Consider the following 131,341-nt stretch of genomic DNA (forward strand, 5'->3'; position numbering starts at 1 on the left):
GTGTTGCAAGGTCCTAAGGATGTATATGTGCCATTCATGAACTTTATTGTTTTTCCTCAAGATAGTAGCATTATCCCAACCTTAGCAACAGATTTTGCATGGTTACACTGTGTTACCATGGCAACCATGGAAGTTATTTTTAGAATAATATTGCCAACACCTAATTACTTAAGGTCAAATATTTTTATTGTTTTTCTTTGGTTGTTGATTGAGTTTGATCATGTAACATCTGTCATTAGTGAATATTGAGCGTTTTTCAGCATTTTTCAGCATCTAAAATGTATTCAAAATGTACCCATGGTTACCACTTACTTAGAGATAAATTCTAAATATTTTCTTTATAGCATAAGTGGCAACAAGGTGTCATGTTTTTGTGAGAATAGTTTGTTTGTTTTTCTTAGTCTTTATTAAGGCTTAATAAAGATTCAAAGTAGCTTGGTTGTTACCATGGCAACCAAGACACATAGCAACGAAATTTTATTTGATATATGTTTCTGGTGTCAAGTTGTAATAATGGGCAAAGTTTCATCAAAATCGGTGACCATGCGTGCCAAAGAAGTTTAAGTGGTTATAGAGAATCGCTATTAAATGCGAAGCCGGTGAATAAATCGGTTATTGTTTTAGATTTCTAATATCTTTGAAACGTGATTGATTTAAATTGTGTAATTTACAGGAAAGTCCTATCTTTATATAAGGTAAAAAAACAAATAGAAAGATCTTTTTTTTAATTTTAGTTAGTCTGAATTTATAAAAATACGCCATATATGACTTTAAGGAGGCTGGGGGTCAACAAATTAACCACCAGATTAAATTAATTTTTTAGATATGATATCTTAAGCTGTCAACTATCATTTGGCATAGAAAAATTTCAAAAATTTTAGTTTTAAAATTTGATCATTTTCTATATCTTCATATGGAGCTCTTCTTCTAAAGGAGATCAATATAGTCTAAAAATGGCCACACCCCCCCCCCCCCCAGCCTCTTTAACACGGGTGTATGCTCTAGCTGAGCATTAATTATTTTTTACAATACCTCTGTAAATTAACACGTGTTAAAGTTTCTTCGAAATAAGATAAACAAGCAAAAGTATCTGATGATATTTTTCCAAACGGAGGGAAGATATGGAGAATTAGAAGATGATTTTCATTTTTGCCGATTTCATCATTTACTTTTGATTTCAATTTTAAAAATATCAAATATGTATAAAGTTTAGCATAGTAAAGACTAAACCATTAAATATATATATATATATATATATATATATATATATATATATATATATATATATATATATATATATATATATATATATATATATATATATATATATATATATATATATATATATATATTAGGGATGGCAATTTGTAATCGGTTAACCGGTTACTCGGTTGGAACGATGGTAATCGGTTAGAAAAACTGTAATCGGTTAGTCGGAAAAAAAATTAAATAGGTGCAAATTTCCTTAAAACACGATTTACAATGTTAAAAAACCCTGAATACAGGGCCTGGGAAGGGGCCGCGCCATGCGCCATATGCGCATACTGTCGAAAAATGGCGCAATGAAATAATATTAATGGTGCGCAGCGCCATGCGGCGCACCCCGCAAAATGCGGGTATGCATGTTTTATTACTTTGTAAGTTCATCGCAGTCCGCGCTATCTGTATTCTTCATCGAAGTTAGATGGAATCTTGTATGGCACGCCGATTGCTTCAAAATTATTTTCTGCACAACGATCACGATTTTATACACGAGCTTGATGAAAAATATACACGAGTAAAATAAAAATGCACGTATCGGTAAAAATTGCACATAGTTTGAATGATTTTAACACAAACATAACGAAAAATGCACGAATCCGAAATTTTTTACACGATTAATGGGTATAAAATGCACAAACGTAAAATCAAAAACTGAACGAGCAGAGGAAAATAAAAATTACACAAACAATTTTACTGCGCATACAGCTGCGCATATCATTATTATGCACATAGAATATTCATTGTGTTCTTGGTTTTCTGTACTCTTTATCTCTTCTTGAATGTTGGATGTAATCGAGAGAAAATGGCGTTGACGATGATATGCATGTTTGTTTGCTTCTTTATTTCTTTGCTAAAACTCGATCCGATTTCTAGCTAATGCCAATCAAACGAATGAAGTGTTTTCTTGTGAACTGTGTGAGAAAAATTAAAAGTTGTTCGGAGATATTATATTTTTCTTATATTGACCGAGATCCTAGCCAAAATATGGAGGTATTATATGATGCCGGACATAAATTGTGACAAGAAAGAAATCGGTGTTTGTGTTATAATGCGGGGGGGGGGGGGGGAAGTACCATTGCATATGATGCACTCGACTCTGAACTAAAAGTAATACACAGCAAACTCTAAATTCCTAACGATAAACAGATCTTGCTTTAAAAAATGATAGAATAATTAATTTATTTCTTTTAAAATATACGCTCTATGGCCTTTTAAAATTATCTAACTTATAGATACAACTTTAACGGAAATTATTTGTATAAAACAAAAATTAACACATGCATAATAAAACGATTAATAAAGTGGATTCTTCAGGAAAATGATGGCAGAATTATTGCTGATTATAATCATTAAATTGTAGAATTTATTTCGGTACTTCTCATTTGTACTACATGTAATTATGATTTCATTTGAGCATATTTTTTTTTCATTTGGGAGTTAGCTGGATATATTTTTTTATTTTCAAAAAGATTAAAAAGTGGGGATTACCTGACCTTAGGTATACACAGTATGTTTTTAAAGTCAAACTTAAAAAAAATATTTCTAATTATACATGTATCTTTACTTATAAAATATGAGGATATCAATTTTGGTTGGATATCTGTAGCCTACACTGTTATGAATTCCTTCCATGATATCGCATATTTTCAGTCAAAAACTACTCAATGGACAACAAGATATTCCTAAGGGAAAGCGTTAACCTCATTCGTAATGGCGATTACTTGATAAATGTTTTCACTTTTAATAAAAAGGACCAGATAAAGGAAAAATATATACTCTATGTGCTTTATATACATGCGGTTTTGTGTTTTGTTACTTATGTCTAAATGAAATAATAAAACTCTACTCAAATGATCCTGGCACCGGTTAAACTAATGACATTAGTGGCGGATCTGGTTCGTGGATTGGTTGAGTCGCAACATCTGAATCTATGTATTTATTAAAGTTTCAAATCGTTGGACGATAATGACACGTCAGAAAATTTTAAAACATAGTGATTTACTAAATACATCTACGTACCATGTTACAAATAAGAAAATGGGAATGGATATTATAATAAATAGAAAGAACATAGAACGCGTTTTATCGCTCTTGAAAAATGCAAATAAATCATATTCTTTATGGAGCTCGAGGTTTGACAAAGATTTTCCAAGATAACAAATTTTCTTTACATTTCGAATTTGTATGCATAAAATTTTAATTATTAACCGAACAGTTGTTTTTTTTTTTTTTTTGTAATAACACTTTTTTACCCAAAGACATAGTCATTATAAAAAGAACATGACTGTATAATTATAAAATGAAAATAATCTCCAATAACATTCAAGGAACATATTTGATACAAGCTCCACTTTTTAAAAGATTATTCATGTGCATATCTAACAATTTTGAAAATTCATATTATGAGTTAAAAAGCCGAATCTATGCAATATGAATTTTGTACGTATATTTGTACAAGTAATTAAAAAGTTTGCTTTATAGCAATATTGTACATGTGTATCAATGGCATCAACCAGGTCTTGTTTTTACTTCGAGCATGACGACGAATAAATATAAGAAAACATATGATGAAAATAAACTTCAAGAAATTTTTGTTTTATTACCGTGTTCAAATTTATTATTGTCAAAATCTTCATTGAAAATAAATATGCATGTGTAGCCAAGTCCCAGCTAATTAAGTTCATCTTGTACATCTTCTTGAATTTGGTCTTACAATATCGTTACAAATCAGTTAAATTGCAATCCTGATTTCGATAGACTATTATATGTACCCTTAAATTCTTAGAAAATATTTCAGGCACGCAGCATCAGTAGGGACCTGCCCCCCTTTTTTCCAAACATAACCTACTTCTATTGTAAATGTCCACTGAAAAGCTGGTTGCCCCCCCCCCCCCCCGTTGTAGGATAGTTTAAATCAAAGTAATTTGGTATTATAATGTTTCGAAAAGAAAGTGGAAGATCCCCCCCCCCCCCCACGAAATAGAATTTTCGAGTTTGGACACTTTACCTTTTTTGTTGCTTGTCAAGGTTTTTTTCAGGTAGCGTGTCTTTCGTTCCAGAATCAGCAGGGAGGGATCTCTGTATGAAAAGGTCACGCATGCACATCCTTGATTATTACCAAAAGTACACTCAGTAGGTGGTGGAGGAGAAGAGTTTGATTTGTTGTTAACTCTCCTGTATTATATCACATGTTGTTTTTATTTATTTTAATTTAGGCCTATATGTCATTGTTTTAAACTTTCAAAAGAAATTGCTATATAGAGGAATGACCTACTAAAAAATCCAACAATTAAACACACAACTGTAATATGCACCCCCCTTTTTTTACGTTATCTATACATGTATTCTTTGTAGAATGTTTTTTATTCGGGAGTATTCATATACTACAAGTTTAAGATTGTGTGCCTGTCAATTTATCTACATGTATAATATATGTTTTACATATTCTTAAAAGTCTAGCGGAATTTTAAAAGAATCTTTTTTTAAAAAGATTACTAACACCTTACTACTCCTTTTGTATTTATAGTGTGTTTCAAGCATCCAAGCCACATTGACCTGTTTTCTAATGAATATTAATGAAATGTGCGCAATGAGGATGCGTTGCGTATTATGTCGATGTATTCTCACTCGTGCAGTTTTCGTTTTTATGTTTGTGTAATTTTCTCACTCTATCGTGTAAATATTTTGTTGATTGTGCAGTTTTCAATAGTTTGTGTAAATTTCAATAACTTCGTGTATATTTTCCTCACTTTGTGTAAGTTTTTACTTACTCGTGTAATTTTTGTTTAAGGTCGTGCAGAAAATAATTTTGAAGCAATCGGCGTGCCATAATCTTGATATATTATATAATAAAATCGGAACCATCATTCGGCATATTGACATCCACTGGCATAGAAACAGTTTTTTTTCCATGTTGTTCGATTCGTAAGTGTCAATTCGTTTTCGATGGTTGACCACAGCTTTACCAGTTTACGAAAGTCACGCACATGGAAAATTTATATACCTTACAATGAAAAACCCTTTCAACGAAGTCCACTTATTTTAGCCTGTCCCGTGATCTCTAAATCGTCATCGTTAAAAAATGGTGCTTTTGGTTTAAATACAATTTTTCTAAATACTAGTTGGTTAGAATCTAGATGACGATTGACGGAAAAATCATTTGTACTAGTCAATGTCATATGACTTGTCAATTCCTATCGCATTTTTCTTTTTAATTTTCCTAAATTTTATTGTCAGAGATATATGCATTATCCTATAGCATCATACTATGATTTATTTTAGAATGGCCCCAATATATTTCCCCTCGGCCCCTTAAATTTCAAAATGGCCCCATCATTTTACGAACAGTGGGGCCATTGGCCCCACCTGTTGCTTGGCCTTCCCAGGCACTGTGAATATTGATAAGTTATAACGTTTCCACATTAAATAAGGCTGATTTGGAGGTAAATAATTTAATCAAGACTCTCAATATTGAATTTGTTAGGGGTAATTGGTCACTTTACGAAGTGTTAATTGCTGTTTAAATACCATGTCGTTACCCAGCCTTTCTTAATTATGATATCAATTAAATCTTTGTTGAGTTCTGTTAAATGATTTAAATGATTGCAACGTTTATTACATTTTCAACAGTGAAATACTGTGATTTATTTATTGAATAAAAGTGATATTCTCTCATAGTGTGAAAGGATACCAAAATGATATTCTCTCACAGTGTGAAAGGATATCAAAGTAAGTAAAAAATAATTTCTGGCCTGTCATAAGATAGAGATAGTAACTAAGCATCTTGATAGAGCTAAAACTGCAAATTTCTTCCCAAATATGTTGCTAAAACCCATGCTATGTAATGTTTTCAATCACACAACTGCTAAGCTATGACGTCTCAATCGCTCAACTATGACGTCAAGCCTATGACACTGTGTTAAGAAAAGACAGAGGCAAAGGGAAAATCAAAGAAAATGTAATAAACAGAAAATTCAATGTTTTGTAGATGAATATGGAATTTATTTCACTCGTGAGACAGGATTTTTTTTTTTTTACATTTTCACTCGTGCTTCGCACTCGTGAAAATATCAAAAAATCCTGTCCCACTCGTGAAATAAATTCCATATTCATCTACAAAACATTGAATATCCTCTATGTATCTTACCCCGTCTATCCTTCGCAGTTATCTATCAAATTATATTTTCAAACAAACATTGTAAATTATTTCAGACTCAGTTTCTGTTTATGGTGACAATGCACAATGACCTTGTGTTGTAACAATATCAATTTCTGCGATGTTTCATGGGTTCCTTATTTTTTTTCTTGCCATTCGAAATTGAAATAAAATATAATATATAGCGTACTAATCAAGCATTAACGCCTTTTTTATTTTTCTTATGTATATAACTAGAGTTTACTTGAAAAATAAAACATAAGGAAAATGTGTATTTTGATACGATTAACCGATTAATCGGTCGGAACGTCTTTCGGTTAACCGATTAGCAATTCTGTATTCGATTGCCATCCCTGATATATATATATATATATATATATATATATATATATATATATATATATATATATATATATATATATATATATATATATATATATATATATATATATATATATATATATATATATATATATATTATTCATCTTTGAAAAAAATCTTTTTATGTCATATTTCTACATTGTATATCAAGATAGATTTCAACTTATGAAAACTTATGACGTGATAAAATGCACCAATGATAGAAATAACAGGGTTGGAATGCAATGCGTGATATAGTCACAAGTTCTTATTGAAATATAAACACAAGGGCGAACCCCCACCCCTTAAGATTCTCATGGGCTGAAAATGACTTTGCCGCCCCCCCCCCCTCCCGGAAAAGTATAACCTCCTAGGATCTTCTTCAAAAAAGATATGTTTATGAAAAATACGTTTTTCTCTTGATGGTAGCCAACTGAAATATTCACACCATTATTTTCAACAAAAATGGGTTTCCCCCTTCCCCTTAACCCCTCGGAAAAATTCTTGATTTGCCCACGGAACAGTGTTCTTGATACATTACTGTGAAATAGTGAGTGTCGTCCGGTGGCTGGTATAGGACAAAAGAACATGGTATGAGATTTTTTGTAATTAATTCATGGCCATGAAATAAAATTCGTGGGAAGGAAACAAAATTCGTGGCCACGAATTTGTATATAACAAATTATAGATTTGGTCTGTTCTTGCTAACTCTAGTGACATTTTATAGTGAATTATATGTATACAACATATATTCCATAAAGTTTATTAATTTATCTTTATTACAAGAAATTTTAAGTTATACAGACAGCAGTTAATATAATTGTTACACTATATTGATAACTGTTCCCTCCTCACGCACATTTGCACATTTTATGCAGGAGAAATAATCTTCACTTTATAAAATTAATGCTTTTATTTCATCATTATGCACGCGTTAGATTATAAATTACTATTGTTTGAAACATAATAGGTGGAGTTTTGGGTGTATTATGATAGATACATCATGAAATACTTTGACTTTAATTGATGCAAATGACCTATTGATGTGGCATTGAATTCAACAATGTATCTATATATCTTTACAAGACCATCGCCGGGGGGGGGGGGGGGGTCGCACGCCCTTTTTTTTTTAAGGAAAAAAACCCTAAAAATATTATCAAGTGTCCAATGTCAATGATTAAAGACAATATAAATATGTTATTCTACAACATGTTTTTAAGAAATAAACAACAATGTTAAAAAGTTCTCTGGGAAATGAACTTGGTTGGTCACGTGATCAAATCCTGTGAAGCCCGAAGGGCTTCTCAGAAGATTTGATCACGTACCAACCAAGTTCATTTCCCAGTGAACTTTTTAACATTGTTGTTTATTACTTTTATTTACATTTGAGACGAATATTCTGAATAGGACTGCATTTATTACACGAACGGCCCGCCGTATTGCTATGTTGTGACGCGCAATGACCTAGAAGTTGTTTGGTCTTGAGAGTTCGCCTCGCTCCAACATTTGAATACTTACATTGATGTTTAGCAGTCCAGTTCAGGAAATATCTGTTCATAATGAAAAAACAATGATCGCTACTGGGAATTATCTTACTATTATTGTACGAGTTCTTTATATATAAAGTCAAAAGCGGTGCTATCGTCTTCAGTTTACATACCTTCAAAGGAATTTCGGGTTAAAGAGGTAAGCGTGATTTTAGGCTAATTAGAAACATTCTTCACACCGAAGAAAGATCTAACGATCATTTGTTGAACGAAAAAAAAAATATATGTGTCAATAATTTTATCTTTTTCATCGCTTTGACGGTTCAGAAGTTCCGAAACCAGTGTCACTGTGACAGAAATATGTAGACAAGATATCGTCTCGCTGTGTGATTCGGTCACGCCATGACCTCTGACCCCCTAATAAGTTCATACAGAATTGAACATATTTTCTCTTCTATAGGTTCATCTAAGAAAAATATTTGCAAATGTAAATAAAAACATGTATTCATATATTTGAATGTTTTTTATTAATATATTTTAGAAATAAATTTAAAAAAACATGCATGTACATGATGACAGAGGTATTTATACACTGGTTCTTTTACCATTTTCAAAAATAAATTTTCCAAGTAAGCATAAAAACTTCTTTGTTTTCATTACTCAAAATCCATGTAAGTTTTTCAGCAGGTGTCAAAGAAGAGAAATTTGAATTGATTTTTGAGATTGTTTCCATTAATTGTAACCTTTCATTGTTTATATGATTAATCATGGCTATGCCATTCTTAAGGTTCACCGATACTCTGATAAGAGAGATAACTCCAAATGACATAAATATCTGTTATTCCTTTATAAATTTGTCAAGTTGAAGTGTCTTTTTTGTCCAATTTTGCCCAGCAAACTATTCTAGAATTGTTTGTATTTTACTTAACAAATACATTTCTTTTGGAAAATCAAGAGTTAAAGAAACATTTTATATGAGTGAGCAGAAGGTTTATGAACCTTAAGAAGAAGATTTTCCCCTATATATCGTCTTCGCTAGCCAAGGGTTTCTGATCCGCTACTCTCCTCACAAACCCTAGGCATATGGTGCTGTCAGAAGACGGGAATGTTTACGTCTTGTGATCTAGAATCTTACCACATACGCACAGATTGCGTCATGGACAGAAAAAAAAATTAAACATTGAAGTTTATTGAGAATAATTAACAAGAAGGTATCGAACGATGTTTACTGGTTATTTAGGGTGCAAATCTACAACTGTAATATAGATTCCAGGTCACATTATTTGCACATCAACTTAAGGAGGCTGGGGGGTCAACAAATTAACCAACAGATTTAACTTAATTTTTTAGATATGATATCTTAAGCTGTCAACTATCATTTGGCAAAGAAAAATTTCAAAAATTTTAAGTTTTAAAATTTGATCATTTTCTATATCTTCATATGGAGCTCTTCTTCTAAAGGAGATCAATATAGTCTAAAAATGGCCACAACCCCCCAGCCTCTTTAAGATTGGATGACACCATAACTTTTTATAGAATGACCTGTTATCTTACGGATCGTTGTTTACTTGTGTTTTTCATTCCCAAGACTAAGGAGTCAAGATATATCCCGAACGCAGATATCGGACGCGGATACCGGACGCTCTACCACTGCGCCACTCTGGCGACTTTATTGGTCTGTAGAGACGACTATAGAGGGTAAGGAGGTGGATAAAAAATACAGGTTGGTTATAGAATATGTCAAGCATTAGGGAATGAAAAGTCGTTGATTAACCAATGCTGGAAAGTGGCGAAATACATCCCCAAAGTGCGCAGAAATCTTGCGACGTAAATTGCACTTTATTTACATTACGGGATATGTAGCGTTATGGTCAAAGACTAAAAATATAAAACCATAACGCTACAGTTCTGCAGCTACCTTTTTTTAGAGAGCGTGGGTCTTCATTTGGACAAACTTAAAATTCCATTCGTCCAAGGATGATTGTGCTAAGTTTGGTTGAAATTGGTCCCGCGTGGTTTTGGAGAAGAAGTAAAAAATGTGAAAAGTTGACAAACAGATTGACATACGACAAACTTTTTGGCTCAGGTGAGCTAAAAAGGACAAGTTCCAGGAGACTGTCCTTTTTAGCTCACCTGAGCCAAAAACTCAAGCGAGCGAAGTTTGTCGTATGTCCGTCTGTTTGTCAACTTTTCTGTACTGTCATAACTATTAAGCAAACTTCGTGTTATTCAGTGTCTGAAATCATAACCTCAATGTTAGTTACGATGAAATCATAACCTCAATGTTAGTTATTATGAAAATATACTGGAGTGAGCCTCAATCACATTTTTTCAGTAACTTTGATTTATTAAATAACTGTCAAAATTTCATTACCACGATCTTTCTCACACAAAAAGACCACTGCATAACTGTATTACAAGGTAGTGGTAGTTAGATGGAAGAAACTGAAAAAAATATTTCATCTTAAGCGAATAGAAAATATGTATATGCCGGAAAAACAAACGATTTAAAAATATGAAACTGAGAGGAATTAGAAAGGGCATAGCCATTGGTTTCCGTTTGAATTGTATTTCAACAATCTGTTGGAATTCACATGGGTACAAATTGCGCCCTGTTATTATCAGATCTATTTTTGAATTCATAAAAAGCAGAATTTATTCAAAAACTTCTACATGAAAAGAAGTCTCATGCTGTGGCTTTCACTTGCACTGCTCCCAATCCGTATTGTTCAAATGGACTTTTGAGCTGGATTACTGTTCGTTTTCTTCCTATTTCATTGTATCACTACGCATTGTATGTATTTATTTTTTCTCTTCAATGTTTAACGTTTAATCTTGAAACTCCTTCTCTTTAATGTGCAAGTGATTAAATGTCACATTGCATGTAATTGTATACATTAACATTGAAGTTTCTTGTTGTCCCATGTGTGCTGATTTATAAATAATTGTTAATAAATGAGCATCATTTAATTAATTTGATAGACCATTCACCTTCTTATCTTTTTGTTCTGTCATATTTTAAGACTTGATCAAGATTTGTCATGAATTTACAGTTGCTTTCAAATTTCGGACACTTTTAAAAGTAAATATCTCTCTCCCTGAGTCCCTCCTTCTCTCTCCCTCTCTGGGAGATGGAATGGTCTCCCAAAAGAACAAAGGATTTGTACTTTATGTGATTGTATTAAGATTGGTGATGAATTTCATTATGTTTTTGAATGCACACAAAAAGAAATTGAAGAGGCTAGGTTAAAATATATTTCAAATTAATTATCTCATATGCAGACCAAATACAGAGAAATTTAAACAACTTTTTTCAACAACAAACTGTTCAGTATTGAAAAAATTATGCAAATTTTTGTTGATTTTCAAACAAATCATAGATGGAAATAATTGATTTGAATCTTAACATGACATTTTGTACTGTTTATTATACATGTATTATATTCTTTTTCAATGTGTTTAATCATTTCCTACCTCCTCTCTTCAATGTATGTATGTACATTTATGAGAATAAAATCATTGTCATTGTCTCTCTCTCTGACCCTCTAACAGTTTGTGAACTTTAAAGGAAAATCGGCTTACTTTTAATTCAGATTGCCCTAATACTGACCAGGATTTAATTTCTCTTTAAATAGCACTGTCGTAGTTGGAGATGTTTTCAAAGACCGTAAGAACAACATTTCTTTAATAACAAAACAGGCTTTTGGCACTGGTACGTTTGTTTAGGTCTGATAGATTTTCCTTGAGTTCAGGCTTAATTTGTATGATGTCTGTTATATTAGAAAATTGCGTTAAGATATTGCAGGTACTCTAGAAGTTAGAAAATATATAGTTGGTATGAAGAACAGTATTTTTATAAACACTACAATCTAGATCTAGCACAATGTACTATAAGAGTAAGGTTGATACGGGTGACGGGGACGCGTGCTGTCTACAGGGGTATTAATCTGACAACCGCCGATAGACCATACGTTAATTACATGCAATCAATCTCTTTAAATCTTTTCTTCTATAATTCACACTTTGTTACGTGTATTTTCAAAATCAATACATCAGGCAGTTGTCCTTTTAAAACAGCTTTTTAATATGTAATAAAGTTTGGTTAAGGCATTTATAAACAACTTTAAAACATAACTAATCTGAGTCCTTAAGTAAATCCCTAGTCTTTGTCCTGTAGAGATTTCCTTAATTAGCTGTGACTGACCACAGGACTTAGGTCGCTGCAGTATACTCGTCACCGGCGATCTTCTTATCCCACCATGGTGCAGCGAAATGTTTATTGAAAGTTTTGTTATCAGATTATAATTTTAAATCTCTGAAATGCCTCTTTCCAATCCATGTATTCAATCTAGCTGATTTCAAACTGTTGTGTGTGGTGCGTACAATTAAATACGGATGTATAATTTTGGAATTTGGCGTTTCCCTAAACAGTGCGTAAAATCTTACAAGTTTGGCGTTTATGAAGCACCAAATCTGTTCTAAATGCAGAGGGAAATTTTAATTGTTAGAAAGTTGACAACCAAACAACGTTAAAATAGTGGATAAACACATTATAGGATGGATCATCGTACAGAAGTGTCAAAAAAAGACCTGTTTATTTATTGCCATGAGTTCTTTCGCTGTGAATTACGTCAGTCCAGTTAAGCAGTTTTTGATGGCTTGTCGAGTCTCAGAGATGTCGACGTTATTTATGAGATAAAAATCTCACAAAGAGTTAAAACACACCTGGAAATGACTTTCGTTTAAAAAGTGAAGGCGATTGGAAGATAATAGATTTACGATCGAAATCAGAATTCAATATGCCAATTGATCATTACAAAATGTCAATACAGGCTAAACCCCTATATTCTGTGTTAGGAAAACCTGACGTGGGAAGTCTGATGAAAATCGTTCGCCCTCTAGGGAGCATAAGACGAGCAAAAGTTCCTAATTTTACTTCTGACAGGAATGAAATTCCTCAGAAATCCCTTGAAATATCAGTCGATAACGTCTTCGTCCACCAAGACAAGCCAACGAATATCTCGCCATTAGACGATCCGGACACAAGGCAGGCGGACATTTCCGCCGATCAACAGGAGGACAGTGTATCCGTCAGGGAGGATCAATTCCTCCCCAAAATGCAACGAACTAGGAGTAAAGTGTTTGAAAGTCGCTATAAAATTGCTGCTTCAAGGAACAATGAACCTGTAAAACCAGCAAAACTTTACAACAAACGAGTAGTGTACCTACCGATGTTTCGGATTAACGTGGAGACGTACGTGGGGAACGACGAGGATAATCGGGCGGTAGAGAACACGCGGCAGTCACTGAAGATGATGATCGACAAAGGCAGACGACAAGCCAAAAACTCGTCAAGAGTCAAGTCTGCCAGTATAAAAAGCTACAATTTTGTGACACCGGGAAGGGAGAACGACATCCCATTACTGGACACTGCTACACCACGACCTCTCATTCAGACTGACCATACCTTTTTATCCACCCCACGGAAGACCCGCAACGTACCAGTGATCATGGACTGTCATACATGTAACTCAGCACATGGACATGGTCGAAGCAGCGAAGGAAACAGTGATGATACAGACAGGATGGACGTTCATTTTGAAACACTGGATCTAAATTCTTCATTAGAGGAATCTTTGATTGACCAAGTGGAGGCAGAAAATCGGTCGGAGACTTCACGTGTAGCACCTAGCGAGACAAGAACCACAATCACGACGGTGCAAAGGCGGAAATCGAGAGGGTACGGCAGTCTCTCTGATCCATACCGCCACACAGGACCCACTGCACAACAACAGGATCAGATGAAAATTGGTTGGCCAAGTTACGAAGATTTTCGGAGAATGAAACATAAAGGACGGAACCACACGTTGAGTAAAAAGCAATCAAAAGACAATAAAAAGTCTACAAATGATGTTCAAAAGTGGGTTAATATTCATTATACTAGAAGTAAACCATTACAACGCTACACGCCGCCACCGAGTTTCCCTAAGCTAAACCCTATCATTGTACCATCACATACATGCGTTGACTGTCCGATGTGTGACCTTGTTTCTCGAACTGAACGCGGACCTACTCCTTGTCCGCCCAATAGCCCCACGTTTGGCGTAACAAACACGTCATATATTCCGTCATCCCACCGCCACTGTCATTCAGACTCCAAAATACCGCCAAAAGATCACGTGACATTAAAAAGTGTGCAGATCAATCGGAATGAAATGACTATTCCGAAAGTGACAGTGAAAGTATTGGACACCAAACAACAACTGGAGGAAGCCAAACTTTCCTATTCCAAATTTCCAAACTGAAAAAATGTATTCAACTTGATTTAATTCATTTTAATAATTTTTTTATCAATATGCTTAAAAGTGCTGAGATTCGTGGTGTAGAGCTGAGGTGTAGTCGGGTATATCGACTAATTGAAACGGGAAATATGACATTGTTTCTGGACATACTATAATTTCCTAAAGATCACTAAATTAGTATTTCTTTTTAATTACCTTTAAAAAACCTGTTGCATTAATAAACAATAATAAAATCATGTTCTGCATATTTAGCAAACATAGTACCAGACAAATTCTCTGCTGTCGATAATCGATATGTTGGTGCTTAAAAGTGTTGGAGGTTCATTTGGGGCCAAATATATTTCCTTTGGCCAATATTCAATATACCGGTATATGTGGCACCATGGCCAGTAAGATGTCGCAAAGTTGATAAGCTTAAAAAAATATATAAAGTCCTATGGAATACCTCTGACCCTCTGTATCACATGCAAAGCAGAGAATTATCTGGAAATCATGCATTTTTTCTGTGTGTTTGTTCGTCACAGTGATTGATTGTATGTTGTTTAACGTACCATTCGAGAATTTTTCATTTATAGAGACGTCACCGTATGTCGGTGAAGGGCTTCAAATTTAGACCTATATACTCAGCACTCAGGGTCATTGAGCAGTGAGGGATCTTTATCGTGCCAACGCCAATCGTGAAATGGGACCTTGGTTTTTAAGGTCTCATTCGAAAGACTTTCACTTGCCGAGCGCGTGGCAAAGGAACAGCCACTTCCTATGTTTAGGTTTGTCGCGGCGCAGGCCTCCCGATCACGAAGAAAACGCTAGATACTACGAGGCTACCATGATCGATCTCAGTGTATGCTTGTAATGTTTGTTTATTTGTTGTTTAACGTCCCTCGAGATTTTTTCACTCTTATGGAGATGCTACCACTTGCCGGTGGAGAGCTGCAAATTTATACCTATATACCCGGCGCTGAGGGCCATTGGGCAGTGAGGGATCTTTTTCGTGCCAACACCTACTGCGACACGGGACATCGGTTTATACGGTCTCATCCAAAGGACCGGTCTCCACGTACGTCCCTCAGTGAATTCGAACCCGCGACGGAAGGATCAACTCCTTACACTGCTACTCTAGTTCAAACGCTCTAACCACTGCGCCACGCGGGCGACGTATATCTTGTGAACTGAAAGAGGTGAGAATCTAATATTTCGTATATATATCTTTATTGCTTGGCATAAAGCCTTTGGAAAACACCAGGCTTTCTAACCTCGTGACCTGGAACTTAACTTTTGACATTCTTTTCAGATACGGTATGATTTTAAGTGAACAGAGATAGATTGTATTTTTTTTAATATGAGGGATGAACTATGATGTTAAACATATGCAAATAATGCCTAAAAAAGGTCATGATTATTGAACTTGTGATCTTGAACTTGATTTTTGGCCTATTTCAAAGAATAGTTTTATTTTCTTTGAATGGTCTTGTTATGACTTAGAGATATTTAATATGTATTGCTTGTTATGAGCCCTTCCTTTAACTACAGGCCTCTCTGATTAGTATCCTTGAACTTTGATATATTGATTGAACTCTCAATTAACAATGCTCTGTAAATCTGATAAACCAGAAGATGATATTCATCATATCAATATCCGAACCTTGTAACGGTGAACTTGACCTCTGACTTCAAAGATTTATCAATTTTGCTGTATACCTTCTGTAAAAGTCAGGATTTCATATTTACATCATAAAGTACTAGCCTTATTAACCTTGTGACTTTGAACTTAACCTTGTTTTTGGAATGTGCATTTCAAAAGTAATGTATGGAGATATATAGCGGGCTAATTATACCCGCATTTTAATTTCTAAAGAAAGACCGGGTTTGTTATCCTGGTCCGTCCGTCTGTCACACTATATATATCCATGGCCGTAGGAACAAGGGGGTGGGGGCACGGGAGGCGTGCCCCCCCCCCTCAATAATTTTGCCGATATATAGATTACTATAGAAAACATAGCTACCATATGCTTGTGCCTCCTCAATAAAGACGTCTAATGACGTTTTTTTTTTTTTTAAATTTTGCTTGTCAAGAATTTTTGGTAGTTGATAGTGCCCCTCCAAATGAAAATGTATGGCTGTGCCCCCCCCCCCCAACTGAAATTGCTTCCTACGGGTCTGATATCTTCTTTCTCAAACTCACCTTAGTAAAAAAAAAAACTAACCAGATTATTCTCAGAATATGCTTGTTGTCATTGACATCATTTGTTTATAATTTCTGTAGAAATTATTGGCCGTCAATGCGACATTGACCTTGGTCTCTGAACTTCCTTTCAGTTCAAGGGTAAACTAATATTCAAATAAACTTCGGCTTTTCCTTTCAATTCTACATAACAGGTGAAATCAAGTTATAACAAGTTTATTCTGAGAGTATTGCATTAGCAATACTAGTCCCATACCGGCAAGTGTAATCTGACCCCAAGACCATAAACTGAGAATAGACTTAAGACAGAATTTTGATTTTTAATATCTTGAGTTTTATTTAATGTATTTGCTTCAAAATTTGCAATTTTATATAACATTTAAATTCAAATATTAGATAAAAATTTTGTTTCATTATCAAAATTATTTCAAAAGTTATATTGGTTTGAAATTTTGACTTAAGTCTGTTCTCAGTTTATGGTCTTTGGGGCTGGTTCCCGTTAAAAATTGAAAATGTCATAATTCCGTCAAAAATCATTGAAGCGGAACGAAATGCAAACTTAAAGAGACACCGTGACGGAAAAACGGGAAAATTGACTCAAGTAGAATTTTTGCAAGACGCATCCAAATTTTATTCAATTCTTGAAAGTATTAGGTTTCAGAAAATTACAGGTTTCAGAACCTAAAAAGTATACTTTTATGGAGAAAAATATAAGTAAAAATAATTTTAGTTTGCCCCAACACGAAAATACTGCTCCACTTCTTCCTCTTTAAGGTACGCATGCGCAGAAAAGTTAAAGAAGTTACCATGGTGTCAATTCAATAGCTATAAATGACGGATGACCCACGATTTTGATATAATCTTCAAAATAGATGATCATAACTTATTTATCACTTTTGATTGCAATGTGTTTTTTACAAGTTTCACGCTAAAAATAAGAGACACATGACCTTGACATTGTAGACATTGACGATAACAACCACGCCATAGATACAACTTTTCTTTTTCCGGCACTTACATTTTGCAGTTGAGATCTCAAAACTTCGCCTTATTCATATTTCTCATATATCTTTAGCTTTATTATACAATTATCTTAAAAGAAACACATGATATTGACTCACTATGTAACTTTAACCTATAACTAATCAAGGTAAAGTTACATACCAAAAATCAGCTCAGTATCTGCAAGCATTTAGAAAAAAAAATTGCGGAAAACCCTTAAAAATGGAAAAGGTCGCAATTCAGTCAAAAATCAATGAAGCGGAACGAAATGCAAACTTGATCTGTAACTCATCAAGATACGCTCACATACCAAAAATCAGCTCATTTTCTGCAGACGTTTAGGAAAAAAGTGAGGAAAACCAAGTGGGACAGACGGACTGACGGACACGGAGGAAACCTATAGTCCCCCCCCCCCCCCGGTTTCATGCATTTAGATATTGCTTATGGATGTATTCCTTCTTTAGAATACTCTAGTTTCATTCTAAAAATCTTTAACCCGAGAATCAGTTATCTGTATAAAACTTTCATAAAAAAAATTCAACACTATCTTGTTTGGTGATCCTTTGAATTAGAACTATAGATGAGTGTCTATTTTACGCTTTCATTGTGTGTTGACAAAATTCTGTTAAAATACTTTGAATAGATCTTGGATTTCCATTAGTTTTATAGTGGACTTAAATCTTATTCAGATTGTCTGCCGAAGTTTTGGTGGCCGATCATGCCTGAAGTACTTTTTAAGAATTATATTGATTTACAAAGAATGAACTTCTGCTATTGGTTTCCTCACGAATAATTCACTCACCAGTGTCCAATGCTTTCTCTCTCCTTTATTACGTATATCAGAATTTTCCCAGTCTGTGACTGTTTAAACACACTTGAAAATGTGAAAAATCATTTGAAGTCTAACATGAAAACGTTTTGGGATCTCGACTTGTAACAAACATGTCGTTTTTTTAAAATTGTTTTTTCATGAAGTTAATTTTTTTTTTACCAGATATGCTAGTATTATGATTAAGATATTGATCAATTTTGCATTAATTCTTGCGGACTATTTGTAAATTTTTAATCTATCTGCAATATTCTGCATTTCAGGTAAACTTTATTATTATGGTTTATTAAAAATTGGAATCAATTACAAACGTAATCAATTTGTTAATTTGGAGACCATCATTTGAGAAATCATTCGGCTTTAATATATCATTATTGATTAGCTGTTATAACGGTGATTCCTCATACGAGGAGCTATCTAGGTGTGTTTGTATGCCATGCTATGCTAGCTCATTTCATTGTATGATGAAAACTTCAACCATAGTACATATTTTGGGCGGGGCGATGCATGTGGTAATTAGAAATGGAGAGGTGTAATTTGTAATTTTCACATTACTGAATGAATACATCCTTTATTTCAATTTTAAGATAACATTTTAGAGAGACTCATGGGTTGATCCAAGACCCCCCCCCCCTTCTAAAGTATAAAAATCCAGAAATTTTTTTTGGCAAGCAATATAAAAAGAGAGGTAAACTTGCCCAAGTGTGAAAAACCTAACTATTGTGTGTGGGGGTGTGTGTGTGAGGGTGTGTGAGTGTGTGTGTGTGAAGGTGTGTGTGTGTGTGTGTGTGCGAGGGGGGGGGGGCGGTGAAGGTACGTGAGAGTAGGGTTAAGCACTTCTCAAGGACAGGGCGTTTAACCTCATACAGATGTATATGTCTTTTCTCACTAAACTTAGGGTCGGTTTTCAGGCCCGAAGCAACGGTTTCAAAAGGGGGGGGCAAATTCCCCCCAAAAATCTGACAAGCAAAAAAAAAAAAAAAAAACAAAAAACAAAAATTAATTTACTGTCCAAATCCTTGACTTTATCTGTGCTCGACCTTTCAACATGAAAAAGTGGGGGGGGGGGCAACCAGCATCTAACGGAAAATTTTCTATAGCAAAAACTATACTCAGACTTTACTCAGAAAAAAAACTTTGCCATTAAAATTTAATAACTGAAAATCCCGAGGGGGGGTCAACCCAGTGATACCCACTCCAACTACAGTCACAGGTGCCTGAAGTGCGGATCGATAGCCACCCTCCCACCTTTTAATTAAAAAATATGTAAGAGTTTGGAGCAATGTATGATAAGTGTCTCAAATGACCCTTTAAAATGAATATCTTAATTTCACTATATATATATGGTTTTACTTTGCACAGCTATACACGTGACCTTTATTTGTAATTTTCAATTTGATCAAAATGCCAGTAATTTAGAAATATGACATCATAAAGTTCACCCAGAGACCTATATACTAGTATATAGGTCCCTGGTTCACCTTTTCCCGCCATTTTAACATATTTTGTATAAAACTGCTTATTTTTCCATCAATCACATCCATATGTCCTTCTGTGCAAGTAGATTGTACTTTTTCTTACGTTTTAACGTTAGAGAATGGCCTTGTACCACATAGTATAGGGGTGGTCAAATTTAAAGAAGACAAATAAGTCGTGACGAGCCCCTGTGCTTGTACGGTATATCATCTTCGCTAGCCAAGGGTTTCTGATACGCTACTCTCCTCATGAGGAGGACAAGGAACCCTTGGCTAGCGAAGATGACGGTATAATAGAAGTACACATTTATTTCATTTATTTGTTCATTTCATATATGAAATTTTTCTAAGAAGTAGCTAATTTCATTATCAATTTTATTCCATATGACCAGGGAGCATGACATAATATGACAAGATAATTAAATTGAAGGTTTTGAGATCTCCCCCGTGCTCTAGTTTATTTCGGAACAATCTTTCGAGTTAACTTTTAAAATTAGAATTTTACGCATGCCCTCTGTTGAAGATAATCAGTTCCGGGGAAAATGCCGTTGCCGATTCAACCAGGATTTTTACAGGTAATTCAGTGTTTTATGTCTATTCAGACGGCTGTAGAAAATTACTTATCACTAAATCATCATTTATGCTAAGTAACAGATGCATTCAAAACGCATTCATGACTTTAATATGTTGTCACCGAAACTTTTCTTGGATTTGACAAGCTGAAGATGGCGGATTAAAATGCTGTACATCACTTTCTTGCAAAAACTAGATGATAAAAACATACTGATATTGGGGAATTTATTATAACAGACATATCATGACCTATCCTACCGACAGTGTTTGATTATGGAGATGATAAGTAGTGATAAACTGACGACAAGCATTGCCGCCCGAATTTCCTCGGGAATATAATAAAAAAAAAATATTTCCTCTGTTGAATTTGTAATTTTGATGAATATAATAATTTTTGCTGAATTTATAGGTTGGCATAGAGCCCATGCAGGTTGATGCTCAACCAGAAGAAAATGACAATGTGGAGGAGGATCGATATGTGGTGGAGAATACGACACTGGTATCTTCTTACATTCATCGTGATGGAATAACATGAAAATTTTTGTCAGGAAGGCTTTCGTAAAAAAAAAATGAAGTTATCATTTAGGCGTGATTGTCATAAATTGAGTTAATAGATCTATTTGTCTTGCTAATTATAATAACTTGTTATCTATAGGATTTAGAACAGTATGCAGCCCAATACAGTGGTCTAGCCAAATTGAACAGACTCTTATTTATTGCGGATCATTGTCCAATGCTTAGAGTGGAGGCTCTTAGGATGGCTTTGGCCTATGTTATGAACACTTACAACACAAGTTTGTATCAACAGATCCACCGTAAACTTCAGGAGGCAGTCACATCGTTAGTACTTTCTTTGTGAAAAATTCTTTGTAAAAGTTCTAGATCTAAGTATTTGTTGTCATATGTGTCGTGCATTTTGAAAGAATATCAATGTTCTTAACTTTTGTTCATAGTTATGTGGACTGTTGACAGACTTTTGTTGCTGTGTTTAGGTCCTCCAGTCTTCCGGATGCTGTTGCTGGAGCCATTCATAATGTTCCAAATCTAGACACACAGTGGATAGAGACCACATCCAAGAAAGCAGCCCTCAAACTGGAAAAGCTGGATACAGACCTAAAAAATTATAAAAGTAACTCCATAAAGGAGAGTATAAGGTTAGTCTAGATGAGAGAAGATTTAGAATTTATAACCCCATTTAATGTTTTGGAATAGTTCTCTGGCTCCTTTTATGAATAAATATTTGGGTGTTTTGCTTATGTTCAAATCTGCTTGATTTGTTCAAAACAAGTGCATTGTATGTAAATATATTTGTAATTTATATTTAGATTTTAAACTGTTTTTTTTGAAATCCAGCACTAGTCAAATTTCAGCCAATTTAACTTTAAGTTGGGTGAAGGGAATGCCGATTTATTCAATTAAAGGGATGCACTTTTTTTAAGGGGAATTCTTAAAGAAAAAGTGAAAATGGATGCATCATTTAAAAATCTCAATCTCAAGAACCTCAGGTCCAGAAAAGAAAATGGACAACTTTCTAATAGAGTAGATTAAAGTTAATTCAAGTTTGAAATCATGCCTCTCAGGTATGGAATTGGTCAAGCCTCTAAAAGCGGTAATTTATAAAATCTATCAGAGATATCTAGCTATATATACATGTAGTATAGATTCAGATAATAACATCATTTTATGTCCCATAGTTTATATTTCATGGGAATTTTAACAAAACTCATTGCTGAAAGTTTGAAAGAGCATCAAAAATGTCTTTACAGGCGAGGCCATGATGATTTGGGAGATCACTACTTAGATTATGGAGACCTAAGCAATGCATTAAAGTGCTACTCAAGAGCAAGGGATTACTGTACAAGTCCAAAACATGTGGTTAACATGTGTCTTAATGTCATAAAGGTAGTCTTTAATCAGGAGATGCTTCCTGACATTTGGTAATCAGTTGTAAAAAGATGCTTAATCCATGCTCTCAGACATGTAAAGTAATCAGTTATAAAAGAACACCTAACTTCTTATTTCTGCTCTCAGACACTAATACCTGTAGTTCTCAATGAAAAAGATAACACCTGTATTGATAAAAATGACTTTATATTGAACAGGTTAGTGTATATTTACAAAATTGGTCACATGTCCAGAGTTATGTCAACAAAGCAGAAAGCACACCAGAAATGGCAGAGGTTAGTATCTATCACATTCATATTTTCAGTTTAATTGCTCTGGGTTTTATTTTTTATTATAATTTTATGCAGTTTTGAGACTCCGAAAACATGGAAAAATACTGTTAAAGTACTTATGTATGTATATGTATTTGTAATATTCATATTTAAGCACCTTTTGCACTGGCTACAATGTGGCAAATACTTTTTTTTGCCATGAATGGTTATTGTAAATAGCCATCGCAAATTCATGATTAGATTATTTAATATGAACTGAGAGCTTGCAATAATTTTAAAGTAAGAGGTGAATTTTTCTGTTTGAAGAGGCCATTTTAGAATTATTTCCAATAGTTTGCCAATTATGAAATTTATAGCAGCAAATTCCGATCATTGAAATGGTCATAAATCGCCTCCTGCTGCCCCCTATTGAAAGCACTGTGAACTACATGTCCACTTGATGTTGAATACACTGAAATATTATATACTAGAATAACATGCAGATTCTGAGTTCGTAATGGTGAGAGAATTTGTTCTTTACCCTGCATCTTGCTGATTATCAGTGAACGTTTTCAGCAGCATGGGAAGGATGCTGGACAGACTGTTTTGACAAAGTTAAAATGTGCTGCAGGATTAGCGGACTTAGCCACAAAGAAGTATAAATCTGCTGCTAAATATTTCCTACAAGCAAACTTTGACTACTGTGACTTTCCAGAAGTAAGATATTGTGGATGATAGACAGATTTTATATCATTTTGATATTAATCAGAACAAGGTTAAAGTTAAGGTTGATATAACTTCTTTCGCTAAGTTGAAAGGTACATTTTATCCCCTTTGTTTGATTCTAAAGTCAATGTACAATAAGGCAGACAGTAAAATTTTATCCAGTCATAAAACAAAGTTCTCATGTAAAAACCTTGTTAAAATATACAATATTACAATATACATGTATAAATATTTATAATTGTTTAATACGTAAGATTCTATCTGTTTCAGCTGTTATCCCCCTGTAATGTTGCTACATATGGTGCTTTATGTGCTTTGGCATCATTTGATAGACAGGAACTACAGAAAAATGTTATATCTAGCAGGTAGGAATTTATCAATAACTGAACATGGAAGTTTTATGTAAATGTACAGAGAAATCCTTATGTGAATGATAAACATTATGGTAACAGGAAATACAGTAAAACTCGTTTGCAGTGAAGTTCTGGAGACCTGAGAATTTACTTCGCTATATCAATGATTTGTTATATCTGTATAACGAATTCCTTAAAGCATACATAGTGAATTCCCATTATAGATTTTTTCATTTAAGTATGACTATTGTAGATTTCTAAATATATGTGAGGAATTAATTATTGCGCAATTACGAGAGAAGCATCTATAGCAAAGTAAAATTACTCGCTTTTATTTTTATGGTGCCGAAATCCATGTAAAATCTCTTGATCAACTGTCCACTCGTGAATTATTGTTCTTAGGATTTGTCTAAGGGCCATATTAAGTACTCATGTAAAATAAGAAATCTACAGTACCAAGTATAGAATACAAAATTTACTCTGGAGTTCAGAAGTTTTCGGATGAAGACGGCTTTGGGATTTCCAATTTTATTTAAAGCCATTTTATACTTCTAGGGGACACAAAATCAGTTCGCTTTAACTGTAAGTTCACTATATTCGAGTTCCTTACATCGGAAAAATTTTGCAAGGAATTGTAAATAATTACACTGGGAATTGCAAAAAACTTTGCTTTATTTGTGAATTTGCTATCTTCATGTTTCACTTAGCAAATTTTACTGTATACATCACATTATTTGTATGCTATGTAAATTCTAGACTCATTGCATATCCTTTATTCATTTGCAGCTCCTTTAAATTATTCCTAGAATTAGAACCTCAGCTTCGAGACATAATCCACAAGTTTTATGAATCAAAGTATGCATCTTGTTTGAAACTTTTAGGAGAAATTAAGGTAATACTTAGTTTATATTTATTAATTAGTAGTGAATCTGTTCCAAGAAATGAGGAATGTTGATAAGCATAATACATGTATAATATCAATTTTAAGATATGTTAAGTATTTTGGGAATTTTGATACTTTGGAATTTCCCCCCTGACCTATGCTTGACTTTTTGCTTTATAGGATAACCTACTACTGGATATGTATTTAGCTCCACATGTTAATGTCCTGTATACACAAATTAGAAATAGAGCATTATGTCAGGTAAGTCCTGTATACACAAATTAGAAATGGAGCATTATGTCAGGTAAGTCTTGTATACACAAATTAGAAATAGAGCATTATGTCAGGTAAGTCTTGTATACACAAATTAGAAATAGAGCATGATGTCAGGTAAGTCCTGTATTCACAAATTAGAAATAGAGCATGATGTCAGATAAGTCTTGTATACACAAATTAGAAATAGAGCATGATGTCAGGTAAGTCCTGTATACACAAATTAGAAATAGAGCATTATGTCAGGTAAGGAGATGATTTTTTTATCTGTGTTACACTCTTCATATAACACTGAAAAAATGTTCTGATATGCATTGTTTATGTAAAATTCATACTAGCTTAAATAATTTTTTAATCTACTTGGGAACACACATAAAATGTTGAATTTCATCATTAAAGTTGTTTTTACCTCTGATGTTTCTTCAGACCCAGTTCAATGAGAAATGCCTGTCTATTGATTGAAAATCACAAATATATGAAGCCTTGTTCTAGCGTAAATACGTAACATACAGGATAATAAGAAGAAATGACCAGATGATGTTTACTGATTTCAGTACTTTAGTCCATATTTATCCGCTGACATGAGGAAAATGGCTGAAGCTTTCAACACGACAGTCCCAGCTTTGGAGGACGAGATCATGCAGCTAATTCTGGATGGACAAATCAATGCCCGAATTGACTCCCACAACAAGGTCAGGGAACCAGTTAACATACCAGCTATAAACCCTGATTATAAATTGTTTATTATTATTTACTTGCATAATTCATTTGTGTGTATCCTTGTTGGTAATACTGTTTTGGACACTGGGATTGTGTTAAACAGAATTTTGATTAATATTTTGATAAAATAAAAGTCTAGAACCACAAGTTTATTGAAATAATGAGCCTGTATTCACTTTGGCATTTTTTTTATAGATTTTATATGCAAAAGACACAGACCAGAGAAGCTCCACATTTGAGAAGTCATTTGCCATGGGCAAAGAGTATCAGCGACGCACAAAGGTACGCTTATAGGTTTTACAATCTTGAACATGATAGATTCAGATAGGTTGTTTTAAATTGTATTTATGTTTTTTAAAAATATTTATGTGCAGTATTTTATAAAAAATATTTATCTTCTAAAATTTTTATTTCACAGGCTTTGATATTGAGATCTGCCATGCTACGAAATCAAATCCATGTAAAAGTAAGTGAAAGTAAAATGTATCATGAGATATTGATCTGCTGTGATGCTGCACAGAAGGAAATTAACTCACAGAGTTAATATTTGCTATATGCGTGGAAAAAACTTTGCAAATTCAAAATACGGTGAATAATTCTTTTTAAAAAAATTTATAAGGATAAAATAAATATTATACTTTTATCTGTAAATACATGTAGATAAGTGAACTCTATATGTGTTTCTGTTCAAACATAAAAGCAACAATTATTATAGCAGTGTTGTCTTCATAATTATGTAAATCTATTTAAAATTAGATCTTCTGAATCCCCTATTGTATGTTTCAAGATTGCAAGTGTCCAGATTGATCACTAACGGAAAGGGGGGGGGGGGGGGGGGGAGAGAGAGGGTTGAGCTTAATTGATACATAAACCTCTATTTCATCTGTGTGTATCATTCAGTGATTACTATTATTGAGAAGAGACAATGAACATTAATTCAAATATCATGAAATGAATTGACAGAACATATTTGCAGTGCACTCTCATGACTGATCTTATACTGTATGTGTACTTAAAAAACCAGGCTTCATATTTGAGCGGCTTTGGCGCAGACAACGATGCACTAATTCATGAATACTGCTTATAAATACAATATACGACACAGACATATATAGCGCTAATTCATGATTTCGCCAACAACTCCATACCCAGTGATTGCGCTAAATTTTGAATATGCCAGTTTATGTACACGTACAGTATGTGTCTCTAATGTAAACCCCACAGCTGAGAGAGATCATTGGATAATTTCCATTAATTTGTCTGGAAAGTTTTTTCAATTGCATACACAAGCCACTAAGCTTGTTTCTCTTTGAAAGTCAGCATTTATCGGGGGTACATTTTATGCATGCAAAATACAAGTGCGATGCTGAAAAAGGTTTCTGTCTAGTTTTTCCTTTCCACAAATTAAGATAAATGCTATTTGCTGCAAATTGAGAAAACAGTGATCTTTTCCGACCACCATTTTAACCTGCTGTACAGTATTGTATCATTTGGATTTTGAAGAGTCATTTATTGAAGAGTCATTTGATGAAGAGTTGTCTATTTGCAGAGTCCACCCCGAGATGGAGGCCAAGGAGGGGAGATGTCCATTGCCCCTGGGACAGTTTCCTCGGCCCGGAACTGATCGCACAGCTAATGGTGTCTATATCTGTGATAAAGACCTCTCTCTGGGGGGAATGGGCAGGCCAGTGTTGGACATCAAAGCCTGCATGTAGTGTTAAATCCAGTGTGATTCTCCTCAGAAATGCGAGAATTCCCTCATTGTTACAGATCAATCAGTGCTTGTTAAATTGACTTAAAGGACTGTGTTCAAAACAGCTCCATTTTGATTCATAAAGTGCTATTAATTATCAGCAAACAAATTTATCATGACATGGAATCATGTTTTTGTGATATAAAGTTATGTGGTGTGGACACAAAACTTTAGTTCTATTATATGGGATTCTTTAAAGACAATATACTTACATTAGATTTTGGTTTCTGAATATTTAAAAAAAAAAAGAACAATACATGACCAAATATAGAGCATATAAAAATATATGATAAGTGGTTATATGAATCTGTTCCAAGTTATGCATTGTATTGTACAAGTTTTTATTAAAGGTTCAGTTTCCTTTTGGTAAACTGTCAATATTCCTAGTTAACTGATATGATGAATAGAATCAGATGCATGTTACCATGGTTATATATCGAAGTAGTTTTTCTGATCTAAGTTTGTCGTGTCATTTGTTGTCGTCAACTCTAACTCTTTACAACTTACTGAACTGTGACGCAACATACACTTAATGTTCACGTCACAGAAAAATGAATTACCTTTTCCCCGCAAGCACTTTATAGAGCGGTACAAGTTTCTCTAAAGTTTAGAGTAAATAATTATGACGTAATATTTTAATAAGATTATAACTTTTCTTATTTAATGATATTTCAGGAAGTATAAAATAGAAAGGAATTGGCATTCAATTCAATTGAAGATTAAATTTACTTTTGAAAGTGCGTGAAAAATTTGTGATTGCGGGGAAACGGTATATGCGTTATTTTGCGTTAGAAATGGGAAATGGTATGTGTGTTAAAATGCGTGACTGTGGTTAAATTTTTTCTTTTCCAAACTCACTCATTTAGTTTCATAGTTTTTTTCTGGAGTATATTACACTACTCAGGCATGTATGTGGACAGCTTGACAATCATTAGTTTCCCATAACTTGTCATAATCAGTTCCATACTTCAGTTTGACTCTGGATCAATTTATAAGGTTACCTATAGAAAGCATGTAACTCACCTTCTGGACTACTTTTGCTTTTATCTCCAGACAAAGTCTTCAGTCCCAACCAGCATTCAAAGATGTACTTAATATTATGTTTCGTTTCAGATGATGTATTAGACTCATATTTTCCATATGTAAATTATTTTTTTTAATTTAATTTAATTTAAATAAAAATGTATGTACCAGCACTGCATCACCTAAATAGGTAGTAGTCATATCAGTATATAATCTTTACTCTTTGTTCAAGAGACGCCAATACAAAGTATTTGGACTGCTGTTGATATCTTGATATCAGTGTGGCTAGGCAAAGTGCTAGATATCAAACTCTCTTCAATGGACCACTTAACTTCATGTAGATACAGATACAATGTATATCTCAGACACAAGTTTCCTCGTAAAGTCAAGGGAGGGAGAAAACGTCACTTAGATAATGTACATATATATGTACCATCAAGTATTTGTGATTGGGATTAGGCCAGCATTGATCTCGTTCAAATAGATGTAATACTTGTATATATATTAGACTGTATGTCTGTATGGTCAATAACCAAATTATCTACTGGTAAAACTAATTTTTCTCGAGACATTCTCCATTGACTAATTTTTTTTTACTCAGTTATGCTTTATAATTGTAATTCCAAATGAAAGTTTAAAAAAATTGAGATATTATTTTTCTTCAGCTGATGTCATGGTTTATACCCTCCTCTGATGTTGCAGATTAATTTTTTTTCAACAAAGTTTGATTACATACTTAATCCTATGTAATACATAATTGAGGGGTTTGATTAATACTTAAGCCTATATTTAATTGAGGACATTTAGATAAATTATGTAGTAACAAATTAATTTGGCATTAAAATGCATGTAGTGCAGTTTTTTTCTACTCAGTATTTACTTGTCCTAAGTATTTAGAAATTCGTTGATTGTGATGGTAGCTTAATTGATTTAAATATTGAGTGTACCAGCAGTCTAAAAAGGACAAAGTTACCGATGTGAGAAAATTATTTAAACGAGTACTCGACTATCATAAGCATGAAGCCCCAGATTATTTGACTAGGCTATTAAAGCAAAATTGACATCCCTACTGTAAATGTATTAATCATCTCAACCTTTGACCAAGTAATGTCTGTTTTTCCTCCACATTAAGTTTAAGATCTACTGGTCAGAGACCAGTAGAGCTTATGCGATAAATAAGGTGTCCGTCATCCGTCTGTCTGTAAACAATTTTTCAAAACGCTACTCCTCCTACAGTTTTGGTCCGATTTCAATATAACTTGGCACACAAGTAGACTACACTAAGATACATAATTCTATATTTGGGTTTTTGATTCCGATGAACAGTGTTGCCATGGTTACTAAAAATAGAAATTTCTGTGCAATACATTCTAAACACTACTCCTCCTACAGTTTTGGTCAGATTTCAAAATAACTTGGCACACAAGTATTCTACACTAAGGTATATAATTCTGTGTATCGGTTTTTGATTTCCGTGAATGGTGTTGCCATGGTTACTAAAAAAAATTCTATGAAATGCATTCAAAACACTATTCCTACAGTTTTGGTTAAATTTCAATATAATTTGGCACACAAGTAGACCAAATTAAGATACATAATTCTGTGTATTGGTTTTTGATTTTGATGAACGGTGTTGCCAGGTTACTAAAAATAGAAATTTCTGTGAAATACTTTCAAAATGCTACTCCTTCTAAAGTTTTGGTCTGATTTTAATATAGCATGGTATGCAAGTAGACTACACTGAGATACATAATTGTCTTTATCGTTTTTTTGATTCTGGTGAATGATGTTGCCATGGTAACTTAAATTTCTGTAAAATTCTTTTTAAAGGTTACTCCTCCTACAGTTTAGTCTGATTATAAGTACAAACCAGTAGAGCTACAGTCTTGACAGAGACTTCTGGTTCGTATTTATATTCAGTGTACCTCGTAATTTTCTTTATGACATCCAATGGAAATCTACAACAATCAATACCCTGTAACACATGCGAAACCTTCAATACTCTTGGAACACTACACATATATTGTTTTGGCTCAATTTAATTAAAAACAATTATCCTATTAAATTATGGTAAAAATGTAACAATTGTACATTTAAAATTAGTCATTTTCCCCCCTCTCAATATTCATTTGTGTTATTCAACTTTCCACATCACAATGGCTCTTATATCTACATGTGTTTCAAGTGGACCATTTCTGAAAGGTGTTTTATTCATTATAAAGATGAACGAAATTAACAATTATGAAGAGAAAAAAATTAGAAAATGTAAATATAAGCATTGAATTCTTATTTTTGGATGTTGTCGGTCTTATGACAGCACCTGTCCATGCCAACAAATTATCACACCGTGGTATTCAATTTGTCAGCAAGTCCAGATGCTGTGATAGGACGGACGACATCTAAAAAATAAGAATTCAGTGCTTAATTATTAACAACTAGATATCATTGAGATGGTAGCCATCTCAAAGGGCCCCACTTTCAGCAAGGAACATGAAAATGTAAGGTAGCTAAAAAGGGTTTATTTTGAAGAGGAACATTTGTGTACTATTAAGGGATGTGTTGTTTGAGTCTAAAGGGCTTCTATGTTATACTTCTTATAATAAAAAATGGCACGAAAATCATGAGTGCTCCATTCCCTCTATCAAAAAACGGCACAAAATTCATGAATGCTGCATATCCTCTATGAATTCAAAATTGTTGCATATCCTCTATAAGAAATATGGAAGAAAATCACAAATGTTGCGAACCCGAAGTCAATTGGTAAGGTTTGAGGCTGACTGGAATTAAAGGAAAGAAATTATGCACTGAACAAAGGTTTTAAACAGAGAAGGTATTTTTGACCTTGACCTAGAACTTCGTTCAAAGTCACTGCACACCCATTGACCAGTGGCACTATGTGAGTGAAGTATGAGCCACATTGGACCAAGGGGAGAGAAGATATGCTCCAGACAAGGATTTTTCCTATAATTCTGCTATGACCTTAACCTTTGACCTAGAAACATGGTTCAAGGTCACTGCACACCCTTTACCCAAAAACACTCTGTGGGTGAAATATGAGCCAGACTGGGCCAAGGAGAGAGAAAATATGCTCCGGACAAGAATTTAAACAGAGAGGCTATTTTTGACCTTGACCCTTGATCTAAAAACTTTGTTCAAGGTCACTGCACATCCATTGACCAGTGACACTCTGTGAGTGAAGTATGAGCCACATTGGACCAAGAGGAGAGAAGATACGCTCCAGACAAGGATTTTTCATATAATTCTGCTATGACCTTGACACATGGTTCAAGGTCACTGCACACCCTCTACCCACAGACACTCTGTGGGTGAAGTATGAGCCAGATTGGGCCAAGGAGAGAGAAGATATGCTCCAGACAAGAGATCTCGGACGGATGGACAGACTGATCACTATAGGGCACCCGCAGAGCGGGGCCCTAATTATGTTTTAAATTTTGACCTTTGTGAAATTTTATCCTACCTTTCCTACTTTAAAATGTGTGTTGTACAAAAAGAAATAGATATAGAATAGAGGCACAATATTTAGCTGGTCAGAAAAGAATGGAATTGCAATTATTTTGAAAATATAAAGGAAAACTATATGTAGCAGGAAATATTCTTTAATCAATATCACTGATGAGTATATAATCACAGAAACAATTTTAGTCCAGACATTTCAGTATATCAGAGGATCAGCCTTGAATGTCCTTGACCTAGATTTAACAAGTAAACAGCAGGATTCCATTCAACAGTAAACACTGATATCACCAGAAAACACTGATATCATCAGAAAAACTCTGTTAATGAGACAAACAAGATTAATCAACATATACTGATACGTTCAGTTTCAAAAATCAGCAGATTATGCTTTATTGGTCAACCTAAGTAATACTCAATTCCTCTAATTTAAAAATGTTTATAATTTCCCAACAAATACATAATCACAGAATGGTTAATGTCAATTGGTAAAAAGCGAAACAGAAATGTGACAATTTTTTGTACCTCACTCTGTTGTTAAACATTTCTTCAACACTAAGCACCAATCAAACGGTTTAACCATAGAATGTCATTATCAAGTAATTTCAAATCCGCAGTTGTTTAATACATAATTGGAAGCCCTTTGTTTTTCTAAAATAAAGAAGGAACAATCTACAGAAGGCATGGTCCTGGTTGTTCAATGAGCACCAGAATTATGTGACGTGGTTCAGGTTAATCGTCCAAATCAGCATCCAGCAGGTGCTTGAAGCTGTAGGGAGCAAACTTATAACCTTCCCCCATGTAGAATTTACTGTTAAACTCCACCCTATTAAAAAATACAGAACAAAACATAATGTTGACTGTTAATGGTAATATGGTAAATACATGTAACAATGGGCATACCTGCATGGAGTGAAGATTTGTCTCACAATACACATAATTTAATGGAAAAGTTCCAATATAATTGGAAAAGTAAGTCAACAAATAGATAAAGTATTGATTAATAATTAAATGGAGTTTACCAGTGAAGACGGAGAGTGTGAAGAAAAGCAGAGAGTCCCTCCATCAACAGTAATACAGCAACAGTCACGGCAGCAAAAACTGCAAACACCGCCCAAATAATGATCCCTCCCACGTACTCAAACTTCATAGTGAGACTGATGTGAAACAACATCCCCCATAAGACTTCGGACAACTCTGTAAAAAAACAACATTTAATCAGATAACAACTAAAGGATTGGATATGTATAAGCTTCATTTATGAGAGAAGACACCTAAAAACTACCCTGTTTGCAGACAAGAAGGTAGCATTGAGTAAACTTACGAGTACGAGCCAGACTGAAACTGAAGATGTAAACTTATGAGCATGAGCCAGACTGAGGCTAAAGATGGGTACTTACAAGCATGAGCCAGACTGAGGCTAAAGATGGGTACTTACGAGCATGAACCAGACTGAGGCAAAAGATGGGTACTTACGAGCATGAACCAGACTGAGACTGATGATGAATACTTAGGAGCATGAGCTAGACTGAGATTGAAGATGAGTACTTACGAGCATGAGCGGGACTGAGGCTGAGGACAAGTACTTACGAGCATGAGCCAGACTAAGCGCCCACAGACGTAGGTAGGAGGCAGTGTGTGAGATACAGCCCAAGCAGTACTCTATTGTATGAATGGCCTGGTGTATAAAGACCTCTCCCATCTCAAACTGAAATCAAAGCACACAGGCTACAATGCTGACCTGAACTGTATTTTTCTTACATGAAAGAAATCCTCAAGACCTTGTTCTTAAATTTGTTATAATGATATGGAACTGACTCTTAAATAATTGACATATAAAACAATAAAATGTGAAAATGTCACCTTTTCTTCTTCCTCCTCCTCATGTCCTGCAGCCCCGCCTTCTGTGTGATTGACCACGCCCCCTTCCTCTCCATTAATTGACATGGTTGCATTCTTCCCAGAATCTCTAACCTGAATACCACAAAATTCACCAGAAGATTAGGACTTAAGAAGTAAGTGTCTTTAGAAAAGATGAAACAAAGGGTAGAAACATAAATAAGTCTGAAATATACTTGTCAAAATTTTAGAAAAATAGATGTTCCATATCAAAACACATTCATAACACCTTACATAAGACATTTCTTTATATGTGCATTGCAATACGAAGTATTTAGTTAGCAAATGCATATTAATGTGAAAGGCTACATGAACCTGAAAACAAAATTTTGTCTAAATTTGCCGATACACAAGTCTGAGTACATTGTTGTCTACTAAGAAGCTCTTTTCACATGCTCCAATGACATGTCAATCAAAGGACTAGTTTATCTTTTTTTCAATGTTATGTCCTTGTTATGTCCTTTTGAACAAGATGAATAAAGAATACTTTCTAAGGCAACTTCAAAACAATAAAAATAATACAAAAAATGTAATATATTAGCTGCTAGAAACATCCTCAAAACAATACTAGAAACTTGCACTCTTACAGAGTGTAGTATAGTATTGTTTATATGTTAACACATACAACATGTACAATATTAAGTACTGGTACAGTGTATGTATAGATAATGGAATATAAGGAAGGGAGAACAACTAAATGCTATAAAATTCTTCATATTGTTGACCATTTATGCTGAAGAATTTGACTTTTTTTTAAGTGAGGCTCCCGATTAATACTCTCATGCAAAATTCTCCGTCACCTTTAGTTAAGCAGAATACACAGTCTAACTAACTTTTTTATGTAAACATTACCAATTGTTGTATAGAAATAAGCAAGCAGCAGGCTATATGGTTTCCGAATATATACAGAATATAAATATATATATCTCCCTTAAAGCAAGAAGACATTTTTCTTAGGTTATTTGGTAGATTATAAAGAAGTCAAGTTGCAAATAAAGTACATTATATACAAAGGAACATAAATTTCCATGCATCAAGAATTTTGACAGTGATGAAAAAAAAAATCATAAGCATGCACCTGTGATTGAAGTAAGGTTGGCTGTAAGTAATTCAATAATTCTCTTCTTAAAAAGATTTAACTATGGACAGTTAAATCAGAATAAAAGGGTTCTAAGCCACAAGGCTCACTTGGTAACTCTTACAGCAAATCAGGACTTACAAATATCTCTCTCTCTGGCCTCACAGGCCATAAATTAAATGACTCTATTCCACCATCCTCACCATGTCAAAGTTTGTGATATCATTCCTAAACACAAACCCTTGATAAAAGTCGCTAGACAAAAGTTGGGCTAGTGTTTACACATGACATAAATGGGTAATACATGTAATAATTTAACCAACCAATGAGAATCTCTCTTTCACAGAACATCTGAGCTCAAAAAAATGCAGAGAAGTTCACTTTTTTTCATTTTCATTTGGTTTTTGTTTATTTTCGAGATCTAGTTTTGTTCAGTTTATTAAGACACAAATGATATACATAATTTGACAATCTGTTGTTTTCTAGTGGCTTATAGCCCAGAATCTCTTGTATTTGTGCATGATTGAGAGGTTCTAAAACTTTATGAGAGGTAATTTCTCACACATCCAACAACTAAAACTTTCCATTTTGTTTATAAAATTTACCCAGTATAAAAGCCATTTACTGAATCGTTCCCAGTCCAAAACTGGGAACAAATGAAGTACATGTAGTAGCTAATCTAGCCCAACTCTTAAATCGTGACTTTTGTCAAGGATTTGTGTAGAGGAATGATATCACAAAGCCTTGACATTGTAAGGATTATATTTCAGGTTTTTTATTTTCAAATTTTCAATGTATGGAAAATTATAACCATGGTACTTGCACCTAATTTTTGAAATGAATTTCTAAAATAAATCAAATAGTCAGAAAATTACTAGTTTAAAAAAAAAAAAAACATAAATGGATTTTGTAAATTAGAAAAAAAATATCCTTGAGCAAAGTCTAATCATATGATTGATATACAGCATTTGTATTGACTCAAGGATGCTGACCTGTTCAGCTTGATCTTGACATTTGACCTTGAAGGAAGCAGCAGCAGTTTGATTCCCACAAGATTATTAAACTAAATCTAATTTTTGCTTTGTTTTGACTACACCCATCACTCAATGATGTGTGCCGAGTTAAATTGAAATTGGTCAAGTTCTTCCAAAGTACTGTACAGGTAGACAATGGACATGTGTGATCAGAAAACATAAGTAGAGCCCCAGACTCGAGTAAGCTAATAAAACCTTAACTTGTTAATGTATCCCACTTCATAAGTGTTGCAACTTGACATTCTGGACTAAGCTATGGTTGGTAAATCCGCAAACACACCCGAAAACTTACCCCAAGCTCAATGTCAGACAGATGGGCCTCAGGTCTCTCCCCCTTACCCTTTTTAGTGTCATCTGACTAGAGGCGAAAAGGCAAAAAATCAGACTGAAGCTTAAGTACAGGGGGTGTTAAAAATGGAGGGCCCACCAGTCTGAATTCTGCTTACAGGTGTACTACAGGGGCCTTTAAAATTTATAACACATTTAATTTCCACACCACTCAACATTATCAGAACTTGGGAGTTTCCTACAATTGTTTAATAGAGGTTTTTAATAAACTAATAAAATTTTCCTCATACTTTGCCTACAAAATTATTATGCACATCAATTAATAAAAATCTACCCACAGAAAACAGTATGGTGGACTCCCCTAACAGACTGGCCACAACTCTATTAACATACAACAGCTGTTTAAAAACATGCAGGCCACAAAAAAATGTCATATTATATATTTTCCTGCCAAAAAATTAAGAAAATTAAATAAATAAAAGATCAGGTAATATGTTGATTTTAGAAAAAGCAGCAAGCCAATATTACACACATAAGGAAATCTTAAAATTTTCACCAAAATAGAAAAAAAATTGCGAAATTCACATGCAACTCAGCCATGCAATTCTTAAAACATCACCACCAGATGACTTAAACAGTGGCAAAGTCCTCACAACTCCTTTTCCCCTCCTACATTCCTTTAAATATTTTATTTCTACTATTTAAATATTAGACAATTTTATGTTTAGTTTAGTCTTAGCTTTGTATTGTGTTAAATCACCATTTTTTTCATTATTGGATTTATGACACTGAGAAACCCATCTTGCATCACTCCTTCTACATGCTGTTAATGATCTAATGACTGATATTAGTTTGTCCCATGTTAGGATGACACTTAAAGCATTAACAAATTTATAGTGTTTTTATTTTAGTATAAAAACAACTGCAACCTTGTCAAAATACATGAAATGTAAGGTACAGTGTTTGTCAGTGATGTTTCAACTGCAACTTGACATGGTTTCTATGGTAATGATGGTTGCTATGCCTACCTGATCAGGTGGTTCCTCATTATTTATCAGTGTTCGCTGTGAAGTGGCATAAAGCCCTTGCCGTCGCTGAAGAAGAAATAGAAAATTATACACTTAATCTATATTCATATGAAATTCCAGACTTTTAATTATATAATTCATCTCTCTGTAAAATTGCACACTAAATTACTTTTAAATTAAAATGCATATTACTGTACTCTGTTTAACAATAAATGGACAAGGTCATTAGATTTTGAAATGTAAAGAAAAAAGACATGCTTTCTTGTGTTAAACACATCCAATACAGAAAAATGAATAACTTGATGAACCTTAAAATAACAGCAGAGATATTCTGATCTCTTTCCTATACATGCTATTTGAATTAATGACAACAATATGCAATAATAAAGTAGCGCACAAAATGCAACATGATTGTGTTGCATAATTTCTAAATATTTGTATTTTACTTTAAATATTGTAACTTTTTCTTGATAGTGAGGAATAAATATGAATGCATTATTAAATTCTATAAGTTTCCTATAATATCTGAAAAACAATAGGCCCATGGGCCACAACACTCACTTATATCACTTTGGCCATGCTGTTTTGAGAAGATTTTTTCCCCCTTGATATTTCTACATAAAATTTTGACTTCCCATTGTGACCCTACCCTACCTTCAGGGGACAAGATTTAAACAAAATTATATTTACACTATCTGAGGATGCCTCCATAAAAATACAACTAAATGGCTTTGTTGTTCTTGAGAAAATTTTTAGATTTTTTCCTACTTATTTCTACGTAAACGTTAGATCATCCATTGTGGTGACATGCTTCCCTTCTGGGGGAATTAACGATAAATGAATATGATAAAAATAAATGATTAGAATAAACTTGAACTTGAATCCACACTACTTGAAAATGCTTCCATTATAATTATGACTAATCATGACTTTACTGTTCTTGAGAAAATTTTTCTTTGTATACATCTGTAAAACTTTGATTGCCTATTGTGGTCTGGCCCTACCCCTGCCTATTGTGGTCCGGCCCTACCCCTGGGGTAATAATTTCAACAAACATGAATCTACACAACTTGAGGGTATTTCCGAATTACTGTGAGAAATCATGGATTCGCTGTTCTTGAGAAGAAGATTTTAAGATTTTTAAGGGTATTTTTTCCTATATATTCATATGTAAAACTTTGATCTCCTATTGTGGCCCCACTCTACCCCTGGGGGCCATGATTTAAACAAACTTGAATCTCCACTACCTGAGGATGCTTCCACTTTAAAAAGACTAAACATGAGTCTGCTGTTCTTGAGAAGAAAACTTTTAAAGAGTTTTCACACATATTCACATGTAAAACTTTGATCACCCATTGTGGCCTGACCCTACTCTGGAGGGCCATGATTTGAACAAATTTGAATTTATACATCAGGAAGCTTTCACATATTTCTGTCCAAGTGGTTCTTGTGAAGATTTTTTAAGACACCCACCCTATATTTGCCTTTTCTTGATTATCTCCCCTTTAAAGAGGACAGGCCCTTATTTAAAAAAAAAAACAACCTTGAATCCCCTTTACCCAAGAATGCTTTTTGGTAAGTTTGGTTGAAACTGGTTCAATGATTCTCGAGAAAAGGTTAAAAAATGTTAAAAGTTAAGAGACTGACAGACAGATGACAGGTGATCAGAAAACCTCACCTGAACCTTTGGTTCAGGTGAGCCATTGAAAACAAAAATAATGTGGATGTATGAGGTGGCAGTCTGGTATCTAAAATTTAAGGATTTAATTAAACTGGCTAAATACTAAGTGCAAAAATAATGAATTTTTCTGAACAATTAACAAATAATGGATTTACGTAGTTTAATTTGTTATGTAAATTTACAAGACAATCTAGAAAACTGACAAGTCAGCAAGGGCCACATAAACAGATTTGCATATGAATGTGGGATAATACAGGTGAGAATATGATAACTTGATAAAGAAAGAAAAGTTCAAAATATATGAGAAAAATGTGAAATGACAACTCAACTGTAACTATGAAATTCAAAGACATCTCCTAAATTATGACAGAATAAGATCAATATTCAACTTCCTGGAAAAAACAAGCATTATCCTTGTATTTACATATGGCAGTAATAAAAAATCCCTACCTTTATATATTAATTTACTGAAAAAGTAAATCCTTAAAAAATAATTCAATCAAATGTGTGTCTGAACAAGGATAAAGTAGGCAAATTACAAATTGTCAGCCTTCAAAGAATGCAAAGATCATCCAGGTTTCAACTTCAAACCAAACATCACTTGCAGGTAGAGGTGTTCATCAATTTAAACATGATAAAAACAGGCTCTGCTGCAGCAGGCAAGATAACTAATCCCAGGGAACCCTTTGCTACTCTACTTGAGTTTATCCCATCACCCCAGCCCCTAGCTGGATAACATACAGAATCAACCTTGGTATCAAAAGATGTCCTGCTGTCTACTGAAATTTGATACCAAATAGGAACATAATATTCATTCATAAAAAAATTTTTGAAAAAAAAAGAAAATTGAATGACAGACACACAGACAGATGGACAGAGTGATTACTCAAAAGCAAATCCTAGTGTACCCCAGGGTGTACACACACAATATTAATTACACTCATCTAGTTCACTGAAATGAAGTGTACATTTGAATGGAAAGATTTTTAAAATAAAATACAGAATGATCATTCCAAATACTTAATAATTCTAATAATTTCACAATAAACATATACATGTATTTGTGGATGAACTAACATATTTGTGCTCTTTCTCATAGCAAAGCTCTTTCCAGATATATGTGCTAAATTAAAAGATCTTTATCGTATGAAGTACCTGTGTATACCTCACAATAAGTAATTGGCGAGATATCTCAACTTCAATGATGAGATGTACTGGGGTATATCTCAGTATGTCTCACCACCAACTGATGAGATGTTTATCTCACCACCACTAAATGATATTCACTGATGCTATATAACCCCCATTAACTCAAGAGATGCATATATCTCATCACCATCATATGATATCTCACCAGCATTAAATCATGAGATATATATCTCACACCACTATATGATGAGATATGAATGAGATACTCTTTCACTGACTTCCCTTTCAAAAAATATAATTTTATCACCCCATTAAAATTTGAAAAATATCACACAAGAATGCAATGCAGGCTGTGTTAATATGAGCAAGCATACCTATTGCTTTTGGTTTACATCCTAAATATGTTATCAATTATCTGTAAATATTTGCTTGTAAGTTGGTTAAGGGGCAAGAAAATAGCTTTAGTTTTACATATCTGATTAACAGATATGACCTCTTCCATAAAGATATGTCTAATCTTATATGCAAGTAGATGCATAATAAAAAATCATAACAATTATGAAAATAGAGTAGTAAAATCTGTGTTAATTATAATAATAACTGACAGCCCTGTAAAAAAACTGAAACATACACACACAGCTAGCCTGTTACATTACTAGCAGTACTCCATACTCACACTGTTACTGGCCTGTACAAAGTGACATGATCAATATCAGTTACAACTACAGGTCACATGATCAAATCAAAGGTCACATGATCAAATTCACAGGTCACAGATTTAATAAAAATTAACAGGTTACTAATTTGAAACAAGTAATATTAATGGTCAAAACCAAAAACAAAAATGAACCATCTTTTGATCTTTCTAATGAAGTACCAGTTAGATTAGATCCAAAAAATAACAAGATGTGTTTGTGAAACACTGATGCCCCCGTATGGCAGCTTATGGCAAAGGTTAAAGTTTCTCAAATGCAAGTCAGAATCCAGGCCAAAAGATAAAAAAATGTTACATTTGAAAGCCCTAGCTGCAACTGTTCAAAAGTTATGGCGAAGGTTAAAGTTTTTTAAAAGTAAGTAAAACATCAAGGTCAAGGTCAAAGTTGTTGGTATCCAAAGGAAGGTCTTGTCACAAGGATTACATATGTAAAGTATGAAAGCCCTAGCACCAAGCATTCAAAAGTTATGGCCAAGGTTAAAGTTTTTCGAAAGTAGGTCAAACTCCTATGTCAAGGTCAAAGGGTCAAAGTGGTTGGTATCCAAACGAAGGTCTTGTCACAAGGATTACATATGTGAGGTATGAAAGCCCTAGCACCAACCATTTAAAAAATTATGGCCAAGGTTTAATTTTTAAGAAGTAGGTCAAACTCCTATGTCAAGGTCAAAGGATCAAAGTGGTTGGTATTCAAAGGAAGGTGATGTCACAAGGATTACATATGTAAAGTATGAAAGCCCTAGCACCAACCATTCAAAAATTATGGCCAAGGTTAAAGTTTTTCAGAAGTAGGTCAAACTCCTAGGTCAAGGTCAAAAGGTCAAAGTGTGTATCCAAAGGAATGTCTTGTCACAAGGATTACATATGTGAAGTATGAAAGCCCTAGCTTATCCGTTCAAAAGTTATTGCCAAGGTTAAATTTTTTCAAAAGTACGTCAAACTCCTAGGTCAAGGTCAAAGAGGTTGATATCCAGAGGAAGGTCTTGTCACAAGGAATACACCTGTGAAGTTTGAAACCCCAAGCACCAACTGTTCAAAAGTTATGGCCAAGGTTAAAGTTTTTCAAAAGTAGGTCATACTCCAAGGTCAAGGTCAAAAGGTCAAAGTTGTTGGTATCCAAAGGAAGGCCTTGTCACAAAGAATACACATGTGAAGTTTGAAACCCCAAGCACCAACTGTTCAGAAGTTATGGCCAAGGTTAAAGTCTCATAAAATTTTGCAAAAGTGGGTCAAACTCCAAGGTCAAGGTCAAAAGGTCAAATATGATGGTACCCAAAGAAAGGTCTTGTCACAAGGAATACACATGTGAAATATGAAAGTCAAAGCTCCAACCAATCAAAAGTTATGGGCAAGGTTAAAGTTGACAACAGACAAACAGATAAACAGACAAACAGATAAACAGAAAAACAGACAGACAGGACAAAAACAATATACCCCTGGGATCTTTCGATCCGGGGGCATAAAAACAGAAAATGAATCATCTTATGATCTTTCTTATGATATTCCAGTTAGATTAGTTACAAGAATATAAACATTTAAAAATAAAGAAAAATAATGACATTTTATTCTGAATATAAAATTCTACACCAATTTCTGTGTAGTTATCATATTATGATCAATATCAACAATATACATGTACACATAAGCAACACGAGATACAAATATACAATCATGTACATGTAGGTGAAAATTAAATCAAGCTTTTCTCCTCAAGAAAGACCTTCACCTTGTTGACTCATTAAGTCAAGGTTAATGCTTTGACATTTATAAACACAGTCCTATTCTATTTGACCTCCATTTCCCATTGCTATGGTAACATACTAACCTTGACCCTGGCATTATGTCTGGCTCTCAGGATAAAGGGCTTCACTAGTAACATCATAGGAACCATTGATAACGCCAATACAACCAGAGTGATCTGAATAGGTTGCTAAAAACAAAGAGATCAAGTTCATAAGATGTAGGGATATGATGACCACATATTCATCTGATTCTGAGTGGAGAGAATATGATATAAATATGTACATGTATTTACCTGGTACTCAAAGAAGACAGTCTGTGACGTTGCGTTGATACTTTTCGGTTCAATACTAGAGCAGGCATACAGGTCCCCAGTAAAATTGGCTGGTTTTGAGCGGGGTGTGTACGTTATCAAAAACATGTTGATAAACTCTTTAAAAAAAAAGAATTCTCTGATGAGACTGTAGCCAGTGTTTGAAATAAACATGTGCCCGACCGCCTGAGACGCACAAATTTTGCCATGGGTGAACAGATTTGCACATATTGACGCCTGGCTGGACGTGTTAAAATTTCACTTAAATTAAAATTCATATATTTGATAAATCTTTCTCAGATCAATTTATACATGTTGTATCAGTAGCAAAGTGTAATAGGTAAAAGGGGTAGAATTTGTTAGCTTATAGATTCAAAATTGAAGTTATGGTGATCTGGCCCAATTCACATTATCGCTAAAAACAAATTTATAAAAGACAATTATTTTCTCAGGCTAGAGGATTTTTGGTAGGGCTGACAACTTTCACTAGCAGCCAGCCCTGTATGTCTAGCTAATTTTACGGTGAGTTTCAAACACTGTATCTCTACTGGATTGTACTTATAAACAAGAGGCCCAGGGGCCACATTGCTCACCTGAGGAACTGGCTAGGTAAAAGCAAATATCAGTTCAGTATTGAAAAGTTTAAATATAAAAGTGGGTTTGGGGGGGGGGGGGGGTGTATTTGAACAAACTTAAACCTACAATTCCTAAGGATGCTTTTGAATTAATATGACACATAATGGCTTTGCTGTTTATAAGATGAAAATTTTTATTGATATAACCTTTATTTTCCTTTGTTATGATCCACTTTAATGGCTCCTCTATTCTCCTGATTGGTCATGATTTGAACAAATTTAAATCTACATTACCTTTCTTGATGCTTTTATATTCATGATCAATCATGGCTTTGTTGTTCTTGTGAAGAATTTTAACGATTTTTTCCATGTATTCCTACGCAAAACCTTGATCACCCATTGTGGCCCCACTCTACCCCCAGCGGTCATGATTTGAACAAACTTGAATCTACACTACCCGAGGATGCTTCCATATAACTATGACCAATCATGGCTTTGCTGTTCTTGAGAAAAAGATTTTTCCTATGTATTCCTATGTTAAACTTTGATACCCCATCGTGCCCCCACCCTTCCCCCGGGGGTCATGATTTGAACAAACTTGAATCTTCACTACCAGAGGATGATTCTACATGAGTTTCATCTTTCCTGGCCTAGTGGTTCTTGAGAAGAAGATTTTTCCTATGTATTCCTATGTTAAACTTTGATACCCCAGGGGTCATGATATGAACAAACTTGAATCTTCACTACCAGAGGATGCTTCCATATAACTATGACCAATCATGGCTTTGCTGTTCTTGAGAAGAAGATTTTTAAAGATTTTTCCTATGTATTCCTATGTTAAACTTTGATACACCATTGTGGCCCCACCCTTCCCCCAGGGGTCAAGATTTGAACAAACTTGAATCTACACTACCAGAGGATGATTCTACATGAGTTTCATCTTTCCTGGCCCAGTGGTTCTTGAAAAGAAGATTTTTAAAGATTTTTCCTATGTATTCCTATGTTAAACTTTGATACACCATTGTGGCCCCACCCTACCCCCGGGGGTCATGATTTGAAGAAACTTGAATCTACACTACCAGAGGATGCTTCTACATGAATTTCATCTTTCCTGGCCCAGTGGTTCTTGAAAAGAAGATTTTTAAAGATTTTTCCTATGTGTTCCTATGTTAAACTTTGATACTCCATTGTGGTTCCACCCTACCCCCATGGTCATGATATGAACAAACTTGAATCTTCACTACCAGAGGATGCTTCTACTTAAGTTTCATCTTTCCTGGCCCAGTGGTTCTTGAGAAGAAGATTTTTCCTATGAATTCCTATGTTAAACTTTGATACCCCACCCTTCCCCCGGAGGTCATGATATGAACAAACTTGAATCTACACTACAAGAGGATGCTTCCATATGAGTTTCATCTTTCCTGACCCAGTGGTTCTTGAGAAGAAGATTTTTAAAATATGCCAATAATTTTTTACTTATTCATAATTATCTCCCTTGGAAGAGGGCATGGCCCTTCATTTGAACAAACTTGAATCCCTTTCATCCAAGGATACTTTGTGGCAAGTTTAGTTGAAATTGGCCCAGTGGTTCTTGAGAAGAAGATGAAAATGTGAAAAGTTTACGATGACGATGACAGATAATGGACAAATTTCGATCAGAAAAGCTCACTTGAGCCTTCGGCTCAGGTGAGCTAAAAAGGAGAAAAGTAGAAATTTGGCTTGAAATTATGGCAATCGAAATAGAATTATGATTTTTAAGTCTCTGTGAGGCAAGTTAATTTGAAATTGGGCCAAAACTGTAGGAGGAGTAGCCTTTTCCAACAATATTTGTCAAAATCAGAAACTGATATACAGAATCAAACATATCTTAGTGTACCAAGATTTATTGAAATCAGAGAAAAATACAGGAGGAGTAGTGTTTTGAAAGAATTTCACAGAAATGTCTATTTTTAGTAGCCATGGCAACATAGTTCAAGGAAATAAGACAGCAGAAAGATAAAATATGGATTGCTGTTCAATATATAAAGTGTTACTTACGGATCAGAAGTTGTGGTGCATACTGGGTACAGAGGGCGGTGAAAAAGATCCACTTATAGAAGACGAGGGCCACCAGGTAACCAAACAGACACAACAGGAAGACCAACTGAGGTATAAACTCGCAGAAGATGTTCAGAGGCCGACGGAAGTACCTGGGGAACACAGAATCAGCCTCATAAAACAAATGTTAACATAAATAAGGTGGTCACAAAAAAGACAATCCAATCAAACACTTTCATTTATTCTTCTCTTAGAACAAGTTTGTAACAATGTAAATAAACATACACACTGTTCATGTGTCCGAATATTACTTTTATTTATTTTTTTAAATGTTACAGCATCTTAATTGGTAAACGCATGTTCCCAAAACTAAAAACTAAAATCTGTTCACTTTTTTTTTTCAATTTTTCAGGAAAACTTGCACATTATTTTTTTTAAAAAAAATTCATTTATTTATATAAATATTATACAATACATTCAAATACTGTACATGCAGGGTTCAATAATTTTAGCTTTAAAAATTTCACACATTTTATATCTGACTTTGTTTACAAAGAATCTTTTACAAAAAAGACTTACGCGTGATTGACACAACTCAGAAGTACACCAAGCAACATCTGTGAAACTCCAAAGATGACAGAGATCTTCATCTTCAGAGAGTTTGTGAAGGTGATCTTGTTTAGACTTCCCTGCCAGATCTAATTTAAAGAAAAGATGACTGTGTTACTTTGTTGTTCAGATCAACTTGAATCTTTAAATTGCAGAGCAAATTCAAAATACATGTAAGGTGACTCCCAAAAACTTGAAGTAGCAAAATGTTTTTTTTGGAGTGGGGGAGGGGGGGGGGGGGATGAGAGATCAAAGAGTTTAGAAATTGGCATTCTGACCTGATAATTTCAAAAAGTAGAAAATTTGGCAAGTTGAAGAGATATGTATTGATTTTGTAAATTTCACTTGGCAGTTTCCAGGATTTTTTCAATTTTATTTGAAATATCTAATCAGAATTTCTCTTTTTGACACAAAAACAACTAAAACATGAGGACATGACTATACCTATGTAAATTAAACTTGCAACTAATCAGATAATTTATTTTTTTCTACAGTTAAATTGATCACTGTTCAATATAATCAACAATCAAGATACATGTCATTCATACATTTATGACAAAGTTTTTTAAAGCACAAATTCCTACATGTTCATCATATAAGGTATTCCAAAACAAGAAATTAACAAAAATGTACATGTAAGTATGATGATTTCTATAAATAATGTACCTCCAAATACTAACTGTACGGTTGCATGTATAAAATCAATGGACAATAATTTACATTTATTTGTAATGGGTATCATATGTAGAGCAGTAACTTACTGGGTCAACTCCAAAAGGATAGGGACCTGTGGCATTGTCAAAATGCTCCAGCGGATCTAGGACTCGACTGGACTGAGCCATCAATGTGTCAAAACTACAAGAGATCAATTATAATCCACATTTATAGGGTACAACTAAAGACCTACTGACAATTAACTCATAACTTACCTAAGTACTAACTATTAGTAACTATACTATACTGTAACATGTGACAAAATAATTTGGCTTTGCATGAACAGAGAGACATACTTACTCGTAGTTAGGGTGCCACGCTGATCCAAATATGTTGACGGATTTAGAGAAGATGTCGTTATAGATCAGTCCAGTGTAGACCGAGAAGAGACCCATCATTGTGATGATGTAACGACCACCAAAAAACATGTTCCTTATCTGAAATAACATATATTTCCTGTTACGGCTCATTTCTAATATACACACAGTGGTATTTCTCTTTGTTTTTGTAAACAAGTACATGTACTTTCAAAATTTGCTCTGTTGTCCCATCTCTCTCTCATCAGAGTCAACATCCAAGCTTTGTGTACATGTATTTAACAGCAACATCAAATTCAAGAAGAGTTCAGGTGTTCCTATCAAGTGCATCTGAGATTCAAAACCAATAGTTGTTCAGTTTCATTTCATGAACTCCTCATAATCATGTATACAATGTTATTTTGTGAAGTGTAATTTCCCCATTCCCTATACTCTGTCTTGAGGCATGGCCTTCCACATTACTGTCTATTTAGTTTAATTTCCCCATTCCCTATACTCTATCTTGAGGCATGGTCTTCCAAATTACTGCCTATTTAGTGTAATTCCCCATTCCCTATACTCTGTCTTGAGGCATGGCCCTCCACATTACTGACTATTTAGTTTAATTTCCCCATTCCCTATACTCTATCTTGAGGCATGGTCTTCCAAATTACTGCCTATTTAGTGTAATTCCCTATTCCCTATACTCTGTCATGAAGCATGGTTCTCCACATTACTGCATTTTTAGTGTAATTTCCCCTATACTCTGTCTTGAGGCATGGCCTCCACATTACTGTCTATTTATTGTAATTTCCCCTATACTCTGTCTTGAGGCATGGCCCTCCAAATTACTGTCTATTTAGTGTAATTTCCCCTATACTCTGTCTTGAGGCATGGCCCTCCACATTACTGTCTATTTAGTGTAATTTCCCCTATACTCTGTCTTGAGGCATGGCCCTCCACATTACTGTCTATTTAGTGTAATTTCCCCTATACTCTGTCTTGAGGCATGGTTCTCCACATTACTGCCAATTTACTTCTTGTTGTCCTCCACTTACCTCGTTGTCTGACTTGTCAGCCATCAGTTTTTTCTCCATGATGACCATCCACAGTCCGGCCAGGAACATGATGAATCCATGACCAAAATCTCCAAACATGACGGCAAACAGGAATGGGAAGGAGATGATGGCATAGGGAGCTGAAGAAACACATATACATGAATTATATACAGTTGAACTTCAGTATCTCAAAAAGTGATATCTGGAGCACCATGGATATGTAGAAGTGAATTGGAAGTCCCAACGACATATTCTTTAAGCATTAAACCCTCAATATCTTGAATACTCCGATATCTTGAAGTTTTTTCTCGGTCCCATTGAGTTTGAGATGATAAAGTTTGACTGTAGACAGCATATGCTAAAGTGTAACTTATTCATTTTAAAGTGTACATAAATACATATACATGTATTTACATGTATATTACATTTTGCTGATGCAAAGGTTTAGTTATTTGGTTTACTTATTTAACAACACCTGAATCATACTTGCAAAATACTCTAATATTGCATGTACATGCAAAATGCTCTAATGTTGCATGTACATGCAAAGTGTATACTTTTTTTCAATGAGTTGGAGTGCCCATTATACATTGTACATATAAAAATATATAAATAATAAAATCTACACACCTGGATTGACCTCTTGGTAGGATGCTATACCATAAGCATCAATGATTTCCTGAAACACAAGTGTAAACTTGTTTGTGCGGAAGTAGGTAGGTGGAACTTCCTTTGTTTGCATACGATGGAGAATGCTAGGAACGGTGCTTCCACTCAGCTCCTGTAATCATCAACAAAATAAGGTTTATCCAAAAAAAAAAATAGTTTATACAAATATTTGTTATTTTTTATATCTACTTGTATAAAATTTATCTTTGATTATTTCATTTTCTGTGCATCAGAATTTACAAGTACAGTCAAACCTGTATTAAGAGACCTTCCAAAGGAGAAAGAAAAAAAGGTCACATATTTTTTGATATTTTGTTTATTTATATATGTTTTTATTTTTTGAGTTTTGATAGGTAGTCTCTTAATACAGGTTGCTTATTTTCTGCAGTGTTCAAATATACAATGCTGAAAATATTATACATGTATGTGGAATGTATTTTATACCATGTACTGTATATTTCCACTTTTCTGAAAATATTGAGATTTTTTAATCCTAATAAAAAAGCTCTAAAGATTTTCTTCTTATAATAGATTTTGTTTTACACAATAGATTATAAAACTTCGTATTTTCTGCACATTATTAAGAATTTAAAATTGTGTCATGATTAATGTTATGCATTTGGTAACAAATAAGAATTAAATTTATAACTAAAAAATTATTTAACCTAATTAATTTTTTCCTGAGTAAATTACCGCGTCTAATTGCGTGTTTGTCACCAGGTACCCTAATTATCACCTGGTTTGGGTGCTAGCTACCGTGTGTTTTCATAACCATGCAGTGACACATTTGAATTAAATATACATGTTGGAGTTAGTTACTTGCATTTTGTAAATTAAAAGTAAAACAGACAAGTTTTATAGCTGAATGTCTATTAGGCCCTTATACTGCTATAGCACGAAATGATATCGGGATCGACCTCATACGTTTATTTTCAAAATGGCGTTCAAACAACGTGAATATTTATATTTTAGATTTCAATGTTTATTCAATAAATATCTACACGTAAGTAAAAGTATTTATCTTGTAATGTTGTTTTATTTGTAAAACTCACTATATATAATTTTTAAATGATTAAAACATGTGTCTGTAAATATAGATGTTTGAACCACAAATGTAGCATGCTTGACTGAAATCGAAAGTAGGAATCGGAAATTAAATAGTCGTTTAATCAAGGTTAAATTGCGTGAAATCATTAAAAATGGTTAGGAAAATCACGGTCTCTGGTCGCATCAGACAGGTGGTTGTTTAATACAGGTTTAATATATAGGGAAAAGAATTGGGAGGATTTTTTTACGGTCACATATGACAGTAAGTCGCTTACAGTGGGTCGCTACGGCAGTTTTTACTGTACATAACGTGAACTACAAATGTTAACATTTTTGCATTTTTTGGAAGATCAGAACTTACAGTGCCATGTTTGAGTGCCCTCTGTATTTCCTCCAGCCCACTGACTGGTGTCCAGCACTCAGCAATCAGACTGTTGTGGGACACATCAAAGTTACACATGTTGAGGGTGTGGTAGATTGCCTTGATCTTCTTGACCTTGATAATCCAAGGTCGTATCTCTTTCTGGGCACTCATCAACACTCTCTTCCTGTGGTCCTCGGTTTGGTGGAGAACCTATAGATTTACAAATTGTTATAATTACACAGTGGCTAGGATGTCAATCAACTGACAATTTTATTATGGATAAACATATAGGATATTAATTGTCAAGTTTTTTTTTCATATTTAATATGTGCCATAGATATTTATCATATGTAAACATACATGTCAGTGAGTATTTACTGGGTACTTACAGTGTTGAGGTATGGATATACATACAAGCTACCTGGTACTTACCGTGTTGAGGTATGGATATACATACAAGTCACTGGGTACTTACAGTGTTGAGGTCCTCCAGTCGAGTAGACACACCATTCAACATTTCAATTCTCTCCTGAGCACTCTCTGGACATGGGTAAAGTGTGGCTTTAAACCTACAAGTTTTTAAATTCAAAAATTGAAAATATTTTTAACCTAGTATTAATGAATTTTTGCCAAATTTTATTTTATTTTTATTTTTTTATTTATTTTTTTTTTTTTATACATTTTAGAGTTACCAACCCTTCACAAATCTTCCTGACCCTAGCCTTAAGTTGTTCTCCTTGGAAGAAAATCAGAAACACACACTTAGAAATGGCATCTCCCTGGAAAACAATGTAATTTTATCATAAATCATGTAAAATGTTCACAACGTTAAACAGAAAATTTAAATGACAAGTTTTATCACGAAGTCTGAACAGGAGTTTTCCTATGTTTGCATTCTTTATAGTAAGATATGTAGAATTTCTTCTCACTGTGACTGGGTCCTCCAGGGCCTGTTCAATCTCGTCGTACTTCAAGAATGTGTTCCCTCTGTTAGCAAACCACAGAAGTCTCTCAAAGGCAGGTACCTTTTCTCTGGGAATCACACCAGCTACAAACCTATAATAAATACAAGGATGATAAATATAAAACTAAAAGTCTGCAATAATATGTCACCAATCATTTTTATCAATTTAATAAGTACAGGAAGCTTTACTTACACTAGACTGTACAACATTCATTCAGGTTGTACAGTATTTACTTACATTACTTAAGGAAGTACAGAATCTACTGTGTTGTACAATATCAGGTTACCTGAGTTGTATAATGTCTACCTGATTACACAATATTTACCTGAAGTGTTCAATATTTACTCGGTTATACAATATCTACCAAAATGTACAATAGCAGGTTATCCAAGTTTTTCAACGTCTACCTGAGTTGCAGAATATCTACTGGGTTGTACAGTATCTACTGGGTTGTACAATATCTACTGAGTTGTACAATATCTACTGAGCTTTACATTATCTATCTGAGTTGCACAATACTTACCCTAGTTGTACAGAAGTGATGGGAACAAATCCCCCTCCCTCATCATGGACTAGAGCACTCTGAGCATCCTCCACAATACCATGACGGCCATGCTGAAAAAGTGAATTCCATGAGAGAGTGACAATACCTTTCTTTATCTACATTGATGAATTTGCATAAGAGTTCATAATATACAATAGATGTAGCTTTTTTTCAGTTTCTTACAGTATTATCTACCTGTTTAGTTCTCAATCATTGATCTTTACTCTTCACATCTTTTCTAAAGGCATTGCTATAGATAGATTAGCTTCATCATATTTTTTCATGAGTAGCTTTGAGACTCGAGTACACTCACTTGAGTTGTCCTGAGTCTATGAATTCCTTATGTAAACCCACCTCGGAGAAGAAGAGCTGTGTTTTCTTCAGGACTTCTTTAAGCTCTGTCAGCTCTAGATAGTTACGACGGAGAGCCTCAGCATTTGTGTTCACTTCCTTTAACTCAGACTCGATCTTCTCAAAGGTGGCCTCCAGGTCGATCATTTCTTTAGGAGCTGGTGCCTTCGGATTCTCGTCTCGGTCTGGAATCTTCATTCCATCCTTCTTCAGTTCCTTGTGTATATATCCTGTAACAAACAGTGATAACATGTTAAGTGTCTCATTTCATGATAAAGGCAACCTATGAAACAGAAGAAGAATGGTTATAAAATCTTACATGTAGCTTTAAGATTTCACTTACAAATTTCACGAGTTTTCTCACCATCTCTTCACATCTAATTATCTCACTCATAAACTTTACAGTTTTCTCTCCATCTCTTCACATCTCACTCAAACTCTACTTACTGAGATTTCTCTACATCACTTCACATCTCACTCAAAATCTACTTACGGAGATTTCTCTCCTTCTCTTCACATCTCACTCACAAACTCTATTTACTGATTTTTCATTCCATCTCTCTCTCAATCTCTTCACATCTCAGTCACAAAATCTACTGAGTTTTCTCTTTCATCTCACTCACAAACTCTACTTACTGAGTTTCTCTCCTTTACTTCCATCTCACTCACACAATCTCCTTAGTGAGTTTTATCTCCAATTCTTTTATCTCACTCACAAAAACTACTTACTGAGTTTTCTCTCCATCTCTTCACATCTCATTATCTCACTCACAAACTTCCTCTGGAAGGCATTCACATCAGGATTCAGCTACAAATAAATTAAAACAATTAATTTACAGAAGTCACTAATTCAGTAGAATATTTTTATATAACTTGAACAATACTAGAATGAAAAATAATGTGATTGCATTATATTCTTCAATAGTAAAATTAACAAGGCTGTCTCATGTTGGTAATAAAATACAAGTATGGTTTCTGAATGAATCTGTTATCATGAATTTGCATGGAAATAAATATCTAATACATGAGGATCTTCAGAAAGTTGTATGTGGTTTATAACATAAACCTTACATCTTTGAATTGAACCAGCCCAAGCTCCCCCAGCTCTGAGACGCAGGCATAGGCAGCTTCTGATTGGAGGAAAATCTGACACAGATTCATTTCCTCGCTACGGAACAGAGCCCCCATCTTGGTAGTCTTTTGTTGGCTCCTCAGTCAAGACAGGATTTTATTTACTCAAATGTCTGTGGTAAAAAAAGATTTTCAGATTATTTAAGATGTTGTGACCCAAATAAATGTATTGAGTTTGACAACTTAATGTAACAGATGACAAGGTATTGACTGATATGAAGATCTTCAAATACATATGACCACTACATTTACTAATCTCCAGACATTAATAAATCCCTGAGATCCCAATGCATACAACAATGCTGCATTTTATATGAACTAGCAACACTTCTAACGTGTCTAACATGTCTAAGAAAATCCAGTCAGTTACAAAAAGTCAACATTACAACAATCCTTTGCAGGGTTTACTGACAATGTACATTAAATAAACACAGTGTTTCAGAACCAAGTCTACCTGAATATTAGTAATTTTATCAACCACATTGTATTCACTTGTTTATTTCCTTAAGTTTTCTATTATGCGAAACCATTGAATTTGTTTGAAGATTCTTCCTCACAACTATGCCAAGTCTGCAGAAAGATTTTTTAAAAATCTGATAATGTGTGCAAAACTATTTCCTCTTTTTTTTATTTTGGAAGCTGTCAGAACACATGTATTTTTTCCCCTTTAAGACACAGGAATGTTGTAAGCCTTAATTACATAGGTAATATAATGTCAGTGTCCTTAAAAGGTCAAACATCTTATCACAATTTACCAGTTACACCCAACAGCTGGCCATAAGTTTTTTGAACTTCTAATAGGATCTCATATTAATATCCAGATTAAACCATCTAACTGGATTATAAACATTCTATTGGTCCATACAATTCATCAAACAAGACTTTTACATGAAGAAACTACAAACGTTTACTGATATACTTCTAAATATACTCTCTCTTTCTCACTGTTCAGAAAGGCCATCTCATCATGGAATGAAACTTGACCTAGATATTTTTATGATAAATCTGTATCCCAAATTTCATTTTAGTATGTGCAACCTCTGGGAAGAAAATGAACTGAAACTGTTGGTGGACCGACAGACAGACCGACTGACAGCCAGCAGCAAAGCAATATGCCCTCCCTTCTTTGAAGAAAGGCATAATAAATGGTTGAGTATTTAGTGTTTTATTACACTCTTTTCCGCTTTTTTAAACAGTCTTATCCTGTTGAAATATATAGAGGATACTCAATGTTTTGTAGATGAATATGGAATTTATTTCATGAGTGGGACAGGATTTTTTTTATATTTTCATGAGTGCAAAGCACGAGTGAAAATATCAAAAAAACCCTGTCTCACGAGTGAAATAAATTCCATATTCATCTACAAAACATTGAATTTTCTGTTTATTACATTTTCTTTGATTTTCCCTTTGCCTCTGTCTTTTCTTAATACAGTGTCATAAGCTTGACGTCATAGTTGAGTGGTTGAGATGTCACAGCTTAGCAGTTCTGAGATTGAAAACATTACATAGCATGGCTTTCAGCAACATATTTGGGAAGAAATTTGCAGTTTTAGCTCTATCAAGATCGTTAGTTACTATCTCTATCTTATGACAGTCTAGAAATTATTTTTTACTTACTATGATATCCTTTCACACTGTGAGAGAATATCATTTTGGCATCCTTTCACACTGTGAGAGAATATCACTTTTATTCAATAAATAAATCACAGTATTTCACTGTTGAAAATGTAATAAAATTACATTATGATATACATGTATAGCTACACAACACATTATCAGGAATGTGTAATTAAATTTGTTGAAGACAGAAGAACTGTAGTGTGAAAAATTCCTATTATTTAATAAAATGGTTCTTGACTTTTGATTTCAGTCTAACCTTGACTATACAGACCTGGTCAGGTATTGGTTGACCGATAATTGTCAATAATTGTATAATATATCACTAACACATCATAATGGCTAATAGGCATCTTTATATCCTGTTCTGATTAACTAAGCACTTCTGTCTGACCCATACACTTAGTTGGCATAAGGAGTATTAATACAACAGGGAAAAAAATAAAAACTATGAACCAAGACAGGAAACCTCTCAGAAGTTATAATATAATGGACAACTTAGTGACAAGTTATAAGTTAAAAAAATTGACTCAGAGGAGGGAAACAAATTGTACCAAAATTCAGTCCAAAGAGTTCACAGGGGGAATTGACTTTCTTCATTTCATCCAATAGAAACACAGGGACTGATGTTCCTTATGGATACAATATATATTTATATACATGTATAACCATTAAGTTATTAAGAAACATTTTGTACTAAAAATATAGAATCACATGGTAGACAATGCTAATTTATCTTAAAATAAATAAATATAAAGAATAATTTAAAAAAAAAGCACACTTGCCCAAGTGTTAGCTTGATTCCCACTTCTCAATTATACAGCAGATAAGAAATGTGTATATTCAGTTTACACAAAACAAACATCCAGCCCCCCAACACGAGAATGTGTTCACTTCTTACCTGAGTGACTTCTCAGGTAATATTTGGGCTACCTAGCTGTCAATCTTGCCTAGTTTTCAAGCTCTTTACATATGGTATAGGAAATATGCTTGTATAGAACAGCAATCAAAGATGAAAACAGCTGCAGAAGTACAAGTCACATGACTCAGATTACAGTTATTGTCATGTGATAACCTATCAGCTGTTTCTGAACTTTAATAACATCATTAACTCGGTATTGTGATAAAGGTCAAATATACTTTAAGTCATCAAAATCTTAATAACATTACAGAATTAGGCACTTATATATACAATGATCATTTCAGTTTTTTGTTGGGGGATGCATGTTGGCAAGTTTTGAATTAATGTGTCATGTTAATGTTAATTAATGCTAATTGTTGTGTGCAATGAGTACTTGGTTAGTGTTACCAGTTTACAAACAAAAATACCAATTAATAACTTATAATATGTCATTTTAAAGTCAAATATTTCCTTCCTTCATTACCCAAGTTTATATATCTTATTTATGTAGGGCTGATCAAACAATGTCAGAGCAGTTTCTGGGCTTTAAAAAATTAAAATGGATTTTTTTCTTTTTTTAATAAAAAGGTGCATAAAAAGGGGCTAAAACTGCTCAATAAACAGAATAAGACATGACTACTGTAGCATATTAAGGACAGATGATACAAACAAAAGTCACAGGTGGTGAAAAGTCAAATCCCAACCGGGAATCGAACCCAGAGCCTCTGGCGTGCCAGCGCTTTAACCACTGAGCTATTGAGACCTGATATATTGACTGACTTTCACACATCTGTGTACCTGGTGACATATTACCCCTCTTTGTAGAAATTTGTCCTCGAATTCTAGGAGTTAAGGAAATGCTGTAAGACGTTCCCAGGGAATAGTGGGTATTTGCATGTTGGGGGCCAAATGTCACAGGTGGTGAAAAATCAAGTCTCAACTGGGACTCGAACCCAGCGACTCTGGTGTATCGTGCCAATGCTTTAACCACTGAGCTATTGAGACTGATATATCGACTGACTTTCACGCACATAAACTTTTAATACATCCCCAAAGTGTGCAGAAAATCTTGCACCAAAAATTGCACCATATTTGCATTACAGGATCTGTAGCATTATGGTCAAAGACTAAAATATAGAACCATAATGCTACAGTTCTGCAGCTAGTAGAGCACCTGACTGGAGATTCAGGGGACCCTGGTTTAAATTCCGGTCTGGTCTGTCGCATTTTTCTCCTCTTCTGTTACATATTAATAAGGATGACTGCAGAAAGGTAGAATTTTGAACATCATAGAAAGTTTACAATTTCTTCATATTTTACAAGTTTAATATTCACATAATTTACAACCAAAATAGGTCAAAAAATATATACCAATCCAGGCATCTATTTTATTGTTTGTATCATCTGTCCTTAAGAAATTAGTTCTGTAATGTAAGAAAGCTGGAACAGAACACTGCTCAAATTGCACCTGTTTTTTGTTCTCTTTTTTTGTAACAATTTAAGCAAGCATTAAAGATATTAATTGTCTCTATCACTATCTAATATTATATTCTTCTTCCTGATCAACTACACCTCTTCCTATAACCAAGTATCTTGAATCAAGATTTATTTTAACTGCAGCCTTAGGCAGTATCTACCTACACCAAGTATTACATTACATGATCGTGGTTTTTTTTATGTTTTTGTGTTGTAAATGCTTGGTACGTCATCAGTGTGATCAGACTTAGGCAGTATCTACCTACACCCAGTATTACATTACATGATCATGTTTTTTTTTTAAAGTTTTTTGTTGTAAATGCTTGGTATGTCATCAGTGTGATCAGGATGTTATTTTAATTAATTTATCTTTTAACTGATCTTTTCCCCCATATTTTTTTGTTTCACATCTATATTATATAGATCTCACATCTTCCTGTACCATTCAAGGTAAACAAAGACGGTGCATATTCTGTCAAGATTGCTAACTAAAGGAAAACATGGAACAATTTATTAAATTTAGTGTAATGACCTTCCCTTCATACATCAAGCTCAATTAATTACCATATTTACTAGGAATTATACATCCTCCTCCTATATATATACCACTCTTCCTCTGTTGAAAAGGAAACTGAAAACATTATTAACCCAAACAAATGCATATCTCATCCCTATATTTTGACATTAACCATTGCTTTAGGTCTGCTAAATGATATTTTTTGTATAAGCCAGGGCTAGACAAATAGCATTGCCCAATGCCCAGGACAACCAATTTTGTTTGATTGCCAAGTTATTTGACAAGTGGTACCTGCCCACAGACAAGTGCTTTATCATTAACAAAAAATCATAGACTCAAATGTCGTTTATTTTACTGCTGTTGAAATATAATGGATCACAGCAGAGTATCCGTATTTGAAGCAACTGACAACAACATGGATTACTCAGTTGGGACTCCTCTAAAAGTAACCTTTTTATGTGTTGTTAAAATTTACATAAGACGTAAAACATGGCAGGTATCGATGCCATGTCAAAAAAGTTGAAGAGGATTTATAAAATATGATGAAAGTCCCCTAATCACTGATTATGATTAAAAAAACTCACTATTGAATATAGGCAAAATCTTAAACTCAGTGATAAAATTCTATAGGATGAAGTAAACCTTAAACCTCTGATACCCTGACAAATTCATATCTGCATGCACTCTTGTTTGTATCAATACACTCAGGCGAAATAAAAACTGTACAACATTAATGAAAAGATCAGAGTATAGCCTGAGGTTCTTCTTTGTAAAGTATATTTTCTTTCACAACTTTTATGTTTTCAGTAAGCTACAAATCTGGATAGTACGAACTGGTATGAATAGAATTAGGATGTCCAATCTTTGTTGTTCATTGAAAAATTTTCAGACCAGAAGGCTACTTATCTTTTCAGTATTCACTTTTTTTAAGCTGTGCTATCAGAAAAGACATAGAAAATATTGTAAACTTGAGCTGCAGTCTACACAACCTTTGTACATGAACTGATGATGTAATAAAGATCATCCATAAATCATGTCTATCAGTATATTCTTATTTCCCAAATTATACATATGCAGGGGGTAAAACTGAATCTAATGAAGCCACTTGATTAAATCATTCAAAAGATGCCTTAGACAATAAGGAAAAAGCAGTCATATTCCTAGCTGCAGGTAGCTAGCTGGTCTGAAAAAAATTGGGATGGACGACCAGAGAGCTACAATTAAATTCTGGATTTTTCGATTGTAATACTTCGTGAATGTGTCATAGAAAATATTTCATACAAAAAGTTGAAGAACTCTTGGGGTACAGAATGGAGGGGGGGGGGGGGAGGGTCCCGTCCCCAAGCACCTGTGCCAAGAAGACACAATTTGATGTGTGAATTTTACATGCAATGTTTTCAGAAGAGTTCAAAGTTGAATACTTCCACTGCACCAACTGAAGGTTCAACTTTTTGTGCATGCTGCAAAAATAACACATGTAAGAAAAAAGTGTTATGAAATAGCTAAATCAAGCTATTTTGAATAGCTTAATAAAGCTATATAGCTTAATCATGAGATTGTGCCAGACCTGGTTAACATGGTTAAAGTATGAACTTATGACTGGTAGCTCATCATCTTCTTCTTCATCTTTCATTGACATATGTATAAACAGTTACATTTGGTACTAAAGGTGTAAGAGAAAAAAAACCACACAACAAAAACATGTTAATATTTCAGTTCCTATAAGGTCAAATTGCAGTTCCCTCCTTTGTGAATAGACTATAGTTAGAATAATATAACTGTGTCTAAGGACAGGCCAATATCATATTAATGATTGAATATTCTCTTCAAAATTTTTACATAAAAACAATCACACTGATGTTAAATCATATTCAAACGTTTTCCATTTGCTCTCACATCCTTACAATTTATTGTAAGTTTCCATTAACAGTATTAATTGACACCATCTTAAAATTAATTTAAAAAAAAATGCATGAACTGCTGTAGTTCATTTTTTTTTAGGAGGGGGTCTACAGTATATCTACACTGTGGATCTTTCAACAAATTCTTCTGCTAAACACAGAAACCTGTGCTTCTCAGTATAGGCCAAACTAGACTAACCTTGTGTTTATTTAAACACTGGAATCGTCTCTAATGAAGTTTGCATTTACACCGCCTACTTCTTGAAAGTTCTTCCCTGATAACCTGGTTCTCAACTCTCAGCAGAATAACCAGTTTTGTCATGTGACGATCCTAAATTTTAAAATATTAATCAAAAGAACAGAAAATATCCGGAAAATGTGCAAAAAAACTCACTGACAATTCCAAGATTACTGTGGTTCAAAAAATATTAATAAATTGCTTTCTACTATTTTTCTTTTAACTTCTATAAAGCAGTTTTTTCACATTGTAAATAAATATTTTAAAAATATTTTTGGTTTTTGAGACGATCCTTCAACATTAAATTTCAGTATTAGCTCCCGTGTCAGCTCTTCAGTGTCAACATGTGGAAGATGGAAGAACGTCAACAAGAAGAGGTGATTCAGGTATTTCAATTAATTTCCACTACAGGGACATTTTATACGTATAATGTAGTTTACCTGGTATTTAGCTACTTTTAGATTGTTCTATTTCCCTTTTTAATGGTTCCATATGACTTGTTTCTTATTTCCATACAAATGCCATGTTTATATTAGAAGAGTGATGTAACTTGAGGGCAACACATGTCAGTACTGTAAGATAAATACACTGGGTATCCATTAGAAACTTCTGCAGCAATGAAAATTATCTATGGATTTTAATTTGTAAAATTTTGTTCTTGTTAGGAAAAAAGATCTCAAATTGGAATATTTTGCACAGTTTTTGTTCTTTAAAAAGATAAATTAGTAATTTTAAATGAATAAATAATTCACAGGTAGAGAGGAAGCTTTCAGGATTCGATTTTTGGAAAAAGTCTCTAAATTCAGCCAAGTATGTGGTGGCACCAATGGTGGATGCAAGTGAGCTGGCCTGGCGAATGTTGAGCCGTAAATATGGAGCAGAGCTATGTTACACCCCCATGTTTCACTCATCAGTTTTTGTTCGGGATCCTAATTACCGGAAAGAAGCAATGCAGACATGTCCAGAGGATAGGCCACTGATTGTACAGGTAAGAAAAGGTGGTATTAGAGGAATGATGGGCAGTCTCTTCCTACTTCAGAATGAAGCACACCAGACTGATACTTTATTATACTGTAGTTCTGTGCCAATGACCCTGACACATTCCTGAGGGCAGCCCAGTATGTGGAGGATATTTGTGATGCAGTTGATTTAAACCTTGGTTGTCCTCAGACTATTGCCAAACGAGGTCACTATGGAGCATTCTTAGAGGATGAGTGGGACCTACTGAAAAAAATGGGTACATTTATTATTTATTCATTATTTCATATCAGTGATTAAGTTATGATAGCTTTTGTCTTTTTATAGAGATTTTGTGTTTAATGATGACTTTTAATATAGCTCAATAGGAAAGTTCAATAAATCATCACTAAGTAACTAAACATGTAGATATAACTTTAGGAGAAACAGTTGATTAGATATGTCATATTGTAGTTGCACTCTGTCATCAAAAGTTGAAGGTTCCAATTACATGTAAGATTCGAGTATTTGAGTCAAAAGAGAAGACAGTACTCTACGCACAGATGTTGGAAAAGGCTGGCTGTCAGGTAGGAAGAGCTGTCTACAAAAAATTGAGAGCATATTGAGTTGGTCTGTCTGTCTTTGCATCTGTTTACAAAATTATCCTTGATTATATTTTATGAGCCAATTGTTAAGTCAAGATAAAAAGGTTGTCCAGAGGGGGCTACAGATGTAAGGTGTAAAATTCTTGTTGGTCACAACTTTCTGTGTATTATGATCCTTAAGCAGTCGTTTGATTATTGCCAGATAAATATGAATATCCCTTTTCTCACCTACAAAATGCTGAAAACGTGAAAGAGCTGTGACTAGCATTCAACTGTATGAATTATAATGTTTATAAAAATTAAATCAGCTACTTACCTCAGTAGCCTCATGATGTAGATGTGGTACTTTACAGACCAAATTGTACTAAGCTATCTAGCAAGCAAATAAAGATTTATGATTTGCTACAATTGACTGTTGTAGCTGTTGACTGTACATGGTCGGACAAAGGAACAGAAGGGAAGATTTACAGGCCTGGCAGACTGGGATATCATCAAACTCATCAGGTCAGATACCTTAGTCATTGTGGTTAAACCAAATATTCTTTTACTTCATGCAAAAGTTTGAGGAGGGAGGAAGAGGCTTCAGTAAATGGACAAAAATGATAAAATGCATCATTTTATAAAATAAAGATTAATTTTAAAATTAAAAAAAAATACTGTTGAATTCTACATATGTATATACATGTACTGTATGAAGAATTTTACACTTTGGACCCCATTGGAATTTGAGTAAAAGTTTGTCACCTCACCTGAGCCAAAGGCTCAAGTGACCTTTTGTGATCAAAATTTGTCATCGTGGTCATATACTTTTCACAATTTCATCTTCTTCTCCAGAACCGCTGTGTCACTTTCAACCAAACATGGCATAGAGTAGCCTTGGGTGAGGGAGGTTTAATTTTTTTTTAAATAAAGGGACATGACCTCATGAAATGTGAGATAATCAAGAAAAATAGGTTGGGTGTCATAAAAATTGTTCTTCTCAAGAACCACTCTGCCAGAAATGATGAAACTAATGTGAAAGCTTCCTGACATGCTGATCAAGTTGATTCAAGTTTATTCAAATCATAGTCCCCTGGGGTTGGATGTGACCTCAAAGTATTAAAATTTTCATGGGCTACTATTCAAGGATAGCAGGATCATGATTAGTAGCATTCTCAAGTAGTGCAGATTCTACATTGTTCTAAGCATGACCTGTTGGAGATAGGGTAGAGTCACAAACAATAGAATGTTTTACATAGGAATAAATAGAAAAAAATCTTAGTACTAAAGATGTAGGATGGGACCACAATAGAGAATTTTAAAAAAAAATCTTTTTTTAAAAATCTTGTAAAGAACAACATGATCATGATTAGTCATATTTATATGTAAGCATCTTCAGATAGTGTACATTCAGTGTTTATTTATGGCTCCTAGGGCTAGGGTGCATGTAATATTTTGAAGATAATGTGACTGCATGTTGAGCTTTGTGGTCCATGGATCTCTTAATCTCAGGCTTGTAGTTCATCCAAGATGGAAGTATTTTTTAAGTATCATGTTTTAAGTTATTGTAGAGAGAATATGTTTGAAATTTTTAAAAAATATTTTTTGTAGGGAGAGTGTCTCAATTCCTGTATTTGCTAATGGTAACATACAGTATCTAGCTGACGTGGAGCGGTGTATAGATCAAACAGGAGTTCAGGGGGTCATGTCAGCAGGTCAGGGATCATTCAGGGTTCATACTTCCCTGTACAAATCAGCATTGTTAATAATGATTGTGGCTATAGAACAGATACATTCTCAGTTCTCTAAAATCTCTAGCTCTATTTTTATTTTTTTTTATAGAGGGAAACCTACACAATCCTGCATTGTTCACTGGCGACAGCCCCCCAGTTTGGAAAATGGCTGAGGACTACCTTGAGATGGCTGAGAAGTACCCCTGTCCTCTATCGTATGCCAGGGGACACATCTTCAAGGTGTTTCACCACAGGTAGGTTTATAAACCACATCTCACATGCATGTTTAACCACCATAATAAGATCCTTTACAGTTATACACTGATCATAATTTCTGTTTCAGCCTTAACGTACATGCAGATATTCGTGAGCTTATTGCAGTTGGAAGGTCTTTAGAGTGCTTCAGACTGGCTACCCTGAAACTGAAGGAGAGATGCCTGGTTAGGTTCACTTCAAAATGAAGATCAAGACAATCAAAATAGATAGACAAATCAGAAACAGCATTCCATTTTTGTTATGGTATATATATTTGTTTTAAAATGTCCTTTTTGAAATCATGTTAAAATAATATTCTGTTTTGTAGGCAGATGCAGAAAAATACAAAGAGAACCCTGAACTGTTTTCATCAGAGTTACCTTTCCCTTACTGGATTTGTCAGCCCTATGTCAGACCAGAGTAGGTTTTTTATTCAGAACATTTTTATGACTGTATGTCTTTGAATAGGCTAGAACTACCTTTTTAAAGTTAGGAGCGTTAATTGAAGTATGTCAAAACATTATTATTAGAAGCAGATGTGAATTACATGTATATATAAACATGGTCATGTAGATGTAGTTCTGGGAAAATAAATTCAAGAGTTGGATATGATTTAATCCTTGTCATACAGTGTACATGTTGTATGTAAAAGTGATGAAACACAATTTGCAATTTTTATTGCTGTGATATAGTCCAAACGATGTGGATAAGAACAAAGATAAGAAGACCATAAAGCGCCCTCTGGAGGAGAAACTCCAGTCTCCGGAATTTGCTGGATTGTCCAAAAACAAGATCAAAAGACTCCTTAGGAATCCCCTTAAAAAGCTGACGAGAGGTTCCGAGGAAAATTATGAGAAGTGTGTGGCCTGCTGTAATATCAGGGTATGTATGTGTTAGAAGTTTACAAAGCTGTCATAACATCAAAGTACATGACTGTATCAAAAGTATACAGTATTTGAAAATCTTATATAGATAACATATGCAGTAAAATAATGATTTTGTAATCAAATATATTAAGTTCAAATATTTATTTCTACTTAAATGTTGAATCCAAGATACTAAGCATGTGATGGTAGCATGTATTAAATATTGTACCTGTCTGAAAATGACACACCTTGACATTGATACACACAAAAATATATTTCAATGAGTACTCGACTATCGTTCAACTAAAGCATCCAACTATTTGACTAAACTGTCAGTGTAAAATTGACATCCCTAATTAAAACTTACCTGTCAGTGGGGGTATTTGTCATAATGGCATAGTAAATTTTTTGATGGGTGGTACCCATGAAAAAAAAATCCACAAAATATAATGATTCCTCAATGCATACATATACATGTACATTCTAGTTAATCATTTGTATCACAAAAATTATTTTAGAATTAAAACCTTGAAATCTCTGTCTCAATAGTTACTGGTAGATTAGGATTCAAATGTATTACAGATGTTCTCTGTACAATGATTACCGGTGGTGAGTGTCTTTACCTGTAAATGCTAGATAACCTTACTCAATGTTGATAGACTGACATAAGAATAAATGACTACAGGCACTTAGCATAGTTTTTCAAAGTTGGTGGAGGGAGGCTGCTAGAGAAAAAAATGACAAGCAAAAGAACAAAAATGTTTCACTAAAGTGGATAAAAAGGCACCCCAAAAATTATAAGTGGTCACTGAAAGTGAGGGTAGGGACCTCCCCCCCCCCCCTTTTCTAGTTGATTGATCTAGAGTACCCCATTACAGTGATATACTTTCGATGTTTACTTTTCAGGGTAGAAAGTGTTCTTATATGATGTGCAAGAATTGTTGTAAAGAGAAGACATTCCGGGAGATTCTGGACTGTAAAGGTTGGTATCCACATCTTAGGACAGAGAAATATACACTTGTGTTAAGATCTCTGACATCAGTTACTGCCAACATGTACTTCTCTCACATGGTCATAATTCTGTGGAATCACAATTTCTGTTCAATCTGTGGGTAGAAAATTACGCGAATTTCTTTGATTGTCTTTGTATGTCCTTATTGCATTTTAAGTAAATTGAGACAAATTACAGTGGAAAATTGTGACTACGTACGAAGCGTAAATTAATCCCACATGGAAAGAAGTACATCAACAGTACCATCAAAAGAAAGAGAAACTTATCTGCTATCCATTTGTTTTTAACAAATTAGGTCACAGGATTATGCTTCACACGAAAAATTCAAGCAAAGTTGCATTTGATCAGAAGAAAAGAGAAATGGAGAATATGAATGAAGATACAGGGGAGGTAAATCTAGACAGCAGGTGCCCTGACAAGGAACAGGGATGTACTCAGGGGATAAACAGGGAAAATGAGGAGGACAGACTAGCTGATGTGGACACTCAGGCTGAAAACCCAATGGAATTAGACACTAGTGAAGCACAAAGTGAATCAACAAACATCCTTCCAGTGTCTAATTCTAATACAGTGATAGCAGACACAAGTTTTAAGGAGGGAATGAGATGATATTTTAAATGTGCATTTAGATATATTAAAAGATCATTCTGTTAATTGTATTTTCATGTACTTGTGTATTTTTGATAAAAATTCTACTTTAAAAGAAATGATTTCATTTTTTTCCTTCTTGGTGTGCTGAGTGATTCTAGATTGTACAAATCCTGAGACCTCAAAGCAGGATGGGGTTAAAATAGGGGTCATCTTACAAACATTCCACAAAAGCAGAAATTATGTACATTAAAAAGCACAATGAAGAAAGGCATTAATGGTACAACCATCATTTTGTGACAATTTGTGTTTGTTCAAATCATGGACTGAAAGATAAGATAGCAGGATTGGCTAATTTTAGTACGAAGCAAGGGAGAAAATCATTGATAGAAAAATACACAATATCATTAATGTCTAATATCCCAAAAGGAAAGACAAAGTTCAAATGGAAGGGAAAAATTGCAAAAATAGAAAAATCCTGAAAAATATACGGAAAAGGAAAAATCTGTATCTTTATATAAAGTTTTTTTTTTATATTAAAAAAATCTTCAAAAATGAAGGTCAGGGTCAAAGTCATGAGGAAGGTCAAGGTCAGAAAATCATGATACAGTTGAATTGCTCTTGCCAATATCTATCTTTGAATAAAGCTCAATGAATCTAAGGACAGACGATACGTTCCTATCCTATAATGTATAACTTTTTCTAAAAATTTATCATTGAAGTATTGCTACTGTAACGTATGTGTTTACTCACAAAAAATTAAGGTACCTTACCAGGCATTTGTGCAAGATACCAGATGATGGTGTTTCCTATATAATACTTTTGGAAATAACTTAAATTGTTTATATGAAAAAAATTATCCGTTTGATTTTTTAAAGGCAATTCAGAAACCAGTTTAGAAATCATAAGGTAATTATAATGTTAGATATTTTTTATATATTACAAGGATATACAAAACAGATATCTGAGGAACATATCGACTGGCCTTAAAAATATCTTGAAAGTGAGGTCAAGGTCACAGGGAAAGGCAGGGTCAGAAAATTTTCACAAAAGTTTTCATAGATATACATGTATGAGTGTGAGTTTTTATAAAGATATCTTGAATAGTGTCTTTCAAACTAAGGCAATTACAAAATAAGGAATTGAAAAGGGAAGGTCAAGGTCAGAGAACTTCAATTTCAATTTAATTAAATAGTTATCAACATGTATCATTGTTTGAATATGTATGAGATTTGTCTTTTAATTGCAAAAAATGAGGAATTGTGAGGTCAAGTTCATAGAGAAGATCAAGATCAGAAAAATTTAAAACAGTTGAAAAGTTCTCAGCAATATGCATGATATGACACATAAAAACCCGAAACTCTCACGAACTCGACAAATTTTAATCGGGTTCGGAATTCAAACTATTCACAACCTAGCAATGTTTGGATCTGTCATGACTTTACTTTTTTGACACAAAATATTACCTGTTGTTGCAATTGGACATCCCTTCATCATGTCTGACCCCGATTCTTGGCCAGTGAAAGTTTACATTTACGATATCAGTAAAGGAATGGCCAGGTCGCTTTCGCAGGCTTTTCTAGGTAATGTGGTCAGGGACCATACACAGGTCCCTGTTGAAATGTACCAAATCTTGGTGATAAACGCCTGTAAGAATCACTGTTACATTCAACTTTGAAAGTTTTGATTGGCTTTAAGGGGATGAAGGACACATGGTCACATGACTCTGTTTAACTACGTCATAGTCTCCATTTATATAAGTGCAAAACATGTAAAGCATCAGTTCTTGTATAATTTTTTGATAATTTTTTTCTTTAATTACCATCTAATATTAAAAAAAATGAAAAGTTTAATATTCTTCCAAACGTTAATAAATTATGAAAAAGATTGATCCACTCCTCTGTTTCCCTAAACTGCATGTCCAATTCGTCGGTGACGTCATACACGATCTGTTAGTACAGCAAGATCATACTCGGTGGATACAGGGGCGGTATTATTATATAAAAACAGGTCATAATCAGTATATGATGAAATATTTCGAGAAATGGGGAGCACAAAAATTATTTTTGCATGGCTGATGACAGAAATCTTATGTAGGTATATCTTATTTTGCTTATTTAGCTTACGTGTGACGTCATATATGGTTTTTCCCGTACTCGAGAAATGTAAACATGACACGTTTTTATCATGCTTATGTCCTCTTTAACGATGCCCTGTGCAATATTGAGGTCAGCTTCACCATTCAAAATTTTTACAGTTAATCAATAATTAGAAGGACTTGCATTTCAACGTAAATTTAAAAATATTGAATGATAGAATTTTTTCTGAATTATGTTTTTTGTTGTTTAAGTTGTCTTAAAAAGTTCGTAATTTTCCCTATCCAGATGCAGTGTGATAGAAGAAACTTGCTTTTTTGAATTTTAAACCCTATTCAAACTCTAAAATATTTTAAAAGATACATGTTCACTTACATATTTTTTATATATGCTTTAAAAATCCCATTATGGACAGAGTAAAAAGCCCGGAAACGTGGAGAATAAAAACTCCACTTAGATACTGTAGGGCATAGTATTTGTCAATCAATATCTCTAAAATAAGGTAAGAAACCTAATGATATAACTGCTTTAAGATATGTGGGACATACTTAATTAGAAATATACAAAATATAAAAAAAATTGAATGACAAGTATTTTTTCAGCTAAAGGTCCTTCTTCCCCTTAAGTAGACTCTTTCATTCACTCTGTACCATCGGCTCATACATTCACCTCTGTTACTGGCTCGCGTGTATCATAGTGTTAAGCACAAGAAATAGTACATTTGTTTTAATTCATTATGATTAAATTCCTGCACTAATGTTTGTCTTTCAAGGTATATAATTACTGAGTAGATCTATAACTATTAGTTTAATTTGAAATAATCCTTGGAATATCATGTTTCTCACCTTGTGTCAAAAATCTTGACCCGAGCCCATTGCAGAGGTGTCTGAGAGAGGAACGAACGACAACTCTGCATAGGAGATTGTCTTTCATTAATTTGCTCTGATTAGATCAATGGTTACTTGCAGGGAGGCACATAGAAGGAGTGTGGCACACGGGGATAGTGGTTTTTGGAGAAGAGTTTTTTTTCGGTGGCACAGGAGGAATCGAGGCTTGTTCCCCGGTATGTTTGATATGTATCCCTATCAAGAAAAGGACAAGTAATCAACCTCTTATTTCTTCAAGTACTGTGGAACACCATAGTCATTTTAAGTGTTCGAATTTAATGTAGATGACGGTAAAAAGGAAAAAAAAGAAGCATTTTGAGTAGTTTCATACGAAGTAGAATGGCAGGTAGAGAAAACTTATATTCTCTGACGTCAGAATAAATTGATATACTAAATGAGATATCAACATGATTTACACACTGACTAATCCAAGATTCCTCTGACTCTAACCCCTGTTTATATATAGTGACATGTGCAGTATAAAAGCAAGGGTAAGAGTCGGAGGAATCTCAGATTACACACTGACCAATCGGTTAAATGAGTGGAATTGCATTATGGGTTACTACAAGAACACTGCTGAAATTTTATGCCAATTTTTCTACTTGTTCTGGGAAGCACATTATAATTTTTTCATTCATTTCGCAAATTAAATACAATATGTACATTATTAACAACTTTTTCCATGCTCACATTTACAAATTGATTTATAAACATAGGATTCTAGTTTTCTCCATTTTATTGTCTAAGGTGACTTGTAGAGAATTGTCTCTATGTCCATTTTGTAGTATCATTGAGTACAAATTTCATTTGGATCCCTGGACCAAGATTATAGTCTTTAAGATGTCCCCATGTATTACCATGTGTTGGCCATTTTAAATTTTAAATGCTAGTATTGTGATGAGATTTCAGTTTATTATTTAACTCAGAAAAACAACTTTGTTTCTCAATGTGAGCATGAAACATCTTTATTAGTACCTCATCTTTGTATTTTTTTATAAAAGCAATGAAAAGTAGTTTCAATTGTTTTTCCTGCATTTCATGAAAATTACCTCGTAAATTGACCCAAACCATGTGTTTGTAGTAAAATGTAAACATGTAGTATCCCCATCATTCTTTGCTATTCATTTTTTGGATTGGACAACTGTTCACAGTGAGCTCCGCTCTGTGCCATAATAACAACTGCCATATAAGGTAGATTCCTAGACCTGTGTAATTGAATTCATTCAGAAAATAGTTGACTATATATAAGAGGCATAAAGAACAGAGATTGACCACTGTTTGAAATCTTGAGATATCTCATGGACCCTATTGTTTTCTTTTTTAGCTCAAGTGAGCTTTTCTGATCACATTTTGTCTGTAGTCCGTCTGTCTGTCCGTCCGTCTGTCTGTAATCTTTTGACATTTTCGACTTCTTCTCCAGAACCACTGGGCCAATTTCAACCAAACTTGCCACAAAGCATCCTTGGGTGAAGGGGATTCAAGTTTGTTCAAATGAAGGGCCACACCCTCATTCAAGGGGAGATAATTCAGAAATAGTGAAAATTTGGTGGCATATTTTAAAAATCTTCTTCTCAAGAACTACTGGTCAGAAAAAGTTGAAACTTATAGGAAACCTTCATTACGTAGTGTAGATTCAAGTTTGTTCAAATCATGACCCCTGGAGGTAGGGTGGGGCCACAATGGGGGATCAAAGTTTTACATAGGAATATATAGGAAAAAAACTTTAAAAATCTTCTTCTCAAGAACAGCAAAGCCATGATTAGTCATATTGATATGGAAGCATCCTCAGGTAGTGTAGATTTAAGTTTGTTCAAATCATGACCCCTGGGGGTAGGGTGGGGTCACAATGGGGGATCAAAGTTTTACATAGAAATATATAGGAAAAAATCTTTTAACATCTTCTTCTCAAGAACAGCAAAGCCTTGTTTAGTCATATTGATATGTAAGCTTCCTCAGGTAGTGAAGATTCAAGTTTGTTCAAATCATGACCCCTGGAGGTAGGGTGGGGCCACAATGGGGGATCAAAGTTTTACATAGAAATATATAGGGAAAAAATCTTTAAAAATCTTCTTCTCAAGAACAGCAAAGCCTTGTTTAGTCATATTGAAATGTAAGCTTCCTCAGGTAGTGAAGATTCAAGTTTGTTCAAATCATGACCCCTGGGGGTAGGGTGGGGCCACAATAGACGCTCAAAGTTTTACATAGAAATATATATAGGGAAAAAAAAAATCTTCTTCTCAAGAACAGCAAAGCCATGTTTAGTCATATTGAAATGGAAGCATTTTCAGGTATTGTAGATTCAAATGATGACCATCGGGGGTAGGGAGGGGCCACAATGAGGGATCAAAGTTTTACATAGAAATATATAGGAAAAAATCTTCTTCTCAAGAACAGCAAAGCCATGTTTAGTCATATTGATACGAAAGCATCCTCAGGTAGTGTAGATTCAAGTTTGTTCAAATAATGACCCTCGGGGGGAGGGAGGGGCCACAATGGGGTATCAAATTTTTACAAAGGAATATATAGGAAAAAATCTTTAAAAATCTTCTGCTCAAGAACAGCAAAGCCATTTGTTTTATTGATATGGAAGCATCCTCAGGTAGTTTAAAATTCATTCCCCCCCCCCCCTCCCCCTCCCGATGTAAACTTTTCAATACTTACTGATCTGTGCTTTTTCCTAGCCAATGTGCTCAGGTGAGCGATGTGGCCCATGGGCCTCTTGTTAAAAGCTTGCTCTGTGTAATATCTGATTCAAATAAATTTTTTAAATTGTCAAGTAAAAGAAGTAAAAAAAAAAATCATAAGTTTCTTTATTTAATACAATGATAAGAAAGGAAGAATTTGAAAAAGCAACGTGTGACCTGTCTGCCTTTGAGATTTTCCAACTTTCAATCAGTTTAATCTTGAAATTTTCCTACTTTGCTTTTGTTAATCAGGGTATAATTTGAAAACTTTAAAATTCATCCACCCATTTATTATAGAATTTACAATAATTTAACTTCAGATCAAAATATAAAAGCAGTACTGTATTAATAGGGTAATTTTAAGAATAATGCCAGGTTTGACATATATTTTAGCAAAGAAACTTCTTCATGACAGAGTTGCAATTATCTCTTATTTATATGTCTGATGATATTCACAGCTGTATTGAAATCAATTTGTTTATATAGAATTATATTTTGATATAAATTTAAGACTTGCACTTACTGTTATCATTGATCAGATCTGCACAAGGTATCAATTGTGTAAATGTTCATGATGATGTCAAGCATATTTATAAAGTCATAATTTATGAAGTATTGTGCATTGTTCTATAAAAATATGGAAAGGAGTTATTATATTTGAACAGGGAGGTACTATATTAGGCCAGCCGGACACTGTTTTGGAGTTAGGTCGCACACAGATACCACGTGATGTCTTCCTTAGTTACCTTGGTGATCTGGCACAATCCTCCTATAGGTCAGTTACCTTACTGTCAACAGGGTTCATTTTCCTTAGACAAATCTCTCTTTTTTCCTTGTCTTAAAAGCAGCTAGAAACATAATTATTATATTGGTATAAGTCTTTACGTATTTAAGTAAGAACTTAATATCAGATTTCCTCGATCAGCTTGATATTGTGTTTACAGACCAAGCTGCTATCATCTACTGGACCATAACTGTAACACCTTTAGTTCTGAGGTGGCCCAATTCTTGACTGGCAATGATATCCCATCATACATCACTGGATTGCCAGCGGAGGTTCTCAGCACGTAAGTTAACATTGATCTGAAGGGAATATGAGTTCTGTCTATTTATGCATGAATGAAAAACAGTTTATAAAAAGATCTGTATACTTCTGTACACAAGAACTTCAAGAGAAATGTTGCTGAAGTCAGGTATAATAACAACCATTAATGTTAAATGATCAGGAATTTTGATGCTTTCTGTTTGGTCCAGACTCCTTTTACTGAGATGTACCTCAGAATGAGTTCACCTCAGTATCAAAGAATCTTAGGTCCTTTATAAGTAAATGTGTTAGTATTTATTGTTTTATAATATTATATTCCACATTTTTAAACAGCTGTTAACTGTTGAAATATAATTATGATATGTTGCTACAAAACATATCATATTATGAGTGTTTATATTTGATGGAGACGATAACTCTATTGTAGAAAATGATGTTAAATTCCTGATTACTTAATAAAACTAAAGTTATTGACTTTCGAATTTGGTCTACTCATGACTATACAGAACTGGTCAGTATTGGTTAACCTCGGCCTTGGTCAACCAATACCTGACCACCTTAATATAGTCACAAGTATATCTCACCAAAAGTCAATAATTGTACATTGTAAATCTTGTAATTTTAATATTTTATGTATTATATTTTTTATAACAATTTTGTTATAGACCTCTAGGTCAGATGTTGAAGCCTTGGGTAGATGCTATGTCTGTGAACCCTAGTGGTGGACATGCCCTCTTTCCTGCTGGGAACCCTGCCATGTCTCAAAATGTCCCACCAAGTAATACATTCCTGACTGAGCCCAATAATAAACAAGGGTCAAGTCCAGTTTCTAAGACTGCAAGTTCATCAGGACAACAGCCAAGTTCAGAGGTTCTCTCTGAGGGTCCTAGGGGGGCCACCAGCCAGACACCCCCAACATCACAAGGGTCAGGGTCTCCTGTAGATTTTAATGTGGAGAGCGATACAGAAACTAGAGAAATGGAACCTATCATATACAGAGAGGTAAATCACTTAACTAATTATTAGTCCCGTACCGGTGAAACCGGAAGGGACTGTAGGTTTCCTCTGCATCTGTCCATCTGTCTAGCTGTCCTTCTGTCTGTCTGTCAGTCTGTCCCACATGGTTTTCTGCACTTTTTTCCTAAACGCTTGCAGATATTGAGCTGATTTGTGGTATGTGAGTGTATCTTGATGAGTTACAGAATAAGTGTGCATTTTGTTCCACTTCATTGATTTTTGACGGAATTACAACCTTTTCAATTTTTAAGGGTTTTCCGCAATTTTTTTCTAAACGCTTACAGATATTGCCCTGAATTTTGATATGTGACTTTAACTTGATTAGTTACAGATAAAGTTTCCATTTTGTTCCGCTTTATTGATTTTTGACAGAATTATGGCATTTTCAATTTTTAACGGGAACCAGATTACACTTGTTGGTAGGGGACTAGTATTGCTAATGCAATGCTCTCAGAATGCTTGTTTTCTTTGCATATCATTCAGGGGTTGAAATTTTCCTGGAAAACTTGCTAGCCCTGGGGCTACTGATCAGTAAAAAAAATTACTAGCCCAAATGTCAAACTAACTAGCCCAACAATTTTTTATGCAAAATGAAAAACAGCACAAGTAAAAGTTTCTAACGCTTTGTTGAGAGAAACAAATTAAACTAGTTTTCAGTCAAAAGAAACCAGTCTTCATACATAGAAAACAAAAATAAACTGACAAGAATTTTTTTCTGGTCTGCTTGTCCGACGGACTGTTTTTACATTTAAATAAGCTAGCCCGAGTCTTAAAACAATTACCCCCGGATATCGGGCTACTGTATATTTCAACCCCTGATATCTTATGAAAAAATTATCTCTTTTAAAAACAGTAAGATCTCTAGAACTTTTAAGCTTGGCTTTACTCATCTTTTCAAATGTGACTTGCATGCAGTGTTTATTTATAAGAAAAAATTAAAATTTTAGGAAAGACCTTCAAAGAAACCCCTTCTAGATGATGTGCATGACAAACTCTCTCCAAAGGAAGTTAGCCTTGTATCAGATTTGTATGACTATCTAGGAACAAAATCACCTACCTGGTCTCTGTGTAAAGAGCATGTCCAGACCATCCACAAAGTGATCGGGGATGGACGCATGGGTGATAAATTGAGGGGAGAGATATGTGTGCTTCTACAGGATCTGGTCTTGATTGAGGACTTTGTAGAACTATTACAAAATGAACCCACGAAGTTAATGAACAGTGTGTTATTACATTATAAAGAGCTTACTGACAGTGTACAGATGTCTCTACTTAAGGTGGTAAGTGTACAGATAACTCTGCTTATGTGGTAAGTGTATAAATGTCTTCACTTAAGGTGATAAGTGTAAAAAAGTCTCTACTTTAGGGTGTTAAATGAACAGATGCCTCTGCTTAAGGTGGTAAGTGTACAGATGTCTCTAATCTAGGTGGTAAGTGTACAGTTGTCTTTACTTAAGGTGGTAAATGTACAGATGTCTCTCTTAAAGGTTCAAAGTGTACAAATGTCTCTACCTAAGGCGGTAAGTGTACAAATGTCTTTATTTAAGGTGGTTAGTGTACAAATGTCTCTATTTAAGGTGGTAAGTGTACAAATGTCTCTAAGATGGTAAGTGTAGAAATGTCTCTACTTAAGGTGATAAGCATACAAATGTCTCTACCCTAGGTGGTAAGTGTACAGATGTCTCTACTTAAGGTGGTTAATGTACAGATGTCTTTACTTAAGGTGGTTAATGTACAGATGTCTCTACTTAAGGTGGTTAATGTACAGATGTCTTTACTTAAGGTGGTTAATGTACAGATGTCTTTACTTAAGGTGGTTAATGTACAGATGTCTTTACTTAGGGTGGTTAATGTACAGATGTCTCTTCTTAAGGTGGTTAATGTACAGATGTCTCTACTTAAGGTGGTTAATGTATAGATGTCTCTACTTAAGGTGGTTAATGTACAGATGTCTTTACTTAGGTGGTAAGTGTACAGATGTCTCTACTTAAGGTGGTTAATGTACAGATGTCTTTACTTAAGGTGGTTAATGTACAGATGTCTCTACTTAAGGTCGTGAGCATACAAATGTCATTCCTTACAATGGTTAAGTGTACAGATGTCACTACTTGTCTTAAGGAAGTAAGTTAGCAGAAAGGTTTTATTATAGCCTCAATAACATTATTTCTCCTCTTTATGAATGTCATGAAATCAAAAAATACTATTTGCTGTTATCTCTTAAAGGGGTTTGATAAGAACAAGATTAAGATCATTTATTTAGTATGGTGTTGTACTGTTGAAATTTCAATTATTGATAATGCTAGAATATCTTTTCAAATATCACTTCCCCACTGATTTCTTTGCATAAAGTAAATTTAGACAATTAGATATTTTCAATTGTAGTTACTTATAAAATGTAAATTTCTAATCTCACATGTAATATGAAGAACCCAATGCACTCCGAGGCTATATATTAAGTAACATATATTGAGATTTATTCCTTATTTGACTAGTTAACAAATTGCTGCAGTCATCAGATGGGGCACAGCTTTCTGACAGACAGCGAGGGGGGAGAACAGAGTAACATTAAACTTCTCTGTCCCGAGGTGTGTGTCTGGGCTCTACTTCATGACAACCAGGATATCTACAGCAAAGCATCAGCTCTTGTCTACAACCTCAGCAGATATCAGGTAATATCCCCTAATACAACTTCAGCAGATATCAAGAAACATCCCCAATTACAACCTCAGTAGATATCAGATTCCGGGGATTTTATACAACCCCTTTGGATACTAGGTAATCCACTCCTGTACAACCTCAATAGATATTAGAGCTGCACAATAATATCAATATTCAGGTATAATGTGATTTATCAACAAAAAATATTGTTGATACTTTTTTCCAGTACTTATGTACTGACAAAATGTTTGGGCTTTAGATTTCTAAAGTAAAATATGAGATTTAATATGTCAGAAACTTTTCAATTGTGCCAAACAGTAAAGGTTTCGGTTGTTTGGTTGTATTCTGTTGCAAAACTGTAGGGAAATCAACAAGAACTTTTTTGTTTCAACATATTTATAATAGTTTTATGCACTCTCCTTATAAATGGAGGTTGATAAAATAAGAAAGAACATTTTAACTGTTATCAAAAATATTGCAATACATATTGCAATACAGTTAAAAATATCGCAATACGAAATTCCCAGCTGATACCCAGCCCTGATATAAGACAATTCTCATCTGTCACCTCATATTTGAATATCAGTCTTCTCCTGTACAACCTTTATAGATATCAGTCTTCTCCTATCCAACCTTCCGACCTTTATAAATATCAGTTCTCTCCTTTTCAACCTTTATAGATATCAGTCTTCTCCTATACAACCTTTATAGATATCAGTCTTCTCCTATTCAACTTTTATAGATATCAGTCTTCTCCTATACAACCTTTATAGATATCAGGATATTTTTATCTATACAATCTCTATTGATATGCAATCCACTCCTGTACAACCTCTACAGATATAAGAGAATTCTCAACTGTCACCTCATATTTAGAAATCAGTCTTCTCCTTTACAACCTTTATAGATATCAGGATATTATCTATACCATCTCTGTAGATATCAGGCAATCCTCTCCTATACAACCTTTCCATCATGATATTATGTTCTCCATAAAATTCCCAGAAAATTATGTAATTTTCTTAATAATGAACATGTGCCGAACTTGTACAATAATATATTAATATAGACCATGCTTTGGTAAATGTATAAGAAGTAGGGATGTCAAATCGATCAGTGTTTGATAATCAGTTACTCAGACGTTTTTCCGATCGAGTACCCGGGTACTTGGTAAAAATGTAAATTTACACAAATGTGTTAATTTTCTTGAGCCCCGTTAAGCTCTGTTAAACCCTGAAGCTGTTTTTATCACGTTTATAAATGTACATGTATATAAACATCGAGTTCAATGGAAATGATTTTTTGGTACTAAATTTATTTATCAAATAAACACAAAAGACACAATTAATACATAAAAAATTACAAATGGTTTACAGTTCTTGTTTAGGATCTATTTCATCAAAAGGAGGACAATCTGTTACACAGGTTTGTGATGATTAGACTAGCGAAAGAGAAGGAACGGACGTTGTTGGGATCGCTAGTCTATTATTTCATTTGTTGGTTGTTTCCCCCGTACACACTTAACTTACTATGCAAACTGACTTTCAACATTTTTTTGAAACTTTAGTTATTTCTTAATATTAATCTTCACTTTTGAAGTGGGTTATGCATGTCCGATTTCATTGTCGTATATTAACTAAATAATTTAAAATGATTTGAAGATAATAGACCATACTTGAGTACTTGAGTTCACTGAAAACAATCAGTGAAGCCATCCAAAAATTAAGGGCCACAATAGGTGAGAACAGCTGTGTACAAAATGATTGGTCACTAATTACTGTATATACACACGGTCCAGTCTGATGTAAAACTAGTTTTATGATATAAACATCAAAAATATAGATTTTGAATTTTTATCACATGTTCATGGACACTCACTATTTTTTCTTTATTATGCCACACTACCAAGTGTTTGCAATAATATTTATAATATATAAACCATCTGCTGTTCAGTGTCAGTAGATATCAGGTATTCTTTGTATACACAACATCTTTAGATATAAGGCAGTCCTATCCTATACATAAGGTTATAAGTCATAAATTCAATGAAATGCCTGGTATCAGCTGCAAGATGAACCCTATGATACATGTATGCTTGTAATTTATTATGAGAATATAGTATTTCACCTTTACAGTTACCTGGGGATGCTAGGTGTGTAATATACTGTACTATATATTTCTGGTGATTGTTCACCTGTATTTTACCTTTAGAGTTATCCAAAGATGCAGAGGTGTCTAATGTACTTTATATGTATGGTGACCTCATTGTACACCAATATTTATCCCCCCCCCCCTTTCGAAGAAGGGAGGGCATATTGCTTTGCTGCTGTCGGTCGGTCGGTCTACTGAAATGAAATTTGGTATACAAATTTATCATAAAAATATATAGGTCAAGTTTTGTTTTGGGTATGATCGAGCAATTTTTGACAGAGTTATGCCCCTTGGACTTAGAAAAATTCCAATTATTTTTTTTTTGGGGGGGGGGGGGGGGGGGGGATAAGTGTTTCACAAACACCTCTTGTTTACCTTTGTAGGTAGCTGAGGATGCCAAGGTGTGTAATGTATTCAATATTTATGGTGACTACATTGTAAACTTATATGGTCCAGCTGTGTAATGTTTATATATTATTGACTGTATTGTACACCTGTATTTTACCTTTGTAGTTACCTAAGGATGTCCAGGTGTGCAATGTTTATATATGTTATTGACTACATTGTACACCTGTATTTTATCTTTTTAGTTACCTGAGGATGCTCAGGTGGAGTGTGGGAGTGCTATTTTAGAATGTCTACAGAAAGATCTCCCAGAAACTACTGGTAATTATATCTTCAGGTGTATTGTAATTTGTGAATGTAATGATTTTACAATACAATTATCTGTAGAAAATAATATCACTTATATAAAAGTATTAGGTATGCAAGATCATCCCTCAAGCTATCTGAATATCATTATGTCTTGGTTGTACATTATTTCTGGTAAATTAACATTAGACTTAGAGTTACTAGTAAAATATTTTCATGTATAATGAGATTGTAGTGGCCTTAGCTTTTGATTACTAATGAATATTTTTACCTCTTCCAATTCAAGTAGCACCTGAAACTAAGAGCTACATATATCCAGCATGTTTTTGTATGTTTGGAACCTAAAGGAAGATTGTTAATTGTGACACACGCTGTATTCTCGTTTCAGCATACAACCTGATGATGAGTCTGTTACAGTTGATGAGGAGCAATGAAGAGGTAGGCAGACTAGTAATATTACAGTAGTAAAAAAAATACTAATATTAGTGGCATTATATGAAATATATTTAGCTAAAAACCATAACTGAATCAAATAGTGTTCATGAGGAAATGTTGATATTGGATGAAAACCTACTTGAATTTAGATGAATGATGTAAGTAAATGCTCTGAGGATGAAGTCTTGTCAGCATTGTAACAAAATTAGGAGAACATAATTTATATTACATGTTAGGGGGCCCAATTCTGCAACAAAACAATTTATATTACATGTAAGGGGGCACAATTCTGCAACATAACATAATTTATATTACATGTAAGGGGCACAATTCTGCAACATAACATAATTTATATTACATGTAAGGGGGCACAATTCTGCAACATAACATAATTTATATTACATGTAGGGGACACAAATCTGCAACATACTGTACATGTATTATAGATATATCATGCTACATGATTTTTTTTTGTATACATGTACCAATAACCTTAATTAATAAAATTAAACATTTTTACATTGAAGTTTGTTGTCTTTAATTGTAGATGTGTGATCTGGCAGGAGTAGTTGGAATGAACTGTTCAACTCATCAAAAACTGTCACCAAGGTTACGGAGTCTGTGTGAAGAGGCACAGACAATGACCGCTTTATGATATTTATACTAATAAAAGTCTATATATAGTAACAACATTCTGTGATTCCAAGAACTTGAAAGTTATTTTTATTTGGATCAGTATTGATACAAGATTTAAGGTGATTTCCTACTTAACTTGTTTTTAGTTTATATATTGAGTGATCAAAATATAAAGAGAAAAAATTTGTGAAAACATTCATTTTTCATTGCATCACTTGTATACTAACTTTGTCTGTACTGTGAATGGTATTGTACACCATATTTATACTGGACAAAATGTTTATAAAAGGAGATGTGTGTATACTGATGAGAGAGAGATATTTAATTTTATTTATGGAAGTATTAAAGTGTTTGTTTTTTACATTGCTTACATATATAAAGCAACAATAAATTGGAGTTTTACAATTTTTTTTCCTTACCATTTTAAGGCTTGCATAACTTATGCATAACTTCATTGATTTGACCGATAAAGGAGGACTGAAGTTGTGGGGTATCTTGTAAGTGCACTACTGGATAAACAATTAGTTTTATCTCTGTCTGCCCATGAATTTTCTTCCAGAACTTTTTAGCTCACCTGAGACAAAGGCTCAAGTGAGATTTTCTGATTGAAGAGTGTCTGGCATCTGTCTTTTGTGTGTGGTCTGTCACCTTTTCACATTTTCAACTTCTTTCAAGAACCACTGGGCCAATTTCAACCACCTGCCACTAAGCATCATTGGAGGAAGGGGATTCAGGTTTATTCAAATGAAGGACCAAACCCTTTTTCAAGGTTAGATCATTCAGAAAGAGTGAAAAATTAAAGGCATCTTTAAAAAATCTTCTTCTCAATAATTCTGAACCAGAAAAGATGAAACTTACGTGGAAGCTTCATTACATAGTGTAAATTCAAGTTTGTTCAAATCATGACCCCCGGGGTAGGGTAGGACCCTAATAGGCAATATAATTTTTACATAGGAATATATAGGAAAAATCTTAAAAACTCTTCATTAGCAAAGCCATGACTGGTCTTATCAATATGGTGGCATCCTCAGGTAGTGTGGATTCAAGCTTGTTCAAATCATGAAACCCGGGGGTAGGGCAAGGTCACAATAGAAGATCAAATTTTTACATGGGAATATATACAAGATAGTCTATCAAAATCTTTTTAAGCCATGATTAGTCATATAAATATACAAGCATGTCTAGCTAGTGTAGATTCAAGTTTGTTCAGATCATGACCCCTCCCCTGCCCCTTTTTACGGTAGAGTGGGACCACACACCTTTAAATTTTCAATACTGAAATGATTTCTGCTTTTCTCTAACCAAAGTGCTCAGGTGAGCAATATGGCCCATGGCCCTCTTGATGGTTATGTTTAAGGTATTGGGTTGTGATTTGGTACACAGGTCAAGGTCATAACACACCCCAATATTTATGTGAAGTAAGAACTTCAGTGTGTCTCCATAAAAAACGTTCACTTGCACAAATTTTACATTTTTTCACATGACAAATCCTTTAGGTTATAAGCAATTTTTTCCTCAAGTATTAATTTCCAGTGTTTATCCATTAGACATTTATAAACCAGACACAAATTTTGCACTTTTTAGCCGATGACATTAACTTCCTGCAATGACCTTTTGGTCAATGTCATGACACCCTCAGGTCATGAGAGATCCTTGTGCTAAGTATTAACTTTCAATGTTTCTCCTTACAAGATGGGGTAAATACAGAAACTATACATTTTACTAAAAGTGGCCTTGAGCCTGATCAAAAGACCATGGTCAAAGGTCATGACACACCTTAAGGTCGTAAGCAATTTTTTTTTTTATGAACTTTCAGTGTATTTCCAGTGTTTCTCCATTACAGACAAGAATTAAATACTTTTTCTGTTAGTGACCTTGAACTTGTGGAAATGACCTCAGGTCAAAGTCATGATACGTGTCAGGTCATAGGTAATTTTTTTGGTGAAGTACGAACTTCCAATGTTTCTCCATTACAAAATTAGGCCACAGAAACAATTGCACAGACAGACAAAGAGATTATAAATGAAAAAAAAAACAATTTGGAAACTTCTTTGTTTGACACATCTTATATCTGGGGAGTACCCAGTATCCCTGAAGCCACTTCGTATCTTTTATTTTTTGCTCACCTGAGCAGAAGGCTAAAATGAGCTTTCTGATCAAAATTGTCCATTGTTGTCGTAAACTTTACAATTTCATTTTTTTTCTCCAGAACCATTTGGCCAATTTTAACAAACTTAGTACAGATGTATCCTTGGGTGAAGGGAATTCAAGTTTGTTCAGATGCAGGCAACACCCTCTTCCAAGGAGAGATAATTAAGAAATAGTAGAAAATTGGGTAGGACCAGTTGGCCAGAAAAAATGAAACTTAAGTGAAAGCTTCCTGACATAGTGCAGATTCAGACTTGTTCAAATCATGAACCCTGGGGCTAGGGTGATGATCAAAGTTTCTCAATAACAGAAAAAGACAGGATCAGTCATATTTATATGGAAGCATCCTCAGGTGGTGTAGATTCAAGTGTGTTCAAATAACACCCCAGGGATAGGGTGGGGACACTATTTGCAAAGTTTTACATGGGAAAACATAGGAAAATCTTTAATAATCTTCTCAAGAAAAGCAAAGCCATGATTAATCATATTCATATGGAAGCATCCTAAGGTAGTGTAATATTCAGGTTTGTTCAAATCATGACCCCCAGGAATAGGGTGGGGCCACAATGGGCAAATCAAAGTTTTAAATAATATATAAAAGAATCTGTTAATGAAGAACTAGAAAGGCCATAGTTACTCAGGTGAGCATTGTGGCTCAAGGGCCTCTAGTTAGGCCTTACCAAAATTCTCAAATATAATCCAACTGAGGAGTTAGCTCTCTTAATAATGCTTGGCTTATACTTTTAAATTACTAGTAACAGGAATTCAGTATTTACACGGATAATACAGACAAGCAACATCATTTTTTTTTTCTTGAAGCTAACATCTTCTTTAGCCATATATTTCTATTATTTGCTGGGAGATCAAGATACTGGGTAAGTCGTATGTCAGAAGTGTTTCTCTGTTTATCACTCTCTGAGACTGCTGGAGGAAGTCATTGAAAATTAGTAACAAAGGCTTGAGGTACACATGTATTTTTACTTTGAGTGTATACATTAACATAACAAACTTAACAAATTTAATCAACTTCAAGTTGTTTCATTATATGTGTAATATCATGTACAGTAAAAATCCCTCAATACAAACATGGATGTAGCAAAATTACAGATTAAGTGAATATTTCTGAATCCCCAAAATTTTTTTTAAAGAATTCTTTGTAAATTTTACAGTTATAGTGAACTCTGATATAGCAAATTTACGGATTTAGCAAACTGATTTTTTGTCTTGTAGAAGTTAAAAACAATGAAATTTACATCTTTTTAGCAAATTTTTAAGACCTCAAAATTTAAAATACTGAACTGATATTATTTTCATAAATATTTATACCTATACCTATATTCATGTGAAAAGTTTTGTACTCCAGGGTAAGTCTTGAATTTAATACATATTCAGTAGTCATACTTAAAGGAAACATGTATATTGCAAATTTTTTGTAATTTGTTGGTATAAGAAATTATGGACATAGTTAAATAAATTCACAGGACTTTTCTATATATCCAAGTTTTACTGTACATCTTTTTAGAAATGCATAATTCCAAAACAAATATGTACTGGTACATGGATAAAATTTGATACCTGTACCTATAATATTCATAACATACCGTAGTTTAAAAAAAACATTATGGTAAAAATAAAGCCCATTAAGCTCAGTTATCTCCCTTTTTGTTTTAGTAATTTGGACCTTGTGAGTGGTTGTTTTAACTTTTTGGCACTGTTTGTTACAAGTTCAGGTTTCACAGTTTGACTGGTTCTCTGTCCCCTCTCTGGTTTCTTCACATATTTCTGTCTAGTTTCCATCTGTTCCTCTTCGTCACGCTCCACCTGCTGTGACCTCTTCCTACTTGATTTGACCCTCATGGTTTGCTGGACTTCTTTTATTGTTGTGTTCTGTTTTGCACTATTTACCAGTATCTGCTGTGATCTTCTCAACCTCGTGTTGACTTGGAATGTCTCTTGTGCTAAATTACTATCTCCCTAAAAAACATGAAACATTATATAACTTTGAGAGATAAGGATCACAAACCATGGCAAAATAAAATAAACTGCTCTTTTATAAAGGTTCACATACTGTATATGCCCCCTCTCCACTTTTTTCCAAACACAAGTTTTTACAATTGAAAGGTCGCCCCCCCCCACTTTTTGTTGCAGTATAGTCAAAGAAGGGTAATGTAGTAGGGTATGAAAAGGGAAGGGTATGAATAAAATTTGGTATTGAAAGAAGTTGCCCCCCCCCTCCCCGTAATTCGTTATAAATTGTTAATTTCAAATCAAATATACCCCAAAACATACTTTGAACACACAGCTAAATACATTTAGTACATTAATCTGTAATTAGCCACAGATTCCGGCAAAAAAAAAATATAAAAAACACAACCAACTTATAAGTGTACCAACTTATAGGCGAGTATATAAAATTCTTAACTTTAGGTGAATTAATGAAAAAAAAAAATTAATAAATATGTGTACAAAACAAAAAAGATATGTCATAATTAAGTTTCACCTCTGTTGTTTGAATGGATGTAACTGGAGGGACATCCACACTGGATTCAGAAGATTCATTTTCCGAATCGGAGTCACTTGATGAAGCTGTATTTGACTCCACCCTTTTCTGTAATGATGTGCCTGTCACCTGTGACTTCTCCCTTTTCTGTAATGATGTGTCTGTCACCTGTGACTCCTCCCTTTTCTCAGATGTCTTGTCAGTTTCTTGTGGCTCATTCATCAGAGCTGATGGTGTCGTATTCTCAATGTCAGATTCACAACTGTTTGAATCACTAGACTCTTGTTCCTTGATTTTTTTCTCCATGGATTCTCCTTCTGAATCCTCTTCTGAATTTGCTGAATCTGATTTATCACTCTCTAAATCACTCTCTGATGATGATTTATCTCCCCTCTCCTCCTCTGGTATCTTTGCTGACTCTGTAATCAGCATACAATCTTGTCCTTCTGATGTGATATGCTCTAAATCCTCCATTGGCCTACAACAAGAAACACTGATATTCATTTTAAATACCTTATATTCAAGTACCAGTGTATACTTTTCATACCATTTGTATTGACTTGTGTACTGCCTTTGTATTGACTCAAGTACAGACCGTTGCAATGTCTCGAGCACTGGCCATGGTATTGACTTACCCGGTATGTATTGACACTTGTATTGACCGTTGTATTGACTTGAGTACTGATCATGCTATTGACTTGACTGACCATGGTATTGAATTGTGTAGTGACCATGATATTGACTTGAGTACTGACCGTGATACTGACTCGACTGTGCTACATTTATTGACTCAGGTACTGACTGTGATATTGACTCAAGCACTGACCATGGTATTGACTCTTGTACTGACAGTGGTATTGAATCGAGTACTGACCATGGTACTGACTTAGTATTTACCATGGTACTGAAGTATTTACCATGGTACTGACTTGGGTACTGACCATGGTAATGACTTACCATGGTACTGACTCAGTATTTACCATGGTACTGACTTGGGTACTGACCATGGTACTGACTCAGTATTTACCATGATACGAACTCAGTATTTACCATGGAACTGACTTGGGTACTGACCATGGTAATGACTCAGTATTTACTATGGTACTGACCATGGTACTGACTCAGTTTTTACTATGCAACTGACTCAGTATTTACCATGGAACTGACTTGGGTACTGACCTTGGTACTGACTCAGTATTTACTATGGTACTGACTTGGGTACTGATCTTGGTACTGACACAGTATTTACTATGGTATTGACTTGGGTACTGACCTTGCTTTTTCCGTTGCCCTCCTCATACATCCCCAGGTAAACTCGAGGAACATGGCCTGTTGTAATAGGCGGTTCATCCTCTGGAAGTGGCGCTCTGTCAAACAACATTGAGAACTTACAAAGAACTGACAAATAGTACAGCTTTACTGCCTACTGTTGAGTCAATTTATCATATTCAAATGATTGTTTTCAGTATCTATAACTTATATAAATTTTCATATGTGAATTACTTGGCAAAACAAAGTGAAATGACTCCAAAATTTTGGTAAAACTCTCAAAATAAAAATGGAAATCAGAAAATACTTCTTAGCAAAATTCATAATACTATCAGCAGAATTATCATCTTCACCAACTTTAACAAGAATTGAAGTACCTGTGTATGGTATGAGAGCTTCCATGGTAGACTTGATGTTAGAAAACTTGAGGATTTCCTCTGGAGGGTATGTCCTCAGGACTGTATGGAGGACAAACTGAGCCTCATGACAATGTCTGCTGTTTGTATTCCATTCACTGGCAAACCGCAAAACCGAATCTAAAAATAAAGCAAAGTCATATACTGCACTAAAGTGTACATGTATGCAGTACAGTTGAGCACTTTAGATCAAACACTGCATCATACAGTACCGGGTATATAGCGGGGATAGTGCTCAAATTAAAAATCTACAGCAAAAAGAGGGGATAGTGCTCAAATTAAAAATCTACAGCAAAAAGAAGTGTATATATATATATATATATATATATATATATATATATATATATATATATATATATATATATATATATATATATATATATATATAGTTATTATGCTTCATGTCAATTTGTCTCTGTATAATCAATATCCAACTATTTTGCATACTGTTCCAAGGATTTATAAAGTTTAAGCATACTATGCAGAAATAGTGCATGGCTTCTTTTTCTGAAAAAAATCCATTAGTGCCCACACCGGGGATCGAACTCACATTCCTGAGACTGTCAGTCCAACGCACTACCGATTACACCACAGACACCATTATTTAATACATTCTATTACAATGTAAGTAAATGTAGTTTCATATATTTGACAAAATATTTTTTTTCTAAAAAAGTTTCATGTAACTTTTCCCTGTTTACTCAACATTCTTTGAGACTAGGCCCATATCTGCACATTATACCTAACTGCATAAAACATTCAAAACAAAAGGCCCATGGGCCACATCGCTCACCTGAACATAATGGATAGGAAAAAGCACAAATCAATTCAGTATTGAAAAGTTTACAGGTGGGGGGACTTGAATTTTAAACTACCTGAGGATGCTTCCATATCAATATAACAAATGGCTTTGCTGTTCTTGAGCAGCAGATTTTTAAAGATTTTTTCCTATATATTCCTTTGTAAAAATTTGATACCCCATTGTGGCCCCTCCCTACCCCATTGGGTTATCGTTTGAACAAACTTCAATCTACACTACCCGAGGATGCTTCCATATCAATATGTCTAAACATGGCTTTGCTGTTCTTGAGAAAGAGATTTTTTCCTTTATATTCCTATGTAAAACTTTGATCCCTCATTGTGGCCCCATCCTACCCCTAGGGGTCATGATTTGAACAAACTTGAATCTACAATACCTGAGAAAGCTTCCATATCAATATGACTAAACATGGCTTCGCTGTTCTTGAGAAGAAGAATTTTAAAGAAGAATTTTAAACTGCAATGCCAATGTTTTTACAACATTAACACTACTGCAAGATAAGTGTGAAAAAAGTCGTTTCTTGAAAAATTACCATCCAGATAAATGAGTCATTTTTTCAATGAACTATTACGTTTTGTAGTAGAAATCGACCGTCTGGATGCGAAACGCGAATTTCCTGATAAATAAGACAAAATAACGTGGAAAAAAATTGGTTCCCAAAAATATCGTCCGGATTGTGAAGTGTCCGGATAAATGGCGTCCGGATAAACGCAGTCCCACTGTACATATATTTATCATGGACAAACACTGATACAATGCCTTTCAAAATGATACATGGAGAAAAATCATCCACAGAAGATATTTACAGCTGTAAACCACTGTACAGTCTCATTGCAATTTACAGCCATGTACATGAATGAAGATTAACTCTATCATCAAATTTCAAAAATTAAAAATATTTAGAATAAACAGAAGCTCACTGATAATATGCCCTTATCTGGCTTTTCACCCCTTACCTATTTGATCAAGCCTCAGTTTTTGAAGAGTTGTCTCCAGTTCTGTTTTTCCATTAGGATTATAAAGAATTTCTAAAACACAAATTTTAAAATTGAGCATGCTATTTCTCTTTTAATCATCATCATTACGAGAACTTTTAAATGATGTCAGATTTCTTTGGTTTTAAAAAAAAATAACATACACAGTACTGAATAATAAAATGGAAATTATTTTACAAAATGTGCATTGACATGACTGTTGTTTATCATGCACATGAGTTACCTATTATGACCTGATAGTTTTTGTGTTTACCTTTAATAATACTGAGAACTCTAAAGGGTTGTTCTAGGGTGATCGCCAGACCTATAGCCTTCAAGTACTTCTTCTGATGGAGCAAATTACTCAACTCTTGCTCTCTACAAAAAAGAAGTGTTCATGTAAATGTATATCAGAGTTTTTAGAGCCATTAATTCCATAGAGGACTTCTAAGACATATACAGTAAAACTTGTCTAATCCAGATATTGTGTATTTCAAAATCTTGCCTAGTATGATGTAAATTTTTCGCTCTTTCAGTAAATTCATTTTTTAAACGTTGTTTAATCTGGAATGTTGCCTAATCCACCAATTTCTTAAAAAGCAGTGGTGTCCAGAATAGACAAGTTTGACTGCAGTATGTGTCACTAACAAAGGATAAAATAGACAAGTTTGATTGTAGTATGTGACACTAACAAAGGATAAAATAGACAAGTTTGATTGTAGTATGTGACACTAACAATGGATAAAATAGACAAGTTTGATTGTAGTATGTGACACTAACAAAGGATAAAATAGACAAGTTTGACTGTAGTATGGGACACTAACAAAGGATAAAATAGACAAGTTTGACTGTAGTATGTGACACTAACAAAGGATAAAATAGACAAGTTTGACTGTAGTATGGGACACTAACAATGGATAAAATAGACAAGTTTGACTGTAGTATGTGACACTAACAATGGATAAAATAGACAAGTTTGATTGCAGTATGTGACACCAACAAAGGATAAAATAGACAAGTTCGACTGTAGTATGGGACACTAACAATGGATAAAATAGACAAGTTTGACTGTAGTATGTCACACTAACAAAGGATAAAATAGACAAGTTTGATTGTAGTATGTGACACTAACAAAGGATAAAATAGACAAGTTTGATTGTAGTATGTGACACTGACTTAAGGATAAAATAGACAAGTTTGATTGTAGTATGTCACACTAACAAAGGATAAAATAGACAAGTTTGACTGTAGTATGTGACACTAACAAAGGATAAAATAGACAAGTTTGACTGTAGTATGTGACACTAACAAAGGATAAAATAGACAAGTTTGACTGTAGTATGTGACACTGACTTAAGGATAAAATAGACAAGTTTGATTGTAGTATGTGACACTAACAATGGATAAAATAGACAAGTTTGACTGTAGTATGTGACACTAACAATGGATAAAATAGACAAGTTTGACTGTAGTATGTGACACTAACAAAGGATAAAATAGACAAGTTTGACTGTAGTATGTGACACTAACAAAGGATAAAATAGACAAGTTTGATTGTAGTATGTGACACTAACAAAGGATAAAATAGACAAGTTTGACTGTAGTATGTGACACTAACAAAGGATAAAATAGACAAGTTTGGCTGTAGTATGTGACACTAACAAAGGATAAAATAGACAAGTTTGATTGCAGTATGTGACACTAACAAAGGATAAAATAGACAAGTTTGATTGTAGTATGTGACACTAACAATGGATAAAATAGACAAGTTTGACTGTAGTATGTCACACTAACAAAGGATAAAATAGACAAGTTTGATTGTAGTATGTGACACTAACAATGGATAAAATAGACAAGTTTGACTGTAGTATGGGACACTAACAAAGGATAAAATAGACAAGTTTGACTGTAGTATGGGACACTAACAATGGATAAAATAGACAAGTTTGACTGTAGTATGTGACACTAACAATGGATAAAATAGACAAGTTTGATTGCAGTATATGACACCAACAAAGGATAAAATAGATAAGTTCGATTGTAGTATGTGACACTAACAAAGGATAAAATAGACAGACAAGTTTAGTTTGATTGTAGTATGTGACACTAACAATGGACAAAATAGACAAGTTTGACTGTAGTATGTGACACTAACAAAGGATAAAATAGACAAGTTTGACTGTAGTATGTGACACTAACTTGAGTATAAAATTTAGACAATTTTGACTGTAGCATGTGACACTAACAAAGGATAAAATAGACAAGTTTGATTGTATATGTGACACTAACAAAGGATAAAATAGACAAGTTTGATTGTAGTATGTGACACTAACAAAGGATAAAATAGACAAGTTTGATTGTAGTATGTGACACTAACAATGGATAAAATAGACAAGTTTGATTGTAGTATGGGACACTAACAAAGGATAAAATAGACAAGTTTGACTCTAGTATGGGACACTAACAAAGGATAAAATAGACAAGTTTGACTGTAGTATGGGACACTAACAAAGGATAAAAAGACAAGTTTGACTGTAGTATGTGACACTAACAAAGGATAAAATAGACAAGTTTGACTATGTGACACTAACTTAAGTATAAAATTTAGACAATTTTGACTGTAGTATGTAACACTAACAAAGAATAAAATAGACAAGTTTGATTGTAGTATGTGACACTAACAAAGGATAAAATAGACAAGTTTGACTGTAGTATGTGACACTAACACAGGATAAAATAGACAAGTTTGATTGCAGTATGTGAAACTAACAAAGGATAAAATAGACAAGTTTGATTGTAGTATATGACACTAACAAAGGATAAAATAGACAAGTTTGATTGTAGTATGTCACACTAACAAAGGATAAAATAGACAAGTTTGACTGTGGTATGTGACACTAACTTAAGTATAAATTCCTCTCTCTCTGTTTGTTTCTTCTGCACCTCTTCTCCAGTTACATCCTAAAAGTTAATGAAATAGTGTATTATAATCAGATTTAAAGACCAAATGTTATCTGCTAGAAACTTTTTTTTTCAAATTTCTAAGCCAAAGAAATGTTTTTGCTCTGAATAATTAAATATTCAGCCACAAAAATGCTGACAGATTCATGTCTAAAGTACATTGTATTAATATTGTGACTTGTTTTTGCTAGGAAAACTAAATGTCACATCATCAAAAATGAGGAGTCTCAAATATTGATTATGTGACACTTCTCTCGACTGTGCACTTACTTTCCATAGTATAATACTGGAGTCCGCTCCCCCTGTTACTACGTGATCCTCCTCTTTATTGACAGTAATGGACCAGATTTTATCCTCATGTTCATCCATTGTTGAGACACAGGTACTGGTTTTTATCACCCAGATCTTCATAAGGCCATCAGAGCCACTGAAAGACAAGGTACAAAATCACAATCTCAAAACATGGTACAAAATCAGAATCTCAAAACAAGGTACAAAATCAAAGGAAAATGTCTCAAAACAAGGTACAAAATCATAGGGAAACATCTCAAAACAAGGTACAAAATCAAAGGAAAACTTCTCAAAACAAGGTACAAAATCAAAGGAAAACTTCTCAAAACAAGGTACAAAATCAAAGGAAAACTTCTCAAAACAAGGTACAAAATCAAAGGAAAACTTCTCAAAACAAGGTACAAAATCATAAGGAAACATCTCAAAACAAGGTACAAAAACAGAATCTCAAGACAAGGTACTAAATCAGAAACTCAAAACAAGGTACAAAATCAGAATCTCAAGACAAGGTACAAAATCATAGGGAAACATCTCAAGACAAGGTACAAAATCAGAATCTCAAAACAAGGTACAAAATCAGAATCTCAAAACAAGGTACAAAATCATAGGGAAACATCTCAAACCAAGGTACAAAATCAGAATCTCAAAACAAGGTACAAAATCAGAAACTCAAAACAAGGTACAAAATCAGAATCTCAAAACAAGGTACAAAATCAGAATCTCAAATCAAGGTACAAAATCAGAAACTCAAAACAAGGTACAAAATCATAGGGAAACATCTCAAACCAAGGTACAAAATCAGAATCTCAAAACAAGGTACAAAATCAGAATCTCAAAACAAGGTACAAAATCATAGGGAAACATCTCAAACCAAGGTACAAAATCAGAATCTCAAAACAAGGTACAAAATCAGAAACTCAAAACAAGGTACAAAATCAGAAACTCAAAACAAGGTACAAAATCAGAATCTCAAATCAAGGTACAAATTCAGAATCTCAAATCAAGGTACAAATTCAGAATCTCAAATCAAGGTACAAAATCAGAATCTCAAATCAAGGTACAAATTCAGAATCTCAAATCAAGGTACAAATTCAGAATCTCAAATCAAGGTACAAAATCAGAATCTCAAATCAAGGTACAAATTCAGAATCTCAAATCAAGGTACAAAATCAGAATCTCAAATCAAGGTACAAATTCAGAATCTCAAATCAAGGTACAAAATCAGAATCTCAAATCAAGGTACAAATTCAGAATCTCAAATCAAGGTACAAAATCAGAATCTCAAATCAAGGTACAAAATCAGAATCTCAAATCAAGGTACAAAATCAGAATCTCAAATCAAGGTACAAAATCAGAATCTCAAATCAAGGTACAAAATCAGAATCTCAAATCAAGGTACAAAATCAGAATCTCAAATCAAGGTACAAAATCAGAATCTCAAATCAAGGTACAAAATCAGAATCTCAAATCAAGGTACAAATTCAGAATCTCAAATCAAGGTACAAAATCAGAATCTCAAATCAAGGTACAAATTCAGAATCTCAAATCAAGGTACAAAATCAGAATCTCAAAACAAGGTATAAAATCAGAAACTCAAAACAAGGTACAAAATCAGAAACTCAAAACAAGGTACAAAATCAGAATCTCAAATCAAGGTACAAATTCAAAGGAAAATGTCTCAAAAGATAAAGAACATTAAGTTTTTAGTTTATGATTTTCTGCTTCCTGGTTTTTTTCTTTAATATATAGTTTTAGAAATCATTAATATTATTATGACTAAGTTTTACTGCACGATTTTCATTAGAAGTTAATCCACTTTTAACAAATCTAGACTTCATTAAGGACACAGTCTCTAGACTTACCAAGAGAGAAGTTGCATTCCTCTGTTGATGAAGGTCACTCTCAGCACTGCACTGTCGTGTCCTTCAAAGGTCTAAAATAACAAGTTAACAACTCTCACTTTTGCTGGCTACACTAAACATTGATATAAACTGACAGATGACTGAAAAAAAACACTGATCTAGTTTACATGTACAATGTATACTGCACATACTGTAGATTGGCAAATAATCACGATGGTTTTAATTTCACTATGTTTGCGATTTATCAATTTTCCGCGAAAATAAACCCATCGTGAATGCTTTTATTAGTTTTTAAAACATTTAAATGCTTATATAAAATTTAAATTAATTTCTTGCAGCTTGAAATTAAAACCATCACGACTGGTACTTTTTCAGAAATCATGAAATTCTAACACTGGAATTAAAACGACTTACAGTAGTTTCTCTTCTATAATATTTGCTAGAAAATCTGAATTACGGTTTATACATGTAAGTACAAGTATCTCCATTTTTTGTTTAAATAATGTCAGACAAAGTTTAAGTAAATGATAATTTTATCTAATTTGATCTCACCTTAACACATTCTAAGCCCTGTATAGACCAGATTTTAATGGTTCCATCTCCTGAAGAAGTGGCAATGCACTAAAACAAACAAAAAAGTAAGAACATTAAAAGTATCAGGTTAAACAGTCAAACATTTAGCTTTATTCTCTTGACAATAACTTACAAAGATTTACAAAAATTATTAAAGATACATTTGGAAATTGATTAAATTCTTTACCTGGTCTACAGGTGAAAACTGGACACACCAAATTCCTCTTTTGTGGCCTCTCATTACGCCGACTAGAGCAAAGGATTCAGCATCCCACAGCTGTAAAAAAAACCAAAGTTACACACAGTTACAATACAAAGGAAAACTACAGAATTCAAGATGGAGTAGAATTAAAAGATGATCTAACCTTGGCTGTTCTGTCATGTGACCCTGTTGCTATGTATCTGTCGTTAGGGGACACCACCACACAGTTTATATCTTTTTCATGGACTCTTTCTGTATGAGTACACCTCAGATCAGTACAGGACCCCTCCAGTGACTGGGGCAGCTTCCATTTCTTCAGGGTAAAATCTTGTCCTCCACTTACGATCCAGCCAGCTGATACACTGCCAGTACAAGAATATATACTGAATGAACAATGATTCAGTGTTGTATACAGCAGGATTACCAAAGTTAAGATTACCTAAAGCTTTTCACCAGAGTTATTACCATTGAACAATTTTTGTTAACAAACCTTGCCATTGCTACAGTGCTCACAATATGTGTGTGACCATGGCCCACCCCAATACAGGTGACATGTCCGGATTCTGGGTCAAATCTCCACACCCTCACTGTATTATCCTGTAAGAAAAAAATGGAGATCCTGTCCACAAAACCTCTGATATGAATTTCTATCCATTTAGAACTAGAAAACTGACCAATCAGCAAGGGCCCACCCGAGGGGTAGAAATATAAGGGTGCAGCTTATAGAATGAGAATTTTAATTGATTACAAAAATTAAAAAATATACGAAGAAGAATATGCAATAACAACTGTATTTATCAAATTTCAAGATAATTCATAAATATCCAACAACCTGTAAAGAGTATCCCTGTATTTACATAAGGCAGTAAAAAACATCATATCTATAATAACTCAATTAAATGTATATTTAAACAAGAACAAAGCATGTGTTTTATAAAATGCCAGCCTTCAGTGAATGCAAATATCACCCAGGCTTGACCTTAACTTCAAAACAAACATCAGTTGCAGACAAAGGTTAATTTATCTTAAAGTGACAAATAAAGATAAGCCTGGAAAATTTTCTGCCCCAGACAAGATAATTAATCCCAGGGGATTAATTGTACTGCTCTCACATCCTTTTCTTCCAAGTTTACAATAAAAACTTTTGCAGTAATGATAGAATGAGTTTATTATTGGACTACCTGTTGAAATTAATAGCATTCTTGAATTTACATACGGCAGCAAAAAAAAAAAGAATGAATAAATAAATTTAAAAAAAAATCTTTATGTATATCTTGTTTTTAGAATTTAATAAAATCATAACTCATTGTGTATTTTACCAAAATAAAGTATGAACATTATTTAAATCCACATTTCAGAGAATGTAAATCATTCAGAATTGACCTTAACTTCAAAACAAACTTCATTTGCAGGTGCTAATTAATCTCAATTTGACAGAAACAGATAATGCTTTGGATTTTCTTCAAGAGGAAAGTTAATTAATCCCATGGGACTAGTTGCAGCTTTCACAGTTTACAATAGGAACATTCTCAGCAGTTATCTCTCTTTGCCCTGGCATTCATTCTAATGTAAAGTTAAGGAATCTACCCCACCACCCCAGCTCCAAAGTGGATGACATAGAGAACCAAACTTAGCATCAAAATACGTCTTACTGCCTCTTCAACCAACATACCAAATTTGAACTTAATTGGTCAACTACAAAAAAAGTTATTGGAAAAAAACAGAAAATTTGTGGATGGAAGAATGACAGACGGACAGACAGACAGACAGACGGACAGATAGACAGACGGACAGACAGACAGAGTGATTACTATAGGGCGCCCGCAAATCCTTGCGGGGCCCTAATTATCCACTGATTTTTTAATGCCCCAAAACCAAAAAGCACCTTACCTTTATGATGTAACTGTAAATACTTTGATATCTACATATAAATCACTTTAAACTGACTGCTTTTTATCAAGTAATTATAATTTACAGTATTCTGGTGCAGTGACATCAATTAATGATGTTTTCTAAGATGTGGTACTTTTCCTACCTTGGAACATGTCGCCAGCAAGTTTTTCTTCTTGTTGACAGTGACTCCCAATATGATGTCCGTGTGCCCTGAACAAAGCTGACAATTCCAGGAGGAAATCTCAAACACCTTCAAGTGCTCGCTGTTTGTGGCCACTGCCAGGTGAGTATCCTTTGCTCCTAAAAACTGGACATCCAATACCTGGTCTGTGTTACCACAAAACTGAAAATTAAAAACACCTCTCAGTTTACTAACATGTTTCTGGAGTTGACATATTTACATGCTCCTATTTTGAAAGAGTAGAAAAGGCGTAACATAAAATAAGTAATTTAAAATTTGGGGGAAGAGTTTTCACATTCCGTCTAAAAATTCAAACAGACCTGTTTCTTGACAGACAGATCCTCCAGGCTACACAATGTGATATTGTTGTCAAAAGTAACTACGGCAACACTCTGTAATGCATCACTGTACAGTGCCTGAGTAATGTTCTGATCATCCTGGTCATTGTTCACAGCTCGACCAATCAGTTCCTTCCTTACATGTACACACTTGGATTTTTCAATATTCCAAACTCGCAAAGTCCCTGAATAATCGTAAATATCTAACTACAGTAAAACTTTTATACAGAACTCATTTATAAGGAAGTCTCAGTTATAGGTGACTTTTCACTATATTTTATTACAGATATAAAGAATCTTGATTATAAAGAAGTAAAATTTTGAAGTTCCAATGACTTTCTTATAAGCGTTTTTAACTGCATCTAAGTATTTTTATTTAGAAGTTCCTGTTTATTTGAGAATATTTACATTTTTAATTGTTTTCTCTGTAATAACTCTAAAAGTTAGGTGAGTTGATTTCTTGATAATTAAATCAGAATGTAAATTTCACCAAGTGAAAGGTTAGGAGACTAATATGCATGTCAATCTTGTGCGGCTGTCTTTGTGTTTGACGTTAGTGGGCGGGGACTATTGAAATAAACATGGGAGGTCTCATGTATTTTAAATCTATTAGAAAACATTTTTTTTAATTTATAAATACAATTTTATTTCCCAAAGAAATATAAATATAAGGAATCACTGTTTAGTTTGTTGGGTATTCCAGGGACATCAACGATAGTTGGAAACGTGGGATAATTTATGCATAAAAGGCTTCACCCATTATGCAAACTATCCCACGTTTCCAACTATCGTTGATGTCCTGGCATACCCAACAAACTAGACAGCGATTCCTTGAATAGTTGAAAAAAGAGATGATTCTGAACAAATTTCTCTGCTCCAACCTAAAACACCTGTAAATGTGACACTATACAGAAGAGGTCTTTTTTTTTTTAAAATAAATCAAGAGAAAAAATTGAAAATCTTTCTGAGAATCTGACCTTTACTGCCAGCTGTTATAATGTGTGGAACTCCTGAGTCGGTGACTTCAAGGTCAGGGAATTCCCGGTCTGGGGGCAGCAAGATTACTGCCTCAACACTCTACAATAAACATGATGCTGATAGGTAACACTAAATCCAATCAACATTTTGACAAAATTTTTAAAAAACTCCAATAAAAATTACAAAAACAATAAGAATGCTGCTGACATTAATTAAAACACTCGTTATTATATAATAGTTAAAAGCCCCATCCCCACATCAGTGCAGGCACTCTCCAACAAAAATGATGTTAACATCAAAAAACATGCTACTGACATATTAAAACACTCTCCAATTAGAATAATGCTCACACAAAACACTCTATAATAAACATCAACAGACAACAGACACAATGCTTATATGATAACATTCTCCAATAAATATTTTGCTTTCATTAAATTTCCAGTGAACATTATGCTGTCATCAAATTAGTCCAATAAGCATAATGCTATTGTAATAAACCTACCTCAAACACAACAGAAATTATACATGTATAAACCTACCTCAAACATAACAGAAATTATTAGGGACGTCAACGAATATTCGAACATTCGAATATTCATTCGATGAGTTGATATTCGAATATGAATTTAACATTCGAATATTCGGTGTTTTTCAGATTTCACAAAAAGGGATTACTATGATTGATAACTTTTCATAAGAACAGTGCTGGGAATATCCCTTTTTTATTTACTAGAAATAAAATTTTAGCGCCATATTTCTTTCATTACTTTCTTATCTTATAGATGTAGCATATCTACTAAATTAATTCATTTTGAGTTAGGTATAAAAGAATACAAGAAATCTTAATGTATGATACAACTTACTTTCATTATATTTAATACTTTAATACAATCATATCGAGAATGACATTCATCGTAAACTGTCTAAAAAAGTAAAGAGAGTACTACATGTAATCAAAATAAATTCCATTGATCATTAATTTATATGTTTGGTAGAATTAGTTTGCTGGGCTAAATTGTTGAATAAATGTGTCATTTACTTCATTATCTCGGGCTGTGCATACTCCTAAATTTTAAAATCTTTATCGGAAAATTAATTAATTAATGACCTACAAAATTATCTATGGGTATGTTTGGTTATATTTTCAAAACACTGTATGAGAGATTATGATCATATCTTTTATTAGGCAGATAATTGTAATTAATAACACGTGTTAAAATCATATATCAAACAGACTCAAAAACCTGTTATAAAAGTAATTTGATGCATATGTAAAATAAACAAGTTTTTTTATATCATTTTATCGAATATTCGAATATATTCGAATACTTTCATTGAATATTCGAATATGAATTTTTGACAAAATTGACATCCCTAGAAATTCTACATGTATAAACCTACCTCAAACACAGCAGAAATTCTACATGTATAAACCCACCTCAAACATAACAGAAATTATACATGTATAAACCTACCTCAAACATAACAGAAATTCTACATGTATAAACCTACCTCAAACATAACAGAAATTCTACATGTATAAACCTACCTCAAATATATTAACAGAAATTCTACATGTATAAACCTACCTCAAACACAGCAGAAATTCTACATGTATAAACCTACCTCAAACACAGGTATAGCCTTGATGACTTTCAGTTCCTCTAAATTCCAAACAGAAATAATGCGATCCCTGCCTCCACTGTGGAAATAATAGATTACTATGTCAGCACCAAACTACATACACGTTATAAAATTAAGGAATGAATTTAATAGCTGCCCAAGTTACACTGTATAACCTACGTTGGGTCAGTTTTCGCTTTATAAAATGTGAAGTAGTTTTTAAAAAAGTGTAAACTGTTCCATCCCAGGTTATATAAATATAACTTTGGTAGATTTGGTATATTAATTCCTTATAATTTAATTTTCTATCATTTAATGTAAAAATAAGACAATTTTTTCCCTCAAGATTGCCTTCAAATTGAGCAAATGTTTAACATAAAGCAGATTGATACGTCCTTAGTGGACATCATTGTGACGTAAGCAACACAGGCTACAGGATATAAACAATTTTTTTCTATCCAATTAATTGGTGTGATACAACCTGAAGTAAATCAAAGGTGCTTGGACACAGATTTGAAGTTAATATTTTCTCAAGTTTTCAGTATAATATCATGACTTATATGTTGCTATAGCATTTCAAACGGAAATAAAATAAAAAACTTATTTTATCTGGAAATTGTTGAAACTACAAAATTCAGGACGCGTTTGATTGATACATCCTAGCACTTTTATAAAGCAAACTTTATCCTTAATACTTAAGAAAAGTAAAAATTTTGTTGTGCATTAATGAAAAATATTAAACTATAATCCAGAAAATAAAGAGCAGAAATGTGAGAAAGCAAAACCAACTCACTAGTTTTGTCAGTCCGTGCTCAGTGATGTGTGCAGAGTTTAACAAATTGAACACACCCGTGAAAATTAAACTGTTTTTGTAAACAGGAAACTAGCTCTGTTATTGTTAATGTTTATGCTTGACTGGGTGTGTTCAATTTGTTAAACTCTGCACACATCACTGAGCACGGACTGACAATACTGGTGAGTTGGTTTTGCTTTCTTACATTTCTACTCTGAATTTTCTGGATTATAATTTGAATATATTTCATTAATACACAACAAAAATTTCACTTTTCTTAAGTATTAAGGATAAAGTTTGCTTTATAAAAGTGCTAGGATGTATCAATCAAATGCATCCCAAAATTTGTAGTTTCAATAATTTCCAGATAAAATAAGTTTTTTATTTTATTTTCGTTTGAAATGCTATAGCAACATATAAGTCAGGATATTATACCGAAAACTTGAGAAAATATTAACTTCAAATCTGTGTCCAAGCACCTTTAAATTAAGAGCCATTATAAATTCTCTAGCTTTTGTTCACTGCACTTTTTTTTACATTTGTTGCATTACCACAAAATGTAATTTCCTCATGTTATCCAAAATAAAAATTTCTTGCATAAAGTGGTTCCATCTGGTGAGAAGTAAATATTACATGTACATAGTGGTGCCACCTGGTGAGAAGTAAATATTACCTGTACATTGTGGTGCCACCTGGTAAGAAGTAAATATTACCTGTACATTGTGGTATCACTTGGTGAGAAGTAAATATTACCTGTACATTGTGGTTCCATCTGGTAAGAAGTAAATATTACTTGTACATAGTGGTGCCACCTGGTGCGAAGTAAATATTACCTGTACATTGTGGTGCCACCTGGTGAGAAGTAAATATTACCTGTACATAGTGGTTCCATCTGGTAAGAAGTAAATATTACTTGTACATAGTGGTGCCACCTGGTGAGAAGTAAATATTACCTGTACATTGTGGTGCCACCTGGTGAGAAGTAAATATTACCTGTAAATAGTGGTGCCACCTGGTGAGAAGTAAATATTACCTGTACATAGTGGTGCCACCTAGTGAGAAGTAAATATTACATGTACATAGTGGTACCATCTGGTAAGAAGTAAATATTACCTGTAAATAGTGGTGCCACCTAGTGAGAAGTAAATATTACATGTACATAGTGGTGCCACCTGGTGAGAAGTAAATATTACCTGTATATTGTGGTGTCACCTGGTGAGAAGTAAATATTACCTGTACATTGTGGTGCCACCTGGTGAGAAGTAAATATTACCTGTAAATAGTGGTGCCACCTGGTGAGAAGTAAATATTACCTGTACATAGTGGTACCACATGGTGAGAAGTAAATATTACCTGTACATTGTGGTTCCATCTGGTGAGAAGACCATGCTTGTGACAACACTGAAGTGGGCCTCCACAGTCACCAGACATTTGCTTGTCCTTAGATCCCAAACCTTGACCTTGTAATCATCAGCAGCAGAAAACAGCTGTAGTTTTTCATTGTCTGGGTGAAATTTCACCATGCTGGTCAAGACAGGAATTACATGTTAACACTGTAAACCCAATCTTTGCTTGTTTACTTATTTTGATAATACTCTTCATTAACAATCATTGACCATTACACCCTGTGGTGTCTAGGACAGTATTGCTGTTTCCATAACATGGTTGTTTTCTTGGATAGGGTTGTGAGCCCTATCCCCGAAACCCAACCTTTGAGGACCAGTGGATCACATTTTGTCTGGTCTCTACCTGTCAACCTGTCTGGCAAGGGTGACTCCTGCCAGCATAGTTCTCTGGGTCACTGAGACACACAAGTCCTTCACCACATCAAAATAACTTCACCACATCAAGATAATGATCCCTAAAGGGACTCTTTTTTAATCTTGTACATTTATTCATTTTCCTCTTTTTCAAAAAACCTGACCATACACAGGATATTTTAATTTAATTTGTAAGTTAACAGTTGATAGTTTTAAGATGTGAGTGCTTTTTCAATATCAACAATTGAAGTTTTCCAATCAGATGCCCAATGGGCCTGAACTGTCACATGAATATCATATAGCATACTTTTCTGTACATAGTCCCTACACATACATATACAATCCTTAAAGAGCATTCAAACTTTTCATATCAAACTTTAGAAAACAATTTCATAGTTACATTCTGTGTAATAATGTGACACTGAACACCCTATTCATTCATCTAGCATGTAAATGAAAATACTACCATAAAAAATTGTAATTTGTCGAATTCTAATAATTTCTATGGATAAATTTTTAAACAAACACAGAAAACTTTGATTTTGAGATACATGTAGAAATTGCTTAAATAAGTTTTGTTGAACATTTTTGTATATATCAAGGCCGTGTTCAAGATCGTAGCAGCTAGTCTAGCTGTTATGTTAGAGATCTAGGATGTTTTGAACACACTGTATGAATTAATGCTCATCATGGCTAGGCTAGCAAATTGTACAAGATTTTAGCCACTAGGATATTGAACACAGCCCAGGTGAAGAGTTATCTATAAAAAAAAGGGACTACAGTGTCTGTGACCTCTCACCTTATGACCCCAGTATGACCTTTGAGGTTGTGTGTACAGTATTGCTTGTCAATGTCCCACAGTTTAATGGTAGTGTCAGAGCTTCCTGTTGCTAACAAGGTGGAGGACATGTCAAAGTCCATTGCCAGGACAGCGGATATATGAATAGCCTGAAAAATAAGTACACAATTAGAAACAAATGCCATAAGTCACCATAACAATGGACAGGTGCTCTATCACTCTGCTTTAAGTATATCTGCAAGCGACTGTAATGATAAATTGATCCTGTCTCAATGCTACAATCCTCCCATTCAATGCTTTGGAATATTTTATGGGTCACCTTATCCTAGCCATGTTTAGACCTAGATTTTAACCCTCTCTTCCCTGAACGCGATCTCATATTGACAGTAAAACCTACAGCTACCTGAGAGGCACAGAAGAGAAAAATCATAATCTATTTTTAACACTGCCAAATCTTAATCATCTATTTATTGCACGAATCTTTATAAGAAGATGTTTTTATTCAGACTATCTTTTAACAAAAAAATCTAATAATTTAAAAGTTCTTATAAGGTTTATGACCTTCAAGCTTGTGTACTGACCTTCCATGACCTGACCAGGACCTGATCTTTCCAGTTCCACTGTCTCAAAACCAGGTGTTTTGTGGCTACAACTATATACTGAAAGTGGAGCACAGAGCTGTTTATACTATATACTGAAAGTGGACACAGAGCTGTTTAAATACTTTAGTATCCAAATGAGATAATATGACACTTAAAAGAAAACAGCATTCAGATAACACTCACAGAGTGAAGTTAAAATAATGTGCATCATTTCAAATAACCAATGTTAATTAAACACGGTATGAATATTGTGAAACATAAAAAATAAATTACCAATAATTATTAGGGATGTCAAATCAGTCAATATTTGATAATCGGTTACTCCGATTTTCCGATTGAGTACCCGGGTACTCAGAAAAAGTGTATACATGTAAAAGTTTGTTGATTTCATTGAGACCTGTTTAAAATGCATGTGCATAAACATCAAGCCCAACGAAAACGATTTTTGGTACTTAATTTATGTATCAAACAACCACAAAAGACATGATCAACTAATACACAAATAAATACTAATGCTTTACAGTTCTTGTTTAGGAAGACAATTTAATCAACGGAAGAGAAGGACACAACTTTGTAATGATTAGACTAGCAAAAAAGAATATATTTGGGAATGGACGTTGTTGTGATCACGAGTCGTATATATTATTACATTTCCAAATGTTTTCTCTGTGATAACTTTAAAGATAAGTACGTTGATTTCTCAATATTAACAACTTCACCCGTTCTGCATAAATTATCCCATGTTTCCAATTGCACTGCCGTTGATGCCCTGGCATACCCAACAAACTAGACAGTGATTCCCTAAATATATGTTTCCCCTGTACAAGATAAATTTACAATGCACAACTGACTTTTAACATTTTTTTTTAAATCTTCGGTTTCTTTTAAATATTTCTTTGCTTTTGAATTCATTTGGTAGAGGTATGTCTGCTATGTATGTCTGATTTTGCTACCGTAAGCTAATTAAATAATCTAAGGATAATTAATATATCATAATTAAACGATGTTCATTGAAAACAAATAATTAAAGCTATCCAAAAATTAGAGTCACAAAAGGTGAAAACATCTGTGTATGGTGTCCAGTGATTGGTCCTGGTAATTACTGTATATACATGTACACAGCCACAGGCAATAACGGGTATTAACTGGTGTAGGTGACGTTAATTACTGTGAAGACATGGACGGTGCATTTTTAAATCACATTTTTTGAAAAGTTTTTAATAAATATATGCACTTTGAAATATGAAAAAATATACATCCATTAATAACCACATACCGATTTTGGTATTCGATACTCGGACGTTCGATCGAGTACCCAGTTAACTGGGTACTCGTTGACATCCCTATTAATTATGTAAATACAAGTTAAGAAGTATACATTGGTTTAGTATCTACAGAATGATTACCTCATTATTTGGAGATAGACAGAAATGGGTTATTTCTTCATCTTCTTCCTGATATAAAAAAAAAGCCAATGGGCCTCAACACTCACCCGAGTCACTTTGGCCCTGCTGTTCTAGTCAGTGGATTATTTTTCAAAAATTCCTTCTTTAGGCCAGGTAAAATTAATCTTTAGATTCTCATCCCCGCCCGCCCCTCTCAAAGTGCCCCGCCCCGTTGTTTTTTATTTTGCTTTTTCGGTGCCAAACGTATTATTTTCATGTATTTTTATTCAGCAAGAATCTGGGTCAAAATTTAAGAGTTATCTCCCGTCTGTATTAAAAGTCGCGTGGCGCTATTTATAGCAAAAAAAACTATGTGAAGAATGGAGAAATATCGGCAATAAAAGCAGTTTAAATATGTAAGGAAAAGATAATTTGTCAGTAATGAGAAGGCAGAAAAGCAAAAATAACATATAAACACATCTAGATACCATCACTGGCATGGGCAAGTTTTTAAAGAGATTTTAACCAAGTAAAAACAGACAAAGAAAATGACACATGGTCAAGTTTTAAATAACGATCTCCAGATGTATGTGATTTTGCATTTAAAAAAAAACATCGTCCAAAGACTTTAGAGAATAATAGTGCTAAGGAAACGTTAAATCTTAAAACTGTTCAGGCCTAGGCTTTTCAGTAGAATATTTTACAGATTTAAACAATCCTGTTTTGCAAATTTGATATATTTAATGTCGAACATGTCAAGTCTCAAGAACGATTGAGTGTATGAGGACAGTGGAAATCTGTGATATCTGTATACCACACAGAACAGAAGGAGTTGTTGGTAAAACTATAAGGTATTTGGGGAAAGGCCGATGAGAAAACATGCATATGCAATTTATTAGGATCAGCACCTCATTTTGTTTGGCGTGTGCTGTATCTGTGTACTTGATTATTTGTTAATAAAACTATAAATATTTTAATTTTCTATAACAAGAATCTTCTGTAGATATTAAAAGAATATGAAAACAATAAAATCTATTCATATTGGCATTAACATAATGTAAAAATCAAGTGTACGAATGTGTTGTTGATACTTTCATTTATAAAAAATAAAAAATAAAATCCGCCCACCCGCCCCAATGTTTCAGCAAATTAGGATGAGAATCTAAATTTTAAATTTATATGGCCTTAATTTCAAAATATTGTTGACTTTATAATGTGGACCTATTGTTTAATCAAGGTTGAATCCACACAACATGGAATGCTTCAATATCAATTATCTCTTTTGATATATTTTACTTGTAAAGCACTTTATAGAGGACTCAAATTAATAGAGTGCTATATAAATTTTATACAATCATGTATTACAATTACAATCAATACGATTGATATGGCCTTGCTGTTCTGGAGAAGATTTTTTCCTGTGCAAAGCATAGTAAAATTTGAACCTCTGATTTTGGCCCAACCCTAACCCTAGGGCTCATAATTCAAAAAAAAAAGATCCTGCAAAATTTAGGTATGTTTTGCTTCTTAATATTTGCCACTCTCTTAAAGATTTATTCCTATATACTTTATTGTAAACTCTGATCCCCTATTGTAGTCTAAATCTATTCTCGATGGACCTGATCTGAACAAACTCTATCCCCAGGGGTCATGATATGAACATATTTGAATATACAGCAGAGTTTTTGAAATAAAAAAATATTCACTGGTCAAGCGGATCAGTGATTTAGTGAAATTCACTGGCCTACACAAATATTCACTGGTCCATCAGCATACATATTGAGATACTTAAAAAAAAAAAATCAAAAACCTGAGAAATTGTTTTAATTCCAGTTAGGCCTTAAAAAATTATGTGTGTTTACTGTAACATTCCAAAAAAATCAAGGGGTTGGTAGGTCAGAGATTTTTTTATTTACTTATTTTTTTTTTTTTTTGGTTAATCAATGAGAGAGTCAAACATCCCAGGACTGAATTAACCAGGTGGTGTGATATTTACAGTGGACACCATGCATGGCTGTCTAGGGTAGAAAACAAACATCTAAATGTTGTGGGGGAAATGCTTGATGTAACAATAATCATTACTCTGTATATTTAAGGGAAATGATGATTAGGTTGACATACGTTATATCCGAATAAAGCTAGTTGGACAATTAACATTTTTTGTATAATTTGAATCACCTGACTGAATTAACAAACACAGATATGGCGGGGGTAATTTGAATGGGTCTGATTTTCTTTTACCAAATTAATTAGGCCCCAGCGCCGCCATTTTGTGAAAAACTAACTGTCCTAAAAGCAATTGAGTTTATTCTATCATACACTCAGATTCAATTGTTTTGACGATCTCACAAATAAACTTAACATCCACAGGTTAACATGGTTAAGAGGTTAAAATTCCGGAAAGGTCAAAATTTTTTTTACAGGTCGCTCGGACCGATTACATGAAGACAATTACTGGACTTTTGAAATATTTACCGGTTTTGCTGGTGGGACCAGTGGATTTCAAAAACTCTGATACAGTACCTGAGGATGCTTCCAAATTAACATGACTAACCATGGCTTTGCTGTTCTTGAGAAGAAGATTTTAAAAGTTTTTTTCCTATATACAATGTATTCCTATGTAAACTCCGATTGCCCATTGTCACCCCACCCACTTATATGTTTCAACTTTTCTGGCCTAGTGATTCTTAAGAAGAAGATTTTCAAAGATTTTTTCCTATATATTCTTATGTAAAACTTTGATCAACTATTGTGGGACCACCCTATCCCTGGAAGTCATGATTTGAACAAACTTGAAACTAAACTATGTAATGAAACTTTCACATGAATTTCAATTTTTTTGGCTCAGTCGTTTTTGAGAAGACGACTTTTGAAAGGTATGTGCCATTTAATTTTAACTAATTCTTAGATATTTCCCATAAGTGTGGCCCTTCATTTGAACAAACCTGAATCCTCTTTGCCAAAGGAATCATAATGCTTTTATGGCAAGTTTGGTTGAAATTTGCCCAATAGTTCTTGAGAAAAAGTTGAAAATGTGAAAAGTTTACAGGCGGATGACAGACTGTGAGGCAGACGCTGGTAAAAATGTGATCAGAAAAGCTCACTTTAGCTTTAAGCTCCAGTGAACCAAAAATTTGTATAATTCATTTTTCCATATACAGTACTATGTCCAAGATACTATTGTCTATCTGTTGCATAATAGATGTCTGTAAATTTAATAACTGCATGTTTTACATGTTTTAATCAGTTTGTTGGATTTCGGGTGTGCCATGACAACCACTGACAAATGCCAGCTGAAACTGAGAAAGCTTCATCAAATGAACTATCATAACAAAAGATATGCTAAAAATATTTTAAATCATAGTTTTTATTGCTCAACAAACCTGAGATAATGTGAATTTGGTTTGGCCTGATTCTACCTCCAATATGTGAATCTTGTTCCCACATCCACAAAACATGTATGTGCCATTGTTAGAAATCTGAATTCATAATCATGCAGATAATTATTATGTAGGGCGCATGTGCAGGCAACATTTTTTTATTTAAGGAATGAATTTAATAGCTATCCATTTTATACGGTATAAACTGGGTTGGGGGCAGTTTACGCTTTATAAACCGCCAAGCAGTTTATAAAAAAGCGTAAAATGTTCCAACCCAGTTTATATACCGTATAAATTGGATAGCTTTTAAATTCATTCTTTATAATTTAATTTTCATTCATTTGGTGTCAGAAAAAAAGATGATTGCATGTCCTTAAAAAATGACTACAATTTGTTCAAAATTTGAATTTAACGTCAGGCGGATCGATATGTTTTTAAGCAAGTCATTGTGACGTTGGCAACCCATTTTATATGGTACAAAGTAAATTTTTTATCCAATCAAATACAGCGTTACAACCAGAATTAAATTATTCTCTAATTAGTCGAGTCTGCTATGAATATATATTACTTACATAAATTTTTCCTCCTGTGAAAAATGGCTCATGCTTTGTTTCTACAGCAAAACTGCAAATTAAAAAAACAGTTTGAAAATTCAATGGACATATTCCCTATGCAAAACACCAACAAATACCAACAATTGTGAGCTTAAACACATCTGAAAGGATAATATACAGGTATGAGCACATACATGTGCACTATGCATCTATGCATTGTCAACACTATCTTAAAACAATCAATGGGCTGTTTGTGAATCTTCAATTTGAAAAGTTCGGTTTTAGATAAATTACAAAAAATAGTTTACTTTTCTTTCAGCTGTGTCATAGTTTTAGTTGTTGTCACTTGATGAACATCATGATTATGGTAAACACGTGCACCGGAAGTTTCCAAACATACTCCAAGAGGAACAACTCTGTTTCATTGGAACTCTTCTGTGTACTTACAATGCAAAAATTGAAAAAAGATGGAGGACGCACACAGACTGACTGAGATATATAACATATCATAGACCTAAATAATGAAAGATTTTGTAAATTTACAAAATACTTTTGTGTGAAGACAGAGGTAAATAATAGGGTTCGCCTTGTTTTAATGACTGCAAGAATAGATTATTCAACAGCTGCAGAGTCAAACGTTATCACAGTTATGTCTCTGTAATATTTTTTTACCCCACAGTATAACAAAAATATAACTCCGAATTACATGGAGAACACCTTTCCCCAAATCGGAATCATTTACGCTTTCAGATAAAACGCAATGGCAAATTGTTTATTACTACCTTGTGTGCGTTGAGGCATGGATAAGTATGATTGCTTCTCATTGTACTGAATTATCTTGTTGACCATAATTGGCCTCCTTTATAATTTCATTGAAGAAGTAACTATATCAATTGCTTTATATAGCCCCAAAACTTTTAGAACTTTGAGTACAAAGTCTCTTAAGGAGACGCAATTTGATGAGTGATTTTTACATGCATTATTTTCATGAGAGTTCAAGGTTGAATATCATCACTGCACCAAGGTGCGACTTTTTGTGCATACTTGGAAAATAACACATTTGAGAAAAAAGTTTAATAAAATAGCTAAATCAAGCTATTCTGAATAGCTTAATAAAGCTATATAGCTAAATCAAGCTATATAGCTCAATCAAGAGATTGTGCCGGACCTTGTATGTGTGGCATGCCTGTGTTTATAACTGTTTCATTAAGAAATGAATTTAATTTTTGAAAACTTATGCAGGCGTGAACTGATGCTTTGATCACACTGGCATATTTCATGAAGAGCATTATTGCTTTATGATAAATATGCAGTTATGAAGCATTTAAGTTTATATACCTTTAATCTCAGGGAAATTTGTCGAGTCTAAAAATTTTTGTCATAGATCTCGGGTAGACTTTACTGGTCCCCAGATCCGCCTGTTCATTGCACTATGACGTATGATTTACGTCACTCAACTGATAAAGGTTAAGCCTATAGTCTTGCACACTACCCAGCTGGGTAGGATTACTTTTGCACCCACCTGAGAGATTGGGGTTAGTCCTTGCACAAGTATTTGACTGATTAGGGTTAGTGTCGCATCCATCCGAGAGATTAGGGTTAGTCCTCCCACATTATTTGACTGATTAGGGTTACTCTAGCATCTGTCCCGGTTATTTGTGTTATGCCTAGCATACCACCCGAGAGATTTGGGTTAGTGACTCGTTCTTTTAGATAAATTAAGAAATTCATTTTTTGCAAGATCTTAATTCAGCTTCAAGGGCATTTCGTTGGTTTGTTTACATGGTAAATGGCTAAGTACGAAAGAAACATCGCTAAGCATGCACCGCACTCGCTTCGTTGACAATGTCGATTTTTCAATGAATAAACAATATACATTGATTTTTTTTGGAGAACCAGGTTCAAAACTTCATTTAAAAATGGTAAATGGCTAAGTACGAAAGAAACATCGCTAAGCATGCACCGCACTCGCTTCGTTGACAATGTCGATTTTTCAATGAATAAACAATATACATTGATTTTTTTTTGGAGAACCAGGTTCAAAACTTCATTTTAAAAAAAAAAATCTTTAAACCGGAGATTTCGATTTTGGAGTAAAAAAGGCCAAAACTTCATACTTTTTATTTTTTTTATTGCTCACGCGATCTCATATATACCAAAGTCACCTACGGCGACACTATATTTTAGCACATTTTTTCTGGGGACCGGTAAAATAAAGTCGTTCCAAGATCTCTTCAAAAATCTCAGACCAGTGGCACACAAAGTGACTCAGGAAATCTTGCCCGGACTTTGACAGCTTGTTTCGATCAATGCGGGCTGAAATGAATTCCCAGCAGACTTAAACTATTGGTTTTGGACATCCTTTTAAAGTGTATTTATCACGTATCTAAATTTCTTTTAAATGAAACAATATTATATTATTGAAACATATAATTATCGTTTAATTATGAATTAATTTTGAAAACGGTCATAATTAGACGATGAAACGTCCATAATATAGGGTCCTCGAAGTAAAATCTCCACTAATTAGGTAGGTGTCACATGGTACTGAAACGTCATAGATGTCAATGGTCAATTAGAACTAGTAAAGCTTTATTGTAAGAAAAAATATATTGAATAGATATTTACGTTAAATAAATAGTCTACACAATATGGCCGGTTGAAATTTTGACATCGGCCATATTCCTTTGGTTATGGATGGTCAATCTTTTATGTATGAACGTCTAGCAGAGAGAAATAACCAGAAAATATGCCAGCAATTGGAGAGGTCACTGAAGACAATATTATAATAACCGATGATAACACCCGAGAGAGATTATTACATCAGGCCAAAACTCTCTCGAACGTTATTGTAATAAGTGAAACATTAATTTTTCAATGCACTGACTGCAATGCTGTTTAAGGAGAAATTGTGGGATTCTTACGAGATGCAGAGTCAATCCGATAGCATGAACTAAGACAGAAATATATGTAGAGACAGTGTGAACCGACATTTTAGGTTAAAATAAAATAAATACATGTTTTTAAACCCAGAAAGACCAGTGGGGGTACAACGTAAACAAACCGAAGTGGCATACCCTTCTCTCTTATAATGTATAGTGGGGTAGTTTTGTGTGGAACGATTATTTTGGGGTTTTCACAATTTTTTCATATGGTACACATGATGAATAAGTTTAATAAATATAATTTGTGAAAAAATGTCCAACAAGCCCCGGGGTTGAATATCGGGGGGGGGGGGGGGGGGGTCCAGTCCACAAGTACCTGTGTTCACATCACCAAAAGCTATGTACCAGTCTTGGGAAGAAAGCAGTAGGTTTAAAAATTCAATCCCAATGTATATATATTGCGGTTGATAAATATAATTATTTTACTTTTTTTTGCATAAATAAATGACAATATTTGTTTGATGTAATTTTAGAAACAGTCTTTTAGTCAATCAAAATTTAACTAGATATTTCATCAGAGATTAGTACATAGCACTTTGTTGTGTGAACAAATTTTCCAGTCAGTAAGCAGAGTTTTGATGCTGTTTACAGATATTTAAAAGAAAATAAAGACAAGCTTGCCATGTATGGTTTTGGAGATATTAAAATTATCCTAAAAGAAAATGGTAATACACAGTTTGTGAAGTACATATTCCCCAAAGCATAATTGACTGTGATTCTGGGGAGGGAGTTACTCCATGTAATTTGGAGTTGGATACCTTTCGTCACTGTCATAATATCGGTTAAAAAATTAATTCAGAAAAAAGTGTATGTAATACATTGATGAATGGGTGTCAGATGTTTATATATGGTAAATAAAATATTTGACATCCCAAATTTATAGTAAAATACTTGTTTCTTAATAATAAAAAACAATTATTTCAGTAAACAGCTCTGCTACAGTGAGTAAAATGAAAGTGACTGGGTTACACAAATTGAACAATTGATACATATTGATATGATAGGATTTCAAGACATTTATTAATTATTATTACAATTAATGTTAACAATAAACTTCTTTAACTGTATCATTTTTTGTAAACATTTATATTGGATTGACCTTATTAATGGACAGACAATACATGTGTGAGTGAATGATTGATCTCTTGCAGACATGTCTCGTTTTGATGTGGAGAAGTTTGATTCCCCACCTGATCCAGAGTTGATCTGCTGTATCTGTCAGTGTGTGCTGGATGGACCAGTAGAGAGCCCATGTCGTCATGTCTTCTGTAAAATCTGTATAGAGACATGGCTGCGTCACAACAGAAACTGTCCAACATGTCGCCATCGACTGAAAACAAGACATCTTAAACCAATCCTTCCTATTGTACAAAATATGTTAAACCGTTTGTCGATGTTTTGCGATTTTAGAATTAATGGTTGTCAGGAACGAGTGACTTTGGAGATGTACGACAAACATATCAATGAGTGTGACTTCAAAATGATGAATTGTAAATATGAAAAATGTTTTGAATCAGTTTTACGCAAGTTTCTGAAAAAACACGAAGAAGAAGAATGTGAACACAGAGAAAAATTGTGTACCAGGGTGTGTGGCTTGATGATTCCAGTGCGAATTTATGACGGACATGACTGTATTGAAGAGCTCAGGAAATACTCCTTAGGTACCCTGAATTTTCTGCCACTTTCATCTCTTTTAAAGGGACATTTTGGTGATTTTTGATGTAAAGTTATTATTATTCAGTTAACTGAATGTGAATAGCTCTTGTCTTGGCTGAATTATATTTATTTGGCTAAATTATATTAAATTAACCCTAATTTTTATCACTGAAAATATTTAGCTTTGCAAAGAAAAATTAAACACTAACTTTTAAAATATTTGGTTGGTTATTTTCAGAACAATATTCCCTAGTTGATACCCTGAAGAAAAAAGTAAATGAGCTAAACACAATGACTGAAAAATTAAACCAACAAATTGAAGCACTTAGACGAGAACATGGGAGAAGCCCATCTTATGATTATTTGATGTCATCAAGTGAGAGTCCAGCTTATTCAATGAGTTCATTGGATGACTATAGCCAGTACAGTGACAGATTCTCAGACACTGAAGACAGAAGGCATGGCATGACTTTTGAAGAATTCGATCGTCAGGACAGAAACTTTTGGAGAAGCATGCGAGACTTTGGTGATAGTCCAAGAAGAAGGAGAAGGCATTACAGGCGAGGTGAGCAGAGAGATTCTAGGGAGGACCTTTCTGGAGAAATAGATGTTGTTAACACTCCCCCTAGATCTCCCTCCCCATTTAATGACCAAGATGGAAGTGATGTGGAAGTAGATGTAGTGAATGAATCTGATGTAGATAGAAATATTCTGCAGCATCAACTTTACTCACCCCAAACATCGCATCATAGCAGACATTGGAATGATGACTCATCTGAGAGGTCTTATCACTCAAGATCTTATCAATCCAGGCACTCCTTCTCACGTGATAATTCCAGGAGTTCTTCACGAGAAACTCGTAGAAGGAGACACCATTCATCAAGAAGCAGCAGCTCAAATAGAACTTTGAGGAATCGTAGCTGGAGTTCTCACTATAGTGATAGATCTAGACGCAGTGAATTCAGTACTCCAGGTCGATCATTTCGGTCTTCAAGAAGTACAAGTCCAAACTCTATTCTATCTGGTGAATCCAGTTTGTATCATTTTAGGAGGAGGCATTCATCCAGACGCTTGAATTCATCCTCAAGATCCCGTTCAAGATCTTATTCAAGGTCACATTCAAGGGCACGATCAAGCCCTGTTTCACCAGATTATTTTCCCTCCAGCCCTACTTCACCGGATCATTTTCGCTCAAGAAGTTGTAGTTACTCTGATAGAAGTGAATCAAGCCACAATTCAGACAGAGATGGAACAGACATGGAATCTGACAATGACAGTCTTGTCTCAAGAACAAGCTCAAGATTCTCCCATCAAGAAGACTTAGACTACAGAAGGCAAACTGGAGGGGATTACAACAGGAGAGAAATACAAAGGAGCAGAAGACCGTCAGATCAAAGTGAGGAAATGGATAGTAGTGATGATGCACATCGTGTCACCAGAGAATGGTTGCCAAGAAGGAGGAATATTGGGGATCAACAACAACATCAGAGAGGAAGTCACTCCAGGGATCAACCTGAACAACGTCAGAGAAGAAGTCACTCCAGGGATCAACCTGAACAACGTCGGAGAAGAAGTCACTCCAGGGATCAACCTGAACAACGTCAGAGAAGAAGTCACTCCAGGGATCAACCTGAGCAACATCAGAGAGGAAGTCACTCCAGGGATCAACCTGAGCAACATCAGAGAGGAAGTCACTCCAGGGATCAACCTGAGCAACATCAGAGAGGAAGTCACTCCAGGGATCAACCTGAGCAACATCAGAGAGAAAAGCACTACGGGGATCAAGCTGATCAACATCATAGAAGAAGTCGCACCAGGAATCAACCTGAGCAACATCATAGAGGAAGTCACTCCCCTGAGAGGCCACATACAAGGTCTCAGCAGATATGCTATGGCAAGGAGACAAACTCTGGTGAAAAATCTGCTACTAAAAGGTCACAGAGTGACAGTGGAATTGGAGAGGGAAGCTTTAGTAGTACTGAAAATGTTCAACCAAGATTGACCTCTAAACGAAAGAGAACAGAAACTCCAAATTCTACCAATGTTAATGACGAAACTGATAGCAAACGAAGAAAAACAGATCAGGATAAAACTTTTCAAACTTTAATGGGATCGTCCTCAGACACTTCCTCATCACACCATACCAAATGTGACACCACGACAACAGAGCACCAATCACAAGGTCAAATGTCAAATTCTAGGTGTGGAACTAGTACCACAGAGTACCATAACCAACCAAGAAATCAGAGGTCATGTCCTGGATGTGGAACCAGTGCCACAGAGCACCATCCAAAAGGTCAAAGATCAAATTCTAGGCAATGTACAGTGACATCACAGAGAGTATTTCAAGTACAAGACACAAGGTCTGAGTATTCAGGACTGGATACAGAAAACTACAATTCAGACACAGATTACACCTGGGAGCCTGGGACTTCCCCAGAGGACAGTGTTACAACATCTCCATCAGTGTATGACACAGGTAGTGACTACGAGGTTCTCATTCCTAAATCAGCGGGTCAACTCCTGTCTGAGTACGCTTCTGATGAAACAGATGAGAGCTGGGACCCAGAGTCTTCTACCTGACTCACTACCACAAGAAATTCATGCCATATTGTCATAGCTCTGTCCATTGTTTCATCTTCTTGTCAAAGTACCATATATAAGTGACTTTCTTTTCAGCTATAAGTGACATTCTTGTGAAACTCTGTCTTGTTTTAAGCTACTGGTGTTTGATTTGACTTTGGATGTTCATAAGATTGTTGGATTTTCATTATAATTTGCCATCCAAGTGTTATTACAGGCAAAAGTAAGTAAATGGGCAAAAGTAATGTATGAAGACAGGAAAGATGAAAGTAATACAAGATATATCTGTACTGCCGAGTGATGTATGAAGACAGGAAAGATGAAAGTAATACAAGATATATCTGTACTGCCGAGTTCTAGATTTAATGAAGGTAACACTTAACATTCCTTGATTAGTTCTCCAAGGGGAAGTTTCAGTTTTTACAATTAACGTACTTCTAAGCTCTGTATTAATGGATTAAGTTACTTACTGGGTTTTTATCTTTTTTGCTGTGGTATTTAATTCTTTTGGAAAATTTTGATTTACTAATTTTGAGAGGAACTTAAATTTTTTTTTTTTACTCTGTAAGGTTGTATCGAGTAGCTTTCTAATTTGTTACGTACTTAGTTCATTATAAAAATTATTTTATTAAAAAAAATGATTTTGCTGGAGACTATTTAGTATATACCACAATCTCTACACTTAAAAAGACTATGTGGTATATACCACAATCTCTAAACTTACGAAAGACTATTTGGTATATACTTAGCTGCAGAACTGTATTGTTATGGTTTTATATATTAGTCTTTGACCATAACACTACAGATCCCATAATGCAAATATGGTGCAAGTTATAGCGCAAGATTTTCTGTAGTGGGTTGGGGAGAATTTCTCCACTTTCCAGCAGTGGTCAATCAATGACCTTTCACTCCTTAATTCTAGACATATTCTTTAACCAACCTGTATATTTTATCCACCTCCTAACCCTCCATAGTCGTCTCTACAGAGCAATAAACTGGCTTGTTTTGGTTTTTATGCCATCCAACAAAAAAATTCAAAAGAAACGAGTTTATTGGTCTATAGAGATGAATATGAAGGGTTAGGATGTGGATAAACTATACAGGTTGGTTAAAGAATATGTCTAGAATTAAGGAGTGAAAAGTAGTTGATTGACCAAAGCTGGAAAATGGAGAAATTCCCCAGCCGTGCGCAGAAAGTCTTGGGCCATAAATTGCACCCTATTTGCATTAGGGGATCTGTAGCATTATGGTCAAAGACTAAAATATAAAACCATATACCACAATCTCTACACTTAGGAAGACTATATGGTATATACCACAATCTCTACACTTAGGAAGACTATGTGGTACATACCACAATCTCTACACTTGGGAAGACTATTTGGTTTATACAAGTACCACAATCTCTATACTGTTGTGTAAATATAATGAATGTATTTCTTCATAAATGTATATTGTTAACTGTTTGATGAATAAATAATGAAGGAAGAGCTATGATAAAGTGTTTTTAGTTCTGTTGGTCGGATACCAGAAGACCTTTTGCAATAGTAATGTGTCCATGCATCATCTGTCCCTCTGTCTACCTGTCCATCTGTCTGTAAACATTTTTCAAAATGCTTCTCCATCTACAGTTTTAGTCTGATTTAAATATAACTTGGCACACAAGTACACTACACTAAGATACATAATTAAATGCATCAGTTTTTGATTTTGTTGAACAGTGTTGTCATGGTTACTAAAAATAGAAATTTCTCTGAAATTCCTTTAAAACGCTACTCCTCCTACAGTTTTAGTCTGATTTCAATATAACTTGGCACTCAAGTAGATTTCACTAATATACTTAATTTAGTGCATCAGTTTTTGATTTGGAATGACGTCGTCATGGTTCCAAAAATAGAAATTTCTGTGAAATTCTTTTAAAATGCTACTCCTCATACAGTTTTTGTCTGATTTTAATATAACTTGGCACACAAATAGACTACACTATTATACATTATTCTTTTTATCAATTTTTTTTTGTGAATGTTGCTGCCATGGTTACTAAAATTAGAAATATTTGTGAAATACTTTCAAAACACTACTCCTCCTACAGTTTTGGTCTTATTTGAATTCAATATAATTTGGACACAAGGTTTCAAATTCAGATAAATAATTCTGTGTATTGTTTCTTGATTTGGAATGATGGTGTTGCCATGGTTACTAGACATAGAAAATTCTGTGAAATACTTCCAAAATGGTACTCCTCCTACAGTTTTCATCTGATTTCAATATATAACTTTGCACACAAGTAGACTAACTGAGATACATAATTTTATGTTAGTTTTTAATTTTGTTGAACAGTCTTGCCATGGTTTCTAAAAATAGGAAATTTTCATGAAATTCTTTCAAAGGGTTACTCTTCCAACAGTTTTAATCTGATTGCAATAAATCTTGCCGCAAAAAGAGACTAAACCAAGGACCGTTGTACTATTGCTTTTGAGTAGTTTCCAGTGCAAGTGCTACTTTTCTCTTCCTTTGTTATAAATACAAACCAGTAGAGCTACAGTCTCATCAGAGACTTCTGGTTTATTTTATTGTTGAACACACCCTTACACCAGAGGTCATATTTCTCGGGGGTACTTTATGTTAGGAGTAGAAGAGGGAGATGTTTGAATTCCTGTAGGTTTGACCTTCAAATTCTGGACACAATGTTGAGACAGTAAAGGAAAGAGATCAGTGTATATTAGCATCAGACCCTAGAGAAGGGATCAGTGTATATCTGACATCAGATCCTAGAGAAGGGATCAGTGTATATCTGACATCAGATCCTAGAGAAGGGATCAGTGTATATCTGACATCAGATCCTAGAGAAGGGATCATGCAGTGTATATATCTGACATCAAGATAAAATCAGAGTATATCTGACATCAGACCCTAGAGAAGGGACCAGTGTATATCTGACATCAGATCCTAGAGAAGGGATCAGTGTATATCTGACATCAGACCCTAGAGAAGGGATCAGTGTATATCTGACATCAGACCCTAGGGAAGGGATCAGTGTATATCTGATATCAGACCCTAGAGAAGGGATCAGTGTATATCTGACATCAGACCCTAGGGAAGGGATCAGTGTATATCTGATATCAGACCCTAGAGAAGGGATCAGTGTATATCTGACATCAGACCCTAGGGAAGGGATCAGTGTATATTTGATGTCAGACCCTAGAGAAGGGATCAGTGTATATCTGATATCAGACCCTAGAGAAGGGATCAGTGTATATCTAACATCAGACCCTAGAGAAGGGATCAGTGTAAATCTGACATCAGACCTTAGAGAAGGGATCAGTGTATATCTGACATCAGACCCTAGGGAAGGGATCAGTGTATACCAGACATCAGACCCTAGAGAAGGGATCAGTGTATATCTGATATCAGACCCTAGAGAAGGGATCAGTGTATATCTGATATCAGACCCTAGAGAAGGGATCAGAGTATATCTGACATCAGACCCTAGAGAAGGGATCAGTGTATATCTGACATCAGACCTTAGAGAAGGGATCAGTATATATCTGACATCAGACCCTAGGGAAGGGATCAGTGTATATCTGACATCAGATCCTAGAGAAGGGATCAAGTTGTATCTGACATCAGATCCTAGAGAAGGGATCAGTGTATATCTGACATCAGACCCTAGAGAAGGGGTCAGTGTATATCTGACATCAGACCCTAGAGAAGGGATCAGTGTATATCTGACATCAGACCCTAGAGAAGGGATCAGTGTATATCTGACATCAACAACAGCAAAGCAATGATTAGTCATATCTATATGGAAACATTACCATGCATTGTCATGCGAGATATACTGATGGACGACAATATGCTCAGTGAGTGTATATACACATTGTCGCCCGCGACAATATGAACATGACGACAAAATGTACCGCCACAATCACGCTGCATGAATAGCATACGAGATACGTCAGTATGATTTACACACCAATTACATTCACAAATCCACCAAAAACAAGAGGCCCATAGGCCACATCGCTCACCTGAGCACTTTGGTTCGCAGAAATCAGTTCGGTATTCAAAAGTTTAATTATTAAAGTGGGGAGGGGGATATGATTTGAAAAAACTTGAATCTACACCACCTAAAGATGCTTTTGAACTAATATGACTAATAATGGCTTTGTTTTCTAAAGAAGAAATTTTTACTGATATATCCTTCATAGCCCTTTGTTTAACTATGATCCCCTGTTTGGCCCCTCTGTTGGGATCATGATTTGAACAAATTTAAATCTACATTACCTGAGGATGCTTTTATTTTATAATGACCAATTATGTTTTTGCTCTTCTTGAGAATAAGATTTTTTAATGATTTCCCCTATTTATTCCTATGTTAAACTTTGATTTGAATAAACTTGGATCTACACTACCTGAGGATGCTTCCATATAAATATGACCAATCATGGCTTTGCTGTTCTTGAGAAGATGATTTTTAAAGATTTTTCCTATGTTATCTTAAGTAAAATTTTGATAGCCCACTGTGGCCCCATCCTACCCCCGGGGGTCATGTTTTGAACAAATTTGAATCTACATTACCTGAGGATGCTTCAACATAAGTTTCATATTATCGACCCTTGTCTTGCCCGATTTTTATAAAAAAAATTTTCGTCGGCCGACCAATTTTATGCATGTCAGTCGGGTCAAGTTTTTTTGCGTCTGTGGCCGATTCAATTGAAGCACTCATTGAATAGTCCGTCCACCAACCTTCGATCATAGGCCGACCATCAGCATACAGTTTTTAAACTGTTTTTTCAGTCGGTCGACATTTAGGAATTGAGTTTTCGTACAACTGACGACCGAAGATGAAAATCAAACTGCGGCCTAGCGAACGATGATCGGGCGACGGTTGGCCAACTTATAAATATTTTTACTTTTAAAGGTATCGATGTTCCTAGGAATTGATATCACCACGCTGCGTCGCCAAGTACTAGTGTCGACCGATCATGTTTTCTCAGCTGACGATACGAAAATAATTTGGTTGCCCGATCATCGGCTTAAATGTGACCTAAGCGTAACATTTTAATTTTGTTATTCTAATGATATACAAGGAATTGTATATGTTTGCATACTAGCTAGGATGCAGGTTCCTAAGAGAAAATGAATTGAAAATAAAAACATCGCTGAATAGTTAGCACGTTGGTGTGAGCTGCTGTAAGATAACCCCGAGATTCAAATACATTTGTAATATGCTTTGTATTTTTTTTAAATTAGGCATATATTTGATCATTTCTGTTGCATTTTATTGATTTTCTTGCATGTTAAGAAAAATGACACCGGACCAGACAAACTTAACATGTAATTACAACGGACTTTTTGCTTATAAATTGCGATTTTTTCAAAAACATGTTAGCTACAAAAAGCTGTTGGTTGCCTAATACATTGCAAATGAAATTTCTCTTCATATTTTAGAATAGAAGAACCATTTCGATGAATTAAATATAAGAAATATATAATTTTCTAGCTCACGATCTTCGCTTCACACATGGGCATGTGATCGCCAACCAAAACTCCTCAAAATGTATTGTGGATATCAAGTACATAAATCTTTGTATGGAATAATGAAAGTTGTTTCTGTTTCCCAAAATTCAAATTTATTCTTAGAATTTGTCAAAAACGTTAAAATTTAGGTATTATGTAGAAATTCTTGTATCTTTTGCATGACACCGGACGGATTTTATCATAACCTCACCTGTATGTTCATGACAACGAACCAGTTTCAGTGCTTAACTTTAAAGGTTTCTGACAACGGTACTGTCTAGGAACTTAACGTGTTCCTGGCCGTGAGGATGCTTGCTTAAAGAAACCGAATCTACAAATCTCAGAAAGTTTTCTTAGACATTTCATCTTTTCTGGGTCTGTGCTTCTCAAGAAGATGCATGTAGTTAAAGATGCCATCAAACTTTCACAAATTCTTAATTAAACCCCCCCCCCCCAAAAAAAAAAGAAGGCGTGGTCATGATTTGAATAAACTTGAATTCCCTTCACCCAGGGATGCTTTGTGGTAAGTATGGTTGAAGATGGCCCAGTGGTTTTGGAGGAGAAATCGAAAATTTTAAAAGTTTACAGTCAACACACGACAGACAGACGGAAGGTGGACACTTTTTAATCAGATTACTTGAGCTTCAGCTCATCAGAGCTAGAGCTAAAACATTATTTGTAATTAAATTTTTCGAATTTTTGGATAAAATCTCTAAGAAACATGTCATTTACTGAAAAAAAATGGACAATTGTAATAGGAAATTGAGATGAAATTAGGGAATTTGAGGGGGAAAAATTGGGACAATTTAGCAAAAACTTTTATTGATGCTAAGATATTTCTTCAACAAAGAGCAAAGTAACCATATTTTTTTAAGGAAATTCCAAATCTGCCATGACTTTCATATTTATATCAAGTATTTATTTTAGTTTATTAACTCCGTTTATCATTGAAAACTTTATTTAATACTGCGACAGGTGCCCGATTTACAATATTCAATAAAGTCCCATGAAAAATCTGTAATTTGTAAAATAAAATATCAGTGTCTGAGTTACTGAAACCGATAAGGCCCGCTTAATATCCGCTGTCCAGCTAATCTCATCGATCAGGTATCAAAAGATAATCTGTAAATGTTTGAACTTTAAAGAAGTACACATCACATTTTCATTTGACTAAAAATATATTGACGATGGTTAGATCCACCACAATAGGCGACAATTCTGTCGTGTACATGCAGCAGTGAGGGAAAATGAGATCCGCAATGAGGTGTACTTGGATTGCCATTCTATTCTCTGTATCTCTTTTGGGAAATTCTGCTTCAAGTATTCAAGGTAAGGATACAAAAAAAAAAAAAAAATGTGGGCGAACAAGGCGAGAGAAATACCTGTAGTGTGACAAACATCAAGATGAAAAATTAAATCTCAATTTTAACAAAATTTTCTATGATATTTCATCTAACATTAAAGTATACTTTATGTAAAATCTCCGCAAAAATTAAATCTCAATTATAACAATTTTTTTTTTTTTTTGAAATTTCATCTTACATTAAAGTACTTTATGTAAGACCGCCGCAATTTGCAAAAAATCTCACATAGATTGAATTTATTTGTCTATGAAATGGTATACACGCATACGAGTCGGTCTTAGCTCCATTTTTTTTTTTGGGGGGGGGGGGGGGAGTTTATCCTCAAAATTTGCGTAAAAATCAAGGCAGTTCTAGCGCCGGGTGAAAATATACATTTTGTGCTGAACAAAAACATGGAGCGAAGACCCACTTATATTTCAAAAATACACTTTTATGACAGAACATTTGCATCTTTCCGAGAACCACTTGAAGTCCATTTAGTACGTCAAGGGTCATATCACAAACATGTGATGCGAATGATGTATCATAAAAGTTTATTTTTAAGGTATAGTTGGTCTTTGCTCCATGTTTTAGTTGACCAAAAAATGTATAATTTTTCGCAAACTTTGAGGATAAACTTCGAAAAATATGGAGCGAAGACCCACTCATAACAAAATGATCCTTTTTGCCATCTCTAGTGTGTTTATGCTATTTCATAGGCAAATAATTTCAATCTTAGTGAGATTTTTGCAAATTTTGGAGATTTTACATAAAGTATACTTTAATTTTAGATGGAATATATCAAAGAAAATTTTGTTAAAATTGAGATTTTATATTTTGTTGCACTATGGGCATTGCGCTCACCTTGTTCGCCCATCTTTTTAAAAAGTTTAATTGAAATTCCCTACAGAATACAACTTTGAATATTTTTGCAACCAGAAAACATTTCGCGATATAGGTAAAAAATGCAGATATCATGACATTTTCCAAGGCATACTAGTATATTTCACCTAATAGGACAAAACTGTTTAAAATATAAATTTTAAACAGGAATTTTAAATTGAAACCTTAATTTGTATTAAATTTAATTAGCATTATTTTACTTTGCATAAATTTAATGCAAATTAAGGTTTTGTCCTATAAGGTGATATACACATGTACATGTATAGAGCAGAATGAGCTTTGATTTGCTTTACATGATTTTAACAGATTTCCAAATCAATCAAAATGATTCGAGAGTTAACGTAAACAATCGTCAATATACATAATTACAATATGCCTTGGAAAATTTCATGATATCTGCAATTTTAGGTCACCTGAGTTTACTCATGTAACCTATTGCTATCTGTTTTCGTCCGTCGTCGTGCGATGTGCGTTAACATTCGAACATTTTCAGCTTCTTTGAAAGAGCTCAACCAATTTCAATCAATTTTTGCATAAAGCATCTATGGGTGAAGGGGAACAAAAATTGAGAATTTCATGGTCCCTGCCCCCCCCCCCATGGGGCCTGAGGGGTGGGGCTTAAACCACCAAAATTAATGCCATTTAATTTTTTTTCCTTCTTTGCTCCTGGACATCAAGCAGTCAAACTGTTGGAAGATTGTAATAAGCATTGAGCCGTCTTCCAAAATTGCGAAATTCATGGCCCCAGGGTCAAGGGTTCTGGTGTTAGGGCGGGGGTCTGTTAAGTATATAGTGAACAAATGCATTATTCAGTAAAGAGTCTTCTCCTCTGCTCCTGGATATTAAGCAAACAAACTAAATGCATAGTTATGATGAGGAAGGGTGCCTCTTCGAAAATTGTGAATTTCATGGCCCCTGGGTCAGGAGTTCAGGTTTTAGGGTGGGACTCTAATGATTATACAGTAAAAATGCATTAATCTTTTGAAAATCTTCTTATCTGCTCCTGAAAGCCGATGAAAGAAGTACATAGTTATGATGAGGAAAGCTACATCTTCCAAAATTGTGGTTTCAAGGTCACTGGGTCAGTATTTCTGGTGCTAGGGGCTCTAAGTATTATATTGTGAAAATGCATTTTTTCTGTATTGGGTATTGAGCTGATAAACTTAAACATTGTTATGATTGAGAAAGCTATCTCTTCCAAAAGTGTGGATTTCATGGCCCCTGGATAAGAGGATCTGGTGTTAGGGCGGGGCTTTAATAATAATATAGTGAAAGAGCATTAATTCTTTGAAAATCTTCTCCTCTGCTCCTGTGTATCAAATTGATGAACCAAGTACATAGTTATGATGAAGAAAGGTGTCTCTTTCAAAATTGTGAATTTCATGGTCCCTCGGTCAGGGGTTCTGGTGTTAGGATGGGGCTCTAATGATAATGAAAATGCAATAATTCTGCGTAAATCTTCTCCTCTGCTCCTGGATATTAAGAAGGGTGCCTCTTCAAAAATTCTCAAAGAGTAGCCCAAGGGCCAGGGGTTCTGGGCTCTAATGATAAAGTAGTAAAAATGCATTAATTCTTTGATTATCTTAAAGCTTCTGTTCTGCTCCTGGGTAATATGCCAATGTACTAAGTACATAATTATGATGAGGAAGAGTGTCTCTTCTAAAATTGTGAAAGATATGGCCCCTGGGTCAGGGGTTCGGGGAGGGGGGACTTTTTAATTTTACACTGAAAATAAATTAATTCTTTGAAAATCTTCTCCTCTGCCCCTTGGTATTTAGCAAACAAACTAAATGCATATATATATGATGATCAAGGATGCCTCTTCCAAAATTGTGCAATAATGCAATAGTACGTATAAATGTAAATGTATAAATATAAGTAAATGTGCCTTTTCTCTGCTCCTGGGTATCTAGAAGGCGAACAGAGTACAAAATTTGTAATAAGTGAAGCAAATGAAAGTTACTCCCCTTTGCTAAATTGTGTTACATCAAGAAATCCTTGTATATAATTTAATTATCAGGTTATTTGTTAAAATGAGAATACAAGAAAGAATGTTATATACTATAGTATATGAAAACGAAATATAATAGAATGAATACTTGGTTTTAACGAGCAAAGCATGTTCAAAGTCGGATTCTTGCCTGGAAAGCAGTATAAAAGATTGAAATAAAGGTTATTTATGTAGCAAAAGGACCAATTGTACTTAGTATGTATAGTGTTCTCTGTTGGACAATTGACGTCCGATAGTCAGGTAAAACCATGGAGATCAGAGTTTGGTTGGCAAGAGACTGCAAAAAGTTGATTTATAATTCATCAAACTGAAAAAGTGAACAGAGAGCCAAGGTGACTAGGGGACATGTTGTAGTTACTGACAAGTGGCAGATAGCAATGTTGTATACTAAGCCAAGTGGAGAGTGTTGGTAACAAGTATTACTAAGTTTTTTTTGTAGCCAAGGGACAAGTGTTGTACCAAGTGTTACCAAGTGGCAAGCAGCTTAGTTGTTTGCGTAGCCTAGAGACATCACCTCGAATCAATATACAGGCATTTGAAGATTTCTCTTTGTGTACTTAATTGTAGCACTAGGCAATGGCGGATCCAGGAATTTCATAATGGGGGGGGGGGCGCAGTAGAAAGCAGGGGGTCTTGGGGCTGCATTGAAACCCCCAGTGGATCAAAGGAAAAGCCCTAAAGGGGGTCGGGGACGAAGCCCCCAAAAGCTGACAAATTCTTACAAATCAAAGGTTTGTTCCTTGATTTTAGGATAATGGACATATAAGTTCTATCTACATGTGAAAAAAATCAACGGGGGGGGGGGGGGGGGCTGGATTCGTCTTTCCTAGGCAGGTGACAAAAACAAATCTGTATATATTGAATACCTTACACACTAGGCAAGTGTTCATTGTACATGCATTTGTATATTTTGCATTCATTATCATCCCTGTAAGACTTAGGAAAACTAAGTTTAATCCCAAGGAGATCACTTGGGTCTCGCACGTTACAATAAGCAAGGGTATTTTTTACCAGATTTTTGAAATTCTTGGGCAACATAGCTTCATCTCTCAGTTAATTTTGTTTTATACTTCTTTGGATCCTTTACAGTGTTGTATTTTACTCAGGTGACCGTTAAGGCCCTTGGGATGATGTGTAGTTTCGATGATTTTTTTCCACAAAATACATGTATTATCTTTCCATCATTAATAAATGGTATATATAATGATATAAGAGATTTTTTAGACAAGGTATAACACAATTATCTATTTTCAGTTAAGGTCACATCTCTTTTAAAGAAGAGGCCAAATGGTCTTAACGCTCACATGAGTATAATACAACACTGTAAAGCATCCATGGAATGGTTAATAGTGATATAAACTCAAAAACGAGAGAAACAAGATGTGTTTGTGAAACACTGATGCCCCCGTATGGCAGCTCAAGGCTAAGGTTTAAGTTTTTCAAATGTACGTCAAAGTCCAAGGTCAAGAGTTCAAAAACTGTAGATACCCAAATAATGTCACAAGGAATATACATGTGAAATATAATAGCCCTAGTTCCAACAATTCAGAAAATATGGCCAAGGTTAAAGTTTTTCAAAAAGTAGGTCATACTGCGGGGTCAATATCATGAGATCAAAAACTAATGATACCAAAGGAAAAATCTTGTCACAAAGAATGTATTGAAATATGACAGCCTTTGCAGCAACTGTTCTAAAGTTAAGGTTAATGTTTTTCCAAATGTAGGTCAAACTCCAAGATCAAGGTCATGAGATAAAAAATGTTGGTACCCAAAGAAAGGTCTTGTCACAAGGAATACACTTGTGATATATAAAAGTCATAACACCCCTGTTCAAAAGTAATTGCCAAGGTTAAAGTTTTAAAGTAGGTCAAACTCAAAGGTCAAGGTCGAAAGGTAAAACATTTTGGTACCTAAAGAGAGGTCTAAACACATGAAACATACATATGAAATGTAAAAGTCCTAGCTTCAACTGTTCAAAAGGTATGGCCAAGGTTAAAGTTTGGTAAAATTTTACAAAAGTAGATCAAACTCCAAGGTCAAGATCAAGAGGTCAAATATATTGGTACCCAAAGAAAGGTCTTGTCACAAGAAATACACATGTGAAATATGAAAGCCAGAGAACCATCAACTCAAAAGTTATGAACAAGATTAGAGTTTTTGCGGACAAAAAGATAAACAAACAGACAGCTAGGCGGACAGACCAAAACTATATATATCCCCGAATCTTCGATAACGGGGACTTAAGATGATGATCAAGGATCAACAAAATAGTCACTCTGATAATCAGCAACAACTCAATGCTTCGCCTATATATGCCAGTTCTATCTAAAGTTTATCACTATCACGAACATAACATGACATTAGTGCTTAGACTTGAGCGTAACATCCACAGAATCCACACATTACGATTGCCTCCCTTGGTTTTTAATTTATAAAATATTTTTATCTCATTTTTATTCATCTATTATTCTATTATTTTCAAGTCTACCTGACTATTAAAATCTAGGAAAGTACATTTTATATTACATGTATATATTAAAAAACTTTTATTCAAATTACATTTTAATTACGACATCTACATTAATCTATTATCATAAGTGAATAGTAAAGGAAAATAACTTCTTGTAAGGCAGAGTAAATATTCCCAAAAATGATCATAATAAAGCCCCGCCCTAACCCTGGTACCCCTGTCTCAGGGGCCATGAATTTCACATTTTTGGACGAAGCACTCCTTCTTATCATAACCATGCACTGTGTTTATCAAATACTCAAGAGGACAGAAGAAGATTTTCAACGAATAACTATGATCAACAGAGCCTCGCCCTAACCCCGGAACCCCTGATCAAGGGGCCATGCACTTCACAATTTTGGAAGAGACACTCTTGCTCATTATATCTATGCCCTTAGGTTGTTTGTATGCTAAAATGATCAAGAGCAGAGAAGATTTTTCAAATAATTACTGTGTCTTCACTAAATGACTTAATAGAGTTCAAACCTAACTTCAGAACCCCTGCCCAAGGGGCCATGAATTTCACATTTTTGAAAAAAAAAAACACTTTTTGTCCCCGGCTTTCGTGAAAGCAAGGGAACATTAAATCTCATTCGTCTGTCCGTCCGTCTGTCACAAAAACTTTAACCTTGGTCATAACTTTTGAATGAGAAGAGATAGAGCTTTCATATTTCACAAGTACATTACCTGTGACAAGACCTTTCCAAATATACTAAGGTTTTTGACCCCGTGACCTTGAAGTTTGACCTACTTTTTAAAAAATTAACATTAATTTAAATTGGTTATAACTTTTGAAAGAGAAAAGATAGGACTTTCATATTTCACATGTATATTACCTGTGACAAGACCTTTCTAAATATACTAATTTTTAACCTTGAAGTTTGACCTACTTTTGAAAAAGTTAGCTTTCCTTATAACTTTTGATTAAGAAGAGATAGGGCTTTCATATTTGACATGTGCATTACCTGTGACCTATTATGTTAAATAGAGCCGCTGGAGAACTCCAGAACCCCAGATCAAGGGGCCACGAATTAATTTCACAGAATTGGAAGAAGCACTTTTGCTAATTATAACCATGCACTAAGTTTATATTCAAAATACCCAGTAGCAGAGAGGAAATTTCAAAGAATTAAAGCATTTTCACTATATGGTAAATAGAGCCCTGTTCATGCTCTTAGTTTGTCTGCTAAATATACGGGAAAGAGAAGAAAATGTTTGAAGAATGTATACGTATGTATTTTCACTTAAATGATCAATGAGCCCAACCCTTACACCAGAACCCTTGACCCTGGGGCTATTAATTTTACAATTTTTGTAGAGGGCTCAGTGCTCATTACAACAATGCCAACAGTTTTACTGCTTGATGTCCCAGAGTAAAGAATAATTTTAAAGATTGCATTAAATTTGATGGTTTACGCCCCATTCTTCAGGCCCCAGGGGACAGGGACCATGAAATCTACAATTTATGTTCCCCTTCACCCATAGATGCTATATGTCAAAATGAAGAAGCTGGAAATGTTCAAATGTTAACGCACGATGACGGGAAATACTGATAGCGATAGGTCACCTGAGTGACTCAGATGATAAAAAAAAAATCCAATATATATATTTTTTTCAAAAGGTTTGCTTAATATTTTAATGTTGAAAAAATATTAAATCTGATAAAGAATTTTGAAATAAACACATGCTAGACTGTAAAAAAACCAAAGAAGGCTTGGAATATAGAGGAAACAGATCCGTTACTATTTCTGGAAAGACTTGTCAGAGGTGGGACAGACAGTCGCCATGGACACATCCTTACACCGACATTTTGACTGGGAACGCCAGTATGCATGAAAACTTCTGCAGGAACCCAAAGGCATATGATGCGGCAGGCCCTTGGTGTTACACACTGGATCCACTCACCAGATGGGAATACTGTAACATACCATTGTGTGGTAATAGATTTATTTCACCCATAAAAATACTTTGTGTGTTCTGTTGTATTGTACATGTGTATATCTATTAGAAGACCTAGAGAACTAGTCAATACATGTAGTAGACATGAGCACTTTCCAGAGTATTCTCAGTAGTTAACTTGTATTGTTAGTTTTAAAATGTACTTTCAATCGTGTTTCTTGAAATTCTTTTCAACGACTTTTGTTTACATTTTCTAGAAAAGAACTTTAGAAATTTGATTTAGTATAGACTGTACATTCTATGGTTGAAACAGAAACTTGTACGTGCTTTTACGCATATACTTTGGATATTCTATCATTAATATTCAACTTTTGGGACGACTTGTACATATTGTTGTTACACCATGAACGTTCTAATATGTAGACAATTTACAATAAACACGCTTATAGAACATATTAAATGAACAAGAACAATTTTGATTCGTTATGTTTTTTTCTTACATGTATACGTTGAGTTCATAATAAGTACGGGAAATGAGAATCACTGTTGTAAACGTATATTCATTATAAGCGTGTTCGCTGTAACCGTGTTTTACTGTATTTTGACAACAGTAACTGAGACTTAGCACTTTTTAGTGATACATTTTATTGTAAACAAATTAACAGAGTAAGCTACAGGGAACTGATTATATTCTGGTCATACTTATCATGTATCTTTTAATTTCATTGGTGTTTTATTTTGTCTTACATGTATGCTTTCGGATCGTTTTTAGTGTTTTCCTCTCAGAGTTCTTTGTAACTTGAATTAATTCTTTCATAGCTGTTGAAATGAAAAGGGTGAAGACAACGAAAAGTGATCAATCTCATAAAAACTTCAAACAATACAAATCTACGAACAGGGCATAAACAGGCCCCCGTGGAAATTCCAGAGGTGAGATCAGGTGCCTAGTTGAGTAAACACCCCCTGTTGACCGGTCACACCCGCCGTGAACCCTATGTAGTGTTCAAGTAGACGGAATATAGGATAAAACCAGACATTTCAGAATGAAATCGGAAGATTCTGGTTTTATCCTACACTATACCAATTAATAACCGGAAGCTCTTGTATCCCGTCTATAGTCTTAATGTGTCCTGAGGTAATTTTCGATAAATAAAATTGAGTGGTTTACATTTAAGAAGCTTGATCAAGGACGTCTGAAAATAATATATTTGAAAAGACAAATGTCTCTAGAAGCGAACTATGTATTATTGAAGTAGGTAAATGATTAATAAATTGATAAAATATTGGATTGAAGTGGGGGTGCCTGAAATTGAGTTAACTACTTTGTGATAAAAATAAGTAGGGATGCCCTGTATAAGAAACAAGTGCCTGTGGTTAGTTGGCCTAGGTCATCTATAGTCAGTAAAACATCCGAATACGAATCAGACGTGGCAGACCCCGTGGTGTCCTCATCCCAAGCCCACCGGGCAAATCGATTCGACATAT

The 131,341-nt window shown here is 34.3% G+C and overlaps 6 protein-coding genes across 11 annotated transcripts; 4 read left to right on the forward strand and 2 right to left on the reverse strand.

Moving 5' to 3' along the window:
- Positions 1-20,553: 20,553 nt before the first annotated feature.
- On the forward strand, positions 20,554-27,883 carry LOC133199643 (COP9 signalosome complex subunit 1-like). Of its 2 annotated transcripts, none has more exons than XM_061335498.1 (14): positions 20,554-20,630; positions 21,038-21,127; positions 21,284-21,468; positions 21,621-21,782; positions 22,395-22,530; positions 22,731-22,808; positions 23,361-23,501; positions 23,781-23,875; positions 24,650-24,755; positions 24,927-25,007; positions 25,574-25,711; positions 25,935-26,021; positions 26,158-26,205; positions 27,289-27,883. In XM_061335498.1, exons 1-14 carry the CDS (start codon positions 20,598-20,600, stop codon positions 27,361-27,363), a joined length of 1,455 nt encoding a protein of 484 aa, XP_061191482.1. In that variant the 5' UTR covers positions 20,554-20,597; the 3' UTR covers positions 27,364-27,883. The 2 variants fall into 2 exon arrangements, with proteins under 2 accessions (XP_061191482.1, XP_061191483.1); XM_061335499.1 differs by having other exon boundaries at positions 23,364-23,501.
- Positions 27,884-32,116: 4,233 nt separating this feature from the next.
- LOC133199644 (V-type proton ATPase 116 kDa subunit a 1-like) lies at positions 32,117-59,954 on the reverse strand. Of its 5 annotated transcripts, XM_061335500.1 has the most exons (24): positions 59,886-59,954; positions 53,212-53,384; positions 52,870-52,948; positions 52,144-52,370; positions 51,769-51,860; positions 51,210-51,336; positions 50,977-51,059; positions 50,756-50,849; positions 50,278-50,490; positions 48,831-48,981; positions 48,201-48,340; positions 47,147-47,283; positions 46,894-46,987; positions 46,103-46,221; positions 45,524-45,675; positions 42,894-43,030; positions 42,684-42,788; positions 40,823-40,834; positions 37,317-37,382; positions 36,293-36,358; positions 33,853-33,963; positions 33,580-33,697; positions 33,012-33,186; positions 32,117-32,815 (listed from the first exon to the last, which is right to left on the reverse strand). In XM_061335500.1, the coding sequence occupies exons 2-24, from the start codon at positions 53,326-53,328 to the stop codon at positions 32,722-32,724; spliced, it is 2,709 nt and encodes a 902-aa protein (XP_061191484.1). In that variant the 5' UTR covers positions 53,329-53,384; positions 59,886-59,954; the 3' UTR covers positions 32,117-32,721. The 5 variants fall into 5 exon arrangements, with proteins under 5 accessions (XP_061191484.1, XP_061191485.1, XP_061191486.1 ...); XM_061335501.1 differs by lacking the exon at positions 40,823-40,834; XM_061335502.1 differs by lacking the exon at positions 36,293-36,358.
- A 305-nt stretch (positions 59,955-60,259) lies between these two features.
- Positions 60,260-65,970, forward strand: LOC133199445 (tRNA-dihydrouridine(16/17) synthase [NAD(P)(+)]-like). Its single transcript, XM_061335247.1, has 12 exons — positions 60,260-60,310; positions 60,679-60,912; positions 61,002-61,161; positions 61,356-61,468; positions 61,908-61,990; positions 63,077-63,180; positions 63,308-63,452; positions 63,542-63,638; positions 63,782-63,873; positions 64,146-64,335; positions 65,226-65,301; positions 65,627-65,970. Exons 1-12 carry the CDS (start codon positions 60,269-60,271, stop codon positions 65,938-65,940), a joined length of 1,650 nt encoding a protein of 549 aa, XP_061191231.1. The 5' UTR covers positions 60,260-60,268; the 3' UTR covers positions 65,941-65,970.
- A 1,395-nt stretch (positions 65,971-67,365) lies between these two features.
- Positions 67,366-80,586, forward strand: LOC133199648 (uncharacterized). The gene is made up of 10 exons (XM_061335507.1): positions 67,366-67,502; positions 68,984-69,078; positions 72,252-72,361; positions 72,531-72,653; positions 73,297-73,633; positions 74,596-74,928; positions 76,141-76,317; positions 79,048-79,123; positions 79,497-79,546; positions 80,091-80,586. Exons 1-10 carry the CDS (start codon positions 67,415-67,417, stop codon positions 80,196-80,198), a joined length of 1,497 nt encoding a protein of 498 aa, XP_061191491.1. The 5' UTR covers positions 67,366-67,414; the 3' UTR covers positions 80,199-80,586.
- Positions 80,587-83,285: 2,699 nt separating this feature from the next.
- On the reverse strand, positions 83,286-108,873 carry LOC133199646 (transducin beta-like protein 3). Its single transcript, XM_061335505.1, has 24 exons — positions 108,793-108,873; positions 108,503-108,554; positions 107,934-108,029; positions 104,572-104,619; positions 103,145-103,222; positions 102,564-102,712; positions 101,358-101,528; positions 99,215-99,290; positions 97,585-97,684; positions 96,590-96,792; positions 96,231-96,431; positions 94,686-94,792; positions 94,359-94,557; positions 94,181-94,270; positions 93,973-94,041; positions 93,421-93,491; positions 91,538-91,694; positions 91,209-91,267; positions 88,581-88,684; positions 88,289-88,360; positions 86,474-86,632; positions 86,101-86,194; positions 84,828-85,305; positions 83,286-84,301 (listed from the first exon to the last, which is right to left on the reverse strand). Exons 1-24 carry the CDS (start codon positions 108,810-108,812, stop codon positions 83,978-83,980), a joined length of 3,177 nt encoding a protein of 1,058 aa, XP_061191489.1. The 5' UTR covers positions 108,813-108,873; the 3' UTR covers positions 83,286-83,977.
- A 101-nt stretch (positions 108,874-108,974) lies between these two features.
- Positions 108,975-117,169, forward strand: LOC133199647 (arginine/serine-rich protein PNISR-like). The gene is made up of 3 exons (XM_061335506.1): positions 108,975-109,052; positions 112,581-113,090; positions 113,324-117,169. The coding sequence occupies exons 2-3, from the start codon at positions 112,583-112,585 to the stop codon at positions 115,666-115,668; spliced, it is 2,853 nt and encodes a 950-aa protein (XP_061191490.1). The 5' UTR covers positions 108,975-109,052; positions 112,581-112,582; the 3' UTR covers positions 115,669-117,169.
- The last annotated feature ends 14,172 nt before the right edge of the window (positions 117,170-131,341 follow it).

Source organism: Saccostrea echinata, unplaced genomic scaffold (assembly GCF_033153115.1).
Source record: "Saccostrea echinata isolate AGI-Se365-2 ecotype Australia unplaced genomic scaffold, CSIRO_AGI_Sech_v1 ptg000034l, whole genome shotgun sequence".
Classification (NCBI taxonomy): Eukaryota; Metazoa; Mollusca; class Bivalvia; order Ostreida; family Ostreidae; genus Saccostrea; species Saccostrea echinata.

Excerpts from the sequence above, each read along its gene's own strand:
- LOC133199644 (XM_061335500.1), bottom strand. The coding sequence starts at position 53,328 with ATGGGGGCTCTGTTCCGTAGCGAGGAAATGAATCTGTGTCAGATTTTC. Across the intron at positions 50,491-50,755 it reads GACTGGAGGACCTCAACACT|GTTCTCCACCAAACCGAGGA; the intron begins GTAAGTACCCAG and ends GTAAATCTATAG. Across the intron at positions 48,982-50,277 it reads GGGCACTCAAACATGGCACT|GAGCTGAGTGGAAGCACCGT; the intron begins GTAAGTTCTGAT and ends TGATGATTACAG.
- LOC133199646 (XM_061335505.1), bottom strand. The coding sequence starts at position 108,812 with ATGACACAGCTGAAAGAAAA. Across the intron at positions 97,685-99,214 it reads AGGCTATACCTGTGTTTGAG|AGTGTTGAGGCAGTAATCTT; the intron begins GTAGGTTTATAC and ends TGTTTATTGTAG. Across the intron at positions 86,633-88,288 it reads ACTGAGGCTTGATCAAATAG|ATTCGGTTTTGCGGTTTGCC; the intron begins GTAAGGGGTGAA and ends CTTTATTTTTAG.
- LOC133199647 (XM_061335506.1), top strand. The coding sequence starts at position 112,583 with ATGTCTCGTTTTGATGTGGAGAAGTTTGATTCCCCACCTGATCCAGAG. Across the intron at positions 113,091-113,323 it reads GCTCAGGAAATACTCCTTAG|AACAATATTCCCTAGTTGAT; the intron begins GTACCCTGAATT and ends GGTTATTTTCAG.
- LOC133199643 (XM_061335498.1), top strand. The coding sequence starts at position 20,598 with ATGCCGTTGCCGATTCAACCAGGATTTTTACAG. Across the intron at positions 23,876-24,649 it reads AAAAATGTTATATCTAGCAG|CTCCTTTAAATTATTCCTAG; the intron begins GTAGGAATTTAT and ends ATTCATTTGCAG. Across the intron at positions 25,712-25,934 it reads GAATTGACTCCCACAACAAG|ATTTTATATGCAAAAGACAC; the intron begins GTCAGGGAACCA and ends TTTTTTTTATAG.
- LOC133199445 (XM_061335247.1), top strand. The coding sequence starts at position 60,269 with ATGTGGAAGATGGAAGAACGTCAACAAGAAGAGGTGATTCAG. Across the intron at positions 63,453-63,541 it reads TTCAAGGTGTTTCACCACAG|CCTTAACGTACATGCAGATA; the intron begins GTAGGTTTATAA and ends TTTCTGTTTCAG. Across the intron at positions 64,336-65,225 it reads TGGCCTGCTGTAATATCAGG|GGTAGAAAGTGTTCTTATAT; the intron begins GTATGTATGTGT and ends TTTACTTTTCAG.
- LOC133199648 (XM_061335507.1), top strand. The coding sequence starts at position 67,415 with ATGTCTGACCCCGATTCTTGGCCAGTGAAAGTTTACATTTACGATATC. Across the intron at positions 73,634-74,595 it reads AACCTATCATATACAGAGAG|GAAAGACCTTCAAAGAAACC; the intron begins GTAAATCACTTA and ends TTAAAATTTTAG. Across the intron at positions 79,124-79,496 it reads AGATCTCCCAGAAACTACTG|CATACAACCTGATGATGAGT; the intron begins GTAATTATATCT and ends TTCTCGTTTCAG.